We start from the raw sequence: 108,591 nt of genomic DNA on the forward strand, positions 1-108,591 counted from the left end.
TGGATTCCACATTTGGAAAACAAAGTGGGTAGATTTATCGCGAACTGTATTATATGTATTGTCCACAACAAAAAGTTAGGCAAGCAAGAAGGTTATCTGAATTACATCTATAAGGATGACACACCGCTGCACACACTACATATTGATCACATGGGGCCGATGGATGCTACATCTAAACGGTACAAATATATATTGTCGATAGTCGATGGCTTTTCGAAGTTCGTGTGGCTGTTTCCAACAAAATCTACGGGCCACGAAGAAGTAATTCAAAGGTTGAGCAAGTGGTCTAATACGTTTGGTTTTCCGAGACGAATAGTAAGTGGTCGCGGTACAGCATTCACTGCAAAAGGGTTGGTTGAGTTTTTGGACAAAAACAAAGTTGAACAGATTTGGACAACAACAGGAGTGGCCAGAAGCAATGGTCAAATTGAGCGCGGAAATCGTTCGATTTTATCGATTATTTCTAAGCTATCAGCAGATCAGCCGGCATTATGGTTCAAATATATGCCCTAAGTCCAGAAAGATATTAACGCACACGTGCATGCGTCTACGAAAACATCGCCTTTTGAAGTTTTGTTTAGCACAAAAATGTTTAGTCAAGCTGATGGTCGTCTACTTGAATTATTAGAGGAGGAGATCGTATCACGTTACAATGAAGATCGTCAGAAGTTGCGTGAGGAAGCACGGCGCAATATCATGCAAGCACAGCAGATGTATAAACGTAATTTTGACAAAAAGCGTCAAAAAGAACATGGCTACAAAATGGGCGATCTCGTCGCAATAAAGAGAACCCAGTTTGTGGCTGGTCAAAAGTTAGCCAGTAAATACTTGGGTCCATATGAAGTCACCAAGGTCAAAGACAATGGTCGTTATGATGTGAAGAAGGCAGCAAACGTCGAAGGACCAAAAATTACCATGACTAGTTGTGATAACATGAAGTTATGGCGATTTTTCGAGGAAAATGAAGAGCTGTTGTCATCTGGGTCAGATGACGAAGGTCAAGAAGGCGGAATGTAAGGCGGAGGAGTTTTTTTGGTGTGCATGCATGATTGCTGAATGCGAGAGGAGAGAGACGGCGACAGATAGAGGACAGTTTTTGGCATTTTCAGTAGTCGTCAAGAAGTTCAATCGTGAAGTCGAGATCGAAATATCGCTGAATATCCAGTTGCACTTTAAAATTAATAATATACTTTCATAATATTCATTTCCATTTTTTATAAATAAAATAAAATATAATTAAATAATTTCTTACATAAATATAACTAAGAAGTCTCCTTGGGCTATGCACATATTACCGCCGGTTTGTACCAAACTTTGCCAGCGTAGCCCATAGCCTCCATGAGCTTACAAGAAAAATAATGCTTTTGAATGGAAGAAGGAGCAAGAAGTGGCTTTCCAAACATTGAAGGAGCGTTTGTTCACAGTTTTTGGCATTTTCAGTAGTCGTCAAGAAGTTCAATCGTGAAGTCGAGATCGAAATATCGCTGAATATCCAGTTGCACTTTAAAATTAACAATATACTTTCATAATATTCATTTCCAATTTTTATAAATAAAATAAAATATAATTAAATACTTTCTTACATAAATATAAATATAACTAAGAAGTCTCCTTGGGCTATGCACATATTACCGCCGGTTTGTACCAAACTTTGCCAGCGTAGCCCATAGCCTCCATGAGCTTACAAGAAAAAATAATGCTTTTGAATGGAAGAAGGAGCAAGAAGTGGCTTTCCAAACATTGAAGGAGCGTTTGTTCACTGCCCCAATGTTGGCATATCCGATTCCAGGAGCAACATTTATTCTAGATACAGAAGCGAATGGATATGCTATAGGAGGCGTTTTATCACAACTGGTCGGTGGACAGGAGAAGGTAGTTTCATATTACAGCCGTTAGATTGGAAAACCAGAGAGGAACTATTGCGTTACACGGAGAGAGATGTTGGCATTGGTAGAGTGCATTAAACATTTTCACAAGTACCTCTACGGCCAGCGATTCCGCGTCAGGACAGGCCACGCAGCATTGAAATAGCTCCTGCAGTTCCGTAATGCAGAGCATCGAAAAGGTGGTACCCATGGAAATGCTGATGCAATGTCACGAAGACCGTGTAGTTTGGAATGCAAGCACTGTTCAAAGGCCGAGGTAAAAGAAGACATTATAGATGTCCGGCTATTGACTATAACATGTAGAGATGAATGGGACAAGGAACAACTTAGGAAGTTCCAGCTAGAAGATACGGATCTGTCACATGTTATGCAAGGGCTCGAAAGAAACGAAAGACCAAATAGAGAGGAGATGTCAGCAGAGAGTCCAATTGCGAAGACATATTGGGCACAGTGGAACAGCTTAGAGTTGATATCCGGTTGCTTGCATCGAGTATGGGAGAGTGAGGATGGTCAAAGTAAGAGGAAACTGATAGTTGTTCCAAGGAAAAGGATTCCCGACGTTCTGAGTGAACTACATAATGGTCCTAGTGGAGGTCATCTTGGAATCACGAAGACGCTCGAGAAAATTAAGCAGAGATACTATTGGGTTGGTTGACGTCAGTTGGTCACCGAGTGGATTGCAAACTGCGAGGTTTGCAACAGAGCGAAAGGGCCCAACACACGAAGTCATGGCCTGATGAAGCAGTATATTTCAGGTGCACCATTTGAAAGGATCGCCATGGATGTCGCAGGTCCACTTCCTACTAGCAACCGCGGAAACAAATACGTACTGGTGGTTATGGATTATTTCAGTAACGGGCCGATTCGGAGCGTTACCGGTAAAATAGTACCCAGAACATTATGTAACCGAAAATCGTTACCAGTTATTTTATTCGCGATTCTGGCCAAAGTGGTAACGCTGTCATCACCGAAAAACTCACCAATGTCTGTGGTGAAATTTAAAAGTTGGTTTTCTTCGCTTTACCCATGGCGGAACGATACAAAGTGGCAGTATGCGACAGCTGAATATAAACTTTTTTATTTGATTTGATACATCAACTTCCGGCGCAGTACGATTTTGACATTCGTCCATCGATTTTACAAACACAAAGTACATCGAATTTTTATTTATGTTTATAGGTATGTCACCATGCTGCCACCTTGTATGGTTCCGCCATGGCTTTACCGAAAATGTGTCACTCGTTGATATGAGGTTAACGAATAAACGAGACGATGTGTATATATGTATGTACATACATGCATGCATAAGATTTTACATAGCTATATTTTAATTTATTCTGTGAAAGTACATAATGTAAACAAATATATAATATATAGCAAGAGGCAACACTTTTTACTATTATCTTTACTTATTTGCGCTTACAATTCTTTATTTTTCAGTTTTGCCTTTTTCTAAACAACAGCTGTTGGGTGATTATTTCGATGTAACCACCTACTTTTGTGGGTAAAAAATTATCAGGCTACTTTCGTGGATAGAATACCAAAAGGGTGTAAAAGTTTCCACATGATTTCGTTACCGTGGTTAAGAATGTTGTTACCACACTAGAATCGGGGCGTAAACGGCCAGAGGTATACCCAATCCCAAACCAAGAAGCGGAAGCAGTAGCAGAAGTGTTTATAAACAATTGGGTTGCAAGGTATGGTGTACCAATGGAGTTACATTCTGACCAAGGCAGGAATTTGGAATCAGCTGTGTTCCAAGAACTGTGTAAGAAGTTGGGCATTCGAAAAACACGGACAACTGCATTGCATCCTCAGTCCGATGGTATGGCAGAACGTTTCAATAGAACCTTGGAGGAGCATTTAAGGAAAGTAGTAGACAAGTACCATAAGGAGTGGGATACACACATATCATTATTTTTGATGGCTTACCGATCGGCAGTGCATGAGACAACGGGCCAAACTCCCGCAAAGGTAATTTTGGACAATGACCTGCCAGCTGATTTGAAGTTTGAGATAGATGCCGATGCGGAGAGAAATGTCAAGAAATTCACTGGTGTGTTGGAAGAAGAGCTGGGAGAGATACACGATCTTGTAAGGAAACGAACAAATATTATGAGTGACAATATGAAAGCCAGATACGATAAAGCAATTAATTCGGAAGGTTTTCAGGAAGGAGATTTGGTGCTGTTATACAACCCACAACGGAAAAAAGGTTTGCCCCAGATATTACAGTGTAATTGGGAAGGCCCATACAAAGTTGTAAACGGATCAACGATGTAGTGTACCGCATGCAAACCATTGGCAAACCACGAACCAAAATGAAAGTGGTTCATTTGGAAAGGCTGGCAGCGTTTAGATCGAGAGATTTGTCTGATCGAGACGATCAGACTTAGGTGGAGGGCAGTGTGACAAATATTAGCAACACTAAGGGATACTATCATCTCTAAGCCGATACTAAGCAGTGACTTGTATGCACATAAACAAATCAATCATTATGTCTACACATATGTCTATACAAGCAGCGGAGAGAAATGCACAAACACATGCATATATATGAGATACTCCCAAAAGTAGACAATCATCGGTGGAAGTACTCACATATACACGCACATATGGCTATGCGAGAAGCTATAATCGTGCATCTGTAGTTATAGCTGATAAATTTATAGCTTATAAATTTATAGCTGGTACAGAAACAGTAAAATCTAGAAGAAGAAACGCCTATAAGTATGCGAACGAGACAGCAGAGACTATAAAAAGAGCGAAAGCTGAGTAAACAGTTCAGTTTGATTTAAGCAAGCTATTGGTTGTGAAGTATGAGTGTTATTGTGAAGTACCTTAATAAAGGCCATTTTGATTTTTGAATATTAGAGTTATTTATTCAACAGTTTAGCGATACGAACGTTAGTAGAAAGTGTAAAATAAGCGGAGTTTCACTAAATTCGTTCCAATATCAATACAGCGTTAATGGCAAAACGCGGACCAATAGCCCTTGTTTGGATGTACGAGACGAGCAGCTCAGCATTGGCTCTACCACTACGTATGCGGTACTTACCAAATGTTTTCCGGGCTGTGATGTGACCGTCGTACTAGCTTCACGATTTGGCTCGTGCAAAAATTTATTGTGCTTTCGTTGAAAACCCACGACCATGCATAATGTGCGACTACGGCAATCGCGCGACAAATGACCACTCCTCGAGCACGACAAACATAAACGGTTCTGCTTTGTCTTAGAACATTTAGCGGAAATACTGGAGTCAATAAACTTTTTGCACGTTCTAGCTCTATGTGGCCTCTCACATATTGGGTAGCGGTTTGGGAATCATTCGATCTATTCTCTACGACTCGACGTCGACTATCACTTTCTTGTAGGGTGCACACCAAGTTGCTGAAGTCGACAATGGTTAGGTACGGCTTAATGACAGTGGCCTATTTTGCCCAGTCCATTCGGTTGCTGATTGGAAGCTTACTAACCAGACCCTCCAATAACGTTGGATTTGACAAAGGCTGTGTACCATTTACTGACTAAAATAATAGATACATTTTTTGCTTTCGTTGCAAAAGGAATAATCTTTTCAATGGCAGACTCGGATATGGGACTAATTTCCTTAAGTTGTTGAAGCTGGCTTCGTATTAACCAATCCGACCGGCCGGATCGGAATTGTAATTGTTCCATAACTACAACTACATTATCGGGTGTATAAGCAACGATTTAGCAATTTCCCTAGATTCGCCTTTCAAATATTTTAAAAGGCGTTGATTGTTTTCAAGGTTGGTGTAACCGTAGGCGGCGGTTGACTGGTTGAAAGCATTTGAAGACAGTGGCCAGTCTTCAGGTTGTCCACAGGTCAAGTGCTGAAGCTTACGCAAAACATGATTATTTCTACCAGAAACTAACGATTGCGGTGTGTGAAAACCATTTAAAATCTACATTCGTTGTTTCGGGAGCATGGCGGAACCATACAAGGTAGCAGCATGGTGACATACATACAAACATCAATAAACATTCCCTGTATTTTGTTTTTATAAAATGTGGACTAATGTCAAAATCGTACTGCGCCGGAAGTTGAAGTGTTAAATCATATTAAAAAAGTACAAATCAGCTGATCTCCGGCGGTCACCTGTTCCTGGTTCCCCATCGGCAGGAGGATGACAAGGCAGTGCACTGAACACGTCGTTAGATTGGTACCCGCTATTAAGGTTAGACATGGTAGCAGCTGGATCGGTAGTAGCTGTGCATACATGCTTTGGCGAAGCACCTGATACATTTGACGGTTGCCCACTACTGGTACGATTTTGCTGTACATACGGCACCATATTATAAATACTGCTAGCCGTGGGCTTGACTGGTTGACCTTACACGGGCGTCATCGGGGGACCTACATTGGTTGTAGTTGTGCACTTGCGTTTGTTTTTCTCGAAGCTGGTTCTCTAACCACTGTATTTTATTAAATAAAATACTCACCTGCTCTGAAGAAATGGAAATGTTTTCAGTTTCTGATCCTGATATCTTAAAGCTCCGTCACATAAGCAGTTTTTCTTATAGATCCGCTTAACACAATCTTATGCATTATGAGTAGATTACATGTATTTTTATGGAGAACGGTATATTGACCAACACTGCAAGCAAAGCATAAGAAGAAGAAAATATTTTATTGCCTATATCTTCTTAAAACTGTTTGATAAATGAAAAATTATAATAATATGTGTAATTAATCGGTTATATTAAAAAAAAATAGATATTACACTGTGTAACACTAAAAAATACCTGCGCAGTGAAGCTATTTTTCTTGTACAGCAAGAAGTGTAATAACTTAGTTCAGTCTTTATCTAGGGTAAATTTTTAATTGGTTTTATGAAAAATTATAATAACTTGTGTAACTAATCGGTTATATTAGAATAGATATTACATTGTGTAACACTAAAAAATACCTGCACAGTGAGGCTATTTTTCTTTTTGTACAGCAACAAGGGTGTATCAAACCCTCTATCTAACCCCTATCTGCAAGTCTCTGCAGCTAAATTTAATGCAGTTGGCAAGCTGATTGTGCCAAGTACCCTGTTCAAAATTAATTTTCACTTGGACGAACTTGGAAACATAACAAAACTGGTTTTGAACACCAAAAATCAAAAAAAAAATAAATTTTTAACATCCTAAATAAAATAAGTTCTTTATCAATTTATAACTTTTAAAGATCACAAACATCATTAATAATGTTAGTATTTACCTGAAATATCAGAGTCCACCACAATTACTCAATTCAATTGTCTTAAAACTTAAAATATTCACGCTAAAACATGCGTTTTCACATAGGTTAAAAAAAACTATTACACGCGTTTCAGAAATAGCTAAATTCCGATTACTTGACAGCTAATACCAGGTATGTGATGGATGGGAATGGGTTGAATTATTGTTCCCCTGTCTATTCTTTAGCTGCTGGAAGGTCTTTCTTTTGTAATTGTGGCAACTTTCATAAATTCAATTATAGCCGCCTAAATGTCTAAAATCTACCTATGCGCGGTACTTGCACACTTTGCAAGTGAAATTATTTTTCCCATTCGTTGGTAATTTTTCCATCATTTTTCATAATTAAAAACTGCAATTTAAAAGATGAATAGGACACAAAATATGTTAGAAAGTATTGTGACGAATAGTACACTAAGTGATACCATCATCTCTAAGCCGATACTAAGCAGTCACTTTTATCTACATGGACAAATCAATCATTATGTCTACACATATGTACGTACACGCGGCGGAGAGAAACATACAAACACATGCATATATCTTGTCTGAGATGCTCACAAAAGTAGGCAATCATTTGTGAAAGTATGACTCACAAATACACGCGCATATGAGAAGCTATAAACGTAGTTTATAGCGGGTAATTTTATAGCTGGTAACTGAGTAGTAAATTCTAGAAACGCCTAGAAGTATGCGAACGAGGAAATCGAAGAGTATAAAAGAGCGTAAGCTGGGCAATCATGGAATCAGTTTGATTTAAGCAAGCTATTGGTTGTGAAGTATCTGTGTTATTGTGGAGTACTTTAATTAAGGCCATTTTGCATTATTGAATATTGGAGTTATTTATTCAACAGTTTAGCGATACGAACGTTAGTAGAAGGTTGCAAATAATTTCAAACAATTTCACAAAATTCGTTACGATTGGTGTCAGAAGTGAGATTGTTGAATAAATTCCGAAGATTGCGAACACAATTCGGACATGGCAAAGTTGAGAGAATTAAGGATCCAGCAACTGAAGAAGGAGTTGGAGAGCAGTGGATTGAATACACCCGGCAATAAACTCGCACGACTACGAGACGCTATGAAGTCGGAAGGAATTAATGTGGATGATGATGTCTGTCATCCTGATGGGGACGAGACAACAACAAAAATTGAAGAGATAAATGAAACCTCGCAGACATGATTTTGGCTGCAATATCTGCTCAAACATGGACAGTAGCATCACAACTAGAATCCCAGGATAACCGTATAACATCCAAGATTGAAGCCCAGGAAAGACAAATGTCATCCCAACTGGAATCGCAGGAGACACGCATAACATCAAAGATTGAAGCACAAGAAACGCGTATTTCAGAAATGTCGACACAGATTACATCAAAAATGGAAGCACAACTGAAAGAGCAAGAGGCACGCATAACAGTACAAGTTGAAGCGCAAGAGGCGCGTATATCATCAAAACTCGAAGCGCGTATGGACAAGAAAATAACGCAGTTTGAGGAAAAAGCCGAGGTGGATGCTTTGAAAAGCATTGATGGCCGCTGTCGAGGGACGTTATGGAAGCGAGCATAGAAAACAGATATACCAAATTGAGTTGCAAAACCGTTACCAAAAAGCGAATGAGACTTTGCAGGAGTTTGCGTCGGATGTTGAAAGATTGGCTCATCTCGCAAATGCAGACACACCCGTGGAATACGCCTAGAGGGTTAAAATCCAGAGCTTTATTAATGGAATACGGGATATCGAAACGAAGCGAGCGACATACGCAAACCCAAAACCGACATTCGCAGAAACGGTATCACATGCTCTGATTCAGAAAACAGCGTCGCTTCTGTGTAAGCCAGTTTTCAAAGCACGCCGTGTGGAACTGGAAAGGCCAGACTGGGTGAACACAATATTGGAGGCGCTGAAGGGATCACAACAAATAATGACGGAGTTATGAAGTGTTTCAAGTGCCTTAACCCAGGTCACATTGCTCGTCATTGTAGCACCGGTCCTGGTAATTCCAACTTGGCTGGTCGTAAACGTAAAGCTGGAGGAAATAAGCAATAGCGAGTCAGATGTAAGATCGAAAACTTGCCCCAGCTATTGAATTTCCTCCGATATCTATCTCGCAAATTGGAAGAAACTCGAGCAGTATTACCGTGAAAGGAAATGTGGATGGGAAGGAGCGTGTACTGACTGTAAATACGGGCGCATCTCACTCCTTAATCCGATCTGATTTGGCCAACAGGAGAGTAAATCCATTACCTGGAGCAAGGTTGCGTACGGTTACTGGCGAGTATAACCAAGTCCAGGGAGAAGTGATATGTGAAGTCTTAATCGGGAAGGTCATGATTCTACACAAATTCGTTGTGGCAGAGATTGTTGATGAAGTCATATTGGGAGTGGAACAGGCGTACACCAAAGGCAAGTCAGTGCGGTGTCTGCATTGCATAGGGTGGTAATAAGCATAGATAAAGCCCTGGAATATAAGGAATATGCTCTAGAAGTCTTCTTCAACATTGCCGGGGCTTTCAACAGTGTTTACAAATGGGCGATTATGGATGGTCTTAATTACGTTAAAGTACATCCAGCCTTACCCAGATGGATCGACTACATGTTAAACTGCAGTAAGATTACATCGCAATGGGGATTGTACGCGGCCACGAAATTAGAGGACAGGGGCACTCCGCAGGAAGGGGTGCTATCACCCCTGCTGTGGACGCTGATCATTAACCAACTGCTCAGGGGATTCTACGAGGGACCAGCAAAACTTACGGTTTACGCAGATGACGTTGCATATGGTCTTGCTTACAAAGAGGTACAAAGTCCCTAAGTTAGGAGGGGCGACCCTACGGGAGAAACCATGCACAAAATATCTAGGAATCATCCTACACGGTAAGCTGTCATGGAAGCTCAACGTGGAGGAGAGGGTGAGGAAGGCTTCATCGGCACTTTATGCATGTAAAAGAATGCAAAAAAACCGGCATGTACGATCAGAAGGCACTCGAAGACGATGCCTCAAAACTAACAACCAAAAGCAATAATTATCATTTCACTGACACAAATTTTATAGTTTTTTTCTTCGGGAGTTGGACACAATCTTTTCATTATATTACTTAAAAGGCTTCATTCCGTATTGCGGACAATAGCTCAGACGAACGATTCGCCTCCAAACGATTTCGTCTAGCAATGGTATTCTCTATCATTTTTGTTCGGTCTTTACGTTTCTAACTAACAGGAAAGCAAAAGTAATTTTCAAGTGATAAGTTGCCATGTTGTTGTTGTTGTTGTAGCAATGCTCGCCCCACCTAATAGCCGCGACCGAAAACAAATTGTCATCAATATTCTCTAACGGGAGTCCAAGGAAACTTGCCGTTTCAACAGGGGTGGACCATAAGGAAAGGGGTGTTAGAGGCGTTGGTTCCATATTACAATTGAAGAGATGGTTGGTGTCATGTGGGGACACGTTGCAAGCGGGGCATACATTTTGTATGTCGGGGTTGATTCTGGATAGGTAAGAGTTTAACCTGTTACAGTATCCAGAACGAAGTTAAGCAAGAGTGACACGCGTTTCCCTGGGGAGTATGCGTTCCTCTTCTGCAAGTTTTGGATAATTTTCGTTAAGCACTGGATTCACCGGGCAATTCCCGGCATAAAGGTCCGACGCCTGTTTATGGAGTTCACCAAGGACCTGCTTGTGTTTTTTCACTTCATACGGCTGGGTTCTCAGGTGCCGTATTTCCTCAAAATGCTTACGGAGATGACTCCTTAAGCCCCTAGGCGGTGCTGGTTCATCAATCAGATGTCTGTTGGAATGCCCAGGTTTCTGGGTATTCAACAGGAACTGTTTGGTCAGCATCTCATTTCTCTCCCTGATGGGGAGTATTCTCGCCTCATTATGCAGATGGTGTTCTGGGGACATAAGAAGTCAGCCCGTGGCGATTCTGAGAGCAGTATTTTGGCAGGCCTGTAGTTTCTTCCAGTGGGTGATTTTTAGGCTTGGCGACCATATGGGTGACGCGTAGCACGTAATCGGCTGGCTAATTGCTTTGTATGTAGTCATGAGCGTTTCTTTATCTTTTCCCCAAGTACTGCCAGCGAGGTATTTGAGGATTTTGTTACGGCTCTGAATTCTCGGAACAATTGCGGCTGCGTGCTCACCAAAATGTAGATCCTGATCAAACGGCACACCCAAGATTTTGGGGTGTAGGACAGTCGGTAGCGTAGTGCCATCGACGTGGATGTTCAAAATGGTCGACATTTGGGGCGTCCATGTTGTAAATAAGGTCACGGAAGATTTAGTCGGTGATAATGCCAGGTTTCGCGAGGCGAAAAAACTGGAGAGATCAGGGAGGTAGCCGTTTATTTTATTGCATAGCGCATCGATCTTTGGGCCTGGTCCTGTGGCCATTATTGTGCAGTCATCGGCGTAGGAAACGATTGTGACTCCTTCCGGTGGTGAAGGTAGCTTAGATATGTAGAAATTAAACAAAAGTGGGGATAGGACACCACCCTGTGGCACCCCTTGTTTAATTCTCCTTGGTTTTGATGTTTCGTTTCTAAATTGCACCGATGCCTTCCGACCACCCAGATAATTTGCGGTCCACCTTTTAAGACATGGGGGAAGGGTAGACCCTTCCAGGTCCTGCAGTAACGAGCCATGGTTGACCGTATCGAAGGCTTTTGATAGGTCTAGCGCTACGAGTACTGTTCTATGGTAGTGTTATTGATTTAAACCGCAATTTATCTGGGTGCTAATGGCATTTAGCGCGGTGGTAGTGCTATGGAGTTTCTGAAGCCATGCTGATGAGGGGTTAGCTGCAAATTTGCTTGGAAATAAGGGAGCAAAATGGCTTCAAGCGTCTTTGCCACTGGCGATAGGAGAGATATCGGACGATACGACTCACCTATGTTAGCTGGTTTCCCAGGCTTTAGTAGCGGGACCACCTTGTGAAATATTCGTAATTGAAAGACGTTGCACGTTTGATTGTGCGACATTAAGTCTCCTCTTTATTGAATAAATTATTGTCTTTTATACTAATTTACTTAACCTATACATTCATAAATATCTTAATACTAATAACTAAAAATAAGTACATAGGAAATGGGTTATGCATAAATGTACGTTTGTATACAGTCTTTGTATACATGTAGTTTTGTATGCATAACTCCATACATGTAGTTTTGTACAATTTGCAGCGTCAGCAGATCAGTTTGAATATTTTGGTGTTTTCCCACAATTAGTTGAATGTTTGTATGTATATTACAATGGGTTGTGTGTTTATATGTATAATTTATTAACTGTGATATGTGTCTCATATTCGGCATTCCGTGCCGTCTGGGTTAGTTCAATAATTGTAATATGATTATTACTAAAATATATTTGAATTTGTTATGCGTAAAGCCGCAAGTATGTTACAGTAGGTGTGGCATATAATGATACAATACAGTGTGTGACGTATAATGCTACACTTGGCCATTTTCCATTTCTCATGTATGACCAAGGTGGAAAGAGACAGATTGAAGACATGCGCTAAATATTTGAAACCCTCTTTCCCTAGGCTTTTAAGCATCGGCAAGGCTATGCCATCTGGGCCCACTGCTTTGGATGGTTTAGCACGACCAATGTCGTCCTCAACCTCTTTAGCGGTGATGGTGATTGGTTACGCGCTGAATTTGTGTTTATGTGCGTGTCTATTGGCTCTCCGTCTATCTTTGTCGACCGTAGGATGCATTATATATTGTCGGCAGAAAGCGCTCGCGCATTTTTTCGCGTCCAACAGCACTTTGTCGCCAAAGGCGATGGAAACTTTGTCTTTGTGCTTAGTCGGATTCGATAGGGACTTTACGGTGGACCAAAGTTTACCCACACCGGTAGAGAGGTTACAACCTATTAGGTGCTCCTCCCATTTCGCCCGCTTGTGTTCATCCACAAGCAATCTGATGCGTTGGTTTATATCCCTTATTTGGGGGTCGCTTGCATCAAGCTGTCTTATAAGGTCACGTTCTCTCGCTAAGTTTGCGGCCTCCGCCGGGAAGTGGGCCGGATTTCGGGAATTCTCCCGGCAGGAATGAAATGTGCCGAGGCGGATTTAATGACCTTACGGAAGGCACGCTCCCCTTGGCGGGCATCAGTCGGGATAGGGAGGGCAGCAAAGTGGCTGTCTGTAAAGGATTTATATTCTTCCCACTTTCCTTTTTTGAAGTTTATGAAAGTGCGTTTTTCAGTGACGATGAAGTCGGCGGCACGCTCGAGCGAAATAAGTATGGGCAGGTGGTCGGATGCCAATGTTACCATCGGCTGCCAGTTGACGCAGTTTACGAGTTCTGCGCTCACGATTGAGATATCTGGCGAGCTGTGACAGCTTCCTACCATACGTGTGGGTGCGTCTCCGTTTATTGTGCAGAACGTCGTTTCTTCTATTTCATCCGCCAACATCTCACCCCTACTGTCCGCCCGCAAGTTTGAATGCCATAGATCATGATGGGCATTGAAATCACCTAAGATAATGCGATTGTTGCCAGTGAGTAAGGCCCTGATATTAGGGCGGTATCCACTGGGGCAACAGGTGGCAGGAGGGATGTAGATGTTGATGATTTCTAGGTTTGCATCGCCTGACCGGACAGATAGGCCTTGACGTTCTAAGACATTGTCCCTGCGGTCGATGCCAGGATCAAATATATAATATTGCACAGAGTGGTGTATGATAAACGCGAGACCGCCTCCATTTCCGCTCTCGCGGTCTTTCCTGTGGACGTTATACCCAGAGCATGTCTGCAATGCAGATCTTGCGGATGTTGTGCCGCTTCATGAAATCGACTATCTCCGTAATCTTCCCAGTTAGTCCATTACAGTTGAACTGCAGGATTCTGAAGTGCATAAGGGTAGACGTCGCCACTCTGGGGGTAAGTGACGGGTGACTACGCCTGGGTTGTGGAAGGCCACAGGACGCAATTGCTGTTGTGGCCCTGGGACTGGGCGTCCTTGGGCAAGCATTGGGGTACCCGGATGATTTGGGTTTGCGACCTGGCAACATGGCGCGATGAAACCCGTCGGGGGTTGCCGTCGCGGAGACCAGAACATCTAGGAAAGTGGCACCACCCAAGGCAGGAGCTACATTGGGCGGATGTCGCAAACCTATATATTCTGTGCTGGCAGACGGTGCAAACGGAGGTTGGGACTAAGAGTATGTTTCCCTGACCTGCAAGATTGCTGCCGGAAAAGAAGGGGGGAAAAGACGGGGCCAGGGGCTGAGGCTCATCATTGGTACCAACTCTACTACGAAGGTAGCAGTTATGAGTGGTATCAGCTGTTTGAGTTGTTGGCGCCGTGGGGCGCGAGCAGCAGCGGTTACTTGTTGTGGCTTGCTGAGCAGCGGGGCTGCTGGAAGTTAGTGGAGGGGCGCTAAGGCGTAGACTACGGGACGCCCTTGGGCGTGAACAGCAAGGAGCCACAAAAGATTTATAAAAGTTACGTGGACGTCGGGTTTTGGGATCAAGCCCAGAACAACCTGTCCGATGCAACCATCCCTTGCACGAGACACACTGAACAGAGTATGACCGTCCTAAAAAGATTCTTTTCCGGCAGATGCAGCAAAACCATTTCTCAGGACCGGGGTCAGGAGACGGACCCGGATTGGATTCGGTGCCTTCTCGGAGTAAGAGAATATGGAGCAGTCCTGCTGCAAGGAGCTGCTGGGAGGATGACAATTTGCGGGAGGGACGAAAAAAATTATTTTGACTTACCTGCAACAACAGAATCATGTTTAATTGTACGCCGCACAATCATTATAGCATCATGTAACGAAGCTCAGTTTCTTCCAAAAATTGTTCGGCACCGCCACGTAAAATCAATGTACATGTTCTAGCATTAACGCAACTTTTAAATAATTATAAACTATGAAAATAAAATCAATGTCAAACCCACTATCAAACCTTGGAAAACGTTGAAACGTTCACCACCAACCTGACGTTCTTCAAAGTAATCACATTGACCCAAAACACTTGAATTAATATCATTAGCTGTAGTCATAACAGCACCACCACAAGCTTTCGTTGTACGTTTTAAATCTTCTTCTGGTACACGAACAGCACAGAACATATCACAATCTGCAAAATAGTATGTACCAACATCACCAATTGGTAGTTTAGATAACACAACATTGACGCCTTACTTAGCTAGTTCATTGTACAGAATACGCCATTCAGCATCAACAATTTTCTGATACTCTTGAACATTACCAACACGTACTTTTCAGAATTATCACGCTCAGCCTTGAATTCCAAAACTATATTTAATAATACGATTTTACATCTTTTGTATGACGTTGGGTCCATCAAAGGAAAGTACAGCGTCCACAACAATTTTAGAAAATAAATATTTTTGTTGATGAATAAGTTTGGAGGACATTGCTGTGGCAGCGTGTTTTCCAATAAAGCACGTTGTTGTTCCTTTGATTGGCGCTTCGACATGTACAGCCATGTCATATTTTGGTCATGCATAATTATAATGCTTTACGTATAGCTTTAATGATGATACGTGCATGCACGCCTTCCTTAATATATGGTTTAACTTGTTTTAAGATTTCACCTGCTTAAAGTACTACTGAAGTGGTGCCATCGCCGACCTCATAAGAGAAACATTTTTATTCTACACATTCTCTATAATTATAATTTGAAATTGTGGCCTTACCACTGGAATCAACAATATGCTTGTCCATACTGCGAGGCATTGATGTTGGATATGAGTTGAGGTTTACCTTGAGAGCTATCGGTACTTGTATTTGTATTTGTACCACACATTTTTTACACTAAAACTCATATGTACCCAATACAAGTTCAGGATGTTCATATTTATCGACACGCCGTCCGGTGTGGCCCAAATGTTGGCACTGCTGAGAAAAAATATGGATCAATGAAAAAAGTAGTGAAAAGTGAAAGATTTTTTTTACCATCTGTTGTTACTTTACACATAAGACATTGGTAACGACGACCAGCATCTACAAATTGCATATGAGCCTTGCAACGATTACATCTAATTGGACCCAGTTCACCAAAATTTACAATGGGTGGCTCATATTCACCCTCAACCGTTCGTGCTATTGGTTAGACGGTAAGTGTAATGGACAAAGCTGTCGTTTTTAATAAATCAGCTGTTGCAGGTATGCAATACAAAGAGGACCTGCAAAGAAGAAAGATCAATGTAATTGCCAAACAAAACATTAATTTCGAATAGCGATACCTAACGTAACGTGGCGAGTTACCCTGATCTTCTACCTCATATTTTGTGGTCACCAATGGTGGTAATAAACCCTGTTCATTAGTAATAAAAACATCACCAGCGCTATTTTATTATCGGATTTGGCATCTGATCGCGATCTAAACGGCCTTGGGCTTGATCATACTGTTGCGGCTGTTGATATTTACCAGTAACAGGTGCGGGTGGTTGCTAAAGAAAATAAAACAAAAATAATCATCAGCAAATTTTTAAATATATTATTTGTATTAGCATACATTATAACCAGGACGTCCGGACGTGTCCGGGTATTGGGGGTTAACCCGGCTTGGGTGGCTGACTGGGCATCGGCGCCTGTCCAGGTTGTGTTGGTGGCATCATTTGACCCATGTAACCACGTGGTGCACCTGGTTGTTGTAGACGATAACCTGGCTGTTGAGGTTTTCCATTTGTGCTCAACTTCCAGGCAAAGAAGCGTATTGTGTTGTTGATTCCATTTGTTGGAGACGTGCACGAAGTGCAACAATTTTCTGGAAAAATTTTAGAATTTGTAATATAGTACAACTACAAACATAATTACATATTAAATTCACTTATTTATATACATATTTCACAATACCTATGAATATAGTAGGTGCGAGAGAGCACGATACATTGTGGCAAAGCTAAGTTTGTCAACATGCTATTTCATTTGGAGAATTTTTCATTCCAAATCGTCACCGCTGTCAAAAAATCGTGTGGCTGTGTGCGTTTTTGGTCACACGATTTTTGCAGGGTTGTAAACCTTTACAATGTAGCAAAGAGCGATGAGCAGACGGTAAAAAACGATAAATGAAATTCACCCGGTTAAAGATGTTCGTTTTGTAACAGAAAGTCACCGTATGTTCACATCACACGTAACCAATGAGGATAAATTAAAGTAAGAGCCACCAGATTGCTGCGAATGGTGAGTAACTTGCTAGAAATCACAAATCTTATGCCGACTGTTTTCTATGAGTGAGTTTTTAGTATAGCCTCCCATTTATTCACGCGATGTAGTCACCTTGCGCAATTGTGATTTTCGGAAATTAAATAATTAGTTAAAAACAGTCGCGAAATAACCCAAATACGCTACAAAAATGTAAAGAAGACATTGTATGTACATCTCGCGAAAAAAAACAGCGGCTTCCTCATAGAAAACAACTGCTCGGCTATGAGTAGCAGACTGACGTCTTTTGTTTAGATTTACTCTCTTTGACGTAACCCCAAAGGGTTATGGGGTGTTATGGAATTGCATCTTCGATGGAAGGCAGTCGGCATGATCTCGCCGTGCACTGTGGCCAGCCATGTCAGCTGGGCGGGGTTCTTGCCAACCTCGCCGTCCTGCAAAATTAACAGAAAAAGGTCCTATCATGCCTATTTAAACCCAACTGTCAAAAGCGCTGAGCCTATTCAAAACGCTATAAATCAATAAATCCGGTAGAACCGGATGTCATGGACAGATTGTTAAATTCAAATTTAAAAAAAGAAAAAAATTTCCGAACCGGAAACAACCGGTTACCAACGCTGAAACAAAGATCACAAAAAAGAAAAATAAACCGAATGTACAACGGGCCGCCGCTGGTGTTGTTGCGACGCTTGGTGTTTGGCCCAACCTCATCCATGGCCACCGACGAACCTGGATCTCGGTGGCGCCTTACCTGAAATCCCTAGTTGCCTTCTAAATGAATAAGAAAGTCAGCATTACCATTATTATATAATAATAGCTTTACTAGGCGCACGTTGTAACGCCCGAGATCGAATGGATGTTGCGTTATTTTTTCTGTTTTGTTTGTTGATAATTTAATTTATTGTTCTGTAAATTGAATTGAATTTTGTACGCATATTTGGTGAAATTTTCTGTTAAAACATTTTATTCTTGTATCTTATTGTATCTTATTTTATATTATTGTATTGCTTTTACCGCTGATGATTGTTGCTTTGATTACATTCCGAAGAAGCATGACTGGTGAGCCAATTTTCAAAGTTGATATATGCGCAGGCATTCCTTTTGGTTCTAAGGAGTATAGAAATTCATTTGGATAATTCACAATTTTATTTTCATCTGTAACTGTGTCGATCGATTTATATTTCGTCACTTCACCAGGAAATTGATTTTGAAAGCGATCATTGATTTTGTTAAAATTTGCTTTCGTTGCAAAAGGAATAATCTTTTCAATGGCAGACTCGGATATGGGACTAATTTCCTTAAGTTGTTGAAGCTGGCTTCGTATTAACCAATCCGACCGGCCGGATCGGAATTGTAATTGTTCCATAACTACAACTACATTATCGGGTGTATAAGCAACGATTTAGCAATTTCCCTAGATTCGCCTTTCAAATATTTTAAAAGGCGTTGATTGTTTTCAAGGTTGGTGTAACCGTAGGCGGCGGTTGACTGGTTGAAAGCATTTGAAGACAGTGGCCAGTCTTCAGGTTGTCCACAGGTCAAGTGCTGAAGCTTACGCAAAACATGATTATTTCTACCAGAAACTAACGATTGCGGTGTGTGAAAACCATTTAAAATCTACATTCGTTGTTTCGGGAGCATGGCGGAACCATACAAGGTAGCAGCATGGTGACATACATACAAACATCAATAAACATTCCCTGTATTTTGTTTTTATAAAATGTGGACTAATGTCAAAATCGTACTGCGCCGGAAGTTGAAGTGTTAAATCATATTAAAAAAGTACAAATCAGCTGATCTCCGGCGGTCACCTGTTCCTGGTTCCCCATCGGCAGGAGGATGACAAGGCAGTGCACTGAACACGTCGTTAGATTGGTACCCGCTATTAAGGTTAGACATGGTAGCAGCTGGATCGGTAGTAGCTGTGCATACATGCTTTGGCGAAGCACCTGATACATTTGACGGTTGCCCACTACTGGTACGATTTTGCTGTACATACGGCACCATATTATAAATACTGCTAGCCGTGGGCTTGACTGGTTGACCTTACACGGGCGTCATCGGGGGACCTACATTGGTTGTAGTTGTGCACTTGCGTTTGTTTTTCTCGAAGCTGGTTCTCTAACCACTGTATTTTATTAAATAAAATACTCACCTGCTCTGAAGAAATGGAAATGTTTTCAGTTTCTGATCCTGATATCTTAAAGCTCCGTCACATAAGCAGTTTTTCTTATAGATCCGCTTAACACAATCTTATGCATTATGAGTAGATTACATGTATTTTTATGGAGAACGGTATATTGACCAACACTGCAAGCAAAGCATAAGAAGAAGAAAATATTTTATTGCCTATATCTTCTTAAAACTGTTTGATAAATGAAAAATTATAATAATATGTGTAATTAATCGGTTATATTAAAAAAAAAATAGATATTACACTGTGTAACACTAAAAAATACCTGCGCAGTGAAGCTATTTTTCTTGTACAGCAAGAAGTGTAATAACTTAGTTCAGTCTTTATCTAGGGTAAATTTTTAATTGGTTTTATGAAAAATTATAATAACTTGTGTAACTAATCGGTTATATTAGAATAGATATTACATTGTGTAACACTAAAAAATACCTGCACAGTGAGGCTATTTTTCTTTTTGTACAGCAACAAGGGTGTATCAAACCCTCTATCTAACCCCTATCTGCAAGTCTCTGCAGCTAAATTTAATGCAGTTGGCAAGCTGATTGTGCCAAGTACCCTGTTCAAAATTAATTTTCACTTGGACGAACTTGGAAACATAACAAAACTGGTTTTGAACACCAAAAATCAAAAAAAAAATAAATTTTTAACATCCTAAATAAAATAAGTTCTTTATCAATTTATAACTTTTAAAGATCACAAACATCATTAATAATGTTAGTATTTACCTGAAATATCAGAGTCCACCACAATTACTCAATTCAATTGTCTTAAAACTTAAAATATTCACGTTAAAACATGCGTTTTCACATAGGTTAAAAAAAACTATTACACGCGTTTCAGAAATAGCTAAATTCCGATTACTTGACAGCTAATACCAGGTATGTGATGGATGGGAATGGGTTGAATTATTGTTCCCCTGTCTATTCTTTAGCTGCTGGAAGGTCTTTCTTTTGTAATTGTGGCAACTTTCATAAATTCAATTATAGCCGCCTAAATGTCTAAAATCTACCTATGCGCGGTACTTGCACACTTTGCAAGTGAAATTATTTTTCCCATTCGTTGGTAATTTTTCCATCATTTTTCATAATTAAAAACTGCAATTTAAAAGATGAATAGGACACAAAATATGTTAGAAAGTATTGTGACGAATAGTACACTAAGTGATACCATCATCTCTAAGCCGATACTAAGCAGTCACTTTTATCTACATGGACAAATCAATCATTATGTCTACACATATGTACGTACACGCGGCGGAGAGAAACATACAAACACATGCATATATCTTGTCTGAGATGCTCACAAAAGTAGGCAATCATTTGTGAAAGTATGACTCACAAATACACGCGCATATGAGAAGCTATAAACGTAGTTTATAGCGGGTAATTTTATAGCTGGTAACTGAGTAGTAAATTCTAGAAACGCCTAGAAGTATGCGAACGAGGAAATCGAAGAGTATAAAAGAGCGTAAGCTGGGCAATCATGGAATCAGTTTGATTTAAGCAAGCTATTGGTTGTGAAGTATCTGTGTTATTGTGGAGTACTTTAATTAAGGCCATTTTGCATTATTGAATATTGGAGTTATTTATTCAACAGTTTAGCGATACGAACGTTAGTAGAAGGTTGCAAATAATTTCAAACAATTTCACAAAATTCGTTACGATTGGTGTCAGAAGTGAGATTGTTGAATAAATTCCGAAGATTGCGAACACAATTCGGACATGGCAAAGTTGAGAGAATTAAGGATCCAGCAACTGAAGAAGGAGTTGGAGAGCAGTGGATTGAATACACCCGGCAATAAACTCGCACGACTACGAGACGCTATGAAGTCGGAAGGAATTAATGTGGATGATGATGTCTGTCATCCTGATGGGGACGAGACAACAACAAAAATTGAAGAGATAAATGAAACCTCGCAGACATGATTTTGGCTGCAATATCTGCTCAAACATCGACAGTAGCATCACAACTAGAATCCCAGGATAACCGTATAACATCCAAGATTGAAGCCCAGGAAAGACAAATGTCATCCCAACTGGAATCGCAGGAGACACGCATAACATCAAAGATTGAAGCACAAGAAACGCGTATTTCAGAAATGTCGACACAGATTACATCAAAAATGGAAGCACAACTGAAAGAGCAAGAGGCACGCATAACAGTACAAGTTGAAGCGCAAGAGGCGCGTATATCATCAAAACTCGAAGCGCGTATGGACAAGAAAATAACGCAGTTTGAAGAAAAAGCCGAGGTGGATGCTTTGAAAAGCATTGATGGCCGCTGTCGAGGGACGTTATGGAAGCGAGCATAGAAAACAGATATACCAAATTGAGTTGCAAAACCGTTACCAAAAAGCGAATGAGACTTTGCAGGAGTTTGCGTCGGATGTTGAAAGATTGGCTCATCTCGCAAATGCAGACACACCCGTGGAATACGCCTAGAGGGTTAAAATCCAGAGCTTTATTAATGGAATACGGGATATCGAAACGAAGCGAGCGACATACGCAAACCCAAAACCGACATTCGCAGAAACGGTATCACATGCTCTGATTCAGAAAACAGCGTCGCTTCTGTGTAAGCCAGTTTTCAAAGCACGCCGTGTGGAACTGGAAAGCCCAGACTGGGTGAACACAATATTGGAGGCGCTGAAGGGATCACAACAAAAAAATGACGGAGTTATGAAGTGTTTCAAGTGCCTTAACCCAGGTCACATTGCTCGTCATTGTAGCACCGGTCCTGGTAATTCCAACTTGGCTGGTCGTAAACGTAAAGCTGGAGGAGATAAGCAATAGCGAGTCAGATGTAAGATCGAAAACTTGCCCCAGCTATTGAATTTCCTCCGATATCTATCTCGCAAATTGGAAGAAACTCGAGCAGTATTACCGTGAAAGGAAATGTGGATGGGAAGGAGCGTGTACTGACTGTAAATACGGGCGCATCTCACTCCTTAATCCGATCTGATTTGGCCAACAGGAGAGTAAATCCATTACCTGGAGCAAGGTTGCGTACGGTTACTGGCGAGTATAACCAAGTCCAGGGAGAAGTGATATGTGAAGTCTTAATCGGGAAGGTCATGATTCTACACAAATTCGTTGTGGCAGAGATTGTTGATGAAGTCATATTGGGAGTGGAACAGGCGTACACCAAAGGCAAGTCAGTGCGGTGTCTGCATTGCATAGGGTGGTAATAAGCATAGATAAAGCCCTGGAATATAAGGAATATGCTCTAGAAGTCTTCTTCAACATTGCCGGGGCTTTCAACAGTGTTTACAAATGGGCGATTATGGATGGTCTTAATTACGTTAAAGTACATCCAGCCTTACCCAGATGGATCGACTACATGTTAAACTGCAGTAAGATTACATCGCAATGGGGATTGTACGCGGCCACGAAATTAGAGGACAGGGGCACTCCGCAGGAAGGGGTGCTATCACCCCTGCTGTGGACGCTGATCATTAACCAACTGCTCAGGGGATTCTACGAGGGACCAGCAAAACTTACGGTTTACGCAGATGACGTTGCATATGGTCTTGCTTACAAAGAGGTACAAAGTCCCTAAGTTAGGAGGGGCGACCCTACGGGAGAAACCATGCACAAAATATCTAGGAATCATCCTACACGGTAAGCTGTTATGGAAGCTCAACGTGGAGGAGAGGGTGAGGAAGGCTTCATCGGCACTTTATGCATGTAAAAGAATGCAAAAAAACCGGCATGTACGATCAGAAGGCACTCGAAGACGATGCCTCAAAACTAACAACCAAAAGCAATAATTATCATTTCACTGACACAAATTTTATAGTTTTTTTCTTCGGGAGTTGGACACAATCTTTTCATTATATTACTTAAAAGGCTTCATTCCGTATTGCGGACAATAGCTCAGACGAACGATTCGCCTCCAAACGATTTCGTCTAGCAATGGTATTCTCTATCATTTTTGTTCGGTCTTTACGTTTCTAACTAACAGGAAAGCAAAAGTAATTTTCAAGTGATAAGTTGCCATGTTGTTGTTGTTGTTGTAGCAATGCTCGCCCCACCTAATAGCCGCGACCGATCACAAATTGTCATCAATATTCTCTAACGGGAGTCCAAGGAAACTTGCCGTTTCAACAGGGGTGGACCATAAGGAAAGGGGTGTTAGAGGCGTTGGTTCCATATTACAATTGAAGAGATGGTTGGTGTCATGTGGGGACACGTTGCAAGCGGGGCATACATTTTGTATGTCGGGGTTGATTCTGGATAGGTAAGAGTTTAACCTGTTACAGTATCCAGAACGAAGTTAAGCAAGAGTGACACGCGTTTCCCTGGGGAGTATGCGTTCCTCTTCTGCAAGTTTTGGATAATTTTCGTTAAGCACTGGATTCACCGGGCAATTCCCGGCATAAAGGTCCGACGCCTGTTTATGGAGTTCACCAAGGACCTGCTTGTGTTTTTTCACTTCATACGGCTGGGTTCTCAGGTGCCGTATTTCCTCAAAATGCTTACGGAGATGACTCCTTAAGCCCCTAGGCGGTGCTGGTTCATCAATCAGATGTCTGTTGGGATGCCCAGGTTTCTGGGTATTCAACAGGAACTGTTTGGTCAGCATCTCATTTCTCTCCCTGATGGGGAGTATTCTCGCCTCATTATGCAGATGGTGTTCTGGGGACATAAGAAGTCAGCCCGTGGCGATTCTGAGAGCAGTATTTTGGCAGGCCTGTAGTTTCTTCCAGTGGGTGATTTTTAGGCTTGGCGACCATATGGGTGACGCGTAGCACGTAATCGGCTGGCTAATTGCTTTGTATGTAGTCATGAGCGTTTCTTTATCTTTTCCCCAAGTACTGCCAGCGAGGGATTTGAGGATTTTGTTACGGCTCTGAATTCTCGGAACAATTGCGGCTGCGTGCTCACCAAAATGTAGATCCTGATCAAACGGCACACCCAAGATTTTGGGGTGTAGGACAGTCGGTAGCGTAGTGCCATCGACGTGGATGTTCAAAATGGTCGACATTTGGGGCGTCCATGTTGTAAATAAGGTCACGGAAGATTTAGTCGGTGATAATGCCAGGTTTCGCGAGGCGAAAAAACTGGAGAGATCAGGGAGGTAGCCGTTTATTTTATTGCATAGCGCATCGATCTTTGGGCCTGGGCCTGTGGCCATTATTGTGCAGTCATCGGCGTAGGAAACGATTGTGACTCCTTCCGGTGGTGAAGGTAGCTTAGATATGTAGAAATTAAACAAAAGTGGGGATAGGACACCACCCTGTGGCACCCCTTGTTTAATTCTCCTTGGTTTTGATGTTTCGTTTCTAAATTGCACCGATGCCTTCCGACCACCAAGATAATTTGCGGTCCACCTTTTAAGACATGGCGGAAGGGTAGACCCTTCCAGGTCCTGCAGTAACGAGCCATGGTTGACCGTATCGAAGGCTTTTGATAGGTCTAGCGCTACGAGTACTGTTCTATGGTAGTGTTATTGATTTAAACCGCAATTTATCTGGGTGCTAATGGCATTTAGCGCGGTGGTAGTGCTATGGAGTTTCTGAAGCCATGCTGATGAGGGGCTAGCTGCAAATTTGCTTGGAAATAAAGGAGCAAAATGGCTTCAAGCGTCTTTGCCACTGGCGATAGGAGAGATATCGGACGATACGACTCACCTATGTTAGCTGGTTTCCCAGGCTTTAGTAGCGGGACCACCTTGTGAAATATTCGTAATTGAAAGACGTTGCACGTTTGATTGTGCGACATTAAGTCTCCTCTTTATTGAATAAATTATTGTCTTTTATACTAATTTACTTAACCTATACATTCATAAATATCTTAATACTAATAACTAAAAATAAGTACATAGGAAATGGGTTATGCATAAATGTACGCTTGTATACAGTCTTTGTATACATGTAGTTTTGTATGCATAACTCCATACATGTAGTTTTGTACAATTTGCAGCGTCAGCAGATCAGTTTGAATATTTTGGTGTTTTCCCACAATTAGTTGAATGTTTGTATGTATATTACAATGGGTTGTGTGTTTATATGTATAATTTATTAACTGTGATATGTGTCTCATATTCGGCATTCCGTGCCGTCTGGGTTAGTTCAATAATTGTAATATGATTATTACTAAAATATATTTGAATTTGTTATGCGTAAAGCCGCAAGTATGTTACAGTAGGTGTGGCATATAATGATACAATACAGTGTGTGACGTATAATGCTACACTTGGCCATTTTCCATTTCTCATGTATGACCAAGGTGGAAAGAGACAGATTGAAGACATGCGCTAAATATTTGAAACCCTCTTTCCCTAGGCTTTTAAGCATCGGCAAGGCTATGCCATCTGGGCCCACTGCTTTGGATGGTTTAGCACGACCAATGTCGTCCTCAACCTCTTTAGCGGTGATGGTGATTGGTTACGCGCTGAATTTGTGTTTATGTGCGTGTCTATTGGCTCTCCGTCTATCTTTGTCGACCGTAGGATGCATTATATATTGTCGGCAGAAAGCGCTCGCGCATTTTTTCGCGTCCAACAGCACTTTGTCGCCAAAGGCGATGGAAACTTTGTCTTTGTGCTTAGTCGGATTCGATAGGGACTTTACGGTGGACCAAAGTTTACCCACACCGGTAGAGAGGTTACAACCTATTAGGTGCTCCTCCCATTTCGCCCGCTTGTGTTCATCCACAAGCAATCTGATGCGTTGGTTTATATCCCTTATTTGGGGGTCGCTTGCATCAAGCTGTCTTATAAGGTCACGTTCTCTCGCTAAGTTTGCGGCCTCCGCCGGGAAGTGGGCCGGATTTCGGGAATTCTCCCGGCAGGAATGAAATGTGCCGAGGCGGATTTAATGACCTTACGGAAGGCACGCTCCCCTTGGCGGGCATAAGTCGGGATAGGGAGGGCAGCAAAGTGGCTGTCTGTAAAGGATTTATATTCTTCCCACTTTCCTTTTTTGAAGTTTATGAAAGTGCGTTTTTCAGTGACGATGAAGTCGGCGGCACGCTCGAGCGAAATAAGTATGGGCAGGTGGTCGGATGCCAATGTTACCATCGGCTGCCAGTTGACGCAGTTTACGAGTTCTGCGCTCACGATTGAGATATCTGGCGAGCTGTGACAGCTTCCTACCATACGTGTGGGTGCGTCTCCGTTTATTGTGCAGAACGTCGTTTCTTCTATTTCATCCGCCAACATCTCACCCCTACTGTCCGCCCGCAAGTTTGAATGCCATAGATCATGATGGGCATTGAAATCACCTAAGATAATGCGATTGTTGCCAGTGAGCAAGGCCCTGATATTAGGGCGGTATCCACTGGGGCAAGAGGTGGCAGGAGGGATGTAGATGTTGATGATTTCTAGGTTTGCATCGCCTGACCGGACAGATAGGCCTTGACGTTCTAAGACATTGTCCCTGCGGTCGATGCCAGGATCAAATATATAATATTGCACAGAGTGGTGTATGATAAACGCGAGACCGCCTCCATTTCCGCTCTCGCGGTCTTTCCTGTGGACGTTATACCCAGAGCATGTCTGCAATGCAGATCTTGCGGATGTTGTGCCGCTTCATGAAATCGACTATCTCCGTAATCTTCCCAGTTAGTCCATTACAGTTGAACTGCAGGATTCTGAAGTGCATAAGGGTAGACGTCGCCACTCTGGGGGTAAGTGACGGGTGACTACGCCTGGGTTGTGGAAGGCCACAGGACGCAATTGCTGTTGTGGCCCTGGGACTGGGCGTCCTTGGGCAAGCATTGGGGTACCCGGATGATTTGGGTTTGCGACCTGGCAACATGGCGCGATGAAACCCGTCGGGGGTTGCCGTCGCGGAGACCAGAACATCTAGGAAAGTGGCACCACCCAAGGCAGGAGCTACATTGGGCGGATGTCGCAAACCTATATATTCTGTGCTGGCAGACGGTGCAAACGGAGGTTGGGACTAAGAGTATGTTTCCCTGACCTGCAAGATTGCTGCCGGAAAAGAAGGGGGGAAAAGACGGGGGCAGGGGCTGAGGCTCATCATTGGTACCAACTCTACTACGAAGGTAGTAGTTATGAGTGGTATCAGCTGTTTGAGTTGTTGGCGCCGTGGGGCGCGAGCAGCAGCGGTTACTTGTTGTGGCTTGCTGAGCAGCGGGGCTGCTGGAAGTTATTGGAGGGGCGCTAAGGCGTAGACTACGGGACGCCCTTGGGCGTGAACAGCAAGGAGCCACAAAAGATTTATAAAAGTTACGTGGACGTCGGGTTTTGGGATCAAGCCCAGAACAACCTGTCCGATGCAACCATCCCTTGCACGAGACACACTGAACAGAGTATGACCGTCCTAAAAAGATTCTTTTCCGGCAGACGCAGCAAAACCATTTCTCAGGACCGGGGTCAGGAGACGGACCCGGATTGGATTCGGTGCCTTCTCGGAGTAAGAGAATATGGAGCAGTCCTGCTGCAAGGAGCTGCTGGGAGGATGACAATTTGCGGGAGGGACGAAAAAAATTATTTTGACTTACCTGCAACAACAGAATCATGTTTAATTGTACGCCGCACAATCATTATAGCATCATGTAACGAAGCTCAGTTTCTTCCAAAAATTGTTCGGCACCGCCACGTAAAATCAATGTACATGTTCTAGCATTAACGCAACTTTTAAATAATTATAAACTATGAAAATAAAATCAATGTCAAACCCACTATCAAACCTTGGAAAACGTTGAAACGTTCACCACCAACCTGACGTTCTTCAAAGTAATCACATTGACCCAAAACACTTGAATTAATATCATTAGCTGTAGTCATAACAGCACCACCACAAGCTTTCGTTGTACGTTTTAAATCTTCTTCTGGTACACGAACAGCACAGAACATATCACAATCTGCAAAATAGTATGTACCAACATCACCAATTGGTAGTTTAGATAACACAACATTGACGCCTTACTTAGCTAGTTCATTGTACAGAATACGCCATTCAGCATCAACAATTTTCTGATACTCTTGAACATTACCAACACGTACTTTTCAGAATTATCACGCTCAGCCTTGAATTCCAAAACTATATTTAATAATACGATTTTACATCTTTTGTATGACGTTGGGTCCATCAAAGGAAAGTACAGCGTCCACAACAATTTTAGAAAATAAATATTTTTGTTGATGAATAAGTTTGGAGGACATTGCTGTGGCAGCGTGTTTTCCAATAAAGCACGTTGTTGTTCCTTTGATTGGCGCTTCGACATGTACAGCCATGTCATATTTTGGTCATGCATAATTATAATGCTTTACGTATAGCTTTAATGATGATACGTGCATGCACGCCTTCCTTAATATATGGTTTAACTTGTTTTAAGATTTCACCTGCTTAAAGTACTACTGAAGTGGTGCCATCGCCGACCTCATAAGAGAAACATTTTTATTCTACACATTCTCTATAATTATAATTTGAAATTGTGGCCTTACCACTGGAATCAACAATATGCTTGTCCATACTGCGAGGCATTGATGTTGGATATGAGTTGAGGTTTACCTTGAGAGCTATCGGTACTTGTATTTGTATTTGTACCACACATTTTTTACACTAAAACTCATATGTACCCAATACAAGTTCAGGATGTTCATATTTATCGACACGCCGTCCGGTGTGGCCCAAATGTTGGCACTGCTGAGAAAAAATATGGATCAATGAAAAAAGTAGTGAAAAGTGAAAGATTTTTTTTACCATCTGTTGTTACTTTACACATAAGACATTGGTAACGACGACCAGCATCTACAAATTGCATATGAGCCTTGCAACGATTACATCTAATTGGACCCAGTTCACCAAAATTTACAATGGGTGGCTCATATTCACCCTCAACCGTTCGTGCTATTGGTTAGACGGTAAGTGTAATGGACAAAGCTGTCGTTTTTAATAAATCAGCTGTTGCAGGTATGCAATACAAAGAGGACCTGCAAAGAAGAAAGATCAATGTAATTGCCAAACAAAACATTAATTTCGAATAGCGATACCTAACGTAACGTGGCGAGTTACCCTGATCTTCTACCTCATATTTTGTGGTCACCAATGGTGGTAATAAACCCTGTTCATTAGTAATAAAAACATCACCAGCGCTATTTTATTATCGGATTTGGCATCTGATCGCGATCTAAACGGCCTTGGGCTTGATCATACTGTTGCGGCTGTTGATATTTACCAGTAACAGGTGCGGGTGGTTGCTAAAGAAAATAAAACAAAAATAATCATCAGCAAATTTTTAAATATATTATTTGTATTAGCATACATTATAACCAGGACGTCCGGACGTGTCCGGGTATTGGGGGTTAACCCGGCTTGGGTGGCTGACTGGGCATCGGCGCCTGTCCAGGTTGTGTTGGTGGCATCATTTGACCCATGTAACCACGTGGTGCACCTGGTTGTTGTAGACGATAACCTGGCTGTTGAGGTTTTCCATTTGTGCTCAACTTCCAGGCAAAGAAGCGTATTGTGTTGTTGATTCCATTTGTTGGAGACGTGCACGAAGTGCAACAATTTTCTGGAAAAATTTTAGAATTTGTAATATAGTACAACTACAAACATAATTACATATTAAATTCACTTATTTATATACATATTTCACAATACCTATGAATATAGTAGGTGCGAGAGAGCACGATACATTGTGGCAAAGCTAAGTTTGTCAACATGCTATTTCATTTGGAGAATTTTTCATTCCAAATCGTCACCGCTGTCAAAAAATCGTGTGGCTGTGTGCGTTTTTGGTCACACGATTTTTGCAGGGTTGTAAACCTTTACAATGTAGCAAAGAGCGATGAGCAGACGGTAAAAAACGATAAATGAAATTCACCCGGTTAAAGATGTTCGTTTTGTAACAGAAAGTCACCGTATGTTCACATCACACGTAACCAATGAGGATAAATTAAAGTAAGAGCCACCAGATTGCTGCGAATGGTGAGTAACTTGCTAGAAATCACAAATCTTATGCCGACTGTTTTCTATGAGTGAGTTTTTAGTATAGCCTCCCATTTATTCACGCGATGTAGTCACCTTGCGCAATTGTGATTTTCGGAAATTAAATAATTAGTTAAAAACAGTCGCGAAATAACCCAAATACGCTACAAAAATGTAAAGAAGACATTGTATGTACATCTCGCGAAAAAAAACAGCGGCTTCCTCATAGAAAACAACTGCTCGGCTATGAGTAGCAGACTGACGTCTTTTGTTTAGATTTACTCTCTTTGACGTAACCCCAAAGGGTTATGGGGTGTTATGGAATTGCATCTTCGATGGAAGGCAGTCGGCATGATCTCGCCGTGCACTGTGGCCAGCCATGTCAGCTGGGCGGGGTTCTTGCCAACCTCGCCGTCATGCAAAATTAACAGAAAAAGGTCCTATCATGCCTATTTAAACCCAACTGTCAAAAGCGCTGAGCCTATTCAAAACGCTATAAATCAATAAATCCGGTAGAACCGGATGTCATGGACAGATTGTTAAATTCAAATTTAAAAAAAGAAAAAAATTTCCGAACCGGAAACAACCGGTTACCAACGCTGAAACAAAGATCACAAAAAAGAAAAATAAACCGAATGTACAACGGGCCGCCGCTGGTGTTGTTGCGACGCTTGGTGTTTGGCCCAACCTCATCCATGGCCACCGACGAACCTGGATCTCGGTGGCGCCTTACCTGAAATCCCTAGTTGCCTTCTAAATGAATAAGAAAGTCAGCATTACCATTATTATATAATAATAGCTTTTTACTAGGCGCACGTTGTAACGCCCGAGATCGAATGGATGTTGCGTTATTTTTTCTGTTTTGTTTGTTGATAATTTAATTTATTGTTCTGTAAATTGAATTGAATTTTGTACGCATATTTGGTGAAATTTTCTGTTAAAACATTTTATTCTTGTATCTTATTGTATCTTATTTTATATTATTGTATTGCTTTTACCGCTGATGATTGTTGCTTTGATTACATTCCGAAGAAGCATGACTGGTGAGCCAATTTTCAAAGTTGATATATGCGCAGGCTTTCCTTTTGGTTCTAAGGAGTATAGAAATTCATTTGGATAATTCACAATTTTATTTTCATCTGTAACTGTGTCGATCGATTTATATTTCGTCACTTCACCAGGAAATTGATTTTGAAAGCGATCATTGATTTTGTTAACATGATCATTTTTGGGAGCTAAGATATTTCTTTTACATAGGCAAAAAAACAAAAACATTTAAATTTAAAATTCTTAATTCTGAAATATGAAAAACTTTCGTCTTGATCGAAGGAACCTCGAGCCAAAATTTGGTGATGATCAAAGTATAGCTAACACGTTTTCATAGGGAACACACACACACAGAATTTGATTTTTATAGAAGATGTAGATGGACTGAAGCTAAACAATTTTTTTAACAGCGGCAGATTACTAAACGTCCAAAAGGCATAACAGCTAAACTCAACAATGCAGTCAAACTTTAGGTGTTAAAATAACTTTAGTTTGTACAGCAGCCATAGTTTTTCCACATTCCACATTTTACTGGAGGTTTTAGGACTTAACGTCACATAGCTCCTTACCAATTTTAATTATCCTAGCATTACGACATCCAGATATATGCAGTATAATATATTCCATTTGTATGGGAGGTGCCACGCCCCCTTTTTCCCAATTCCATATTTTCTTGGTGGTGTTAACGATTGACCTCAAATAACTCCTTACTGAATTTCAATGTTCTGGCATGTATACCTTCAAAGTTATGCAGTACCAAAGATTCCATTTGAATGGGAGGTTCCACGCCCCCTTTTTCCCAATTCCGCATCTTCTTGGTGGTGTTACCAGTACCAAAGATTCCATTTGAATGGGAGGTTCCACGCTCCCTTTTTCCCAATTCCGCCTTTTCTTGGTGGTGTTAGGGATTGACCTCATATAACTCCTTACTGAATTTCAATGTTCTGTCATGTATAACTTCAAAGTTATGCATTACTAAATATTCCATTTGTATGAAAGGTGCCACGCCCCCTTTCTCCAAATTCCGCATTTTCTTGATGGTGTTAGGGATTGACCTCATATAACTCCTCATTGAATTTCAATGTTCTGGCATGTATACCTTCAAAGGTATGCAGTACCAAAGATTCCATTTGTATGGGAGGTGCCACGCCCCTTTTATATATCGAAATTATTTTTAGCCTAAAACCTTCCCGTTGATCGAAGGAACCCATAACCAAAATTTGGTGATGATTGTTGTATGGGAAATGCGTTTCCATAGCGAACACACACAGAATTTGATTTTTATATATATATATGGCTAAACCGATTTGGGATTACAAAATCAACTAACCATCATCTCTCATTCCTGTATCGTTCCTAAAAAGTTCATGGCAATCTATCGAGCCGTTCTCGAGTTATGGAATGACAATCAAAATGTACACTTCTTTTCAAACAAAATTTTTATATTGAAGTGCAAATAGCAAACATACACAAAACTATATGTAAGCTGAGACATTTATATGTAAGCTGACAAATTTTTGAAATACTTTACAGAACAAAAATTAAATATCCAAAGAAAAAAGTATTCAAATGTTCAATACTTGAGGTATTTTAAAAATAAAATTTTGTATGGAAAATCTTCAAGTCCAAGGTGTGGAAATGAAAATATCTAGCATCAATACTGCGCGCCATTTTTTTCTCAACGGAATATAATAGAGAGTAAAACTTTGCCTATGTGGTTCTCCTTGCGTGCAAAAATGTTCTCCAGAAACATTTTTTAACGGTTTTTGCAACAATTTTAGAAATAGAAATTTATTTCACAGAAATAAAAAATGTGCTCTTACATGTCAACCTAATATAAACGCAACCCTGCAAAAACGCTCCACGTCATTTTACTAGTCATTTTACGGTCATTGTGACTTTCTGCAGCGGTTATATTCATAGTCATTTTTGCATGGGCGGATTAGGTTTTGTGACCAAATTTTCCGTTTCGTTCCTATTAATGTGATCGTGCATTCCGCTCCCACCTATAGGATATGAGCATAGTACTGTGCTGCTCACACACGTCACAATGCTCGTCAAATGGCGGTCATTTTTCCGTCATTTCACTCTACATTTTCGAGTCATTTGACAATCAATTTTACTGCGGTTTTACCATTTATATAACCGCCATATAACGTGAATTTTACCTGCAGATTTACTTTACCTGGAGCAGCCATATGAATAAAATATGAACCAAAAAAATTGAATTTTCAATATTTATTATTTTCAATATTATTATATATGTACAGGAATTGGAACTTATATTAATCCAGTTCATATAAAACAGAAGAACTTTAATAATAAATAAACTCGCTTAATTGGTTTTTGTTTTCCAATTGAAATCTCTTCTAAGCGAGCAAAAAAATAATATTAAGCTTTAGAAAAAACTCCAATTATTTGAATAATCTACAACTTAAAGCTTAGTAGAAATTCAGATCAAGTATATTCAAAGGTGTCGTGGATCCGATTGCTGTCGTAATTGAAGAACTTAAAAATGTACGACTATTAATTGAGTCAGACTTATTATTGTTCTAAATCTAACATTCAAGCAATAATTCTGCAACCCTTAGCAGGAGTATTGATTGGTTTCAAATCTAATTCCGACAGCAATCGTATCACGACATCCCTTATTATATATGCACATGAAATTGTAACTTAAATTAATACAGTTCATAATATTTTAATAACAAATAAACTCGCTTAATTGGTTTTCGTTTTCCAATTGAAATCTTTTCCAAGCGAACAGAAAATAATTTTAAGCTTTAGAAAAAACTGCAATTATTTGAATCAATTTAAATCTACAACTTAAAGCTAATTAGAAATTCAGATTAGATTTACTCTTTTTTTTTCAGATCAAGAATATTCAAAGGTGTCGTGGAATCCGATTGCTGTCGTAATTGATGAACTTAAAAATGTGCGACTAGTAATTGAGTCAGACTTATTATTGTTCTAAATCTAATCATTCAAGCAATAATTCTGCAACCCATAGCAGGAGTATTGATTGGTTTCAAATCTAATTCCGACAGCAATCGTATCACATCTCTTATTATATATGTACGTGATATTGCAACTTAAATTAATACAATTGATATAAAGAAAAGTAAGTACTTTAATAATAACATGAACTCTCTTAATTGGTTTTTGTTTTCCAATTGAAATATTTTCTAAGCGAGCAGAAAATAATTTTAAGCTTTAGAAAAAACTCCAATTATTTGAATAATCTACAACTTAAAGCTTAGTAGAAATTCAGATTAGGTTTACTCTTTTTTCAGATCAATAATATTCAAAGGTGTCGTGGAATCCGATTGCTGTCATAATTGATGAACTTAAAAATGTACGACTTGTAATTAAGTCAGCCTTATTATTGTTCTAAATCTAATTATTCAAACAATAATTCTACAACCCATAGCAGGAGTATTGATTGGTTTCAAATCTAATTCCGACAGCAATCGTATCACATCCCTTATTATATATGTACGTGATATTGCAACTTAAATTAATACTGTTGATATAAAGAAAAGTAAATACTTTAATAATAAATCAACTCTCTTAATTGATTTTTGTTTTCCAATTGAAATCATTTCCTGTGCATGCACATCGCTAACCTCTGTTGGCAAAAGATATGATTATACTGTCTTCGATAGATAGTCGGACGAGCCGCTACTCGGCGAAGTAGAGATGACCGTTGTGTCGGTGGCAGCTGTTACAACAGCAGTTTCTAACTTTACACCATCCGTACGGTGTGATGAAAGCTTCACTGCCTTTTCCAATTGCTTGGCGCCAGCAATTTTTGCTGTTTGTAACGCTTTAGCTGTAATGCAAATATATAGATGGGTTAAAGTGGTTTTCGTATGTTATTCAACAACTCACCCTATACCATCATCACAGCCTCCTCATCGATTTTGAATATGTGTACTGTTTCAGTATTCAGACCCAGTTCGTTTGGTGCAATATTTTCGATTTGATGAATATGTATACTATCCGTTAGGCGGACAATTAGGTGCAATCGATTCATTCATATACTGTGGGTATTTGAGCCGTAGACGCAATGGCAGATATTTTGATTCTTTTTGAAGTGTAACATTTGTAAACATGAATGGTGCTGTCACCATCACCACTAGAGAGCTATTGAAGAAACGCTCGACCAAGATAATACGTGAGATTTACACGCATAGATTTCTTCCACCTTTTCACAGTTATTGATGGAGAAAATGCGAAAGCCATATTTACCATCCCATACCGAAATAGAACTGTAGAGGAAGAAACATTTTATAAAATTTAATAAAATCAAAAAATGATAGTTGTGCTAAAATGGGGTAACGTATTGTATGTTAAAGTGTAGCGAAGTCTCAGCGGCTTTGTCCTGGTGAAAATTGAGTTTGAATACGTTTTATTCTTCATTCTTAGAAACATGTACGAAGATACCTGGTAAGATATTAAAAATCCTCAACGCTTTTTTTTGCTTTTTTTTAACTTAAAAAACTCATATTCAAACTTCTGCTTAACTTCTACATATCAATAGCTACCTTTACCACCAGGAGTCACTATTGCTTCTACGCCTATGCTATTGTTTCCTACATCGATGAGCTTTGTAATAAAATAAACAGTTATCTCCCCAATCTCTCCAGTTTTGTCGCCTCGCGAAACGTGATATTGTCACCAACCAAATCATCGGTGACCTTATTTAAAACATGACCGCGCCAAATGTCGACCATATGGCATTACCCTACCGACTGTCTTACACCCTAAAATTTTGGGTGTGACTTTCGATCAGGATCTACATCTTGGAGAGCATGCACTAGCAATTGTAACGAAAATCGTCGTTGGTGTGAGGTCTTAGCCGATCTCCAGATCTGTAGAAAAGGAGCTTATTAGCTTAATGCTTAAGATGATGCGGGAATAACCAAGTAAGCTCCTTCCAACCTTTGATTCGGGGGATGGTATAATGGTATGAAGATGATAGCGTGCGACAACATCGCGAGCTTGCGATGGCTGGAGGAAGTGGTTCCAAACCTCCAAAGGCAGGGCACGAACGCTCGGTTTGAGATGGTGGATAAAGCGCAAATCCCCAAGGTAACAAAAGTTAAGGTATGGATACCATGCGTGATGAAGTCGGAGGATACACTGCGACTTTTGCAGAATCAGAATCCGAACATACCGACACAGGATTCGAAGGTCCTTACTGTATCTCGGCCTACGGACGAAGGTTAGTTATACATCTTCCAAATAAACAAGCAGGCGGAGGATATATTGTACGCGCAGCTTGGAAAAATGTCCTTAGGTACAGGCAAAATGAATATGCGACTCAGGAAAAGAAGTCGCGGGTATTAAAGTCCTAACGCGGTGGACGTCGAAAAGGACCTCAAAAGCCTAAGGGAAAAAAGACAGGTGGAGGTAGCCCACGTCACCCCGAATGTGTTAGAAGGGGACCAACAGCCAGATGGTGCTGTGAGTCGCACAGAGGAACACCCGGCACAACAGGTATAAGAGGCTAAAGGGGGCTTCGAACATTCTAAACCAAAAGAGCTAGAGGAGGACGACGACGTCACGATGAAGGTGCTGGAGGGGGACAAGCAGCCCATTGGTACTGCGAGTCATACAGATAAACCTCCAACACAGTAAAGTGGCGTCGAGCGAACTCCTCCTCCTAACGCGCTGATCCAGGAGACGTGGTTTCCATCGGGAGGAAAGGGTTCTGGACTTAGCGCGCGCGGATTTGGCGTTTACTATGCGCAAACGGAAGGACGGGTGCGAGCTGTAGTAATGGTAAGGAAACAGCAGCATTCATATATGCTGCCTAATTACACTACTGAGGACCTCGTAGTGGTGGTGAAATCGCCGGGCTCAGATGGTACATGTTCGGCCATGCTACAAGTTTCAAGTAGGGCGGTCGTGGGATGGCTTAAAATAATAAACTGAATCATGTACCGCACTCTTGGAGAACTGCTAGTGTAGCTTTCCTACCAAAGGCGGGGAAGATCGGTCACGTGTATCCCAGATTATAGACCCAATAGCTTAACATCATTTCTGCTCAAACCTTTGAGAGGCTGATAGATGTGTACATAAAGTCCAACGTGGATGAAAAGCTGCTCTCCACAACACAACAGGCGTACACCAAAGGCAAGTCAGTAGACACCGCATTGCATAGGGTGGTAATAAGCATAGAAAAAGCCCTGGAATATAAGGAATATGCTCTAGAAGTCTTCTTAAGCATTGTCGGGGCTTTCTAAATGGGCGATTATTGATGGTCTTAATTACGTTAAAGTACATCCAGCCTTACCCATATGGATCGACTGCATGTTAAACTGCAGTAAGATTACATCGCAATGGGGATTGTACGCAGCCACGAAATTAGTGGACAGAGGCACTCCGCAGGGAGGGGTGCTATCACCTCTGCTGTGGACGCTGGTCATTAACCAACTGCTTAGGGGATTCTACGAGGGACCAGAAAAACTTACGGTTTACGCAGATGACGTTGCATATGGTCTTGTTTACAAAGAGGTACAAGGTCCCTAATTGGACGAGGCCTAAGTTAGGAGGGGCGACCCTACGGGAGAAACCTTGCACAAAATATCTAGGAATGATCCTAGACAGGTAGCTGTCATGGAAGCTCAACGTGGAGGAGAGGGTGAGGAAGGCTTTAACGGCACTTTATGCATGTAAAAGAATGCAAAAGAACCGGCATATACGGTCAGAAGGAACTCGATGACGATGCCTCAAAACTAACAACCAAAAGCAATAATTATCATTTCACTGACACAAATTTTATAGTTTTTTTTTTGGGATTTGGACACAATGTTGTTGTTGTTTTTGTAGCGATAAGGTTGCTCCCGAAGGCTTTGGGGAGTGTTATCGATGTGATGGTCCTTTAGCCGGATACAGATCCGGTACGCTCCGGTAACACAGCACCATTAAAGTGCCAGCCCGACCTTCTCGGCAACGATTTATGTGGCCACAATAAACCTTCAGGCCATCCCTCCCTACCCACCCACCTACCCCCCCCCCCAGATCCTCGTCTGTTAGTGAAACAGGATTCGCCGCGGATAGGTGAGGTTGACAATTGGGTTTGCAGAAGCTATATATTGCGCTGGCAACCTGAAGGGTTGCGCTACACAGCCCCTTGAATTTGGTATTTTAGTCGCCTCTTACGACAGGCATACCTACCGCGGGTAAATTTTGACCCCTAACCCGCTGGGGGGTATTTGGACACAATCTTTTCAATATATTACTTAACAATTTAAAGGCTTCATTCTGTATTGCGAACGATTCGCCTCCAAACGATTTCGTCTAGCAATGGTATTCTCTATCATTTTCGTTCGGTCTTTACCTTTCTAACAAACAGGAAGGCAAAAGTAATTGTCAAGTGATAAGTTGCAATTGTTTAACATAGTGCAAATACACTAGCGATTCGCCTCTGATCGTATGTTCGTTTCCTAATAGAGAATGAGGCCCTAAGATTTTTTTTCAATTTGTATTTTGACTTACCAGCAACAACAAAATCATGTTTAATTGTACGCCGCACAAGCATTATAGCATCATGTAACGAAGCTCAGTTTCTTCCAAAAATTTTTCAACACTGCTACGTAAAATCAATGTAATTGTTCTAGCATTAACGCAACCTTTAAATAATTATAAACTATAAAAATGAAATTAATGCCAAACCTTGGAAAATGTTGAAACGTTCACCACCAACAAAATGCAAAAACTCTTCATCCTCCTCCCGTGACCATTCTGTCTTCTTTATGCTAGGATTAAGCCATTCGTACCAGCGTGCCTTACATTGCTTGGCAGATTTGCGGTGCAGCAGTGATGCAATACGTGACCACTGGTTTTTGCCATATTTCATTACAGCTGCTTTGAGGATTTCATCCTGAAAGTTATCAATTTAGTTAATAAACGGCCAAGAGTAACCAGTCGCGTCAAATGCTTACCTCAGTGTTTCTCCACACACCACCTTTTATCATAATTCGCGGCATGGTGCTATATAATTGTGAATTCTTTCGATGAGCACAAAACTCAAATCAAAAATTTTTGTCGAAATAAACAGCAAAAATCATTGTATATTAAAGACTTTGGAAAATTTTTAGAATAGCACCCCCCGACTTCGGGGTAAAACTTGGTATCAAATGAAAGAGGGAGTTCTCCTGATCACAAATATATATATTTTAAAATGCGCAAACTTATAATTTAAAAGTTATTTGTTGTTAAAGTTTGCAAATTTAGCAAATTTCTATAGCACTTTAAATTACAATTTACACATCTTTCAAAACCTTAATCCACATACATATCTATATAAATTGGCAACGATAAACTTAAACTGCATTTTTGTATATTTCACATTTCATTTTTGCATTGTTTTCACTTATTATAAATGTTTTTATTAAATCAATCGCGCTTTTGTAGCAACATGCACATATATATATATATATATATATATATATATATATATATATATATTTTATTGATGACATTACAAAGCTGTGCTGCCACATATATATACGTATACACATATAAAATTTGTATAGAAATTTGCAAACTTTAACACCAAATAACTTTTAAATTATAAGTTTGCGCACTTTAAAATATATATATATGTGATCTGGAGAACTCCCTCTTAATTTTAAATCTTTCCGGATATATTCCATTTAAAACTCTCAAAATTGAAAAAATTTTCGACCACCAATGTTTTGCTGTCTCTGCTGAATAAGAAATGGCGGATTTTTTTGCACGCAAAAATGAGGTATTTTGCCATCCCTATAAAAATAATAGGTGCGAGAGAGCACGATACATTGTGGGAAAGCTAAATTTGTCAACATGCTATTTCATTTGGAGAATTTTTCATTCCAAATCGTCACCCCTGTCAAAAATTCGTGTGTCTGTGTGCGTTTTTGGTCACACGATTTTTGCAGGGAAGCAAGTAATTTTCTGTCAAAAATCGCTCATGCACATGCAATTTGTATGACAGCAACCGAAATTAAATTTGCTGCGTGAAAAGCCAACTCGATTTCCAATTTTTGTTCTGCGTGACATTTAGATTTGACGTTTACATACATGTTTTACATTATCGTAACGCATACTTATTTCGGTTCGGGCAAAAAACGCCAGTTGTTTGCGTGCGCTAAAGAAACGCAGTGCGGTTTTTATTAGGTGGCATTTTACAAGTTTTTAATTATGTACAAGCAAATAGCTGTTTGAATTGTCGATAAAAGTCTAGTTGAGGGGTCGACTGCTAATACGCCACAAATCACACACAGTAGATTGTGTAGAACTCGTGAATAGTTCAAAATTGCTTCGTTCTGCGCATCTACGTCACACTTGACTGCTTCAGCGAATGAAAGAAAGAGAGAAAAAACAAGAGCTAAAGGAAAATGTCGTAAAAATTGCCCATAAAATAATATGTACATGCGCAATGCGCCAGCTTCTATAATTCCATCGTGCTAATACGCTACCAAAAGTATCGAGAGAGGTGTCAAAAGACGCGTATTGACCCCGACGACAATAATCCGAAGGCGGAAAAAAATTGTATCTCTGCCGGGATATTTGCAGTTGAAGTTGGCTATTTTCATGTGATTGTTGTAATGTTGTTGTACCCACAAAAAAAATGTAAACATAAGTGTTTTGCGCGGATATAGTTTTGATCTCCCAACCGGTGTTGGACCCAACCAGGATAATTTTTTATAAGCGCGGCCAATGCAGAGAGGTGTTCTGTGGATACCACCCCCGGTTTCGGAGGGACCCGCGGGTAATTTTTCGGTTTTTGTTTAATATCTTTTGAACGAGTTAAAATTTTTCGGATTATAAATACTGAGGTCAATACGCGTCGTTTGACACCTCTCTCGATATTTTGGGTAGCGTATTAGCAGTCGACCCCTCAACTAGACTTCAACTTTAAAAGCAGGGTGCGGAGAACGCTCAAAATACGATCTCTCAAATAACTTATCGCTCAATTAAAATTGACTGCTTGGCATTTCTCGCGAGTGAAAAATCGAATTTGCCTACGAATGAATAAACAATCTCTCACAAGCTACAACAATTTTCACAAACTAATACGAGCGACAAAACTTCTTTTCAAGCATGGTGACTAGATTTTTTGGTATCGATCGTTATTTGCGAGCATCCACTGCAAAACTCAAATATTTTCTCGCTTTAAAAAGATCGATCGCGCGATCGTTCGCTTGAAAATCAATCAGCCCAATTCTAAACGAAAATTCCGTGCGAGTTTTTTTCCCTTCTCCCATTCCTCGTATTCTAAATAAAAATTCCTTGTGAGTTTTTCACTTCTCCCTTTCCTCCTATTCTGAACAATGTTCGAAAAAGCGGAAACCGGTTATGGGAGAAAAGGAGGTATTATGAATGTGAGGGAGAGGAAGATTTCTCTGCCATTTCATAGGAGTTTTTTCACTAGTTACAATTTTTGCAGGGTATCCGATTTAAAAAACTTCTCAATAGTAGCAGGTAGTTATGTATTATGCATGTACATACATACATACATAAGTAAGTATGGATACAGCGTATTTCAATTATGATGACATCAAATGTAAAAATAGTAGGTAGATACATTGACATGAAAAACAAAGTTTTCTTTTATTCTTTTTGAAATGAACAAAGTACAAGAAAGGGAACTACATCTTTATAAATATTTCCATTTATTAAGATATCAATTCACTTCATATACATACGTACATACATACATATGCAATTCAACACCAAATTCAGTAAATGAAAAATTTCAAGTAGGTACAAAATAAACTTAAAAATATGAATTCAAAGAAAATATAAAATATTTAAAAGATATTCATGCGACAATTTAGTAAAACTTGAATTGAACTTTTAGAAATTTACTTTTTCCAGTAAAATATTATTGAGCTTAATCATAAGTAAATCATTTATTGTGGTACTGCTTAATCTGGAGCGCTGCTTAGTGACTCTCTCAACGGAAACTTGACTTGACGGAACAGCTAAAATGACTTCCGCCAGCTTATATAAATCCTTTTCTTTTGTGGATAGATTTTTCCAATAATCAAGTACATCAGCCTCAAAATGCTTCCTTTCGCCGTATGCTAAATTATCGAGCTTTTGGCGGATACTAGCATTGCTTTCAGTTGTCAATGTACACCTGGTCATGATGTTGAACTCCTCTCCTAAAATACTGTAGGGATCATTAAGTAATCCTAGCGCAGTATCTTCTGATTCATTTCTTTCATTAGGCGAATTGCATTCTCCATTCAAGGAATTAAGGCTTGCGTTTGTTCGTAATATATGCACCTTAGGAAATGACAATTTTTCAAACAAAAGCACGAAGTTGGATATTTTACACATACCACTGCACTTTTCTTCTGCTCATCAGTCATATACGGTGAATCTAAGAAGTTAAATCTTGGATCGAGGTATATACCAGCAAGGAATGCGACGTTGTTCATCAATACTTCCTTTCTCTTTTCCATAGATTCTAACAGTTTGGCAGCTAAAGGATTCCAGTCATTGTTTTTAATTTGACTTCACATATTAGCAAATCTCTGTAGAAATCACCAGTTTGAAGTTGCTTTGTACATTGCGCCATTGGTTTGAATGCATCGACAAAGCTTTCTACAAAGCTCCAATCAATTTCAGTGTCAACAGGAAACTCGATCTCGTTCCTATTTATGTGATCTTTTAAACTCAACAGGGACTCCATCATTTCAAATGTTGAGTTCCAGCGGGTGATGTTGTCCAGAGGTGGCATACGTATTTCCACAGTTTTACGACCACGCCTAATGCTCGCCCTTAGGAGTTTCACAATTTTTCTGCAATCTTCTAATTTTCCTTGCATATGCTTTAAAGAATCATGAGCTGCAAGTTGAATTGTATGCGCAGCATATCTAACTATGGCCAGCACTGAATTTAAGCGATCGTGTACTGATTCGCAGTCGTCATCCTCGTTTTCTGAAAGAACCTCCAAATCATCATTTTGCAAGTCTGACATTTCCTGCTGGAGTAGTTGGGAGGCTTTTATCATGTTTCTCCCATTGTCTGATGTAGTTTAATAAATTTGTGTCAGTTCAATTTGATATTCCCGCAGGCATTTTGATATTTCCTCTTTTAAGAAATGTGCCGTATGCCTCTTTTTCAGTTGTATCATACCAATAGTGTTTATCACAATTTTAAAATTTTTGATGTATGGAATATTTATACCCAATATACTTTTTCCCATTCTTGTAGCAATATTAATCTTTAAGGTTCACGTGCTCAACGATATTTTTAGAATTCAAGTTAAACTTTTTTTCGAAGGGTCCAATCATTTGCTTAAAATATAGTTCGTCGTCGAAAATTCGAAATGGTATGTTTTTTACAGTTACCAGTCCAACACACCATTTTATAAACTCGGTTTTATTCAATTTTACACGATTTGGGTTCTTACTTGCACTTGTGGATGGTTCCACTTCACCAAAGCTATGTTTATGTATGGTCTCGTAGTGTCTTTTAATGTTTCCTAATATATGCCCTTTAAGCTCTTTTTCGCATAAAAGGCATTTTGACAAATTGGTATCTTTATTAAAGGGCACAAGTTTTGCCTTGTCAATATTCGACGTTTTCCCATTTTTTTTTTTATTAATATAATACTAATAAGATTAAAAACAATCTACCACGTATATATAATTTTTTTTCGACTGATTAAACTCAACTTTTTGCATCCGCACCGTAGGAAGAACAATCGCGATTGCTCAAAAATTCGATCTCTCACGATAAATGCTAAGTTCAACGAACGTTCGCTAAAATATTTTTCGTAGTTGAGAGACCGCAGGCAATAATTTTGTGTATACACATCGAAAACGAAGGAGCGTACAAATCGATCGATCGCGGCGGAAAGGCTGCTGTGAAAAGTTGTTTATCTAGTCTCTCAAAAACGAAAAAGGTATACATATATTGTTTTGCAATCGTTCGTCCTTATAAGTATTTATCGCGAGAAATCGCGAACGTAAAATGAGATAATACGAGAAAATCATGTTTTTGAGCAATTGCAATCGAATTTTTGCGCACCCTGTTTAAAAGGAAAAGGAGAAAGAAAAATCAAATGGCGATAATTAAGGATACAGTAGCTATCATCGGGTGGCATGTCGCTGCTTAGCCTTTCGCCGTATGAGTTAAATGAAAAACAGCGGCGACATCTGCCTATCACATTTCACGTGTGCGAAAATTTCACGACACCTGCTTCTCAAGTCTCTCAATGATCCAGAGCATTCCCGTGAGAATTGAGCGTGAGCCGGAGCTGTAAAAGTTACTGAAAGACGGCAAGTATCTTTTGGATAAATCGAAGACGAGCATTTGGTTGTATTATCGATAGCTATCAAATAATATATTTGTTGCTGAAAAATAAATTATGAGGTTTTCGGTGATCACTTTCAGAAATTTTCACTCTGTGTTTTTAAAAATACCATTTATTTACATTGTTATTATTACATTGCTTTATTAAACTTATATAAGTATGAAATGTACACACCCAGTGATGACAAAAGTACCAAATAAAAAAATACAAAAAGTATTTAAAATCATAATACATACATGCTTTCGAAAATACTTTGAAATCGAAAGGTTGAGCATGAAAATAATGGTAGGCACAAAATTTTGGCATTTCACGATGCATACCCTGCAAAATTTGTTGGATTACGTGTTCCATTTTCTTCATGTTAGAGTACTCTAACAATACTCCGATAGCCGATCATAGCTCGTTTTTTAACGACAGTGATCACGACACGATGACGATCGAACAGAGCTGCCAAAAGTAAAATATTGCATGCAAATAACTAATAATAAAATTTTACTTTGGCAACTCTGATAAAATGCAACAGCGCACTGGTTTTATGTATACATACTATAGTATGTATAGAAAAATATTAGTTTCTTTATTCACGCAAATGCTAAATAACATAAGAATATTCGTAGTATTGCCCCTCTTCATTTACTTTCGTTTTAAATTAAATTCACTTCGATAATTCTTTCCGACACAATTCCTCTTTAGTACTTTGACATATGATCCTCTGCGGGTGCTCCATGGAGTACTACAGTGAAAGTACTTAGGAAAGTACTCTCACGTATGTACTCTATGGAATACTCACAAACAAAGCGAGAGTGGGATCACCTACTCCTCTCCTAGGACATCGCAACGTTAATTGGAGCACATTTTTTGTATGAATACAGATTAGATTTGGAGCAGTCCTATACTCCCAAAGGAGTATTCCTTGCATTATTTATAGAGTACTCGCGTTATTTGAAGGGTAGCAATTTAAGCTGAAGACATTGGTGCTTTATCGGTAACCGTATCGGTAACCTTTTAACAGCTGATTCGACCAATCTTATGAGAATCAATGCAATCGATTATTGGTGCCGCTAAGGTCGTAACCGTATCGTAGCCAACCAATTGGGTTTTGGTTTACCGTCGTAACGATAAACAGCTGATTACGTTAGGGATACGGATACAGCGATACGACATACGGCACCAATGACTACGGCTTTATACATGAATACCGATTTTATAAAAATAAAACCAAATTTATGAAACTTTTTGATACCATTGTGATACAAGTGTTACAAGCGCATTCAGCCACGTTATGCCTTAGTTGCTCTAAAACCTTATCCCAATTGCCTTCTTTGCATATTTTCTTTCTTCCTAGTCCATATTTCGTATGGCATCATATGGTAAAGTAATGCGTTGGTAAGGCGGTTTCAAAGGAACTTGGTGTTGCCTTTGTTCTATTTATAGAACTAGAACGAAGTAACCAATGTTGTCTATTTGCATAAGTTTTTAAGGGGGGATTACCCTTATTGCTTTAAATGTATGAAAACATTTATTTGAAGCAATTTTTTATTTATAATTTATTTAATAATTTGGGAAAAATTTAAACAACGTGACATCAGGACGGCCAAGGCGATAGCTGTTTCGATTATACCTTGTAAATCTGTTCAAAGCCTTTTCTCCCGGGAGTGGAATTTGAATTAAAAATTTATTTTAGATTAAAAATTGCTTCAAATAAATATTTTCATACATTTAAAGAAATAAGGGTAATCCCCGCTTAAAAACTCATACCTAATTTTTTCATTTTTCCAAATTTATATAGTATATTCTCGCTTCGGTTGTATTCTGCACTTTGCACTTTGATAGATTTTAGTACATTAGACACTTATTTGAAGCTAATTTTCTTATTGGAATTAAATTGAAAGTATAGTTTTCTTTAGCGATAATTCTACCCATGGCTCAATTATATGGTTGGCTCATCTCATCAGCTGATTTTATTTATTTCATTGCATGGTCGGCCACCGTGGTGTGATGGTAGCGTGCTCCGCCTACCACACCGTATGCCCTGGGTTCACACCCCGGGCAAAGCAATATGAAAATTTTAGAAATAAGGTTTTTCAATTAGAAGAAAGTTTTTCTAAGCGGGGTCGCCCCTCGGCAGTGTTGGCAAGCGCTCCGGGTGTATTTCTGCCATCAAAATCTCTCAGTGAAAACTCATCTGCCTTGCAGATGCCGTTCGGAGTCGGCATAAAACATGTAGGTCCCGTCCGGCCGATTTGTAGGGAAAATCAATGGGAGCACGACGCAAATTGGAAGAGAAGCTCGGCCTTAGATCTCTTCGGAGGTTATCGCGCTTTGCATTTATTATTATTTTTTCATTGCATGGTCGATGGCATTGTCAAAAGGAGATGGCAAACTCAAAATGAAACCAACACAATGGCAACAAGTTCTTACACATAAAAAACTGCAAGTTTTATGTTTCCATTCCATACCATTCGCACCAACACCAATACACAGATTTTGACAATTTGAACAGACATATTTTGTTATTGTACAGATGAGCCAACGATATAGTTGAACCATGATTCTACCCGAATTTTTTTTTTTACTTTTTTTTCTATTTATAACCGATTCTCCTTTCGTGCTGAACCGTGATCACGACACGATGACGATCGAACAGAGTTGCCAAAATTAAAATATTGCATACAAATAACTGATAATAAAATTTTACTATGGGTACTCTGATAAAATGCAACTGCGCACTGGTTTTATGTATACCCTGCAAAAATTGTTGGATTACGTGTTCCATTTTCTTCATGTTGGAGTACTCTAACAATACTACTTTGAAATGCGTTTGCGGACCACCATCAGCCGATCATTGCTCGTTTTTTAACGACCATGATCACGAAACGATGACGATCGAACAGAGTTGCCAAAAGTAAAATATTGCATACAAATAACTGATAATAAAATTTTACTATGGGTACTATGATAAAATGCAACTGCGCACTGGTTTTATGTATACATACTATAGTATAGAGAAATATTAGTTTCTTTATTCACGCAAATGCTAAATAACTTAAGAATATTCGTAGAATAAAATATAAAAGTTGTATTGCCCCTCTTCATTTACTTTCATTTTAAATTAAATTCACTCCGATAATTCTTTCCGACACAATTCCTCTTTAGTACTTTGGTATATGATCCTCTGTGGATGGTCCATGGAGTACTACAGTGAAAGTACTTTGGAAAATACTCTAACGTATGTACTCTATGGAATACTTACAAAAAAGCGAGAGTGGGATCACCTACTCCTCTCCTAGGACATCGCAATGTTAATTGGAGCACATTTTTTGTATGAATACAGAATAGGTTTGGCACACTCCTATACTCCCAAAGGAGTATTCCTTACATTATTTATGGAGTACTTGCGTTTTTTGAAGGGTGGTATTTCGTAATGTCGAAGTACTTATATGTATATTAGTAGTGGGATTATTTTCGAATTATATTCGAATAAACGTTATTCGAATAAACGAATAAATTTATTCGTTTCAAATAATCCGAATAATATTTATTCGGATTTTTTATTCGTTTATTCGGATAGTACTATCCGGATAGTGCGCACTATCCGGATACTTCGAATAGTAAAGTAAAAGACATTGCGTTTATGTTACGCTCATCGCTTGTGTAGATGAGCATGCACATATATTTATACGTACATATATTTATGTGTGTATAGATGCATATATGCATATATTTTTGTTTGTTTGGGGTTGCTTTGTTAATATTCATTTATTTAGTTACATATACATATTTACGTAACCAAAGTTGTGCTTGAGGCTTAAGCTAGAAATAGTTATCGGGGTCGTTTACAACTGTACTGATTATAGAACTTTGTTTATTAGTAAACAGGTGTGGAAATGGTAATATGGTAGGGATTTTTGTTTCCTATATACATACATATATACATATATACATATGTATGTATGTAAGTTGTATGGAAAATTTTTGTTTTGATATCTTTTGGTTTGTATAAACTTCAAATTGGTCACCATTAAAAAAATAAGTTTACATGTCATTTTCAACATTTTTTGCGAAGTCTGATGGATTAAAAGTTATTTAAATTAGATTCAAAGGAATCAGCAAGAATACAACATGTACATATGTTAGAATATGCTTATATGCACATTTGGGTATTTATATTACAGCGTTTAACGCGTTCAAGGACAATCAAAATTTTAAGGAGCGGCAAAAACAGACAGACAGCCGTTTTTGAAACTAGTCACTAATTCCACTAGAATTTTGTTACGTTTAAAATGGATTACTTCAAACTTTATTTTAGGAAATTTTTTTCCAAAGGTTTCATTAACATTGACCTTAAATAACTTTTGATTCATCAGACTTCGCAAAAAATGTTGACAATGACATGTAAAAATGTTTTTCTTAATGGTGACCAATTAGATGTTTATACAAACCAAAAGATATGAAAAGAAAAATTTTCCATACAACTTACATACATATATATGTATTAGAGTGGTCCTTATATGGGTAAAAAAAACTTTTTTTTATTTCTTTCGGGGCACCCTTTCATTCGATTCTCTATCCCGAGAAACAAATTTTTCAGTAAAACAAAAAAAAATTCTAAAATATTTAGGGGTCGCTACCAGCGTTTGAACTTTTATAAAAATGTTAAGTATAAACTTTTATTTAGGATTATAAAGGATTCGCAAAAGTAACAATTTCAAAATAAAAATACTTTTAATAATTAAGCAGATAACCTATTATTAAGAAGAGTTGATTTTTTTGTATCTGGATATTTCTTTCTGTACTCTTTCACCAACAAAATTAGATATTGCTTTTGCTCTTCATCATTTGTTAATAACTTATTATATTCTTCCATTAAAGCGACACCACGTTCAGCTATATCATTTATTACCCGCATGGAATGAACGATTTTCTTCGCAGCTTCAAATTCTGGATCATCCTCCCAAGTTTGCACATCTTTTCTCAAAAACTGACACGATACGCCCATTATGTTGAAAAATCGTAAAGAGTTGCTGGTTACAAAATCTTCTATACCCATGTCAGAGATGTATTTGATGTTGATTTGTCAGTCCTCTAAGACTTCGACTCCCAGCGCCTCCACCATTTTTTTCTTTTCTTGTATTGAAATTTGATCGTCAAAAAAAGCAAAAGACACTAACTCTTCCGACAAATACCACAACTGCCCAACTATTTTTTTCATGGCTACTTTGGCTACTGCTTCATTTACAACTTCATACGATGCAAGGTCTTTTAATAACTGTAGATCTTTTCTTGGTGCGGAGGATCCTACAGGAGCCTCATACCAGTATTTAATATAAATACTAACTGTAAAAAGGCATATATCTTTCACTGCTGTTTCTTCCTGTTTCGTTAGCTTAAACTGGTCTTTAAATAGAAAAATCTTTAAACAATAGATAGATTTTGCCATCCATCTAGCACGGTGTAGCCCAGCAGGGACTCCTCCCAAATAAATTATAATAAGGTTCAGCAACTCTTTATAATCATCTCGGGGTTGATATGCTAGGAGATCTTTTTGGGCAAAAGAAAGCATGTCTGCCGCAAAATTATTAATGATGTGTGATGAATTTGCGTAATTAATTACTGTGGTATATTCGTTTTGGTTGATTCTATGCCAGTTCTTCTTAAATCTTTTAAATAACTGAATATCAGGTCCGCTAGAGGGGCCCAAGGATTGTACCACTACCGCTTCCAATAAAATCTCCATTATGTGATGACGAAAAGCCAGCCAAAGCATATCTTTCTCCATTTTTTGCTCCAAAAGAATACAAGCACCATTTTTTAGGCCCGTATTAACAGATGTAGTGTCAAAACAAACACATTTAATTTTATCTGTTAAATTCCATGACTTTATTGTTTCGTGCACAGCTGTGGCATATGCTGCGCCTGTTCCATGTTCAAGTTTTGGAACCCCCAGAAGCTGATCAATACCAACCCCAGATACCAAAATTGGTAACCCATCTACAGTTTCATGTCCACTTATATCTTCAATAATTTTGCCATCCCAATGAATTGCAAGTGGTACGTCAGGTTTAAATTCTCTTTTAAGGGATTCCACCAGTGTTTTCCAATTTTTTATACGATTTCGACGTATTGAAGACCTATTCACATTAAACTCTGAGAGATTGACACCAACACTCTTTAAGGTAGATGACACGACCATAGTGGCTTTTCTATCACTTAATTTAGCAACATCGAGGCTAGCAGATAGGTCGCTACTGATTAAATTTTGACGAGCTCGTTTTTTGGGGGGTTTTGGCTTCAACGTCTTGACTTCAATTTCGAAATCAGATCCAGACGATTCTTCGCTTGTGGTCGATAAAGAAAGTAGGACCTTTTCTGTCATAGCCGAGATGCTTTTATTTTCCTTTTCACGCAATTGTTGCATGTGTTCGGCTTTCTTTTTTATCTGATCACATTTCCTTATTTTTTTTTATCTACAGAGCCAATTAAACCCGGTCGGTTTTGCTGTCGCTGTGCTAGTAAGAACTGTTTATCCTCTTCTATTGTCATAATAATCAAAGCTTTAGAATGCGCGATATCAAACAGATCTTCTAAGTTACGATGCCAGGATTGTTCCTTTTGTTGTAACATCTTCGAACGGATTTTTTTGTTTTCTTTATTCTTTTCTATTTTATTGATCACATGCTTTTTCAATCTTGTTGGTATACTGGCCTTTTCCCATAACTTTATGACTTCACATGCGGCAAGATTCGCAGAATCCCGAACTTTTTTTTCTTCATTTTTGTAATAAAGTATAAACGTAACACTTCGCCAAAAGAAGGCAACTTTGACTGATTGAGATTTGGTATTGATTGTCCGAGAAGCCAAATATTGGTTTTGTTTCTAGTTGATAGACTAGCTTTTTTACTTGTAGATGCCATGATAACTTATAACAGGCAACCCGTACACTTTAAAATACAGAAAAGTTACAACTAAATGCAAAGATTCAAGGCCAACTCGTGTTACTATTTAAACAAAATTTTAGCTTACGGCCATGCAGCGCCTACTGGGTTCCCAATTTGAAAAATGTTTCAACAGCTGACTTCACTTATAAAACACAAACCAATGTATAGAAAGGTGTGTGCAAAGCCAACTCGGGTTACAATTTAAAAAAAATGTAGTTCACGGCCATGCAACGCCACCTAGTTTTTGAATCTAAAAACTTATTTTCACTTATAAACAAATCAAAGCATGCTACTATTTAGAAGTTCAGATTCGATGTTTTCAATAATAACATGAGTTCTTACTTTTTGATTTCAATATCAACTGAATATATACATTAGGATGATTCAAATTAAAAAAAATTTGTTTTTTCGGTCTTACCCCCTGAAACTTTAGGCCTTGGAAAATATTAGCCTTGGAAAAAATTAGTGCTCTAACTTAACCCTAAGGGGTGGCAATTTTTTTGAATCACTCTAATACATATACTAATAAAAGCATGCCATTAGATAATATTACGGATTCATAGGTATTTTGTCTCTTCAAAAGTCGTTTTCCAAAAATTTGATGCATGGTAGCGACCTCTAAAATGCTTCTAAAACTAAAATAAAAAAATACGTATTAATTTTTTTTCTGAGGAGAATCATATGACAGGGTGCCCCGACCATTTTTTTAAAGTTCAAAGATAAGGACCACCCTAATATGTTTATATGTATGTATATGGGAAACAAAAATCCCTACCATATTACCATTTCCACACCTGTTTACTAATAAACAAAGTTCTATAATCAGTACAGTTGTAAACGACCCCGATAACTATTTCTAGCTTAAGCCTCAAGCACAACTTTGGTTACGTAAATATATGTAACTAAATAAATGAATATTAACAAAGCAACCCCAAACAAACAAAAATATATGCATATATGCATCTATACACACATAAATATAAGTACGTATAAATATATGTGCATGCTCATCTGCACAAGCGATGAGCGTAACATAAACGTCTTTTATTTTACTATTCGAAGTGCGCACTATCCGGATAGTACTATCCGAATAAACGAATAAAAAATCCGAATAAATATTATTCGGATTACGAATACCTGGCGAATAAAAGAGTTTATTATTCGAATAATTTTTATTCGGATAGTCCCACCCCTAATGTATATGTATTTGATGTGGAAGCTTGCATTTGAGAACACGGTTGCCACTTAAGTCCGTTCCCTCCCTCCCCTATATGGTTCTCGGTCCCTTTTTCACAATTTTGGTTCTTTTTCGGCACGGTTTTGGTACTTTTATTTCTTTTTCACTGAAACGAAAATTCAAATACTGCTAAAAAATTGCCGCAAATCTATTACCCACATATAATTTTCAATTTACTCCATTGGAATTCTTACCACGAAAATTTCTTTATCAATAAAATGTAGCAGAACAATGACATTTCACTTGGGAGATAATTTATCGAGGCATTAAAAATGAATGTTCGGACAAACACATTGTCATTAATTTTTGATGAAACAACGCACTTATCAGAAAAATAAATGTTTTAGTGTTTAGATATTTCGATCGGTATTCAATTATTATACAGTTGAAAGTTTTAAGACGCTTCATTTTTAGTGTGAGTTCAAAATTCACACTTACTGAATCTAGGCTCTGGTATGAAGTTTAAACTGGGAATGAAAATGAAAGCATCTATAAAAATAGCAATAACACAATTGCTTAGTTTCATTTACGATTTATTGAGTTTGCCATAACGCAAATTTTTTAACCGTTCCTTATTAAAACCTAACTGCGCTATACATTTTATTTCATTGCAATCAAGCAAAACTAGGTTCACAACTTTAGATTGGAAATACATAGTCTTATTCTAAAAACTTGAAAATGTGATACCTAGAGGTACACTTTATTTTTGTTTGTGCAGTTTGAACTAAAGCCAAGTGTCTCCTTTATTAAAATTTTATATAGGACACCCCTAAAACATCCTAAAGTTTTCGCTTTTTACAACAAATACGATACTCTAGTAACTTGCCGAATTGTTTGTATACCAATAAAATAAAACTAAAATTTGGTCCTTTTTTTTGAGGTCTGGTCCTTTTTTCGATAAATTTTGGTCCCAAATGACAACATGGTGTGGCAACCGTGTTTGAGAATGCACGTGATAAGGTTGCATTTTTCCGAACTAAATTTTTTTTAAATAATGAAATAGTAGTATGCAAGCGACTGCCATAGTAGTAGACATGTACATGAATATTATGAACAAAGTTTAAAGCTAAAAAAAATTTCTTTGAAATATAATCTAAGAGAAGATGGACACGAGGCGTAGCTTCATAAACGTGTATTAGGCACAGCATAAGCAATCTTGAGGTGTATAGAGATCTTAGGTGCATGCCATATTTTGCAGGCGTCTACGAAGCTACGCTCTTGTGTATCTTGCCTAAGTTCAACTTTTTAGGAGATCTAACGTTTTTAATTAATATTGATAAATAACACCTAAAGCAAATACGCTTAAGGTGACTTGCGTCGTTTAGGCACTTGCGTTGCGTCTACATCTGACTTTGAACACACGTGCTTTAATTGCTTAAATCCATAAGCAACGCGACGCCAACGTCAAAGCAACACACAAATAATTAAAAACTTACCTTATTCCTGAAGTTTCTTGCATTTTAGAAAAAAAAAAAAAACTAATTTCTATCGCCGTTCAACTAAATAAAAAACATAATTTTGTATTCATGTCGATTTCGTGATCGATCAGGAGAGACGGTGAAACATATCCTCCTGGAACGCGACGCAATCTGATGCGGGCACAATAGATCAACGGTCACAGTGCAATCCCCAATAAATTTTCTATCTATCTTCATGTTATAAAAATAGTTGTATTTCATTTTTCCTCATGTGACAGGGGAACTTTTAACGTACGTTATTTTAAAGTAACCCTTATTTGACGAATCACTGAACGATTTCTTTCAAATAAAGTGTTTGTTAGCGTTCACCGAAGATGGTGAAAACGGCTCCTGGAATTGTTAGCTTATATAGCCAAAGAAAGTTATGCATAAGCAAAATTTAGTCAGCACAAAACGAATAGAGAAAATTTAAATATAATGCATATTTATAAAATGCATGCAATTTATGAAATCATTTTTACTATATAAAATTAGTTTGACATATCAGATTTGTCAATATTTTTTTAGTTCTGCTAATTTTTACACATTTATAATATTTAAGAAGAACATTTAAGAAGTAAAAAACATAATTATTGCTTACATTAATACGTGTTTCATTTATTTTCATTGAGGAATAAGTTCGTAAAAATAAAAAGTATAAAGTGCATGTGAAGCTCCATAGATAAAATGAGTAATCGAAGGAACATTGGTTTATATATTACATTTTTAAAATGAAAATCTCCTGCTAAAAAAGTAATAGAATAAACAGTGGTTTGTACATACATTTTTAAAATTAAAATCTCCTGCTAAAAAAAACCTATTCATTTTTTCATTTTCGTACTTAACTACACTCCCTTTTGTGATTCAGGATTTCGGGCAAATTTTGAAAAAACTCCGAACATCAATTCCTTCATTATATGACATTCGACTGCCTAGTCCACTGCCTTCCACTCTATTCGCAACATAAGCTCTATTTAAGCTGCCAAACTATATAGTAAACAATGTAACAACTGAGCGTTCGTTTGAGTTTGTCATATTATTCTCCCGTGTCGGTGTGATTCTCTCAGCCAGCTCAATGAGCTATGGGTCATAGTGTACCTATACAAGTGTGTCAACTAAGCGATAAACGTCAAAACTACAAACAGCCTCGCTCACCTGATGCAAATCCCAGGTCTAGAGTTGCATTTTTGGTACGTAAGGGTACTTCAAGCTGAGTTGCATTTGATATTTTAATAAAACTTTGTAGTATTTACAGATGAAATAGTTGCATATGTTTCCGCGGAAATAAGAATACTAGAAGCAACAATGCGGAAACATACGGAAAGCAAAATTTATTTAAATTAGAGTCAAAATATAAAGCGCCACACGTGTAACATGGAAGAATTCCACTTCTAAGGCTGTTTACACAGAGCAAAATTATATAAACGCTTTGGTCGCTTTAAAGCAAAGATAACGTACGGCGTTTCATTGTTTTTCGTATGGCGTTGTCAAAGGGTAGGCACGCAACCAAAGCATTTATGGAAATTGTTCGATACTTCGCTGGACAGATGAATTAATGAATGCAACATAACCAAAGCGTCTGTGTAAATCCGCCTTAATTTTTGTAGCTGTGAAAGTCTCCTGCAAATAAAATGGTGCTGTAAGTGCAAACAAATCAAACTCCTATATGACACTACTTTATTTTCTATGTATTTTTCTTGCATTTTCTCTTATATTTTTTGTCGAGGGAGCCAATAAGATTTCAGTACAGGTGTAAGTGTGTGAACTATATTTAAAAAAACTAACGAAATACAAGAAAAATAAAACGTAGTTCATTAAAAACAAACAAGCCAATTTGTATTTCGATAGGGTTTTTTGACATTAGGCCGTTTTTTCTTTATTTTTTCTGACAAATGAGAATTTTGTTTTTAGTTTCAAAATTTTGTGCATAAAAACACAACTAAATTCCAAGTGTAAATTGTGTATGCGAGTTTTCAATAAGTGTACATTTTTCAGTTTTTCATAGTTAAAGAATTCTTGTGTTACACAAATATAGTGAACTTGGGTACAGAAATTCAAATTAAAAAGTTTGTCACAATAATTTGAAAAACTCTTTTCTCTGCTTTTTACAATTAGAACCGTTTTCACACTGGTGAGTTAAATCAAGTTTTACTTTAACTCAGTTGCAAGAGTTAACCAACACTTCAATAAATTTCAATTTCACAGTGAAGAGTTAATTTTCCAATGAAGCCAAATAAAATCAGCTTATTTTAGTAATAAAGTATGGCAACTTTGTTTATTAGTTGAGAAAGAAGAATAATAATTAAAACAAAATTGCAAAATGTCTGACCAGAAGCGCGCATCAAATTTTTCATCAGCAGAAATTGAAAATTTATTATTCATGTTCGAAACAAAAAAAAGCATTATAGAATGCAAAAAACCGACCGCGTTAGTGTTGATATGAAGGATGAGATGAAATATCCATTCAAATTCAATGCCGAATTTTGTACGGGACGTTCCAAGAAAGTATTGAAGGATAAATACAATAATTTGAATAAAGCATTAAAAAACAAAATCGGAAGTGCGGAAAGCTTTATATACTACTGGTGGAGGCCCATCATCAAGCCATACATATTCTCCATCAATTGAGCATTTAATTCGTATAGTGCACGATACGCAAACAAGCGGTAGGGGATCGCATTACGATGGCGACCACACTATGGAAGATGGTAAGCATACTAAATATTCTATAGGATGAGCTGGTAATTAAATCTGTTCATGCAAATAGTGCATCGTTCATATCCTGCAATTCCTGAGAGTCAAAAAGGTCCATTTTATTCCGGGCAACGTAAAATAAAATTTGCATTTAAAATTTGTATTTCAAAGTCAACGTCAAATTAATAAATAAATAAATATGTATTTCAAAGTCAATCAGCTGATTTCTAACTAGAGTTTAACTCGCCAACACTGGGCAGTAAACTTTTAGTTGACTCGCTACAGTGAAATTGAGAATCGATAGTCAACTGTGGAATGTAAGTTAAATTGCCACTGTGAAAATAGCCCTTAAAGGAGTAACCCTCCGTAATAAATTAAGCATTTAATGAAGATCTATAACTCTGAACTGAACACTTCTCGCCATGATATAAAATTAAAATGCTTTGGAACAGGAGCAACACTTTTGTGACTACATAAACCCTGTTTCAATCTTTTATGTCTCTGCACAGAACCCTAATTGACCGTTTTCAACCGAAACAATAATGGCAACCCAGATTTTCCCGTTATGCTTACTTAAGCGAGTGCCTGTCAGAAAGAAGTCAACACACTTGTACTTGTACGCTATGCTATGAGTTGCCGACCACCGGTCTAAAGCAGGGCTTTTCAAAATTGAAAGTGCACCTGCATTAGTGAGAGCACAATCGTCGCGATGATCGTGCGGGTGAATTGATGTTTCATTTATTCGCTTACTAGCAAGCAACGAGCTAACAACAAGCATATGTATCGCGCATAATTATTCATACATATTTTGATACCGATAAGCCGATACCCATCACCGATGTTGCTACGCCAAGGTCCAAGCGGCGACTAAAGCTGCAGACATTGGTGCGTTATCGGTAACCGTATCCGTAACCTTATAACATTTGATTCGACCAACCTTATGAGAATCAATGCAATCGATTATTGGTGCCGCTAAAGCGCCAAATACAAGACACGAACATTTCCGCAAACATTCCGCAATCTTGTTCGCAGCTTTGAGTCGGAGTCATTGGTGCCGTATGTCGTATCGCTGTATCCGTATCCCTAGCGTAATCAGCTGTTTATCGTTACGACGGTAAACCAAAACGCAATTGGTTGGCTACGATACGGTTACGACCTTAGCGGCACCAATAATCGATTGCATTTATTCTCATAAGGTTGGTCGAATCAGCTGTTAAAAGGTTACCGATACGGTTACCGATAAAGCACCAATGTCTCCAGCTTTGGCCATACACCATACGAACTTTTGGCCGAACATTAGTTCTCTTACAGACAGCGACGAATACGGACAACAATTGTGCTGCAGAAATATTGCTCGCTGTGGCAATTAAGCGTAAAAAAAGAGAGAAGATCGCAAAAAAAGAATTTGGTGCAAAGAATGGTTTAAAAAACGAGCAGTTCTTGGACAAAGTGAGCTTATTAAAGAACTGGAATTCACGTCACAAAATGATTTTAAAAATTACGTTCGTATGAGCAAGGCAACATTTGACCAACTTTTACAAAAAATTTTGCCACTCATAACGAAACGGGATACAATAATGAGAGACTACTTATTTTTTTTATAACTGTATCCTTTGTGGCATCAGGATCTACTTCTTTAATTTTTCGATTAAAGTCGCATAATCATTATTCTTTTTAATTCTATTACAATAATCTTTGCTTTTTACTTGCCACAATGATGGCAAAGATTTATACAATTCAATAAATTCACTCAGAAATTTTTTATTGTCCATTTTACTTTTCCGCACACGTCTGCTCCGTTCAGAAATTACTACGATTATGAGCTATTTCGCCATACACGCACGAACAGTTCGCGCAAATGTTCGCCAAAATTTCAAATATCTAGATTTTTGGCGAACATTGGCGCGAACTGGCAAACACCACCATACACGACAGAAAAGGTCGCAGAAACATGACATAACGGGAATGTTCGCGGAAATGTTCGTGTCGTGTATTTGGCGCTTAAGGTCGTAGCCAACCAATTGGTTTTTGGTTTGCCGTCGTAACGATAAACAGCTGATTACGTTAGGGATACGACTACAGCGATACGACATACGGCACCAATGACTCCCGCTTAACTCAATTAACGACGACAGAGCTCTGAAAAGCTCTGGTCTAAAGTAATACTCGAAGTGTCGAGAATAAATTTGCCTGAGTACGATGTGGATATTGATGAGAGTATATCCCATTTTAATAATGTATTATAGGGAATATTCCAAAAATGCATGCCTATGTCCGAAACCACTGCAATATCGTCATCGGCGTGGAACACTAAAGAATTGAAACTCCTGAAAAAACAAAAGACGCGTTCATTCAAACGATACAAACTTTCTGGATCAATGGTAGCCTATGTCGCCTACTCAATTTTACGCCACAAGTATAACACGTTAAACAGAATTTGTTACAAAAACTATATCAGTAGGATTAAGAGCAACATTTTTTACAATCCTAAGTCGTTTTACAGCTTCGTTAATTCGAAAAGTAAGATAAAAGGGTTTCCTTCTACAATAAAGCTAAATGATCAAATGATTGCTAATATGTTTGCGGATTTCTTCGAATCTATTTATTCAAATAACTATGATTACCCGCCATCGAATTATCCTTTCAGATTGTCTCCTCTAAATTCCCAGGCAGTCCCATATATATGTACTGATGATGTTTTAACTCATCTGGAAAATCTAAAAATTTCTTACTCTAGAAGTCCGGATCAAATTCTGTCGGTTGTGCTGAAATCGTGTGCTCGATACTTATATCGACCTCTAACCTGTTTCTTCAATGCGTCCTGAAGCAAGGGATATTTCCCACGAAGTGGAAAGAATCATCCATAATACCACTGCATAAAAATGGAAGCAGAACGTGTGTTATAAATTATAGAGGAATAGCCAAACTTGACACTATTCCTGAGCTACTTGAATCGATAATAACAAAATGACTTGCTTTTAGAGTATCTTCATTAATTGACTTTTCACAACATGGCTTTTGCAAGGGTAAGTCAATGGTGTCTAACTTGCTTGAGTTTACAAACTTTGTATCCAACAGTTTTAAGACTAATTGTGAAGTCGCTGTTATTTACACTGATTTTAGTAAGGCATTTGATAAAGTTTCTCATTCTATACTTTTATTCAAACTTGATCGGTTAGGATTTCCTCCATTGCTCCTCTCTTGGGTTTCTTGTTATGTGAAGGAAAGAAAACAAACAGCTATATTTAATAATAGCTGGTCTCGGTTCATAAATGTAACTTCTGGTGTTCGTTAAGGCAGCCACCTTGCTCCGGTTTTGTTCCTGTTGTTCATTAATGACTTTCCTAGTGTTTCGAAGCGCTGCAAGCTGTTGATGTACGCTAATGATGTCAAACTTATAATGCCTATCCGCTCACCCGTGGATAGGGCATGTCTTCAGGCTGATCTGAATAGTCTAGTTGACTGGTGTAATGTAAACGCCATGTCACTAAACCTGCCTAAATGTAAATTCATGTGTTTACAAGGAAGTCCTTACACTCCCATGATTATGCTATTGGCGACTATGTAATCAAGCAAGTCACTAATTTTATTGATTTAGGCGTTACAATGTATCCAAAACTGGATTTTAAACTTCATATAGAATCTTGCGTGAATAGCGCTAAAGATACTTTGGCTTTCGTTAAACTTTGTGTAGGGGCAGCCTGTGGGTTAATGCATGGTAATGATGTTCAAGGGTGTCGAACTATGAGGTACGATCGCCAAACGATTACAGGGCATATATCAGATGTAAAGTACATGCAAGTGAGTGCAGGAGCTTCTAGAGTACATACTTTTTAAAGTGCGAATCGTTTCTTTTGGAAAAAAAGTTTCGGTTTGCGGTTGTTTGATTTACCCGTTAACCCCCCGCAACTGGAGAAAAAGGAACCGGGATTCCATCCCTGGATGACAACAGCCGCAGTTGAGCAGAGCTCACAGAGTATACTAACTTTGTTCGCATAACGGCAATCCGTAACGGCATAAACTAATCGAGATAGATATAGACTTCTATATATCAAAATGATCTGGGCGAAAAAAGAAATTTATTAAGCCATGACCGTCCGTCCGTAAACACGATAACTTGAGTAAATTTTGAGGTATCATGATGAAATTTGGTATGTAGGTTCCTGGGTGCTCATCTCAGATCGCTATTTAAAATGAACGAAATCGGACAGCCCACGTCCACTTTTTCTATATCGAAAATTTCGAAAAACAGAAATAGTGCGATAATTCATTACCAAAGACGAATAAAGCGGTGAAACCTGGTAGGTGGGTTCACCTTATGACGCAGAATAGAAAATTAGTAAAATTTTGGACAATGGGCGTAGCACCGCCCACTTTTAAAATAAGGTAACTTAAAAGTTTTGCAAGCTGTAATTTCGCAGTCGTTGAAGATATCATGATGAAATTTGGCAGGAACGTTACTCCAATTACTATATGTGTGCAAAATAAAAATTAGCAAAATCGGATGACGAACACGCCCACTTTAAAAAAAATGTTTTTAAAGTAAAATTTTAACAAAAAATTTAATATCTTTACAGTATATAAGTAAATTATGTCAACAGTCAACTCTAGTAATGACATGGTGCAATAAAATACAAAAATAAAAGAAAATTTCAAAATGGGCGTGGCTCCGCCCTTTTTCATTTAATTCGTCTAGAATACTTTTAATGCCATAAGTCGAACAAAAATTTACCAATCCTTATGAATTTGGTAGGGGCATAGATTCTATGACGATAACTGGGCGAAATCGGTTGAAGCCACGCCCAGTTTTTGTACACAGTCGACCGCCTGTCCTTCCGCTTGGCCGTTAACATGACAACTTGAGCAAAAGTCGATATATCTTTACTAAACTTAGTTCACGTACTTATGTGAACTCACTTGGTCTAAAAAATGACCGAAATCCGACTATGACCACGCCTACAAATGCTTAGAATAATTATGCACAATTTATGTATGTATTTATGCAATAATGAATGGTTTTTTGACCTTAAAAAAATCACACCACGGTGACCTTAAATAAATAAATTATATAATAGGTCAATTTCATTAATCAGGGGAAGCTGTTGCGTTTTGCCGACGGCAATCATAATAATGGAAACCAAAATTTACATACCATTACATAAAGTACATATTACTTATAATAAATAAAAATGCAATTATTTTATTCATTCATATTCATTCATTCATTTATTAGGCATTTTCCTTATATCTATGTATGTACATATTAAAATAACATCGTAAATGCAAACAATTTAATCTTATATATATGGGATATATGTACAAGTAAAAAAAAAATAAATGTAAGGCGCGATAACCTCCGAAGAGATCTAAGGCCGAGCTTCTCTTCCAATTTGCGTCGTGCTCCTCTTGATTTTCCCTACAAATTGGCCGGACGGGACCTACATGTTTTATGCCGACTCCGAACGGCATCTGCAAAGCAGATGAGTTTTCACTGAGAGCTTTTCATGGCAGAAATACACCCGGAGTGCTTGCCAAACACTGCCGAGGGGCGACCCCGCTTAGAAAAATTTTCTTCTAATTGAAAAATCTTATTTCTAAAATTTTGATGTTGCTTTGTCCGGGAGTTGAACCCAGGGCATACGGTGTGATAGGCGGAGCACGCTACCATCACACCACGGTGGCCGCCAACAAGTACAAGTAGATATAGGAAAAGTTAAGACATTTTTATGCCAATTCAGCATAGTGAAAAATGTCAATTATAGCAAATATAAAAAATACAGTGGGGTGGACTGTTAAATAAAGTGATTAAATTATAAATATTTGTTTAATTTAATTATAGTATATAAAAAGATTCAGCTAAATTTCCAACAAACCCATGAGTAAATGAAAGGAAAAGCAATTAAAATTATGAAGTATTTGTTATTATAAACGGTTTATGTAGTTGGCTGAAACAAAACTTCGATTTCATTGTGTGCGAGGCGTAAGAGGAAGGACTTAACTTACTTACTTAATTGGCGCTTAACCGTCTAAACGGTTATGGCCGTCCAACAAGGCGCGCCAGTCGCTCCTTCGCTCCGCCAACCGGCGCCAATTGGTCACACCAAGGGAGTTTAAATCGTTTTCCACCTGGTCCTTCCAACGGAGTGGGGGCCGCCCTCTACCTCTGCTTCCATAGGCGGGTTCCGATAGAAACACTTTCTTGGCCGGAGCATCATCTTTCATTCGCATAACATGGCCTAGCCAGCGCAGCCGCTGCGTTTTAATTCGCTGGACTATGTTGATGTCTGCGTATAGCTCGTACAGCTCATCATTAAATCTTCTTCGGTACTCGCCAACGCCAACGCGTAGAGGTCCATAAATCTTTCGAAGAACTTTTCTCTCGAACACTCCCAAAGCCGCTTCATCTGCTGTTGTCATGGTCCATGCTTCTGCCCCATATAGCAGGACGGGTACGATAAGTGACTTGTAGAGTATGATTTTCGTTCGCCGAGAGAGGACTTTACTTTTCAGTTGCCTACCTAGTCCAAAGTAGCATTTATTGGCAAGATTGATTCTTCGCTGGATTTCAGTGCTGATGTTGTTGCTAGTGTTGATGCTGGTTCCCAAATAAACGAAGTCTTTTACTATTTCGAAATTATGGCTGCCAACAGTAGCGTGGTTGCCAAGGCGCATATGCGCTGACTCTTTGCTCGATGACAGCAGGTACTTCGTTTTGTCCACATTCACCATCAAACCCATCTTTACCGCTTCTTTTTCCAGCTTGGAGTAAGCAGAACTAACAGCGCGGGTGTTTAGGCCGATGATATCAATGTCATCAGCATATGCCAGTAATTGCACGCTTTTATAGTATATTGTTCCAGTGCGGTTAAGTTCTGCAGCTAGTATAATTTTCTCCAGCATCAAATTAAAGAAATCGCACGATAGGGGGTCACCCTGTCTGAAACCTCGTTTAGTTTCGAACGGCTCGGAGAGGTCCTTCCCAATTCTAACTGAGCTGATGGTGTTGCTCAACGTCATTTTGCACAGCCGTATAAGTTTTACGGGGAAACCAAATTCAGACATAGCGGCATATAGGCAGCTCCTTTTCGTGCTGTCGAAGGCGACTTTAAAGTCGACGAAGAGGTGATGTGTGTCGATTCTCTTTTCACGGGTTTTTTCCAAGATTTGGCGCATTGTGAAAACCTGGTCGATGGTAGATTTACCAGGTCTGAAGCCGCACTGATAAGGTCCAATCAGCCGGTTCACGGTGGGCTTCAATCTTTCGCACAATACACTTGAAAGGACCTTATATGCGATATTAAGAAGGCTGATTCCACGATAGTTGGTGCATTTTGCAGTATCCCCCTTCTTGTGGACTGGGCAAAGAACACTTAGATTCCAACCGTCGGGCATGCTTTCGTCCGCCCATATTTTGCTAAGAAGCTGCTGCATGCGCCTTACCAACTCCTCGCCGCCGAACTTGAATAACTCCGCAGGCAATCCATCAGCGCCCACGGCCTTGTTGTTTTTCAATCTGGTTATTGCTATTCTAACTTCGTCATAATCGGGCGGGGGGACGTATATTCCATCATCATCGATTGCGGGATCGGGTTCTTCATCTCTGCGCGGTGAATTGCTGCCTCCATTTAGGAGAGCAGAGAAGTGTTCCCTCCATAATCTAAGCACTCTCTGGACATCAGTTACAAGGTCGCCGTTTTCATTCCTACAGGAGTTTGCCCCGGCCTTAAAACTTTCCGTCTGTCGCCGTATTTTTTGGTAGAATTTTCGGGCGTTATTCCTGGTGGCTAGCAGCTCAAGGACTTAACACTTTCTGTAAATTGCCGAAGATTCCGTAAAGTACGTATTTCGGTGGGAAGTATATTAAAGAGTTTTCGTGAAACAATTGTGAAAAACTTGCTTGAATGTGTGGTTATGGTCGAAGGTAAAACGACTCTAGTTTGTGAGTTTGTCCTCAGGTTATATGTTTCCGACCTCATACTTTGCAGGTAGCCACATCTAATGAAAAAAATTTTTAAAACTTTGAAATAATACAGGTCCTTGACTGGGAGAATCCCTAGACTTCTAAAAAGTTCTCTCGATGGATGCAGCCGGTTAACATTAGATATTTTTCGAACAGCATACTTTTGCAATACTAGTAAGGGTTGGGTTTTGTTAAGGGTGGCGCCACCCCAACAGCTGATTCCGTATTTTAATTTAGAATGAAAGACCGCATAATAAACTATTTTGAGAAGATTGTTGGAACCGGAAGTTCTTAGATGAGAATTGAAGATATTTTTTTAGACGGGATATATGGTTACCCCAGCTCATATTCGTATCAACCGTTACACCCAGATACTGAAATTCATCAACATAGTCTATCGTGAAGCAGTCCTTACTACAGGTCACAAGCGAGGCGAAGGTACCGGATTGAAAATCTTGGCACATATTGTCATGTAAAGCAAATCGCTCGCAAATTGCAGAATGAAAAACAATACTTACATCCGGTGTTTTTTTATATTTAGACTAAAACTCATGAGTTTGATCTTATTGCTAGCGACGAGCTTATGTTTTGCAAACCAAGTTCTCAGTAGATGTACATCATGGTTTATACTACTTATCAAATCAAGGGTGTTAGGAGAACTATAGGCCATCGCAAGATCATCTGCGAATGCAGTGACTTTCCCCAAGAAGGTCATATCAAAAATTGAATTAACATAAATTAAAAATAAGATGGGACCGAGCACGGAGCCTTGCGGAAACCCTCTCGTGATTGGATTAGTTTTCCCCAGCTTTCCGCAAACTCTGACGCATTGTACCCTTTCAGAAGGGTATGATTGAAACCTCTTATGTATGTACAAATCCTCGAAAACCGGCATCATATAATTTATTTATTAAAATAGCATGACCTACCGTGTCAAAAGCTTTGGTTATGTCTACGAAAACACCAGCACAATTTTTTTTTATTGTCCTACTCTTGATAAATAAAAGAGCAGAATTCTAGGAGAGCATCTTCAGTAGAGCGGTTTGCTCTAAAACCAAACTGCCTTGGACTAAAAAAGCTTCTGCTTTCTAGAAACTGCATAATTCGATTTTTAAGAGCTTTTTCAAAGACCTTAGATATAGAGGATAGAAGTGAAATAGGCCTATAGTTATTTTTATCTTCCCTGTTACCCTTTTTAAACACGGGTATAATAATTGCACACTTCAAGGCATCGGGGAAAATTCCTGTAAAAACACTAGTATTAAATAGATGCTTTAGTACGTCCAGCAAATTAAGGGCTATGTTTTTAAGAAGTTTATTTGAAATACCGTCGTATCCGCTAGAGCCAGAGTTGCTTAGACTTTTTATTATTGCAAGGAGCTCAGTGCCTGTGAAGGGTTCAAACATAAAACAGCACCTAGAAATAGATGCGTCACCACTGGACATGATGCAGTTGCAGGAAGAAGTATTGCATTGACCTACAGACACAAAAAATCATTAAAAATATCAGCAACAACAGAGGGGTCGTCAATCATATTGCCACAATTATTCAGAGCAATAACCCGTTCACTACCAGAGCTATTTCGGTTGATAATGCTATTTACAACTTCCCATTCTTTTTTAGTGTTCCCATGGCAGCTCAATAGTCTACTCCGGAAATAAGTATCTCGGTGCCATTTTATGTCTTTATTTAATTTTTTGCACAACTTTTTGTAACGAAATCGAAGCGCAAGATTTTTTGGATGCTTTCTACACTTAACACCTAACTTATTTTTCAATTTAATACTTTTTAAAAGGGAAGAATGCATCCAGGGTTTAAGCTTGGTTTTGAATTTACGTCGAGCACAAGTGAAACTAGAGAATTCTATGTGACCATGCAATATATTTATAAACAGAGAGTATGCTTTTGAAATATCTTTCTCAGCGTAGACAACAACCCAATCCTCATAAAGCAGCTTTTCATTAAGCATGGAATAGTTTATCATATTCGTTTTTGTATTGCTCGTTAAATCTTTCTTTTCATATGGAAGTCAAGTTTGACACCAGTCATACTGTGATCTGTAATACCTAGTTCCAAATTAATGCCAATGCATGCACACAAGCTGCTAAGACGGCAAAAAAATATGATCCAGACAAGTGCCAGAACAGTTCCTTGTCGGCTCATTTAAGTACGATGTAAAACCGTGACTGGCCAATAGTGCTCTCTTTTAAACCATTTAAAAAATCTGAGAACTCTTCCAGAAAGGCCTGAATAGTTTCAGAATGTAACCTATATACACATATTAAGGCTAAAGTTTTTTCACCATTTTTTAGCAAAACTTTCAAAATATCAGCACTTTGCACGTTGTATTTAGCAATAGTACAATCAAACGTGTTTCGCACAAAAGCTCCCACACCTCCAGCAGAATAACCGTCATTATTATTTGCAAAAAAGTTATAATTAGGAATATCATAAAAGCTATTCTCATGAGAATATATCCATATCTCCGACACAACTATTATGTCTGGGTAGACTGGAAACGTTTCTGCATTACACAGTAGAGAATCGAAGTTTTGCCGCAGACTACGTATGTTTTGATGCAATATATAAAACCAATTTTCAATATAAGAAAGCTGGTTAACATTATTTAAAGGGCTGTTATTGATAGGGTTGTCGATTTAGAGATCATTAAAATCCATTATAAGTTAAAGAACTCAAAACAAAATAATAAAAACGATAAAAATATAAAGTTAGTCCGGAATACCAGACAGATCATCAAACGATCGTACAACAACAACTGCATCATTATCAGCTTTTCTCAACATAAACTTAGTATTACTAAACCACGCATATTTATATTTTTTTTCCTTTTTAATTTTATTAACAGCATTATACAGAGCTCTGTTAGAGGGTGTGAGGCTGTTATTAATGTATATCTTGTGCTTACTGCTGGCGCCCGTAAAAATCTCGGTTGTTAGTTTCTTTTTCGGCACATTTTTTGCACTCATTACTTTTTTCTTAAACTCAAGCGAAGAGAATCGCAAACAAAGAATTTTGCGCGGTGAAGAGGAAGAGTCATTGTATTGCTTGATGTAACTTCTCTCAATTTGACCAGGCGACACAGAAACACCCAAAGCGTTTACAATTATTTTTCCAATGCACTCGTCTATTTTGTCGGTGGCTATGTTAGGAATCCCAACAATTTCAACGTCTCACTCCAGTCGCTTCTGCTCACTCCAATTCACTTGACGTTCCAGCTTTGCGACTTTTTCTTTCAGCGCGATATTCTCCCCCTTCAGTCTATTGATTGTCTCCAAAAAATCAATGTTTATTGCTTTGAGACTCATTATCTCGTTATACAAGAGTTCAAGTGTTATGTTTTTATCACTTTTCTCTGCATTTACCGTAGTGCCGCTAATTGGCATTTGGTTTGTTGTGTTATTGGAATTTTGTGTGGTATTTTGTTGTAGCTGCTCAGCTGAAGAACTGGTTTTAGTTAGTTGTTTCAAAGGTTGATTTGGTGCCAATGTATCTCGACTCAAAGAGTTTCGGCGCTCAGACGAGCACTGGTTGCAGCGATATTTCACATTCTGTGTCTTCATGAACTCTATTTCCGCGGCGTTCATTTTGACACACAGGCCACGGAAATAACTATTGCAATCTCTGCATTTAATTTTTTTTAAATCAAAGCGATCAACCTTTTCTCTGCACACTACACAGTTCATTTTTTAAATAGTTAAATTTTTGTGGAGATGTGTATGAAACACTTAAAAACAATATTTTATTAATCCTTGTTGCAAACAAGAGCTTTTTAGTCGTGTATACTAAGCGCGCACCCCACAGCACAAAGCAAACACGTTCGTTCACGACGATGGTCGGATGTAAATAATACGAATTAAGCCTTTTGATTGAGATTTGGGGTGGTAGCATGGATGCATTTAAATATAAATATGGATATGTGTCAGCTGCCATTGAACATATATGTATGTACGAAAACATAAATAAAAATTTACGTACACGAATGGCCATGGCGGAGCCATACAAGGTGGCAGCATGGTGACATACAAGCATAAATAAAAGTTCCATGTACTTTGTTTTTGTAAATCGAGGAACTAATGTCAAAATCGTACTGCGCCGGAAGTTGATGTATCAAATCAATTAAAAAAAAGGACAAATCAGCTGTCCCGTGCTGCCACCTTGTATAGTTCCGCCATGAGAATGGCGAATACGAAGGGCTGGCGAAGTTGTCGGCTATCAAAAGTGTTGCCGCTTATAAATTTCAGAAAGTGAGAAACAAAAAAGGGAATTTAATAATTGCTAGAATTAACTAAATTCTAGCTGTTTTCATCAATAAGGCTATTTAAGACATCCATACTGTCGGGGAATGACTCTTAAATACAGCACGGCGTCAATCATATTTCGACGTTTGAGCTTCAAATATTGTACACACTTCTTAGAGTGGCAACTCCATAAACCTCGGTTCTCTTTCCATCGGCATTCGTTGTTTCAAAGCCGATGGAGACGGAACCGCAGTAAGTAAACCTCGAGAAATTTAATTTAATTCTCATTTAAAATGTACAATGTATTCATTTCATAGAAATAAACGTCGATACAATCAAAATACAAATATATCGTAGCAGTTATAATTCGTAGTCTCCAGGGAATCAACAATTTTATTTCGCGTCCATTTGTATGCAATATAATATCGTATCAGCCATTTGTATTCGTGTTATGAATTAACACACACCAACAAACAAAGCACTAATTTACAGATGATTCTGGAAATTTCCACGATACCTCAAATGCTAACAGCGCAGCCAGCGCTGAAGCAGAAAAAGACCAAGAAAATGTTGCAGTCAACGGCGCAGCTAGCGCCGGCACAGCAAGTTCAACTTGCATCGTAGACACAGATAATGACGAAGAGCGTACAATTAAAGCCTTTTAGGAACAAATTATTGCATTGGAGAATAAACTCGAAAATGTTCAGCTAAGATATATCGAAAGCGAATTTCAACAAGAAGCACTCAAAGTAGCGCTTCAGTACGCCTCAGCCGCAAGAAATACAGTGACAGCATCTGCCGCCCCTACGGATATGCATTCAAGTTCTGCCGTAATTTATACCAACACATCAGCCGTTGGCTTAGATCGCACTAGTACAGGCATTGCACCTGATGTATATCTCACCCAAACGCAAGTCGGGATGAGTTACATGCCACCGGCTATCTCGCCTAACGCCGTTCGTCATCCCTTCACAGCTCTCCAGTCTACAGCTGGCCCTGTCATAGTATCGCCTGCTCCTATTGCTGCTTCTAGCTTTGTCGCCGCCTCACCTAACACCTCATGCCAGTATGCCACATTTGGGCATCAAAATAATAAATCAACCGCTGCTACAACTTCTACAGTGTATAATGGTGGAACCAGCCATAATGCCGCCATTTCTATGAGTGCGGTCCTCACACAGTCACCATGTTATCCTACTAACGTCTCAACTGGTCAAGGAATTAATGTTCGTCAGTCATCCATGGGAATTCCTGAAGCACCACCAGCGAACGTAGCAGCAACACCACTCGCATATTCGTCAGTTCACAATCCTTTGGGTGCAGTCAGCCCTTCACATGCAAACCCTATGGCCACCAGATAGGGGGATTAATGGTTCTACGTAAGTTACAAGACCTACCTGAGTTTAGTGGTCACGCGGAGGACTGACCAATGTTTTTCAAAGCATTTCAACAAACCACCGCAGCATATGGCTACAGTAACCTCGACAACAACCAGCGATTGCAAAAATCTTTAAAGGGAGAAGCTCGAGAATCCGTCAAATCACTATTAATATACCCAGATAATGTTGTAGCGATTATCGAACAGCTGCGTTTTCAATTTGGACGCCCCGAGCAACTGATTCGAAATCAGCTGTACCAAATTAGAGAAATACCACCTATATCAGAAAACAGTATTGTAAAGCTGGTGCCATTCGCTACAAAAGTTAAGAACCTCGTGGCATTTTTGCAGTCAGCGAACAGACAACTTCACCTTGCCAATCCGACACTGATAGAGGAATTGGTTGGCAAGTTGCCAATGATAAAAAAGATTGAGTGGGCCAAATATTCACTTGCAATCCAACCGTATGCAACCGTGGTACACTTTAGTGAATGGTTGACACAAACAGCGAACTTGATGCGTACAGTGCAGGACTATGAAAAATATGAGCCATCAAAACGTCGACCAGTCTTACGTGTTTCAGGAAAGCAAAACGAAAGCTTTAACGAACAGCAGCAGGCTCATGTACCGGATGAGTCACAACCGCTACAACTGAAATGCGCTGTATGCTATAATGCGCATAAAACAGCGGAATGTCAACGTCTTCGTGAGTCAACTACGGCCGATAGATGGAAAGAAGTCAAGCGTTGTCGGCTGTGTTTCTCGTGCCTTAGTCAAGGGCACACAACTCGGGAGTGTCGTCGCCGTAAACCATGTCATATTGATGGATGCCAAAGGATGCACCATAGAATGCTGCACGATAACGATCAAACTCAAACGCCACCGAAGAACCCCTCCACTGTGCAAACCGGGGAGCAAGCGGTTACTCAAAACAAACCTATTTTGAGCTGTTCTGACACTAAAGGTGAACGAAAGCTATTGTTTCGCATATTACCCGTAACATTGCATGGTCAAAGAAAATCCAACGATACCTTCGCATTGTTGGATGAAGGGTCAGCCGTCACGCGAATTGATAACGACCTCTGTAAGGAACTAGGTTTGCAAGGTGAGAAGCACAACCTAAACGTACAATTGTTCGGTGGGAAGATGGCTCAGGAGACAAGTGTAGTGGTAGACCTTTTCGTCAGTGAAATTGGTAAGAAAAAGAAACACAAATTGTCTAACGTTTACAGCGTGTTTAATTTAAACCTTCCTGCGCAAACTCTGAAGGAGGCCGACTTATTGTACTCTGCTAGTGGTACGAGGAAATTACCACTGGAACAATATAATGGAACAGTGCCAGAGCTCTTGATAGGACTTGACCACTGCCACTTGGGTTTACCTTCCGAAATAATAAAAGTAAATTGCACTGGGCCGTATGCCGCTAATACTGAACTTGGTCGGACAGTCTTTGGACCAAGCGCGGAGATTGCTGCGAGAGCGCAGCTATGTTTACTTACGACAACTATATCAGATCAAACGACGCACGACATGATTGCAGAATATTTTGAAACAGAGAACTTTGGAGTGAAGGCTGCACCAGTAATTGAAATTGCAGCTGACTTGTGCGCTAGAACTATTCTAGATGCAACAACGCGCCGAGTGAATGGGCGGTTTGAAACGGGTTTGTTGTGGAAGCAAGATTTCATTAAAATTCCGGATAGCTACGATTTGGCTAAGAAACGATTGATAAGCATAGAAAAAAAATGCAGCGTGATGACACTTTCGCCGACGCATACAAAAATATCATTGCCTCATATGTCGCGAAAGATTACGCGCGAAAGTTGACGTCCGACGAAGCCACAAGAACAAATAATAAGACGTGGTACTTGCCACACTTTGGAGTGGTCAATCCAAATAAAACAGCTAAACTTCGTCTCGTCTTCGACGCCGCCGCAGAAATACTGGGCATGTCCGTTAACTCGCAGCTTCTGAAGGGGCCTCAATGTTATCAAGCGCTACCAACCGTTCTATTTCATTTCCGCGAAGGAGCCATAGCCGTGTGTGGGGACATCAAGGAAATGTTCCATCAGATTATGATTCGACAGGAGGACAGATACGCCCAAAGGTTTCTATGGCGCGATGGCGATGCCTCAAGAAATCCAGACGTCTATGAGATGAAAGCGATGACATTTGGAGCAGCATGTTCGCCTTGCGATGTACAGTACATCAAAACGCTAAATGCTTTGGAGCATCCCAACAATTCCGCTCGAGCTGTGAAAGCAATCCTAGAGTACCATTACGTAGACGACTTTTTCGACAGCTTCGGCAACGTAGAAGAAGCCATTTCCGTGTCACGAAGGGTAAGAGACATTCAACGTGGTGCTGGGTTTGAACTACGAAACTTCACATCAAATTCGCCAGAAGTACTCGCAGCCCTTGATGGCGTGGAAGCCACAATCCCAATTGTTAATAAGAATGGAACGTCCACATAAAAGGTCTTAGGGATGGCTTGGCGACCCTCAACTGATGATTTCTTATTTCAATTAAAGTTCAACAACGTATACGAAAGAGTAGTATGCGGCGAGCGACGCCCTTCAAAAAGGGAATTATTGAGTATAATTATGTCTATATTTGATCCCCTTGGGTTCCTGAGCCATATCCCAATCACTGCTAAACTGATCATGCGCGAAGTGTGGAGACACCAGTTACACTGGGATTGCCCGTTGCCTGATGATATAGCTGCTGCATGGGAACGCTGGCGTCAAATTATTCCAGACGTGATGGAAATAAAGATTCCAAGGCGTTATTTCCGAAATCGTGTGCCACAGTAATTCCAACTTCATGTTTTCGTGGACGCCAGCGAGGACGCCTTCGCAGCCGTAGCATACTGGCGCCCCACAAATTCCCATGAAGAAGTCGAGGTTGCCTTTATCTGCTCAAAGGCAAGGACCGCACCACTGAAACCATTAAAAATCCCACGCTTGGAACTTCAGGCTGCTGTCCTTGGCACACGTTTGCTACAGACCATCAGAGATGAACACTCTGTCAGCTGTTGTAATTTCACGCTATGGACCGATTCTAAAACCGTACTAAACTGGATTAACAGCGAATATCGGCGTTATAAACCATTTTTAGCCCACCGTGTGGTCGAAATCTTGGCCGCCACTGAAACATCAAGCTGGAAGTGGGTCCCAACCATAGAAAACGTCGCGGATGAAGCAACTCGTGCATGTGGTAAACTTGAATATTGTTCTACTCAACGCTGGTTTTGTGGGCCTCAATTTTTTCGTGCCGAATAGTCGACATGGCCAAGTCAAGCTATCGATGGTGACCGTATCCCAGAAGTGGAAGAGCTGCATCCGAAATTGGCTATGGTCATTGTAAGTAACACATTTTTGGATTTTAATCGGTTTTCTTCTTTAAATAGACTCGTCAGAGCCACTGGTTGGATGCTACGGTTTGTCAATAAGTGCCGCCGTCAATATGGTAACGTATCCGCATATGGTCTAACATCGACAGAGCTTGACGCTGCAAGACGTCTTCTTTTCCGTCGCGCCCAGCAAGAATCATTCGCAGTAGAACTAAAACATTTAGAGATCGGTGAGGCGGTGCCTCGCAACAGCAGCCTAATTCAGCTGACACCATACGTAGATGATGAAGGAATCCTGCGTGTGAAGGATCGAATCGACAACGCTAGCTGGCTTCCCCTGGATGCAGGACGGCCTGTGATCCTCCCACCAAATCATACATTGACAAAACTACTTGTCGCTCATTATCACTGCGAAATGAAGCACCAAAACACCGAAGCCGCCATATGTGAAATTCGCCGTCGTTTCTGGATTCCACGTTTACGACAAACATTACGAAGCGTCATTGCCAATTGTTCGTGTGTCGCCTAAGAAAAACGATGCCCATTACGCCAATCACGGGCCCGTTGCCAGAGTATCGCCTCACACCTTTCATCAGGCCATTCACATATACTGGTTTGGATTATTTTGGCCTTGTTAATGTCACTATCGGTTGTCGCCAGGAGAAACGTTGGGTGGCTCTCTTCACATGTCTCACGGTGAGAGCAGTCCATCTGGAGATTGCATTTGATTTAAGTACAGACGCATGTATCACGGCCATACGGAACTTTATTAACAGGCGCGATGTACCAGTTAGACTAAGAACTGACAATGGTAAAAATTTCGTTGGCGCAAACCAAGAAGCAAAACGATTCTCAGAAGTATTTGATTGTGGCCGAGTTCAGGACGAGCTGGGAACAAGAGGCGTAGAATGGCATTTCAATTGCCCTATCAACCCGTCAGAAGGGGGCATATGGGAACGTATGGTTCAAAGCGTCAAACGTGTGTTACGCCAAACGCCTAAGGAAGTCGAACCAAGGGAGCACACACTTCAGTGCTTCCTTATTGAAGCAGAAAATGTTGTGAATTCAAGGCCGTTGACCCATTTACCTATCACCGCCGACCAAGACGAGCCTCTTACACCAAACCATTTCTTACTTGGAACCGCCAACACCGCACAGACGCCGAGCGCTTACGCCGAACCAGAAAAGATTTGTAGTCTGTGTAAATGGTGGCGAATTGCCCGCCAACTTCGTGACCATTTTTGGAAGAGGTGGATTGCTGAATATTTGCCTACACATACTCGTCGTACTAAATGGTGCAACCTCACTGAACCACTAAGGGAAGGTGACGTAGTCTTCTTGTGTGACGCAAACGTACCAAGAAGGCAATGGTGTCGAGGCGTGGTGGAACGTACGTACCCTGGTACAGATGGAGTGGTCCGACAAGCTGATGTACGCGTGGCTGGAGGAGGCATCATACGACGTGCTTCATCTAAGTTAGCCGTTCTGCACTTGGAAAGTAGTGAATCAGAACGATTCACGGGGAATGGGGTGTCGGGGAATGACTCTTAAATACAGCACGGCGTCAATCATATTTCGACGGTTGAGCTTCAAATATTGTACACACTTCTTAGAGTGGCAACTCAATAAACCTCGGTTCTCCTTTCATCGGCATTCGTTGATTCAAAGCCGATGGAGACGGAACCGCGCTAAATAAAACTCGTGAAATTAAATTTAATTCTCATTTAAAATGTACAATGTATTCATTTCATAGGAATAAACGTCGATACAATCAAAATACAAATACATTGTAGCAGTTATAATTCTTAGTCTCCAGAGAATCAACACATACTATTCTGGAAAGACTGCTCGCGACCTTCTTTTGCATTTTAGATATAAAATTAGGACAAATATGCGGTAAAAAAAGCGACAAATGCAAATTTTGACATGGACGTGTCAGTGAGAATTTGCGCCATAACAGGGCAAACTTGAGACTCTTGAGCCGCAACAGCAACATTGCCGCATAAAATCATGGCAAGAATAAAATGAGCGTATCCATTTAAAAGCTGAAAATTTTGAAGCGGTGAACCCGCGAAATTATACACTTTAGAGAAATATTTCAAACATTTTATTTAAATTTATTCGCATAATATGGGGAAGTTTATTAATTATTTTTTATATAGATTTGCTATGCGATAGATATGCTTCTTTTTGTGATATATTTTTTCCAAAATACTTCCACGCAGCCGTAGACTATATAATCATTAATGCTTTGCAAAAAGCTCTGATTTTGACAGATAACTTTGTATTTGATATTAAATAATTGACATTTTATATTAAAATAATTGACCTTTTTGCTTCGTTTTACATTGGAAAACCATACATTGAAATCACTTGCCAAAGTGAAGATCTAAGTTAAACCTTTCGTGCATATTTCTAAAAATATATGTGAAATATAGTAACGTAGCTTCATAAGCTCGTTATAGTGAAAGCCCCTAATATGAAGTCAAGTTGGAAATAATAAATATCAGATAATTGGACTTTTCATGAATGCTGTGTTGCAAAGTTTCATCACGAAGTTTTGGAATTGAAGAAGAAGCATTTTTATTAATCAACATTCAAGAGGAAGCATCTTTATGAATGAACTGTTTGGACTTTTGCAAGAAGCTAAGTTGCAACATTTCTTTCTTCCTCACGAATCTATTTCAGTTGCAAATAAGTAAAAATGATACAGATTTTCCCAGCAAAATTTTCAGCAACCACTTCTCCTAGCATAGATTACGTAACGGGTTCCAACGTATGCAAGACATAGTTTCCGATGACCGTTTACATTACCAGCTATAACTGCCGCATTGCATTACAAAGGCGCTTCTGAGTAAAGCACAAATGAAGCGAACAAACTAAAAAAATTTCATATGCCTTTTTTTATTTAAAAAAACAGTTATTTTTCTTTAAATGTTTCCAAGTAATGCGGAAAAGATGTGAACAAGCAAAAAATATTCTCATTTGCGTCTTTTTAAAAATTACAGTTATTTTTCTTTTCTGGCTTCATCATTTTCTACATATTTTGTATACATAATTCGAATAAAGGCGGTCACTGCAGCAGATCAACCAACATATTCTCAAAGGTTTCCTTTAAAGTCCGAGGAGGAACTCATCCAGTTTGAGAAGGACATAACAGAAGACAACAGAGCTGCAATGGTAAGAGTTTTAATATCACACTTTAAAAACAGTTTCTTATGTAATAACTTTTTATCTATTTTATTTATTTTAAACCAATACAAAATAAATGAAATTAAACAAATAAAAATGGTTTACGTAATGTGATTTAGCAACGCATTACAAACCCGCTTTCAAGTAATGCATTTAATCAGCGCTTTTAAATCTTTATCTGGAATACGTTCAGGAAGCGCTTTTAGCTACAAAGTAGGAAGGCGTTATAACATAGGCTCTAATCATGCATTACAAAAGGCCTTCTTAGTAATGTAAAGGCAAGTGCTTTCGCCTAATGACATGCCTGTGTTAATATAATCGGTGGTTTCATGAGGTTGGTAATGTGTTCCACAACATTCATTGGATTACAAATCCGATTCTAGGTAAGCAAAAATTTTGCTGGATTAGTGGTTGTTGAAGGAATGTATGTATGTATGTTGCAGGGTAGCAGAGGGGTTAGTGCTGTGGAGGTATATTAAACGACATTTGTACAAATACTTATGTATGTGCGAATGTTTGTTAGTTTTGTCTTTGTTAACTATTTTGGAGTTTGGATATTTTTTGATAAAGAAAGTCAAACTGATGTATGTATGTGTGTACTACACACTGTGTAAGTATATGAGTGTGTTTTCATTTGTAATTTAGGTTGCATTTTGCTATAGTTGGGGAAATTGTATACTTACTACAAAACTTATAGGTAACCATTGAATTAAAAGAACGTTTTTTATGGCTTGAATTTAAGAATGATATATTTATTAAAATTGTTATTTGTGTTTGTGTTTCTTAAAGTAACTTCGTTATAATGTTGATGATCATACCTACATGATGTTGGATATTGATGATCATACATGATGTTAGTTATTGCTTATTAGGTACCTGTGGTTATTAAATATGATCAGATAATTACAGTGAAAAGTAATCAAATTTTGTTCCAAAATCTGTAAAGTACAGTTTTCCAAAAATATCAGATATGATGAAAAAATGAATAAAATATGTTAAAAAATATGAATCATAATATGTACATACATTAATACTTTCGAATATAAGTATATTTTTAAATTTGAACGTTTTTAATCATCTAGGGGTATGATGATATTTAACTATTTTTTTTATCAAAATTAAAAAAAAATTCTCTCTGTGTGTTTTATTGGGTGCAAAGATATGCAAGTATATTGATTGATTTCAAAACAACCAACTCGAACCAAAAATATAAATAATTTGGGTCAACCTAATGTAATTTTGTGTAATTATGTGGTAGGTATGTGCTGCAAATACATATATCTGTAATCACAAGTCATAACAGCCAAAGTTTAAAATCATGTAGAATCAAAGTAGAAAACGCTTCAAATCTCGAATATAAAAGTCAAATATACCCAAATAACTTTCTCAAAATCATTAGTCCAAATATGGATATACATTATTACAATTTAAAATCATTAATATTGTGAACTTAGGAGATTGTGACTTTTGCCAACATATATATGTGTACATTAGACTGGGTCGAAAAAAGTTGCAAAAGTTCGCCTCTAAATTTGAAGCTTATGCCAAGAGGTCTCGAAAAAATTGTATTCAGTTGTAACAAACCTACATATTTTTGTTTTTTCTCATACATATTTTTCTTTGGCTTCAGAAAACTTCAAAGCACCACCACCGCCCTAAATGCATTTCATTATGGTACACCCCTGTTGAAACAGCAAGTTTCCTTGGACTCCCGTTAGAGGATATTGATGACAGTTTGTGATCGGTCGCAGCTGTTAGGTGGGGCGAAGCACTGCTACAACAACAACAATAATAATTTTGATGATGATATAGTTTTTCAATCACATTTTGGAATCATATTTAAATCAAATATATTTAGTAAACAAATTTTAATAATTTTTCATTCAGATTTTTGAATCTTTTCTGACTATCTTTGTTCACTGCATTTACTTTTCATTGAAGATCTTATTTTTTTCACATACACACATTTGAAAAACGTGCGGCCGGTTTACTACTAAACAAAGAATTCAAATATTTTGTTCAAGCACTAGATAACCCGACTAAACCATTCTTAGCTATTTTGGGTGATGTTAAAGTAGCAGATAAAATACAATTGATTTCTAATTTATTGGATAAGGTGCATGAGATGGTGATTGGCGGTGGTATGGCATTGACTTTCTTAAAAGTAATTAATAACATGAAAATTTGCGCATCACTATTCGATAAAGAAGGTGCGAAGATTGTTAATGATTTAGTTGCCAAAGCGAAGAAAAATAATGATCAATTGCATTTGCCTGTCGATAAATTTGCTGAATTTACAGATCGGAATAGTGATCGGCCGGAAACGAAAAAAAGGTTAGTCCTGGGTCTGCCCGTGCAATCCTGCAGCACCAAGGCGCGGACCACTTTCGTAATGACGGCATACTTCAACAAGATTTTTATTTTCGCTACTACTAGTTTTCTGTATATTAAATGTTCACTGGAATTTTATCAATTTTGGCGCAATTTCCTTCGGAGAATTTCCTTAAATCAGAGGTTATTAACTTTTTTGTTGGAATCCAAATACATATACATTTATATAATATTGTATAGATTTTAAGAACACATATACAATATAAAAGGGGTATTCCATCCCATTTCGACCAATTTTGAACCCGACACCTTTAGAATTGGCTGAAAGTGTTTCTTCTTTTTCTAGCTTACGAAATATGTTTTTCAGAATTTTTTCAAATTTTTTCATCCAACTCAAAAAAAGTTATGAATTTTTAAAAAAATACCGTTTTTGTTTTCAAAATGCTATACCCTTTTCAAAAATTGACCAAAAAAAATTGATACAAAAAAATTTTTAAAGTTTTTTTTAATTTTTCAGTTTTTCGAGATTTTTCGAATTTCGCCATTTTTTTTCCTCATAAAAAACTTCAATCAATTCTGCAATCAGGAGTGGGCCGATTTTTTTTATAGTTTTTTTATTTAATTGAAAAAAAAAATTTTTAAAAATAAAAATTTTTTTTATCAATTTTATTTATATAACAAAAAAATGTAAGAAAATGATTTTTAAGTATTCTTTTCTTTATATATTATGTTAATCTACGATTAAAATGACTGTTTAGTGTGTCAGTCATTAATCCTGGTTATTTTAATCGTAGATTACTATAATATATAAAGCAAAGAATACTTAAAAATCATTTTCTTACATTTTTTGTTATAAAAATAAAATTTATAAAAAATTTTTTTATTTTTGAAAATTTTTTTTTTAATTAAATAAAAAAATATATAAAAAAAAAATCGGCCCCACTCCGGGATTAGTGGAGATGATTGCAGAATTGATTGAAGGTTTTTATGAGAAAAAAAATGGCGAAATTCGAAAAATCTCCAAAAACTGAAAAATTAAAAAAAAACTTTAAACATTTTTTTGTATTTTTTCCGAAAAGTACATTTAAAAACAAATTTAAAAAAAAAAAGATCCCAAACGGTCAATTTTTGAAAAAGTTATAGCATTTTGAAAACAAAAACGGTGTTTTTTTAAAAATTCATAACTTTTTTTGAGTTGGATGAAAAAATTTTAAAAAATTCTGAAAAACGTCTTTCGTAAGCTAGAAAAAGAAGAAAAACTTTCAGCCAATTCTAAAGGGGTCGGGTTTAAAATTGGTCGAAATGGGATGGAATACCCCATTATATAATACATATATAAATTTTGGAAAAATGTATACACCTACATAATTCCTTTTTGGTTTCTTTAATCACACACAACTTCTTTTCACCATTTCTTTTTGAACTTATATGCCAGGATTTTAAACTTCACATAATACTTTAAAAATTTTTTCACAATTTTCTTCACTTTCTGCACAATTTTTAGAAAATTTTTGTTTATATTTCCACTTATTTGCCTTTTGAGCATAAACAACACACACTGTTTTCAATCTCGTTTTCACTCATTCAAGCTCAAACAATCAACTTCTTTTTTGACCATTTCTCACTTTTATGACATTATTTTGTTTAATTGGATATTCTATACGACAGCATGACACTGCTAATACGCGTCAAAAATATCGAGAGAGGTGTCAAACGACGCGCCTTGACATCAGTATTAATAATCCGAAACCGAAGAAAAATCGAAAAAATGATCCGTGGGTCCCCCCGAAACCGGGGGGTGAAATCCATAGTATTTTTGCACAGAACACCTTTCTGCATTGGCGGCCTTCGGCCGCGCTTATAAAGAATAACCCTGGGCTACGCCATGCCAAGTCCGGGTGTGTGGTATGGTATAACCGTGGCTACCGCCACGGTGATGTCTTTCTGCGTTCACAATTTTTTTTGTGGGTACGATTACAACAACCACATGAAAAGCGCCAACTTCAACTGAAAATATCTCTGAACAGAGATAAAATTTTTATTTTCCGGTTTCGGATTATTGTTTTCGAGATTAATACGCGTCTTTTGACACCTCTTTCGATATTTTAGGACGCGTATTAGCAGTGTCATGCTGTCGTATAAAATTACCAATTTCACTTCAAACTTTTATTAATTCTTGCAGAATTAAATAAACTTTTTACACAATTTTCATCACTTTTTTACTAATTTGCACACAATATTTACGTGTTTTTATTGCTTCACTTTGTTTTTTTACATTTTCATTTACACTGACATTTCACATTCGCACTTAATTTATATGCTTTAAGCTCAAACACATACTTTATGCACGATTTTTTATTTGTATGCCAATATTTCACTTCACTTTTTTATAGGTTTTTACACAATTACATTCACCTTTGACACAATTTATTAACGATTTTCTTCACTTTTTGCACAATTTCGACACAATAACACAATATTTACAATTCACTCACTGAGTTTATTTTTCCTGCTTTTTACCAAATCTTCGCGGACAGGTACAAAGAGGCCGAGCCCAAGAATTGGTACATTGGCAAATTTCATACAAAAAGCCAGGGATGCACCTTAACGTTAAGGTAATCGTTTATCCTAAAATGTCAACCGTTTCCGTTGAAACACCTCGAAATATTATCGACAAAGAAATTATCAAGAAAAATTGTATCTCGTTTTTAACCGAAACGAAAAGCTTTCGTTAACGTTAAAAACGTTAACAAAAACGTGATACTTTATGCTTGAATTGTGCTGGCAATGCTATAGCCATGGTGAAGCCGTAAGGTGGTAACACCGAGCGGATATACACACAAACTCCATGTAATTTGTTTGCGTAATTCGTTGGTGGTAATGTGAAAAATACTCTGAGAAACGTTCGTACTGTCAAAATTCATGAGAAAAGTTGCAATCAGCTTGGCTAATGCTTTCACCTTTAATGACTCCGCCATCAATCAGCTTTGCCAGCATAGTTTGAAATTAATAATCAACATAAACGATTTGATTTCGTTTTGATATGGCAGAAAACGAAACAAAATTATTTCGTTAATTTGACGTTCTCAACGTTAATAAACGAAATGAAATGACTTTGTTTCGTTTATTAACGTCAATTACCGTAACGAAATGATACCGGTTCGTTGGTTAAGCATGCCTGCAAAAAGCAGTCGTTTTCTGAAATAGCGATATGACGCCTCTTATTATCTATCCTCTTTGATTATACAATTCTTACGTCATTTTCCTTTACTTCTTGTTTTTTCTCTCTTTCATTCGCTGAAGCAGTCAAGTGTGACGTAGATGCACAAACGAAGCAATTTTGAACTCGTGAATGCACAATCTTCTGTGTGTGATTTGTGGGTGATAATCGATTGGGCTACAGTGGCAGCCCTATAATCAGGTACACTACGTTCTCAGTAATTTTCAGTTGAACCTTTTAATCATTTTGAGCTCCTTTTTTATGATGAAGCTTTCTGTAATATTAAATAAATTTCGATTCAAATTTGATCCATTTTTTTTTCTGTTCTCTTTATTTTTGATTTTCCTCTTGTTTTAAAGTTTTTGCGTCAATCCTTTTTGCCAATAAATAACAAGCTTTCTTTACGCTTCCTAAGTTTCTCACAGTACCTTCTATATATCTATCTATATATGAACTCAGCATAAGCTTGGAAACACTAGTATTAGTTATCTTTTAGTTTTAGCCTTAAGGAAAATCAATATAATTGAAGTTTTTTTTTTAATTTTTTATCTTTATTTTAGGATAAATATTTAATAAAGAGTTTTTATAACGTCTTATAAAGAAATTCAAAATAACCTTATTAGTTTAATGGGTTGAGTCTAGCTCACTGTGATCGGCTGAAAACATTAGATTGGTGTGGGTGTTGCGCGAGTGCAATATGGGGGACGTGAATGTGAGGCGACTGTGAAAGGCTAGATCCGCTAGGAACCTGGGACCGTGACGGACAGAAAAATGTCAGGCAAAGGGGGCGTTGTTGCAATGTAGGAGTCAGTGCAACGCCCAAGGCTGCGTCGAGGTTTTACGCAGAAGGGGAGGGATGATTCCACCCGACACGGACAGACCTTCAGTTTCAGCTTTCCTTTTTTTTTTGTATGTTTGCTACGTAGATTTCAGACATGAAACTCTTTTTTGTTTATATAACTGTAGGTAAGAATGGTGAGCAAAAACACCCCACCCGATGAGCTAGCAAGGGCTTGCCATCATACCACATGCCACCTCCGCCTTACCCCAACAGTCAGTTATATAACAGTTGGTCTAAGGAATTCAATGACACATACGTTACAAAAACTATTTTTATATCATTGGTCAGGCCTACTTTTGAATACGCTTCAATAATTTGGAATCCGCGTTATCAGGTTCATTCTGACAAACTGGAATCGGTCCAGAAACAATTTTTGCTTTTCGCTTTAAAACACTTACCATAGGATCCTTCTAAAAATCTTCCGCCCTATTGCAGCCGGTTAAAACTATTACAGTTGTCCACGTTACAGAGCCGCAGGGTCGATAAATAGTTAACGTTCCTATTAGGCCATCTAAAAATTTTCATTAAATTTTTGCAGCTGCATGCAGATCGAATTATGAAATGCACGAACCACTTCGCTGTTTATGTCATGATTTTAACAAACACTGTAAAAACCTAGACGTCTGCGACTCGTTTCTTGGTAATAAAAAATACCTTTTAACTACATTAAATTTGTAATTTGAAATGAAGCAAAGAACGCCAACCCGTGATAATACTGTTCAACCCTCTGTTTCAAATATGAAAGTACCAGTTAGTTGAACTTATTTGAAAAATTGCTTTGTGATCATTATTTTTATATGTATGTACTCAAATTTATTCTGTATTTTGTCTACTATTAATTTTGTCTATTGTTGTCAATTTCACAAATTCACGTGTGCCCTCTACTAAATAAATAGCACCTTCATGAGTACGTTGTGTGAGGTCTTTTTGGGATTCTTATAAGAATTCATTCACAACATTTTAACTTCTGCTTACTTCTAAGTTTTGAATTCAAATTGTCAAGCCTTTAATTAAATACTCTTTAAAAATTATTTTAAAATTGATGGCTGGATATGCTATTTATATCGTACATTATATTTTTAAATTAATTGTCTGTATAATTGTTTAATTTGTAGACCGATAAATAAAGAAAAATAAAAAATAACTCGCAACACCGCGCTATCGAAATTCCTTCTTTTCAGTTCCGGCCTGCGCTCAACGCCGTCATGGCGTTAAAAAAAATTCCACGGCATCATAGCGACTGCGCAATGCAAAAACGCAATTATATGGCCTGATTTAACTATGGCTGCCGTCAGTGATGGTACATTACCGGTACCGGTCGATTATATTTTAGTGCTATTTTTAGCACAATTTTGTTTTGTGTGTGGTAATAGTAGTATGGCCGTTTCTGCTCATTAAAAGAATACGCTGACCTTTTCTGGACTTTAATAGTTTTATAATTCCATTAAGGCTCGAATGTCATCTTCCTTCGTCAATGCGCACTCTGTCTGCTCTTCCCAGCTAAAGTCCCCGTGTGTAGTATTCTCCAGTAATTATTTGTAAATAGGAGTAGAAATTTCTTGGGAGCTGCATATTATTCTCGAAAGAAAAAATATAATGACATCCGCTCGCATAGGCGTCAGGAAATGAATATTCGGGTCAAATGGAAATATTTAATACGGAAGGCATTCGAAAAGCTACTATTTCACAATTTAGGTACTAATTAGGGTATTCTGTTTCGTGCGTACTTTTGGTAGCACGCCCATCACTGGCGGCCACGCTTCCCTTTTGGCGGCCCGTTATTCAAATGGAAAACTGGTTCGGTGCGTTCCTGTGTAGCCCGAATAATCCCAGTCGAGATAGGGTTTTGTTTTCTCAACATGCCAAGCTGTTCCTGCATATGTCACGACGTTTTTTTTCTTTACTTGTAATTAATGTAATATATGGTCATGGTTTTGATGTAAATAGTATATTTTCGCCAAAAATTTGCGACCAGTTACATGAAGAACAAATAATTGAAACCAATGCAAATATTGGTAACCATAATCAGCTGTTCGTTGATAACCAGATATACATATCTAATTTACATGTTTTACTATGATTTGTGATTACTCACAATCCCTACGATAGTTTACAATTTAGTACAAGCTACGAATATTTAAAACTGGTGTAACACCTTTTGTACTAATCACTAATGAAATATGCGAAACTTAACGCTATAGGGCCAATTAAACTTCCTTAACCCTAACGCCATAGTCGTAATCATACCCATATCCATAACCATCTCCAATGTCATCGATTAATGGTGCCTTAACCTAAAAATCGTGAAAATTTCATAAAAATGAAGAAAACGCAAAAAATTACAAAAATATTCCACAAAAACTAAGTCTCTTAGACGTAACATATCCATAACAATGAATAAAATCTACAAATAGTTATTAAATTCACCAACTCAAATATTTTTAGGTTATGGATATGACGAGAAACCAAAAACCAATTGGTTGGCTAGGATATGGTTATAGCGTTAGCGTTATGGTATGGCACCATTAATCGATTACATTGATTTCCATAAGTTGGGTTCGATCAGCTGTTTTATCTGGTTATGGTTATAATTCACCATTAATTGGTCCTTAAAGGATGACGTCCTTAACTTATTCCGTTTTGTTCCACTCGGGAAACTTTGGGCTACTGCGGGTTACTCGGGTCACCGCAGGAACACCCCGAATACTTGTTTGGCTCGAAATAAAAAAGTGCCGTTGCTGGGAATTTTCCAACGCCATTGGAATCTTTGGCGATTACACCCTCACGAACTACAAAAAAAAAAAATATTTTACTATTGGGTAGACGATGAGTGAGGTGATCCTAACCCTTTTAACCATTAAAATCCGTGCACACTAAGCGACGCGACACATACCGACACGTTCCACAAAATTTCGCGGCATTTTTGCCTAACAGCCTGATTCTAATGTGGTAACAACTTTCTCCACCACGGCAACTTTCATGTGGTAACTTTTGTACCCTTTTGGTATTCTGCCCACGAAAGTAGCCGGATAATTGTTTACCCACTAAAATAGGTGGTCACATCGATGTAACAACACAAAAGCTTGTAACGAAGCTTTTTCGTGCCCTTTGCTTCTTTGATATTTGCTGGGGTATAATCGCCGTGCCCAGGGTTCGTTTACAATAAATTTGTATTAAAGGGGCACCTTGCAAATCGATTTAATATTAAAAACTTCACTTTCTTTATTGGTTCTAAATTCTATAATATAGAATAAAACGTGTTTGTATACTTCATTTTCAATTTCACTTGGATTATCTTGCGGTATCCTTGATTGCGGTGGCGGGCCTTAGCGGTCCGGCCGTATTCCGTTAGCTGGGTCCCGTTAGTATGTGGCGTCAGTGCCTTGACGCGCTTTATGACGGCGTCTCTCTCTGCTGCGGTGCTCTGTCGCGCCTTACGTCGGCGTCTACTACCCCCCCCCAGAATCGATGTAATGGGGCATGCGACGTCAGCGTACGTGTTTGCGTGTTTAGTTGCACACATGTTGTTGACGTCGCCGCCTGTGGTGTTCGGTGGTGTGATGATACGTGCGACGTCAGCGTACGTGTTTTCGCGCTTAGTTGCACGCGTGTTGCTGACATCGGCGCCAGTAGCGCTTGGTGGTGTAACGTTGCGTGCGACGTCAGCGTACGTGTTTGTGCGTGTGGTTCCACGCGTTTTGCTGACATCGGCGCCGGTAGCTCCTTCCAGCAGTACTACCCTGGGGCGCTTTGCTTCCTCCTCCTCGTAATGCTGGCGCATACGCTTGACGCTGATGTTTAGTTTGGCGTTATGGCTCTCCATCTTGGGTTGTTGGTTTTTTTTTTTTTTTTTTTTGGAAAAGAAATTCGTAGCAAAAGAACGTGTTGTCACCCCGGTGGTTTGCGATAGAATGACCAGTGCTTGCTTATCCTCCCATCCTTGATATTAATTAGATTATTTTCCCTGAATTTATTTTAATTTCCCGCGATGGTCTCTGCTGCATGATATGGCTTTAGCTCCCCAATATTGACCGTTTTCTCCTTCCCGCCGTTGGTTTTTCGTACTTTGAGTATCACTGGTGATACATATCCTAGGATCTGGTAGGATCCGTCATATTTGGGGGCCAACTTTGCCGCGAAATTTTCGCCGGCCTTGGAGAGATGGTGTTCCTTTGCGAGCACTAGTTCGCCGACTACGGGGGTCCATTTTCTCCGCCGTAAATTGTAGTGTCGTGCTTGATCTGCCGCCGCTCGTTCCATGTTCTGCCTCACTATTCTGAATGCCTCTTGCATTCTGTCAGATTTCTCTTCTGGTGTTGTGGTAGCTGTGCCCGTCCCCAGGTTAATCTCGTCAAACAATCCCCTGGTAATCGCGGTTCCCATCCTTGTACGAGGAAGGCTGGACTGTACCCTGTGGTCGCGGGTACACTGGTGTTGATGGCCAGCTCGATCTCCGGGAGAAAGTCGTCCCATTTGTTGTGTTGTGATTTGGTGAGTTGCGCTATGATCCTCTTTACCGTTCTGTTCGCCCGTTCCGTCGGTGCTGGTGAACTGGACGCCGTTGTCCGATATCAGTATCTTGGGAGCACCAAATCTTGCGAGGATGCGTTCTCTGAACGCACGGCGTAGGCCTTCTGCTGTCGCACGCCTCATGGGGACCAGTTCCACCCATTTGCTGAAGCGGTCGAAAAATACTAGTAGCATCGTGTTCCCGTGTGTGGATCGTGGGAGTGGTCCAACAAAATCGACGCATACCGTGGCGAATGGTTCTTCGGCCACTTGTGTGAGCATCTTTCCGGCCGGCTTTTGCTGTATTTCCTTGTACTTCTGGCAAGACTCGCACTGTCGTACGTATCGACTGATGTCCCGAAACATGCCGGGCCAGTAATACCGATTGGCAATCCGTGCTACCGTCCGGTGGATGCCCATGTGTCCAGCGCTTGGGATGTTGTGGTTTTCTTCTAACACTCGTTGTCGCAGTGGTGTTGGTACACAAAGTTTCCAAGGGACCGTTTCCTCATCGTGTGACCGGCAGGGAATATGGCGGTACAGTTGTTCATCTTGTATCATGTAGTCAGAATATTTCTCGGGGTTAGTGCGCACTTCATTCACGCGCTTGTGCCACCACTTGCATGGTCGCTCTGTTGTCGTTGCTAGGCGTAGGGTCTCCAGTGGCTGCCGTGATAGTGCGTCCGCTACCAGGTTCAGCTTCCCTTTCCTGTACTCGATGTCGAAAGTGTGTTGTTGAAGCTCCAAGGCCCATCGTGCTATACGGCCTGAAGGGCTTTCGATGGAGTTTAACCACTTTAGAGAAATATGGTCCGTGATTACCTTGAATCGGTATCCTTCCAAGTATGGCCTCATCTTGCGTATTCCCCAGACTATCGCGAGGCACTCCTTCTCGGTGGGCGAGTAGTTGGTTTCCGCCTTGTTGAGTTTCCTGCTGGCGTAGGTGATCACGCGTTCTCCGCCTTCCAGGCCCTGTGTCAATACGGCACCCAGCCCGAAATTGCTGGCGTCCGTTTGTAAGGTGAAGGTCTTGGTGAAGTCCGGGCAGGCAAGTATCGGTGCTTCCGTGAGCTTTTGCTTTAAGACCTCGAAGGCCTCCTGTTGTTCGGCCCCCCACTTCCAATGTTTGCCCTTTTTCAGCAGGGTTGTGAGTGGTTGGCTGATCGTGGCGAAGTCGGGTACGAAACGTCGGTACCAGGATGCTATACCGAGATATTGGCGTACCTCTTTCACGTTCGTTGGTGGCTTCAAGTCTTTGATGGCTGCGACTTTCTCGGGGTCGGTGTGAATTCCCTTGTCGCTTACTAGGTGTCCTAGGTATCGGATTTCCTTCTTGAAGAATTCGCATTTCTCCGGATTTGTTCTGAGGTTGGCGCTCTGTAGTCGTAGCATTACTTCTCTCAGATTACGATTGTGCTCCTCCACAGTGGATCCTATGACGATTATGTCATCGAGGTATGCGAAGGCGTGGGGTTCCATTTCGGGCCCAATAACCTGATCTAGTGCTCTTTGAAACGTTGCGGGTGCAGAGTGTAGGCCGAAAGGCATAACGCGCCACTGGAATAATCCGCGTCCCGGTACTGTGAAAGCTGTGTAGGGCCGGCTCTTGGGCTCCAGTGGTATTTGCCAGTAGCCGTTCTTCAAATCCAAGCTGCTGATGTATTTCGCTCGTCGTAGTTTGTCCAGGATGTGTTGTATTCCAGGTAAGGGGTATGCGTCGGGTACGGATCGGGCGTTGAGCTGCCGATAGTCCACGCATAACCTCCACATCCCGTTTTTCTTCTTGGCCAGTACGATCGGTGCGCTGTGTGGGCTACAGGATGGCTCGATGCATCCTTTCTGGAGCAATTCGTCAACTTTGCTGTTGATGATTGTCTGCATGGCTGGGTTGTGTGGGAAGTAACGTTGCTTGATGGGGCGTTCGTCCGTCAGGACAATCTTGTGCTCGGCTATTGTCGTCACTCCACTCATGCTCTCGTGCTTGAAGTTACTGCTGCTCGGTGCTGTTATACCCTGAATGGTTCCAGATGAGGCTCCAGGGGTGTCGTACCCGGCGTTATCCGTTCTTGATGATGTTGAATTTTGAATAGTCCCAGGGCTGTCGTACCTGGCGATATCCGTTCTGTCTGATGGTTTACTTTGAATAGTCCCAGGGCTGTCGTACCTGGCGATATCCGTTCTTGATGATGTTGAATTTTGAATAGTCCCAGGGCTGTCGTACCTGGCGATATCCGTTCTGGCTGATGGTGTACTTTGAATAGTCCCAGGGCTGTCGTACCTGGCGATATCCTTTCTTGATGATATTGAACTTGGAATAGTCCCAGGGCTGTCGTACCTGGCGACATTCGTTCTTGCTGGTGTTGTTCTCTGAATAGTTTCTGGCGCGGCTCCCGGATTCGGGGTGTGTTGGGCAAGGGGTCTGGTTAGCACGAGGTGGCCTTCTCCACATGATATGGTGGCTCCCATGTTTCCTAGCGTATCTAGGCCCAGTATGATGTCGTCGATCGCTCCGGGCATGACGTGTAAAACTGTGTGGAGTGACGCTTCTCCGAGGCGTACCTCAGTCCTTATGGCGTCGAAGATGGTAGTGCTAGTCCCGTCTGCCATCGTTATTTAGGTGGCCACTCTCACCCTTTCTCCGCTTCCCGAGTTCACCACACGTTCTGCTAAGCTGCTCGAGACGAAACTTCTTGATGCCCCTGTGTCGATGACTGCCTCGGCTGATTTCGTGCCGAGCTTGGCTACGGGGTAGAGGCGACCATGCTCTTGGTACATTGTTACTGCCGTTTCAGCGCTGGGTTCCTTGGGTATCGTTACTGTCGTTTCGGCGCTAGGTCCCTTGGGCTCACGGCGCCTTCTTCTTCGTGGAGCCCTCTGTCGTTTCCCTGACGTCGGCGGCAGCATTCGATGGTTCGTATGTCGTTGCGGCCACATTCCCAGCAAAAAATTGTCAGTGGGTTTCGGCACCTATTGGTGTCATCTCCTCGTTCGCCGCATCTCCTGCATACGCCGTTGGGGTCGTATCTCTGATTGCTTGGAGGCGTACGGTTCGTTAGGTTCGGTGGTTGTGTTTCAGGTTTTGATGGTGACACCCGGGTTGTGTCACTGGCGATGTGTCGCGTAACTTCGCGGTGATGTCCGCCTGATGATCTGCGATAGTCCTCGCGTATGTTCTCGTATTCTTCGGCAAGGGTTAAGAGTTCCCGAAGGTTGGTGAAATCCCTCCGACGGATATAAAGTAGCTAATCGGGGTGGCTGTTACGGAAGATTCGTTCCAGCCGTTGTTCGCTGTTGTACCCTGCGTGTCTCATCAAGCTCTGGATTCCTAGTGCGTAGTCCTTATACCTCTCCTTGTTGTGCTGCCTTCGTTGGTGTATGTCATCGTCGAGCCGCTCGAAGTACCTGGCTGGTAGGAAGAAACGTAAAAAATCCTTTTTGAAGCTTGTCCACTCTCCCCAGTGCGCATTGTTATTGCGGTACCATTGTAGCGCGGCGCCCCCTAGTAGCTCGGGCATGGTTTTTGGCAGGAGGTCCACGTTTAGCGCGTATACTTCGGCTAACTCCTCCAACCGTTCGATGAACGCTAACGGGTCCCGTCCCCCTTCATACTTTACGGACCACTTTCTTACCTGGTCGATGATGGGCGCGAACACCACGGTCGGTGCTTGAGTTTCCTGGCATGTATAGTTCATGGCTGGTCCCGCTGGTAAGTACGGTTGCGTGGGTTGATATGTGCCGGTTGATGGTGCCGTAATTTCTGATGGTACGTGCTGTTGTGTGGGTACTGTACTCCTGGAAGGTGCCTGAGATGTACCGTTGGGTGGTACCGCTATTCCTGATGGTAAGTACTGTTGTGTGGGTACTGTATTCCTGGGAGGAAACGCGAATTGAGTTTGTTCTACTGTTGTAACGGCGACCTTCGGTGTGCCTCCTCCGTTCGACGGAGTCGGTGTCTTAACCTCATTTACGTCGCTCATGTGCGTAGTTTCCTTGTAGGTGGCTTGTAGGGATAAAAATTGTTCGTGGATTTCCGAGTCCGTATTTGCCTTCGAAGCCAGAGCTGATATGCGCTTTCGGATCTCCCGGGTGGTGCCTGTGTGTTCAATACCCAATTCCTGTGCGATGGATATCAGCTGCTCCTTTGAAATGTTGTCTAACCACGGGGTATCAATCTGGTCGGCCATTTTACGGTTAGGTTTCTAGTCGGGAATGTTCCTTCTGACGTTGTACGATTTGCAGGCTCCCTGCTCGGGCGCCAATTGTAACGAAGCTTTTTCGTGCCCCGTTGCTTCTTTGATATTTGCTGGGGTATACTCGCCGTGCCCAGGGTTCGTTTACAATAAATTTGTATTAAAGGGGCACCTTGAAAATCGATTTAATATTAAAAACTTCACTTTCTTTATTGGTTCTAAATTCTATAATATAGAATAAAACGTGTTTGTATACTTCATTTTCAATTTCACTTCGATTATCTTGCGGTATCCTTGATTACGGTGGCGGGCCTTAGCGGTCCGGCCGTATTCCGTTAGCTGGGTCCCGTTAGTATGTGGCGTCAGTGCTTTGACGCGCCTTATGACGGCGTCCCTCTCTGCTGTGGTGCTCTGTCGCGCCTTACGTCGGAGTCTACTTGTATTGCTGAGGCGATGCTCTGTCGCCGTGTTCCGTTAGACGGATCCCGTTAGTATGTGGCGTCGGTGCCTTGACGCGCCTTACGTCGGCGTTTAATGTATTACTCTGCCACGCCTTGCGTCGGCGTCTATTTGTATTGCTGGTTACTGGGTGATTCTCTGCCACGTCTTGCGTCGGCGTCTACTCGTATTTGCTGGGCGATCTCTAGCCGCCCTACGTCGGCGTTTACTTGTATTGCTGAGGCGATGCTCTGTCGCCGTGTTCCGTTAGACGGATCCCGTTAGTATGTGGCGTCGGTGCCTTGACGCGCCTTACGTCGGCGTTTACTTGTATTACTCTGCTGGTGTACCTCTGCTGCGCTCTGCCGCCGCGCTTGGTGCTGGCTTACCCTGGCTGCGCTATGCGTCGCCGCGACCTCTGTCGGCGTACCTCTGCTGCCGCGGTTCGCGCTGGCTTACCCTGGTTACGTTGTGCGTCGCCTACCTCTGCTGCGCTTTGCTCCCGCGCTCTGCGCTGGTTTACGTGTGTTGCCGCTCAGTTGCGGCCTCTGCCGGCGTCCTTCTACTGACGGAGGTGAGCGGGTGTCACCTGTCGCGGTTGCGCGTTACTGTGGCGGCGCCTTTGGTCTCTGGGCGTGATGCGTAGAGAAGATCAACCGCAATCACCATTCCACGATTCGCTCCTATGAAGTGGATCCCTATTGCATAGAGAAGATCAACCGCAATAGGGATATACTTCGCTAGTAACTCTGGTCACGACCACAGCTCCGTGCTGACTGACTGCTGGTTTACGTGCGTTGCCGCTCTGTTGCGGCCTCTGCCGGCGTACTCCTACTGACGGAGGTGAGCGGGTGTCACCTGTCGCGGTTGCGCGTTACTGTGGCGGGGCCTTTGGTCTCTGGGGGTGATGCGTAGAGAAGGTCAACCGCAATCACCATTCCATGACTCGCTCCTATGAAGTGGATTCCTATTGCATAGAGAAGGTCAACTGCAATAGGGATATACTTCGCTAGTAGCTCTGGTCACGACCACAGCTCCGTGCTGACTGACTGCTGTGCTGCTGTGTCGCTCCTTTTATGGCTGTTGTGTTTGGTGTTGCTAACTCAAATGGTTGCGTGCGCTCGTTGTGTTGCTGAGATATGTTGGTTGGCCGTGTTGCTGTTAAATGTTGCGACCGCTCGTTGTGTTGCTGAGACTTGTTGGTTGATCGTGTTGCTAGAGCCTTTTGTGGCCACTTGTTGTGTTAATGTCGTGTCAAATATGTTGTGGGGTCGTTTTCTGTGGGCCAAATTAATTAGAATTTATTTGGTCCTCACAAGCTGTTGTTTAGAAAAAGGCAATACTGAAAAATAAAGAACTATGAGCGCAAATAAGTAAACATAATAGTAAAAAAGTGTTGCCTCTTTCACATATATATTACAATATAGCTATGTAAAAACGTATGCATGTATGAACATATGTATATACACATCGTCCCGTTTATTCGTTAACATCGTATCTACGAGTGACACATCGTCGGTAAAGCCATGTCGGAACCATACACGGTAGCAACATGGTGACATACCTACAAACATAAATAAAAATTCCATGTACTTCGTTTTTGTAAATTCGATGGACAAATGTCAATATCGTACTGCGCGGAAGTTGATGTATCAAAACAAATAAAAAAAGTTTATATTCAGCTGTCCCATGCTGCCACCTTGTATAGTTCCGTCATGGGTAAAGCGAAGAAAACCAACTTTTAAATTTCACCACAGACACTGGTGAGTTTTTCGGTGATGGCAGCGTTACCACCTTGGCCAGAATCGCGAATAAAACAACTGGTAACGATTTTCGGTTACATAATGTTCTGGGTACTATTTTACCGGTAACGCTAATAATCGGGCCGTTAGTGGCCAACTTGGTCGTGTCGTGTCGCTCGACTGGGGCTAAATGTGCATGGTTCCATAAGAATACATCAAAAGAATATTTTGTCGGTACATTTCGCGTCGCCTAGTGTGCACGGACTTTGAGCTAACCAACTAATATCAGTCAGTTGAACATTCAAAAATGACAATCCCACAAGTGGACCATAACAGGGGCTTAGAATATACCCGCGGCAGGTATGCAGCCGTCAAAAATTCAAATTGATTCAAGAGGCTGCCAGCGCAATATATAGCTTCACCAACCCAATTGTCAACTTCACCTACGCTTGCCGAGTCCTGTTTCTTTAACAGCCGAGTCTCTGGCGACCCCAAGTTATTCATGGATCTAGGGAGTGGGAGGGCGGTATGGCCTAGAATGTTTTATGTGGGCATACCAAATCGTTTCCGAAATGGTCGGACTAGAATGAACGAATCTCACCTGGTCTTTCTTCGCTTCACTCTGCACTAAATAAAAGGGTTCAAAGTTTTTTTCATAAAACGTTATAATTTAGTTTTTATTTATCTAATAATTATGGATATGGAAAGAAGATAATTTTCTTAAACCTTTAGCTTTTGACTTTAACAAGCTACGTATATAAAATATATATAAAGGTAAACTCAAGTAGATGGTTAAAATAAATGTACATATGCAAAAAAGAATCGCGTCCGCGGTTGCCGAGTGATAATGCTTGACTAATTCGTTGAAAAAAGGACCGTTGCTGACGATGGCAGTGCTTGTGAATTTGCGCCTTTCCACTCGCCGCGCACGGCTGCGCATAAGAATTTTGCCGCCATCTTGTTCTTATTGGAGGCGGCTTAAACATCCTGCCCACCCTGCAGGGAGGTGCTTGTAAGGACCTTCTGCAGTTCCTGCAAGGCGCGGATGGTGATATTTGAGGCGAGACTGGCAATATTACGTCGTTGGCAGGCCTCGTGGGGTGCGCTTGGCCATATGTTCCGGTTTGGGGGTTGCCGCTGGTTTCTTCAATCGGTCCGCTGCGCGTGGTAGTGGAGGCAGAGCCGACACTGAAGGCAGAGAAACGAGAAGTAGTTGGATACAGCGGATGATAAACGGAAATTTAATTATACAGGGGAAACGTATATCAGTTTAGAGCGCTGTGCTCGAAGAGTGCTCCATTGGAAGGAAGCACAGTTTAACTAAGGGGCGCATGACAAGCCCATTTTGGGTTCGAACCTCTACAACCAGAGCATGATTACTGGATGCTTCTCGCTGTATTGCATTGTAGAATTTTCCAATCGGCCATGGAAATGGATCAAGAGCTAGAAGGGAACTATTTTTTCTTATTGGCATTTTGTTTTGTAAGGCGCTCTTTTCCGCCCCGAAATGGCGAGATTATGCCATTGCCACAAGCCGCGTTTTTACATGTTGCAACTCTTTGTACGTCAGATGGGGATTATGTGTTGTTGCCACCGATTTGGATTTGTTACAGGCATTGTTCGCAAAGCGGAACACGTATGCAATCACACGAAGAGCTCGAGAGTATGAGGAGAAACATTGAAGAATATCGTCCTCTTCCTCGAGTGCGTGATATGCTTCGACCTTGCGTTTCTGCTTTCGGCTTTGGCCAATACGAAATGTGGCAAGAAAGCCATTGTGGTCCGTGCCCCCAAAGTGAACAGCCTATCAAATCATGCGGCTTGCAACCACGTGTGCCAAGATCAGCAGGGTTGTCTTGGCTAGATACGTGGCGCCAGGTGCCGCTAGGAAGATATTCTCGAATTTGAGAGGTACGGTTGGCCACATAAGTTTTCCAGGTCGATGGAAGTTTTTCTAGCCAGGCTAGTACAATCTCAGAATCTGACCATAAGAATGTGTTGCATGCTTGTAAGTCGAGCTGTTTTCGAACAGTTGAAGCCAGTTTTGCGAGTAGGACTGCACCACATAGCTCTAAGCGGGGTAAGCTTACAGCTTTTATGGGGGCAACTTTGCCTTTCGCAACCAAAAGAGAAGATTTTATTTGGTTGCCCATACGTGTGCGGATGTAAATCGCTGCGCAATATGCAATACCACTTTCTGTTGGGGTCTCCCAACTTCGTCCAAGCAGCTGAGGTACCAGAAGTGGGATGTCTAAGAAAGCAGTGGCATATATCACAGCAGTTAAAGCAAACGTTCTGGAAAAGATGGGTTCTCGAGTATCTTCCGACTTTGACCAGATGCGTAAAATGGTTCAAACAAGTAAAGCCGATATGTGTTGGCGACGTGGTGATTGTATGCGACGACAACGAAAGCCGTGGGCAATGGAAGAAAGGCATCGTCCTGGAAGCAAAGGCGGCAGCCGATGGTCAAGTTAGGACAGTCTTGGTGAAGACTGCTGCTGGAAATTTACGTAGGCCGGCTTCAAAGATTGCCGTACTCGACGTAAAGGGTGATTCTCCCGGCAGTGAATCGAATCACGGAGAGGAGGATGTTACAGATAGAAATTAATATCAAATAGTTATGTACCGAGTACTTTAAACCTTTTCTTATATTCCTTAAAATACGTACTATATAAGCAACTCTGTTAACAAAGCAACTCTGTATTAATAGCCATCTTGTTTGTGCGTATCTGGTTCTTTCTTTTGAAAAGAAACATTGGAAGAGCACGAACAAGTAAGTCCTGAATTAATTCGATATAACCAATTGAATGTAATTAATGAATCCGTTTTTATCAGATATAAAAACATTACAAATAGTGTTGTTACAAATATTCTCGTGCATTTTATTCCAAAGTCTTGCCGTCTACAACAATTGTGTCAAAAAGTTTCGACCAAGAATTGAAGGTATAGTTAAAGTTTCATCTGGAACTGCAAGTATGTTGATATGTTCAATAGTTTCTTGAAATTTTACTGCACACAGTATAGTGCAAAAGAATGAATTCTGCTTCTAGCGACTCCAACGAACTTCGTTGGTGTTGCAATATTTTATAGCTACAGAAATCGTTCAGCAATCGATTTCCGTACAATACAAATTGATCTGCCGGAATCAAAAAGAGAAATAGTATTTGTAAACCCTGACCATCTTCCTCGATTTTTTTCATAAAAGGCCACACTTACCTCTTGCTTAGATTCTAGATAATCATATTCATCACTTGAAATAGCTGCAACACTGGTCGTCTGGCTTTTTTTCTTCGGGAAATCGCGGTGCATATGTCCAAGCTGGTGACAGGTAAAGCACGGTCCGACTGGCCGCTGTGGTTTCGGGCAGCCGCTTTGGTAGTGGCCGAAACGTAAACAGCTAAAACTTTTGTTTCGGTAGGTACCGAAGAAGTATTCGATGGCCTAAAAGTAGCATTCTGACGCCGTTGTTCATACCACTTCATACGTCGGATTAAGTCACTAACCGTGTTGGCGCCATATAAAATGCTTATACTGTTCCTATGGTCCGGGATCCCGTCAATGATATAATCGACTAACTCCTGCTCTGCTTTGTCGGATTGTGCGGCGATTGACTGCATTGGAACGACGTAACTTACGCAAGATTCTGACGATTTTAATTTACGGGCTCGTAGCTGGCGGTAAACCTCTTGCCGGGAGCAATTGTGTTTGAACATAGCACCTAGTAACGTTTTTAGTGTTAGATAATCTGCAAGCCCTTGATTCAATACGAACTCTTTAGCTGTGCCAGACATACATCGCCTCAGAGCTAAGCACTTATGTCGTTCGTTAAAATTATTAGCGTCGTCGTAGTCCTCAAATAGCAAAAACCACTTATATATGTCGTAATGTTTGTCACCACTGAATTTAGGGACCGCTGCATCGAGCCCATCAAAATGAATAAATTTACGGAGGCGTATGTCAGAATGAATGTCTGGTTGTGGCACTAGAGATTACAGCTCTGCTAATTCGCGTTTTAATTTCAAAATTTTTAGCTGCTCCTGAAGGTGGTTTACGTCATCGGACGGGACCATTTGGGTTGCATTGTAGCTAACAGCGGGCACTGAAACGCCAGGAGTGACACGGTCGACGTTTAACATAAATGAGCCAACACCAACGTCGATTTCAGGGCTAGCAGCTACGATAGCTCTATTGGTTGCAGCAACGGCAGTAGCGAAAGTAATGGCATTTGGAATAGCATTGGTGGTGATCGTACTGACAGCAGCGGAATTTGTAGTGGTAGCGGTGGTGGTTGTACTAACACCGGTGATTGTAGTAACAGCGGCAAAATTGATAATATTGGCAGCGGTGGTGGTTGTAGCGACTGCGCCAGAATTGGTAGTGGCAGCGGTATGAACAGAAGTGGCATCGGTGGCGGCTGAAGCACTTGGTGCACTAGTAACACTGTAAACGGAGGCAGCAGTTACATTTTTCACATCTGCAGGTTTTTGGCTAGCTTTATTGCTTTGAACAGCACTACCGCTGACTGATGATTTCATATTGGAACGTGTATTATGCATTTCTTTCATAGGTTAAGTTTTCTTTTTTTCCAAAATCTTCAAATGGCGAAATATTAATGTGGGAGCAGTAGGGAAACACCCCACACCTGAGGCTAAAATCTTGTCTTTTAAAATAATACGATTGATAATTTATTTTAAGATTTTATTGTCGCTGTCGATTATTTTTCGACTTTTCTCTTTGATGTTCACCGGAAGAAGCAGGGGGCCTACTCTGTATTGCGATGCGAAAGAAAACATAAGCGAAATCGCAAAATCGGTACTCTGTATGTTGACATTCGCATGAATATTTTGACATTCGCATTCACATTTTGCCCATTCGCAATTTTTCTCCCTTTTCGCATTGCCAGCACTCTGTATAGCGAAAACGAACGTCAAACAGCATTGATTTTCGCATTTTATTGCTACAACTAATAGGCATTCGCATTGTTCAAATTTGTAAGTATTAATTGATGATTTTATAAATTGATATCTTTATATTCATTGCACATTCTTTTAAAAATATATAGGGCAGCTCCAAAGACTAAACAAACACAAAAGCAACAATTTGAAATCCTAGTGGACTTCATGGCAACACACCCAGATTTGGCCAAAGGGTTACTTAAAACGCCCAACGCAAAGACAACGGCCAATAATTTATGGAAGACTAAATGGAACCCAACCAAAGCAACTCAATAAAAGTCCTAAACGAGAAGAATAACAATTTGAAGAACATTTCCAAAACCATGGGAATTACATTCAAAATAGGAAAAAGCTAAATTTTGCCAAAGAACAATTTGTCCGTAATCAAAGAATGGACCGTGATAATTTAAGAATAAAATTAACGGTCACTTCTTCCGGTTCAATTTCTGAACTGGGAGGATTTTCAACAGTGAACATTATACAAATATTGTGCAGAGCACAACAAACAATAAGCATTACACCACTTTTGTTGGACCATAATGCAACTGTGTTGAAGCCAAAGGGCAGCGAATTTTCAGCACCATGAACAATGTTAAAACAAAGCAGTGTAACAGGTTACATTTAAAAATATTAAATTCAATTTTATATGTAAGGTACAGACTAAGGAAGGAAAATAAGTGCTGCCATGATTTACAAACGATCTCATTGAACTAATGAACAAATCAAATATTTATTGCAATTCATCAGATGATACAGAATCCTGTGATATCGAAATATTTTAAGACATTATGTATATTTTTATCTCACACCTACTACCGTTTATATGTATATCCTGTTGCAAGCAGTGAAATAGTTGTAGCAGTAGTAGAAGAGTGGTCAAATGATTGACTTTAAAATATTTGTATAAAACACAGATTGCATCTGTAAATTATATTTGGAATAAGAATTAATTTGCATTTTTTTCTAGATGTATAAATTGTTGAAAATGCTAAGATGCTTATGAAAAATGCATTAAATACTTGAAAAGTTGCCTTAAATTTTTAACTTTTTTAGCTAAAAGATTTTTTTAGCTTTTTTTTTTGCCCATTTAGCTTCTTTTCTGAAAAAGTTCTGGCAACACTGGTTCAGTGATGCATACTCAAGCAAAAAATAAGCGAATAATAAAAAAGCTACATTTTTAGCAATGCGATAGCGCTACACAGTTTCAATTACCTTTCGCATCGCAATTTATTTTCGAATCGCACTGCCTTTCGCATCGCAATACAGAAGGCCCCCTGGAACCAGAGCAAAAGCGAAGTTGGCTGCATTTCCGCCAGCAAGTGGCATTTACCATCTGTCAGAAATGCATAGTATAATAAGCATGGTATTGTTACGAATATTAGCAAAACTAAGGGGTGCTGCTATCTCTAAGCCGATGCTAAGCAGTGACGCGAATTCACATCAATAATTCAATAATTATGTATCTACATAAACGAAACAATAATTGCGTCTACATATATGTACCATGTACGTATACGACCAGCGGAGAATCAATACACAAACACATGCATATATCTGAGATACTCCTAAAAGTATGCAATAAGAGAAGCTGTAAATCGAGCAATTGTAGTTGCAGCTGAGAATTTTGATGGACTAGTAGATTCTGGAAGAGCCTAGAAGATGCGAACTTTGATATCAGAGAGTATAAAAGGCAGCAGATGTAGAGGCGCTGGAATTCAGTTTGAGTTGAGGTATCAAGCAGTTATTGATTAAGCACGCAATCTGGCGGGCAATAGTAGAGTTTCATTTTAGCTATCAATCAGTGTGGTTATTAAGCAAGCTATTCGTTGCACAGTTTGAGTGTTATTGTGAAGTACTTTAATAAAGGCCATTTTGCATTATTACATATTGGAGTTATTTATTCAACAGTTTAGTGATTCGAACTCAGCAGAAGGGCAAATAAGAGGATTTGCGAGTAAATTCGTTACAATTGGTGTCAGAAGAGGAATTGTTGAATAAATTCCAGAGTTAGAGAGAACAACAAGGACATGGCGAAGTTAAGTGAATTAAGGATCCAGCAACTGAAAAAGGAGTTGGAAGCCCGTGGATTGAATACAACCGGCAATAAACTCGAACTTCAGGCAAGACTACAACAGGCAATGGAATTAGAAGGAATTGACGTGGAAAATGTGTTATAATGTATGTGTGTATGTAATATAAATTATATATTTCTGTTTATTTTCTTTTCATGTTGTGTTTTTAAAAATTCTTGAAAATGACTTCAGATTGAAGTCGAAATATCGACCAAATAAATGTATGAATACTAACACAGTGTTTTATTCAAAGCAAGGCCTCGAGCTCACAAAACCACACATTTTTTAAATAAACAAGGCCATCAAAAATCAAAAATTAAATTTTTTCCTTTACAAAAATATGTAATTTTACATATCGCAACCTAAACCAAAAAGTATTGCAACTCATAATCAGAGAAGCTTTGTGTTGAATGTTGATTTATACCACAAAAATAACAAAATTCTTAACAAAACCAGGCTAAACGATAACATTAACTACCAGAAAAACATAAGTTATTTTACGATGCTTTCATGGATCGATTTACACTTAAATACCGATTTAATTTTTTTTAAGTTTTCAACATTTTTTCGTTTAAAATGCGATATATACATTCAGTGCAATAATTTTAGATTGAGGGTACTTCATGCAATTTTCTTTCTTCGTGATTTTGCAATAATAAACGTAGGTACTCATAGTAAGTTTTTGTTTTGAATTATGTGAGTACAATATTTATAAGGACCATTTAGTTGATGGTATTGGTACTGTCAGTTTAATTCATCAGCATTTACTTATATTCAAAATATTTTTTTGTTATACATCTCTTTTATAAATTTTGGTTAAAAATTATTGACAAATTCGTTGCAATTAAATTGCTTTAAAAATCTTTGAAAACTTTACGAGATTGTTGAATATTATTTTAATTAGAGCATAAAAAGCTTAGAATAGTAACGTAGGAAAAAACTGAGAATTATTTCAGTTAAGTTCGTCACAAATATTTATATTCAAAATACTTTTTTGTTATACATCTAGTTTATAAACCTTGGTTAAAAATGATTGACAAATTCGTTGCAATTAAATTGCTTTAAAATTCTTTGCAAATTTTACGAGATTGTTGAATATTATTTTAATTAGAGCATAAAAAGCTTAGATTAGTAACGTAAGAAAAAAACTTAGAATTATTAGATTCTTAGATACTTTTTAACCAAGATTATTTCAGTGTGTGTTGCTCGTTTGTTGTACAAATTCGTTGCATATTAATTTTCAGATCAAGAATACTCAAAGGTCTCGTGGCATCGTCTTGTTGGTCAATCGCGCGCCGCAATATCCAGTGATGGGAATTGAAATTCATTATAAAGTAGCGAAGGCACGGTCCTGCGCAAACACATCGCCAACCTGTGTTGGCAAAAGATATGCTGAACTGTAGAGAAAGAAACATTTTTAAAATTTAATAAAATCAAAAATGATAGTTGTGCTAAAAAGGGGTAAAGTATTGTATGTTAAAGTATAGCAAAGTCTCAGCGGCAATGTCCTGGTGAAAATTGAGTTTGAATAGGTCTCATTCTTCATTCTCAGAAACATTTACAAAGGTACCTCGTAAGATATTAAAAATCCTCAATGCTTTTTGCAATAACTTCAAAAAAAACTCACATTCAAACCGGTGTCATATCCCTACTTCTGTTTAAATTGTACATATTAATAGCTATCTTCACCACCAGAAAGAGTCACTATTGTTTCCTACACCATATGGTCGCCAGGCCTAAGGATTACCCACTGGAAGAAGCTACAGGCCTGCCAAAATACTTCCCTCAGAACCGCCACGGGTTGTCTCCTTATGTCCCCAGAACACCATCTACATAATGAGGCGATAATACTCCCAATAAGTGAAAGAAATGAAATGCTAACCGAAAAGTTTCTGTTGAATACCCAGGAACCTGGGCATCCCAACAGACATCTGATTTATGAGCCCACACCGCCCAGGGTCTTAAGGAGTCACCCCCGTAAGCACTATGAGGAAATACGGCACCTGAGAACACAGCCGTATGAAGCCAAAAAACATAAGCAGGTCCTTGGTGAACTCCATAAACAGGCGTCGGACCTCTATGTCAGGAATTGCCCGGTGAATTCAGAAGAACAATGCCCTAAAATTGCAGAACAGGGATGCACGCTCCCTAGGAAAACGCGAGTCACCCTAGTCCAACTTCGATCTGGATACTGTAACAGGTTAAACTCTTACCTATCCAGAAGCAACCACAACATACAAAATGTCCCTGCTTGCAATGTGTCCCCACGTGATACCAACCATCTCTTCAATTGTAATGTGGAACCAACTCCTCTAACACCCCTCTCTTTACGGTCCACCCCTGTTGAAACAGCAAGTTTCCTCGGACTCCAGTTGGAGGACAATTTGTGATTGGTCAGACCTATTGGATGGGGCTAAGCACTGCTACAACAACAACATCAGAAGGTACTCGAAGACGATGCCTCAAAACTAACAACCAAAAGCAATAATTATCATTTCACTGACATAAATTTTATAGTTTTTTCTTCCGTAGTTGGACACAATCTTTTCATAATATTACTTAACAATTTAAGATTAGACATTTTTTTCAAGTTGTATTTTGACTTACCAGCAACAATAGAATCATGTTTAATTGTACGCTTCTAAGAATTGTTCGGCACTGCCACGTAAAATCAATGTACATGTTCTAGCATTAACACAACCTTTAAATAATTATAAACTACAAAAATAAAATGAATGTCAAACGCACTATCAAACCTTGGAAATTGTTGAAATGTTCACCACCAACTTGACGTTCTTCAAAGTAATCACATTGACCCAAAACACTTGAATTAATATCATTAGCTGTAGTACGTGTCAAATCTTCTTCTGGTACACTAACATTTCACGATCTGTAAAATACTGTGTACCAACATCACCAACTGGTAGTTTGGATAACACAACATTGGCGTAGTACTTGGCTAGTTTATTGTACAGAATACGCCATTCAGCATCAACAATTTTCTGACACTCTTGAACATTATCAATACGTACTTCAGCATTCTCACGCTCAGCCTTGAATTCCAATTCTATATTTAAAATTGCGATTTTATATTTTTTGTATGACGTTGGATCCTCCAAGGAAAAGTACAGCGTCCACAACCATTTTAGAAAATAAATCTTTTTGTTGATGAATAAGTTTGGAGGACATTGCTGTGGCAGCAGCATTTTTATTCTACACATTCTAATATAACAAAAAACTTACCTCAGCATTTTGAGATTTGGCGATGTCGACTAGAGTTTTACTTCTGGATGCACAATATCCAATAGTTTCATAATGGTTGCCCCGTCATTTGAAATTGTGGCCCTACCACTGGAATCAACAATATGTTTGTCCATACTGTTTGAATCCAATGTAGTGCGTAAAGCGTCCACAATTGAATGCGAGGCATTGATGTTGGATATGAGTTGAGGTTCTACCTTGAGAGCTATCGGTACCCAAATATTTTTTACACAAAACCTCATCTACCCAATACAAGTTCAGGACGTTCATATTTATCGACACGCTGTCCGGTGTGGCCCAAATGTTGGAAATATTCAGTTGGTACTGTTGAGAAAAAATATGGATCAATGAACACAAGTAAAAGTGAAAGAGTTTTTTACCATCTGTTGTTACTTTACACATTAGACATTGGAAACGACGACCACCATCTACGAATTGCATATTAGCCTTGCAACGATTACATCTAATTGGACCCATTTCACCAAAATTTACAATGGGTGGCTCATATTCACCTTCAACCGCGCGTGCCATTGGTGAGATCATTGTTTACTATATAGTTTGGCAGCTCAATTCGAGGTTATGTTGCGAATAGATTGGAAGGCACTCACAGGCCGTGAAAATAGGCACTCGAATGGAGTGGAATCAAGAACAGTAGGAAGACCAGAGTTGCATTGGATCAATCATTGCATCGATATTAAAGATAAATTTAGAAAAAATAATTACATACTTGAGTATAAGCAAACATTTTCTTTCAATTACTGCAATTAAGGTGTCCTAGATGCTATATATTCCAAAATTATAACATTTTATGTCTGTTTAAAAATTTAACTTCAATTTCCCTAAGATTTCCGTAATATGACCCTTAGTGATGTTTGTGTGTGTGTCCAAATTTTGAGCGATCAGCTGTTAGTTGCGCTACTTGGTAAAGTTTACAATGGGTGAGATGGTAAGTGTAAAGGACAAAGCTGTTGTTTTTAATAAATCAGCTGTTGCAGGTATGCAATAAAAAAGCCTGCAAACGAGAAAGATCAGTGTAATTGCCAAACAAAATATTAGTTGTATTAGCATACATTATAACCATGACGTCCGGGTGTTGGGGGTTGACCGGGCATGGGTGGCTGACTGGGCATTGGCGCCTGTCCAGGTTTTGTTGGTGGCATCATTTGACCCATGTAACCACCTGGTGCACTTGGTTGCTGTAGAGGATAGCCTGGATGTTGAGGTTGTGGAGGGCAACCAGGTGGACCAGGATGTGGTCGATAGGCCGACTGTTGTGGCATTGGCAGATAGGTTGTTGCTGCTGCTGTCGTGGCATTGCATAAAAAATGGCTTTTCGTTTGAAATCCGGAAATAGCTTTCACAAAAGTGGACTTACCGTGTCCAATCCTGCCAATATTGATTGTTGCCTGACGCGAAATTACCTCTGGCGATAATGGGGCCAAATTTTCGATATTCTGTAAATAATAGATTTTTATTAATTCAAATTATATTAAAGCAAATCCTAGAATATAACAGATTGAACGATGCAGATTTTGTAGCACCAGTAATGAAAATGAATGAATGGATGTGTAGCAATATGGGAAAATGATGTTAGATCTCCTAGAAAATGGCTTTTCCCATATCGCATTAAAACTTACTTGATTTTGGTTCCTTTGTGGAAAATATAATAATAATATTTATTTAGTCTTGAAATTAATACATTTCTTACAGACTAGTTACAGGTAAAGATAGACTACCAACTAATTTAACAGCTTATTTAGTAGCATTTTAAATCTTTTTTCACAGTAGGAGAAGTCCAAAACTGAAGAATTTTGGAGCAAGTTAAACTCTTTTAGAGCACTAACAACAGGAGCATTGTCCGCATAATTGGTCCTCGCCAGCCCAACGTAAAATGTGACATGATTCCTTAAACAAATATTAGGAATAAGAAAGAATATACGTTCAAGTAAAAAGGGGCAGTCAACCACCCCAGATATTAAATTAAAAATGAAAGTGAGAGATAGGAAGGTTCTCCTACAATTTAATGTCTTGAGATCAATAAGCATACATCCAGATTCAAAAGCCGCAACCGGAAGATCAAAATGAAGGGGGCGCAGAGCGTTCTTTATAAAGACTTTCTGAACTCTCTCCAAACGACTTATATGACAGGAATAATACGGACGCCAAATAATAACAGCATATTCAAGTCTCGAGCGCACCAGTGAGGTAAAGAGAGTTTTTAAGGTATACGGATCCGAGAAATCTGAGCTGAAACGTCTGACAAAAGCCAGCATAGAGTAAGACTTAGCTATAATATAATTAAGATGGCTTTGAAACGAGAACTTCGAGTCAAAGACCACCCCAAGATCAGTGATTTTGGAAACAATGCTTAGTTGTGAGCCTGCAATATAATATGAAGTAGGGATAGGGGAGCGGGATTTGGAATAGGAGAAATGGGAGCATTTTTTAATATTTAAAGGAAGCATATTTTTCTGGCACCAAGCTACAACATTGTCTAGATCACTCTGAAGTTTCAACGAGTCAGAGGGACACGTAATATTACTAAAAATCTTCATGTCATCAGCATACAAGAGAAATTTTTGAAATTTAAAACAATTAGTAATATCGTTGATGAAAATAATCAAAAGAATTGGACCTAAAATGCTTCCCTGAGGAACGCCTGAAGAAGCAATGAAAGAGTACGACGACACCCCGTCAACTACAACTGAACAAGATCGATTTGTGAGATACGATTTGATCCCGCTTAAAAAACTTGAGTGGAAGCCAAGCCATCGTAACTTCGATAATAAGATACGATGATTAACTTTATCAAACGCTTTCGAAAAATCAGTATACACGGTGTCAACTTTGGCCCGGTTACTAAAAGCTTCAATGCAGTATTCGGAGAAAACTGCTAAATTAGAGGTAGTTGATCTCCCCGACATGAAACCATGCTGGTCTACCGAGATGAGACGACTAATGGCAAAGAAAATTTAATTTTTTATTATACATTCAAAAAGTTTTGAGATAGTCGAAGATTTAGAAATAGGACGATAATTGGTGATATCATTTGTATTGCCAGATTTAAAAATTGGCGTAATAAAGGAGATTTTCCATGCATCAATGTTTAGGTCCGAGACCTAAATATTTCGGCCCACCCTCGTAAATCAATCCGCATACCGGTTTCTGCCTGTAGACCAATAGTTTCGCTTTAATATATATGCACTAACACAAACACGAATTTGTGTTTGCCGCTAGGAGCTTTTAGCACCGGAGCCTTGTTAAGGGGAAACTTAACGAAGGCTCTCGTACTGAGGGTTCAGCGCGTTTTTGCAATTGCTTGGCTTTTTTTTTTTTTCACGACCGTCAACGGGAGCAATTCTGGCCATCCAGCGTCAAGGTAAGAGAACATTTATTCGAAACACAATTTTATTGTTAAATGCCTATAATTTAAATCATTTAAACCACTATTTGAATATCTTAATTCGAAACACAATTTAATTGTTACCTCATTATTCTTGAATTCAATAAAATCCACTCGAATATATTTATTAACATTTTTCATATCTTTTAATTTTTCTTTTCACTGGGTTCAATTTTCCAATGGCGATTACGTGAGAGATTCGAATCTTTCACGTAATCATTTGGTCCTTCCGAACCGAGAATTTAACAACAAATCGAATTACAGTCCACAACAAACAACAGCAATTCAACAATAGCCCAATTTGGAAAGCACTCAAAGCGACCGAAGAAAAAAAAAATACATTGGTAGAAACATCTTGAGTCATCTTGGTGAGAAGAAAGTGAAAACGTAACCCCAAGGCTATTAGCACCG

The 108,591-nt window shown here is 39.4% G+C and overlaps 1 protein-coding gene, 1 long non-coding RNA gene and 1 pseudogene across 2 annotated transcripts; all 3 read right to left on the reverse strand.

The window, feature by feature from the left end:
* Nucleotides 1–5,358: 5,358 nt before the first annotated feature.
* Nucleotides 5,359–106,536, reverse strand: LOC137254195 (T-complex protein 1 subunit eta-like; annotated as a pseudogene).
* Nucleotides 34,084–39,025, reverse strand: LOC137251855 (uncharacterized). Its single transcript, XR_010953374.1, has 3 exons — nucleotides 38,933–39,025; nucleotides 35,318–35,697; nucleotides 34,084–35,258 (listed from the first exon to the last, which is right to left on the reverse strand). It is a non-coding gene; the product is annotated as an uncharacterized lncRNA (long non-coding RNA).
* LOC137254016 (uncharacterized) lies at nucleotides 96,923–104,112 on the reverse strand. Its single transcript, XM_067791673.1, has 2 exons — nucleotides 97,706–104,112; nucleotides 96,923–97,625 (listed from the first exon to the last, which is right to left on the reverse strand). Exon 1 carries the CDS (start codon nucleotides 99,052–99,054, stop codon nucleotides 98,479–98,481), a length of 576 nt encoding a protein of 191 aa, XP_067647774.1. The 5' UTR covers nucleotides 99,055–104,112; the 3' UTR covers nucleotides 96,923–97,625; nucleotides 97,706–98,478.
* Nucleotides 106,537–108,591: the final 2,055 nt, after the last annotated feature.

Source organism: Eurosta solidaginis, chromosome 5 (assembly GCF_040869045.1).
Source record: "Eurosta solidaginis isolate ZX-2024a chromosome 5, ASM4086904v1, whole genome shotgun sequence".
NCBI classification, from domain to species: domain Eukaryota; kingdom Metazoa; phylum Arthropoda; class Insecta; order Diptera; family Tephritidae; genus Eurosta; species Eurosta solidaginis.

Coding starts and splice junctions, on each gene's coding strand:
- LOC137254016 (XM_067791673.1), bottom strand. CDS start 99,054: ATGAAAGAAATGCATAATACACGTTCCAATATGAAATCATCAGTCAGC.